General features: G+C 46.2%; 1 protein-coding gene across 1 annotated transcript; it reads right to left on the bottom strand.

The window, feature by feature from the left end:
- Positions 1 to 7,403: 7,403 nt before the first annotated feature.
- RAP2C (RAP2C, member of RAS oncogene family) lies at positions 7,404 to 85,346 on the bottom strand. Its single transcript, XM_073599167.1, has 4 exons — positions 85,244 to 85,346; positions 55,878 to 56,373; positions 47,149 to 47,466; positions 7,404 to 8,577 (listed from the first exon to the last, which is right to left on the bottom strand). The coding sequence occupies exons 2-3, from the start codon at positions 56,148 to 56,150 to the stop codon at positions 47,188 to 47,190; spliced, it is 552 nt and encodes a 183-aa protein (XP_073455268.1). The 5' UTR covers positions 56,151 to 56,373; positions 85,244 to 85,346; the 3' UTR covers positions 7,404 to 8,577; positions 47,149 to 47,187.
- Positions 85,347 to 144,179: the final 58,833 nt, after the last annotated feature.

The following is a 144,179-nucleotide window of genomic DNA, read 5'->3' on the forward strand; positions in this document are numbered from 1 at the left end:
CACCTAATCCAGAATCTGGTCAGCTTTTCTTTGTGCTGTGAGACTTCTGGCTTCTCCTTGATGATTTATGTATGCTGTGGCATTGTCTGACCGAATCTGGGTCAGATGACCTTGCAGTGCAGAATTGTAGGGACAACTGAATCACTCTGAGCTTCAGGATATTAATTGGGAGATGAGCATCCTTTGGAGATTTTGTCCCCTGTACTGAGAGGCTGTGCAGAACTCTCTGCCCCCCCACAGCCCAGCAGGCTGGCATCTGCTTGTGAAACTGTCAAACCAGTGTGAAGAAGTGCTAACCCTCATTTAAGCTGGACTTATGACTAGGGATGGGCGAACATTTCGGCCTGAGCATAAGTTTGGGCCGAACTTTCTTTGTTCGATGAACAGCCGAACAAACGTTTCTTCGGCCCCCCCAAACCGACCACAATGCATTACGACGCTGAACAGTGCATTGCAAGCCCTGATTGGCTGAAGCTTTCACTGCTTCAGCCAATCAGGGCACAGAGCACTGTCAGAGTCATGATTGGACACTGTCAAACATGACTTTATCCCAATCATGGCTCATTCCCACCCCACAGTATAAAAGTATTCTTTCAATGGCAGCCATTATAGGTGCGATTTCAGGGTGGAGAGAGATAGAACAGGGCTCTGTTCAGTGCTATCAGTTAGTGTGCTATACTGTGCTATTTTGCTTCATTTGTCAGTGTAGAATATTAGTTTAGCGTCAGTCTAGGGACAGCATGAGTGTAGTGAGGAGGACCATCATTCAGCTTTGCATAGTGTGCATTAGTGTATGGCTAGAGTAGGGACAGTTCAGATCGCGTCAGTGTAGTGGTGGTTGAACATCGTCTATTTGATTGCGTTACTGCCATTTTAACGCAATTTACTTCTGCGTGCGTTACTGCCAGTTTAACGCCACATCAATTTGCATGCATTACTGTCAGTTTAACGCCATATAGTTTTCTGTGCGTTACTGCCAGTTTAATGCCATATAGTTTTCTGTACGTTACTGCCAGTTTAACCCCATATCGTTTTATGTGCGTTACTGCCAGTTTAACGCCATATCGATTTGTGTGCGTTACTGCTAGTTTAACGCCATATAGTTTTGTGTGCTACTGCCAGTTTAATGCCATATAGTTTTGCGTGCGTTACTGCCAGTTTAACGCCATATAGTTCTCTATGTGTTACTGCCAGTTTAACGCCATATAGTTTTGCGCGCATTACTGCCAGTTTAACGCCATATTGTTTTGCATGTGTTACTGCCAGTTTAACGCCATATAGTTCTGTGTGCGTTACTGCCAGTTTAAGACCACATAGTTTTGCGTGCGTTACTGCCAGTTTAACGCCATATTGACAACACCTGAGCTGTGGATCTCTGCAGCTCCTCCAGAGTTACCATTGGCAGTTTCTCTGATTAACGCTCTCCCTGCCCGGCCTGTCAGTTTAGGTGGACAGCCATGTCTTGGTAGGTTTGCAGTTGTGCCATACTCTTTTCATTTTTGGATGATGGATTGAACAGTGCTCCTTGATATGTTCAAAGCTTGGAATATTTTTTTTTTTTTTATAACCTAACCCTACTTTAAACTTCTCCACAACATTATCCCTGACCTGTCCGGTGTGTTCCTTGGCCTTCATAATGCTGTTTGTTCACTAAGGTTCTAAGGCTCTAACAAACCGGAGGGCTTCACAGAACAGCTGTATTTATACTGAGATTAAAATATACACATTTGTACTCTATTTACTAATTAGGTACTTCTGGGGCAATTGGTTCCCCTAGATTTTAGTTAGGAGTATCAGAGTAAAGGGGGCTGATTACAAATGCACACTACTATGTGCCACTTTGTGTTAGCATACCACATAAAATCCCAATAAAATACATTTACATTTTTGGTTGTAACATGACAAAATGTGGAAAATTTCAAGGGGCATGAATACTTTTTCACGACACAGTATGTCCCTAGAATGCCTGAAAGTGCTTCCTTGGATTTTGCCAGATTGCAATTCAAAGTATGCCCATGATGTATGTTAGAAATAGCATTGTGTAAACAACATACATTTTCATTTTAATTTCCTGCATTTTCCAAAAACTTGTGGTGAAAATTTAAATTTTCAAGACTCACTATACCTTTCAGAAAATACTTTAGAGTGTGTGCTTTCCAAAATGGGCTAATTTTGTGGGTGCTTCCACTGTCCTGGTACGTCAGTTCCTCAAAAAATGTGACAGGTAGTCAGAAGAATTGATAAATAATTTACTGTATGCCCCTTAAAAGCCCAAACGTACTCCTTAGAGTTTGGGCCCCTCTATCCATCCATGCTGTGAAAAATTCTCACACGTGGTCTCCCCATACTTAGGAGGCATAGCAGAATGTATTTTGTTGTATAATCCTCAGTATGTCTATGTGGCGTGTGAGAAATAACCTGCTTAAACGGCAACTGTGTAAAATGACAAAAAAAAATTACACCTTAAAAATCTCACCAAGCCTCTTACTAAATACCTTGGGATTGTCTGCTTTCCAAAAAGGGGTCATTTGGGGGGTATTTGTACTGTCCCGGCCTTTTAGGTTCTCAAGAAATGAGATGCATGAGAGGCAGTCAGTATATCAGGACTGATCAATTTTCAAAGGGAAATACCATAGTTTGTAGACTATTTTTCAAAGTGTGACAGTGCTGAAATCTGAAAATTGGTCTGGCCAGGATGGGGGCAGAGGTGTCAGGTACCGAGGTGGTTAAAGGTAGCATATACAGTGTATGCTGTAGTAAACAGAACGTAAAAAGAAACACTGCCGAAATAACATAGGTATGTTTGGTTAAGAATTTATTAATATTTATTGAATATTTCTAGCTTGGGAAACAGGTAAATTAGTGAATTTATTGCCGCTTTCAAGAAAGTTAGTGAGAAAGTACATACTGACCCGACCGTGCCACCTTCTTCCTGTATAACAAAGATAGTTAGTGATACCAAACAGAGAAGTGTTAATTGTCGTCATTCATTCACATAAATCCTATATATCAGGCCATTGTATTTTTAATTTTTTTTTTTTTCTTAAATCCTCCAATTCCCTTATTACTGCAACGCTATTGTCTCACATGATCTTTCCCTGTTGTTTGGCATCCACAGGGTGAGACCTGTAGGAGGGGCTTCTATTACTCTGCTGATGTATGCTCTCTACAGTATGAGTGTGTCTGACCAGCCCTGATTGGTGCTGTGCCAGTCACATGATTAACCACTTGCCCCCTGGAAGGTTTTACCCCCCTCATGACCGGGCCATTTTTTGCTATGCAGCACTGTGCAACTTTAACAGACAATTGCATGGCCATGCAACACTGTAAGCAAACAAATTTATATATTTTTTTTTTCACAAAAATAGCGCTTTCTTCTGGTGGTATTTGATCACCATTGGGTTTTTACTTTTATATTATATAAAAAAAAGACCAACATTGAGAAAAAAAAAAACTTTTTTTTTTACTTTCATCTATAAAACATCTCCAATAAAAATAATTAAAAAAAAAATTCTAATTTCTTCATGAATTTAGTACAAAATGTATTCTGCTACATCTTCAGAAAAAAAAAATCCCAATGACTGTATGTTATTTGGTTTGCATGAAAAGTTATAAAGGTCTACAAACTATACTGTATACTGGAATTTTTACTGGCGGTGATCAGCAACTTATAGTGGGCCTGTGAAAGTATTTCAGGCAATCTGACACTAGCTAATGCTGGCTGGGGGGTGTACACTAACTGACATCAATAGGGACACTAATATAGTGATCAGTGCTAACACTATACACTCACTGTACTAATGACACTGGCTGGGAAGAGGTTAACCTCAAGGGGTGATCAAGGTGTTAACTGCGTGTCCAATGAGTGTGATATGCGATGCTTTTACTAAGCGATCTTGTACACGAGTTCTGTACACTGACAGGCGATCTTGCTGTTTCTTGCTGCCAATTAGCAGGTCCCAATAATTATTGGCCAGGACCTGCTGATCGGCTTGTGTTGTAACAAATCACAGCACACCCGGGGCAGAGGACGCGTGCCTTACCCAGAATCTCTGATCACATACCAAATATGTGATCCAGTGCACAGTGGCTGCCTGCCACAGTAGATGTATGTGGGATGGTCCGCAAGCAGTTAAAAAAAAAAAAAAAAAAAAGTTTCAGAAGAGCATTTCAAATTAAATTTTCAAATATCAAAAAACTGTTTTATAGCTCCCAATAAATCCTTGAGCCTCAGATGTTTTTTTTTTTTTTTTTTTTTTTGCATTAATATGATGTAGTCTGGGTCAAAGATGACTGACACTAGCTTTCATTTTGTTCAGATGAGACCAAAATTGAGCACTTTGGCATCAACTCAACTCGCCATGATTGGAGGAGGAGGAATGCTGCCTATGGCCCCAAGAACACCTTCCCTTCCGTCAAACATGGAGGTGGAAACATTATGTTTTGGGGGTGTTTTTCTGCTAAAGGGGACAGGGCAACTTCACCGCATAAAAGGAACAAAGGATGGGGCCCATGTGACCATCAAATCTTGATGGAGAACCTCTTTCCCTCAGCCAGGGCATTGAAAATGGGTCATGGATGGGTATCCCAGCAGGACAATGACCCAAAACACACGACCAATGCAACAAAGGAGTGGCCCAAGAAGAAGCACATTAAAGTTCTGGAGTGGCCTAGCCAGTCTCCAGACCTTAATCCAATAGAAAATATGTGGAGGGAGCTGAATGTTCAAGTTACCAAACATCAGCCACTAAACCCTTAAAGTGTTTATTAACCCAAAAAAAAAAAAAAAATAATAATAATGTCCTGGTCTCTTAAAGCAGATTACATAGCAAAGCACTTGTGCTATGTAATCTGCCCCCCTCTAAACTGAAAAAAAAAAAAAAAGCACTAAACCAACAACTTCCTGTATGGCAGTGGTTCTCAAACTTCCTAGTGCCGTGACCCCTTGATAAAATTTCCCAAGTTGTGGGGACCCCTAACAGTAAAATTATTTTCGTAGCGTAGGTTGTCTCCACTCAAAGAAAGACAAGTAATTTGTGCCCCTAACCCACAGACATTTAGCGCTCCCTGCGTCCCTTCCACTCTTACAGTATTAAAACCCCAACTGGTACATTACATCTTTCTCTTTGTTTTTCTTTCCCTTTTATCTCTTTCTATGCTAATTTCTTGCCCCCCATCCCTCTCTAGCCATCTTTCTTGTTCTCTTATTCTTTCTCTCTCTTTTTCTTTGTTCCTTCCCCTCATGTATTTTCTATTTGTATTCCTTCTCTTACTCCTTGGTGGGGGGGGGGGGGGGGGGGGGGTGGGATGAGTGGCGGGGAGTTCTGATCAGCCAACTTAGGTGCTCTTGATCAAGGTCATCTGCTGATCTGAGAACTGTAGTGGGGACTTTTAATAGCAACTATAATCACAGGTAGTGTTACTCACTGTGACTCCAGCTTCACTGTGTCTCTGACTTAGTGATGTCTCGCAGCAGTGACAGTGATCCTGAAATCAGGAGATAGGTTCTCCTCCAGCCCCACCTACTTCATTCCTCACCAGTCAGCTGACCTCTAGTCTGCCCCCCCAGCCATGCTGTGAACTGAATAGGTGGCTGCGAAGAGGCTGAGTGGGCGGCCGTGGGCTTCAGGAACAGCCCAGGATTTGGTGACCCCTGGCAAATCATCATTTGACCCCCTAGGGGGTCCCGACCCCCAGGTTGAGAACCACTGCTGTATGGCCTAGCTAAACAAACCATGATAACCAGGGCAGCTCCGCCCTGATCACCGTAGTCAAAGTGCCTCCCTCAGTGATAGGCTTCTGTCCCCTCTGCTCTCCTCTCTCCCCCCTCCTTCCTCCCTGTCAGCGCCCCCTCTGTCTTCGCTCAGCCCGCCCCACCCTCCGCTATTAAAAACAAATCCATAATTGTCACTGCCAGCCCCTCTATTAGAGGCTGGCATAGCACACTGCGTTAAGCATTTTTTTTAAAACGACTGTTGTAAATACCAATTTTTAGCTGTCTTCAGGCCGGTCACATGACTCGCGGCCGCTTTACAGCTATGAGACGGGATTCTGCGGAGATTCTGAGAGGAGCGGTCACATGATCTCCCCGGCTGATGTCAGAGGGAGAGCATGGCCCCTCCCATAGAAGCCATCCATCAAAACTGGAAAGCGGCCGCGAGTCATGTGACTGGCCTGAAGAAAAATAGTTTTTAAAAAAAGCTTAACAGAGTGTGCTATGCCAGCTTCTAATAGAGGGGCTGGCATAGACTTTTACAAATGGGTTCACAGACCCTTTAATGACTTGGAGAGGATCTGCAAAGAGGAGTGGGATAAAATCAAGTACAAGAAACGTCTGGACCTCTGTGATTGCCAACAAGGGTTTTACCACCAAGTACGAAGCCATGTTTTGTGAATGGGTCAAATTCTTATTTCACACATTAAAATGCAAATTTATAACTTTTTTGAAATACGTTTTTCTGGATATTTTTGTTATTCTGTCTCTCGCTGTTAAAATAAATCTACCATTAAAATTATAGACTGTTCATTTGTCAGTGGGCAAACGTTCATAATCAGCAGGGGATCAAATACTGTTTTTCCCCTCACTGTATATGCCCACAAGTGTGACTCTATACTTCTGTGGGCAGCACAGATAAGAAAAAAAAGGAAATTAAGTGCTTAGAAGGGCATGTTCAGAGGACACCAGCTGGTCTACACAATCTCAGCCTGCAATGGGGACACAGAGAAGATGTGAGCAACAACTGAAGTCAGGATCAACCAAAATATATTTCTCTCTACACAAAAAATGAATGCTTTAGTGGCTTTGTGAGTATGCACACTCTATTATATAGTATGTAATGAGAGTTTTTCCATGGTCTGGGTTGAATGACACTTTAAGCAAGATTACAAATCTGAGTGCATAAACTAAATATGTATATTACCCATGTATATAGCTGTATGCTTGGACATCAGCTTTAAAATCCTGAACAATCCAGTAAGGGAAAGCAGAGTGATCTTTCAGTTGGGGTCCCCTATAACCTTTGTCCTTCATCCATCTGAATTTGGCAAAAAATAAAATATAAATTTTGGGTGGGCTGACCGTTAATTCACTTGCTTAAGTCTCAGGTTGTGTAGCTAAGCCTATATCAATGGACTGATAGGTGTAAAACAGTGTGACAACAAGAAATTGTTAAAGCGAAGGGTTTAGTTCTGCTTTGACAGTTTAAAAAAAAAAAGTTACATTCCTGGCATGCCAGGAATGCAAACGTTCACATTTGCTTGTGCTGTCAGCCAAATTGTCAATTCATCAAACGGTTGGTGTCATAACTGATCACCAAGGCTAAGATGGCAGCTTCCTTGGCTGAAAATTATAAGAGTTTAGTTACAATTCAAAAAATAAAATTACAAAAAACAAACACACTACATTTAAACTAGAAAACGTAAAATCATTTTATTTGCATTAGACTTATATGTGCACATGTGGAAGGGGGGGGGGGATCATCTGAAGATTATAATAAACAAATGAGGTCAAGAACCCTTACCGAAAGAATAAAAAGCAGGTGGTCAATGGAGTTGGAAGAAATACATAAAAAAATAAAAATAAAAACAGGCAAAATTAATCAAACAGTATATACTTGTATTCTAACCACTGGGTTCCTGCACAAGCCTAATAACTACCCAGGCAACCAGCTCTGATGCACCAGAGTCTTCAATGAAGAGTTTTTTTTCTCATATGTTCAAACAATTTAAGCACTGAGGTTGAATTTGATTCTCCAGGAGGATTTCAACACTTTTTCTTCGGGAATCACCCCTAACTGTATAACATGATCAAGGATTACAGTCGTCTAGACATCCATGTTTTCACTTGCTTGGCCACTACATTTATTTTTGGACCTAACAGTCATCTTCTGCAGCTGAGGTGCCACTGCTCAGAAAACAAACCCAACAGGCAGGTCCAACGTAACTTCAAGCAGCTTCACTTGATACCGTAAGAACGTAAACATAGTCTCAAAGCATGTGCTAAGTTTTAGGAAATAAAAAAAATCAAGTGTACAAACACCTTCAATGCAAGAGAGGCAGACGAGGCATTGTAAGATCCTGCTTTGCTGGCCCGCTGGCACTGAAGGCGTTAAGAGCAGATTCGAGGTAATGTATAGAAAATAAAACATGCAATTAAGGCTCAAATTATCCTCCGTTAAAACCGTCTTTTAAAAAAGGCATTAAGTAGGTAATACTGAGTTTAAGTATTTAATAAATACAAGTTTCTGAAAAAAAAAAAAATATATATCAATTAAGAAAAACAAAAAAAAAAAAAAAAAAAACACAAGACTGAACTGTTGCATATTAGCTGTTAATAGTAACTTAGACTAGGAAAAAAAAAAAAAAAAAAAAAAGGAATATATATATATATTTTAACTTATGGTAAAACGTGCTATGCACAGCCGTTGATGGCGAGTGAACGCGGCCCGCCATCTCTGAGCATTCGATGACATGTATGGCAAATGTGCTGTTGTGCAGACAAGTTTATCACGGCTCAGATCTGCAACCTGGGCTGTAAATTCTTCAAAGCCGAAGCTGTGCAAATTTCCTCTGAGTTATCTGTGAACAGAAAAGAAAGTGTCATGTAAATTGTATACATTATCAGAAATAAGGCTAACAACATCCTTAAAGTGATTGCAAAGCTTTGTTTTTTTTTTTCTTAAAATAAAAAGATGCTATATTTACCTGCTGCGTGCAATTGTATTGCACAGAGCAGCCCCATTTCTCCTCTTTTGGGGTCCCCTGCTGGCACTTTCTACTCCTCCTCTATTGTGTGTGACCGCACAGCAAGCTGCAATTGCTCCTGCTACTATTAGTGCAGCCTGTGAGAGCAGGGTGAGGGGAGAGTATAACTACAGATGGGCACAGCGCTTGATCGATACTTAGGGAGAAAGTGGGTGGACAGGCAGTGAAAGTTTTTTTTTAAAAAATGTTAATGCAGAAAATGCATTAAAAGGTAAAGTGGAGGGGGGGGGGGGGGGGGGTTGGATGATAGGTGCCCTTTTTATAACAAAGAAAATACAAAACAAAAAACTATCAAGCTCCCAGCAGTGTCCCCCCACAGTATTATCCTCTGCCCCCTACACATCACTCCCTCACCCACAGTAGTATATCTTTCGCCCCCCTTACATCACCCCCCCCTTTAGTGTTCTCTGCCCCCTCTTCACATTATTCCCCCATAGTAAAGTACTGCGCCCCCCCAGTGTCCTTTGCCCCTTCACATCACACCCCCCCCTCCACAGTAGTGTCTTCTGCTGACCCCCCCTCCCTCAAAGCAGAGTTCCCCCCCAATACAATAATGTCCTGGACCCCCCCCCCCCAAAGCAGTGTCCTCCACCCCCCTGCACTGTAGTTTCATGTGGCCCCCCCCCCCCTCCACAGTAGTGTTCTCTGCTACCCCCCCTCCCTCATAGCAGAGTCCCCCTCCCTCCACCCAGTAATGTCCTGTACCCCCCCCAAAGCAGAGTCCTCTGGCCCCCCTGCACTGTAGTTTCATGTGCCACCCCCCCCCCTTCCACAGTAGTGTTCTCTGCTACCCCCCCTCCCTCATAGCAGAGTCCCCCTCCACCCAGTATGTTGTGTACCCCCTCCCCAAAGCAGAGTCCTCCGCCCTCCTGCACTGTAGTTTCATGTGCCCCCCCCCCAGCAGTGTCCTGTGCCCCTCTGCTTCCTCTGCCCCCTTCACATCACCCCACAAACCCGTAGTGTCCTCAGCCCCCTGTTGGTTAAATTGAAAAGGTTAAGTGGAGGCAGCTCCAGCTTCCACCCTCCATCCAGTATTGTGCTGTCTAACATTATGCTATGAAAATAAAAGCAGCGGGGGCTGGGCAAAGTAGGGTCATATGCCCGGTTAAGCTATCATTCTGCCTGCAGTCGATCGACAGCTTGCTGACCCCTGCTTTAAAGTACATTTAAACAAAAGAACAAAAATGTAAAGTATTGAAGCTTACAAATCTTTAGGATTACTTGCTTCAGTAATTTAAGACTAGGTATATGTTCTGCAAGTATAGAAACATTCCCGTTCATCCTGTTAGAAATATTCTGTCCTTTAACTTTCTGTGGACTTAAAGCGCAACTCCACTTTTGTTGAGAAAAAAAAAAACATTCCCCTCTGGGTAATCTGTGTACATTACAAGGATTTAACAAACTTTGTTGCAGATTCCTACTTTTTGTTATTCTTAAGGAATCTGTCTGTATCCATGTGGGAAAGTTAGTCTAATGTGGGTGGTTTCTTAATTATCGATCAGAAGATCGGAAAATTGCAGGGTCTACATGCCTTTAGATGTGATTTCCTATTGGCAGTAGCTCACCAGAAATTACATTTTTGTCACAGGGGATGCCTGAAATCTAACTTGCATCTAAGGCCCCTTTCACAAAGGTTATAAAGTTATAGCATCTACAAACTATGGGATTTTTTTTTTTCTTTTACTAGTAAAGCGGCAACAGCAATTTTTAGCGGGACTGCGACATTGCGGCGGACAAATCGGACACTGTCACTGTACTAATGACACTGGTAGGCAGGGGGTTAACATCGGGAGCAAAGGGTTAAGTGTGGGGGAAGATGGTAGTTGCGCTGTGATGAAGGGGGTGGGGGGGGGGGGGGGGGGGGGGGGGGGAGAGCTACAAAGATGACTAAAGTGGCAAAGTGAACTAAAAAAGCAGAAACGGGCCAATGCATGAATAGATCCTACATGCTAAAAGAACATGGTGGAGAATGCAGTGCAGTGCAACGTAGCTGATCAACATGACATGTTGCGGGCAGACAAAGCTAATATATAAAGGTAATCGTGAAACAGTGACTGCTTGAATATAGCAAAACAAAAATGCATATACCAACACAAATAGGGTGAATAATGACACAATGCAAAAAATTATATATATATATATATATATATATATATATATATATATATATATATATATATATATATATATATATATATATATATATATAATGCAAGAAAAATATATGTGGGCTAGTGCCCCATTAGCAAAAACCTGCCAGATCCTGGTGAACTACAAGTGACAAATCCCTAGGACAAACATGAATATTAGTTCTATCATCCAGTCCAAAAAGCAAAAACACGTGATGAGAAACACAAAACAAGTCCAATCGTGAAGGGAAGGGGGATCTTCAGTGAGGACACCTCCGTGTTTGCAAGCCACTTACCTTACAGCTGTAAGGTGTACAGCCTGTGTTGCAAATGACCCGCAGGTGTAGACGTTCCGTGTATACAGGCAGTGACAATGATGAACATGCCAAGCGAAATATAAAAAATAAAAAGTATACAGCATGTAAAATAACTCTGCAACGACCACAGTGGAGGGGGGGCAAGACACACACAGGGGGAGGTTGCACTCACTTTCATGAAGTGAGTGTGGGCATCAATCCACGAGCGCCGAGCTCGTATGCCTCCAGGAGTGTCACCAATCTGGAATCTGTCCCCGTGCCTGAAAACTGGAATATGTCCCCGTGCCTCTCTCCTCAGTGTTCGTCAGGTAGAGTAGTGATGTACAGTGTGAGGGGGAAAGAGACGCACATAGCGTGATCCCATATAAAAGGTATATTTATTTAATAAAACAAGTCCAATCAACTTACATTTAAAACAATGCTGCAGTGTGTAGTAACTACGAGCGCCGAGCTCGTCTCCTGTTTGTCTATGGCAGCGTCCCGTGCTCCAATCCTAATGCATATCATCACGTCACGTGACTTCTTCAGAGGATAACACGGGATAGAAAGCCAATGCTTATATATCGAAATGAATATATAAGAACCAGTGCGCAAAAACCCAATGTACACAGAGAGTTACCAAACTGACGGTAAAATACCAGATAGAGAGCTGCCAACATAGATAGGTAAACTCAATTCCCCAAGATAGATAATGGATAAAGATATGTGGCGCTACTCCATCAATCAGTGATAAATAAATAATCCAAAATCACAACTAGAATAAACTATGCTGTCGGATGAAGTACACACAATGGGCTCCACCTTGTATATAGTTATAGGCCTAGAGATGAATATCGCCGTACATAAGTAAATCAAAGAAAAAAAAATATATGCAATAAACACAATAAATGGTGAATACCAGTAATCAAAATGCTTAGAATCAAATGTGTGATTATAGTGCTCACATGAGTTGAATAAAAATAATAATATCAACCACCTCTCATCAGGTGGCAAAAATAAACCTGTGAATATAGTGAACTGACTTCCCAGGCTGAAAAACACACTAGAACTCCATAAACAAACAGTGTCCAATGTATCGCAGGCACCAGCTGAAGATCAAATCATTTCTAATACTGATGTCAAAAATACGTAAATCTTCAGCGTGAGCTAAAAAGTGGATGTATTAGACCAACATACAGTGCAAAGAGTCCCTACGGTCAACAAGAATTCCTATATGATCGACTATCTAAAAAATATTTTTCACAATAATGCAATCATATCGTAATAATCTAGTGCATAATAAGTGATAAAAACTGTAATACAATAAATCATAATTATAAATATTATAAATAATTTAAATTGATGAAAAATCAAAATATGATAGGACAGATAATCCCACAAACGAGACACTGTCCCAAACAGTGACAATAGTGCAATTAGTCCATACAGAAAGTGCAGTAGTGATTGGTGACTTCCACACAAAACAGTCTTTAAATATGGTGCAATTTGTGCAGTGACTGGTGCTTTTCTTCTATGCACGTTCTAGTGCATCTCCCAATTGTTTCCCCTAGCCTCTCACCTCCAGCAGCGGCCCCCAATGGGCCAAGTAAAGCGGGGTAGATAATCTAGGAGAGGATGTGATTCCTTCAGTGTTTCTTTAGTGTCAGATGAGTCCGTCTCTCTGCAACTCCTCCCGGAGTTCCCAGCACTCCCAGCAATCCCAGCAGTTTGTTTAAAAACAAAGGAGAGGTCTCATGGTGCAGTATTAAATACACGTTTATTGAAAAACATAGCAACTTACATTTAAAATTTTGACATCCACTGATTGCTGCTATTTTAAATCTGACACTAAAGAAACACTGAAGGAATCACATCCTCTCCTAGATTATCTACCCGCTTTACTTGGCCCATTGGGGGCCGCTGCTGGAGGTGAGAGGCTAGGGGAAACAATTGGGAGATGCACTAGAACGTGCATAGAAGAAAAGCACCAGTCACTGCACAAATTGCACCATATTTAAAGACTGTTTTGTGTGGAAGTCACCAATCACTACTGCACTTTCTGTATGGACTAATTGCACTATTGTCACTGTTTGGGACAGTGTCTCGTTTGTGGGATTATCTGTCCTATCATATTTTGATTTTTCATCAATTTAAATTATTTATAATATTTATAATTATGATTTATTGTATTACAGTTTTTATCACTTATTATGCACTAGATTATTATGATATGATTGCATTATTGTGAAAAATATTTTTTAGATAGTCGATCATATAGGAATTCTTGTTGACCGTAGGGACTCTTTGCACTGTATGTTGGTCTAATACATCCACTTTTTAGCTCACGCTGAAGATTTACGTATTTTTGACATCAGTATTAGAAATGATTTGATCTTCAGCTGGTGCCTGCGATACATTGGATACTGTTTGTTTATGGAGTTCTAGTGTGTTTTTCAGCCTGGGAAGTCAGTTCACTATATTCACAGGTTTATTTTTGCCACCTGATGAGAGGTGGTTGATATTATTATTTTTATTCAACTCATGTGAGCACTATAATCACACATTTGATTCTAAGCATTTTGATTACTGGTATTCACCATTTATTGTGTTTATTGCATATATTTTTTTTCTTTGATTTACTTATGTACGGCGATATTCATCTCTAGGCCTATAACTATATACAAGGTGGAGCCCATTGTGTGTACTTCATCCGACAGCATAGTTTATTCTAGTTGTGATTTTGGATTATTTATTTATCACTGATTGATGGAGTAGCGCCACATATCTTTATCCATAATGCTTATATATCGTCCCCTTGTAATGGGCGCACGGCGGCCATTTTCCCGAAGCCCGCTCTAATGTTAATGGGTGCCCGGCGGCCATTTTTTCAAAGCCCATCAATACAAAGGATAGCACACAGTGCTGTTGCCTGTTGTCAGGATGGCTCTAACAGGTGAGGTTGGAAAGAATGTACTTAGCCACAGACCAGATCAGCTAGAACATAATCTCAAACTATATTTTAGAAACCGAAAAATAAAAACCACAATGCAACGCCCTACCAAGACGCACTATCACATATATGGAATTGTACTGAAAATGCATAACATTTGAGGTATGTGGAAAACAAAAACGTAAATAAATAAAAATTAAATAAAAAATATATAAAATGAAAAAAAAGTGTAAAAAAAAAAAAAAAAAAAAAAAAAAAAAAAAAAAATGAAATAAAATGAAAATAAAATAAAAAATTATTTTCATTTTTTATTTTATTATTTTCATTTTCATTTTATTTCATTTTTATTTGTATATGTAATTTTATTTTTTTCATCTATTTTTTTTTTTTTTCATTTTTTTTTACACTTTTTTTCATTTTATATATTTTTTATTTAATTTTTATTTATTTACGTTTTTGTTTTCCGCATACCTCAAATGTTATGCATTTTCAGTACAATTCCATATATGTGATAGTGCGTCTTGGTAGGGCGTTGCATTGTGGTTTTTATTTTTCGGTTTCTAAAATCTAGTTTGGGATTATGTTCTAGCTGATCTGGTCTGTGGCTAAGTACATTCTTTCCAACCTCACTTGTTAGAGCCATCCTGACAACAGGCAACAGCACTGTGTGCTATCCTTTGTATTGATGGGCTTTGAAAAAATGGCCGCCGGGCACCCATTAACATTAGAGCGGGCTTCGGGAAAATGGCCGCCGTGCGCCCATTACAAGGGGACGATATATAAGCATTGGCTTTCTATCCCATGTTATCCTCTGAAGAAGTCACGTGACGTGACGATATGCATTAGGATTGGAGCACGGGACGCTGCCATAGACAAACAACAGGAGACGAGCTCGGCGCTCGTAGTTACTACACACTGCAGCATTGTTTTAAATGTAAGTTGATTGGACTTGTTTTATTAAATAAATATACCTTTTATATGGGATCACGCTATGTGCGTCTCTTTCCCCCTCACACTGTACATCACTACTCTACCTGACGAACACTGGAGGAGAGAGGCACGGGGACATATTCCAGTTTCCAGGCACGGGGACAGATTCCAGATTGGTGACACTCCTGGAGGCATACGAGCTCGGCGCTCGTGGATTGATGCCCACACTCACTTCATGAAAGTGAGTGCAACCTCCCCCTGTGTGTGTCTTGCCCCCCCTCCACTGTGGTCGTTGCAGAGTTATTTTACATGCTGTATACTTTTTTTTTTATATTTCGCTTGGCATGTTCATCATTGTCACTGCCTGTATACACGGAACGTCTACACCTGCGGGTCATTTGCAACACAGGCTGTACACCTTACAGCTGTAAGGTAAGCGGCTTGCAAACACGGAGGTGTCCTCACTGAAGATCCCCCTTCCCTTCACGATTGGAATTGTTTTGTGTTTCTCATCACGTGTTTTTGCTTTTTCGACTGGATGATAGAACTAATATTCATGTTTGTCCTAGGGATTTGTCACTTGTAGTTCACCAGGATCTGGCACGTTTTTGCTAATGGGGCACTAGCCCACATATATTTTTCTTGCATTATATATATATATATATATATATATATATATATATATATATATATATATATATATATATATATATTTTTTTTTTTTTTGCATTGTGTCATTATTCACCCTATTTGTGTTGGTATATGCATTTTTGTTTTGCTATATTCAAGCAGTCACTGTTTCACGATTACCTTTATATATTAGGCTTTGTCTGCCCGCAACATGTCATGTTGATCAGCTACGTTGCACTGCACTGCATCCCCACCATGTTCTTTTAGCATGTAGGATCCATTCATGCATTGGCCCGTTTCTGCTTTTTTAGTTCACTTTGCCACTTTAGTCATCTTTGTAGCTTCCCCCCCCCCCCCCCTTCATCACAGCGCAACTACCATCTTCCCCCACTTTTGTCCCATTTGTCCTGCCTTGGATCAGTACTTAGGTGTTGCAGCAGTGTCCTTTTAGCATAGCCGCCCCCCTCCCCCCCCCCGACAGCGCAGGAGTTTCCACTTTCATAAAGGGTTAAGTGTGTCCCTAGTGGGTGCTTTTTAACTGTGGGGCGGGGTGATTTGACTATTTTTGATTAACAGAAACACAAGGATCTCCATCTTCCCCTCTGGCAGAACGGCGGTCAATGATTATCGTGTCTGCTGGACCTGCCAATCACAGCGGAAACCGGTTTGCAGGCAGCACACGCCCCAAACCCCGTGCACGAAATCATGTACAGGTATGTGATTTTGCACAGAAGGGCCACCCTATATCTGTGTGGGGTAGTTTTAAACCACTTCAGCCTTGGAAGGATTTTCCCCATTACTGATCAGGCCATTTTTTGCAATACAGCAATGCATCGCTTTAACTGACAATTGTGCGGTCGTGCGACATTGTACACAAACAAAATGTATGTCCTTTTTTTTTCCCACAAAATAGAGCTTTCTTTTGGAGGTACATGATCACCTCTGCGGTTTTTATTTTTTGCACTACAAACCAAAAAACGCGAGTTTTGGGAAAAAAAAAAAAAAGACAACAACATAAATTATATTTTTTACTTTTTGCTATAATACATATCCAAAAGAAAAAAAAAATCTTCATAAACTTAGCCCAATATGTATTCTACGTATATTTTTGGTAAAAAAACAAAAAAAAACGCAATAAGCGTATGATTGGTTTGTGCAAAAGTTATCGCGTCTACAAACTATGAGATAGATTTATGGATTTTTTTTCCTGGCAGCGATCTGTGATTTTTTTTTTTAGCAGGACTGCGACATTGCAGACAATCTGACCCCAAATTACACTTTTTGGGGAGCAGTGACATTATTACATTGATCAGTGCTATAAAAATGTACCGATCAATGTATAAATGACACTGGCAGGAAAGGGGTTAACACTAGGGGGCGATCAAGGTGTAACTGTGTTCCCTGGGTGTGTTCTAACTGTAGGGGGGGATGGGCTTACTGGGAAATGACAGATCACTATTCCCGATCACTGGGAACAGTAGATCTCTGTCATGTCATCTGGCAGACCAGGGATCTGCCTTGTTTACAAAGGCAGATCCCCGTTCTACCTCTGTGCATAATGATCGCGGGAGGCCGGTGGTCATTGAGTCCGCCAGACCCGCGGGCACGCTCCCACGACTCGCCGCCTGTGGCGCACGTCCACAATCGCACATGCACGGATACAGGAGAGCCGACCTGCCACAGTAAAATGTGCGTGAGCTGGTCGGCAGGTGGTTAAGAGGGTAACTGAAATGTCTGACAATGTTTTCAGCTATCTTCTGTGAACTACAAAGCAACACCCTTCTATGTAATGGAGATGAGGAGTTGGTGTTTGTGGTTCAAATGAGGAGAGAAGCCCTCTCAAAGCTGCTCCTTCACAGACATTGTGTTGTAAGTGAACATCCTCACTCTTGGAAAGTGTATCACTAACTGAATCAGGTAGAAAAGGAAAAAAGTAGCTTGAAAAAATAAAATACAGCCGCCACATCTAAGGACTCATAAGCTGCAATATACTTTACATCTTTGTTCTTGTGTTTAGATATTCTTTTAAAGAATTTAAAGTGAAAATCTTATATTTCTCTCCATCAAAAAAGATTTAAGATATTGTAGGGCTTCACAGTGTACCTGCAGCTTATGTAATAATGCTCACAGCAAGCAGACGCTGGAAGTGACATTTATTTCTCATAAAAAAGGAATGAGGTGGCACTAATGGAGGAACCAATATGCAGCACTGATAGATGGCTCTGATAGGCAGCACTGATGAGGAGGCACTGGCAAGTATTACTGATGGACACCGATTGCCAACCCTGGTGGTCAGCACTGAGAACCGGCGCAGACCCCTCCTGTCAGGAGAGCAGCTGATCGGCTCTCCTCTACTCGCGTCTGTCAGTGCAAGTGGAGGAAAAGCCGATAAACGGCTCTTCTTGTTTACGCTGTGATTGGACACAGCTGATCACATGGTAAAGAGCCTACGTCAGAGGCTCTTTACCGAGATCAGTGATGCGGTGTGTCAGACTAACACACCAACGATCGCCACGCAGCACGTGATCGCAGCTTAACCTGCTGGAAGTCATATGACGTCCAGCCAGGATAACTTAAACACTTTGCGGCCGTCATTGTGCTATATGGCGGGCGGGAAATGGTTAAACTACAATACAAAAACAAAACTAGAATGCCGCTAAATAAGCCTCAGCACTAGGGGTAGCCAACAAGCCTAAAAATTTCTGGGCCTGGTTCCTTCATTCCTAAAAAAGTACCTGTGCACGTTACATACTCTAATGCCCTGTGCACACGATAGGATTTTCCGACAACAAATGTTCGATGGGAGCTTGTCGTCGGAAATTCCGACCGTGTGTAGGCTCCATCGACCATTTTCCGTCGGAATTTCCGACAAACAAAATTTGAGATCTGGATCTCAAATTTTCTGACAACAAAATCAGTTGTCGGAAATTCCGATCGTGTGTACACAATTCTGACGCACAAAATTCCACACATGCTCGGAATCAAGCAGAAGAGCTGCACTGGCTATTGAACTTCATTTTTCTCAGCTCGTCGTATGTCACCGCGTTCTTGACATTCGGAGTTTCCGACAACATTTGTATAACCGTGTGTATGCAAGACAAGTTTGAGCCGATATCCGTCGGAAATAAATCCAGGATTTTTTTTGTCGGAAAATCCGATCCTGTGTACAGGGCATTAAAGTGGTTGTAAACCCTGTTACACCACTTACCTACAGGTAAGCCTATAACAAGTACCTTGAATATTTCCTAAACTTGCACAGTAGGAGATATTCAGTATATGCGCTGCTGCCGACATCATCGGCGCATGCGCACTGAAAAAACGGGCTGCTGGTGCCGTTTCTTCAAGAGTCGTGCCGTTATCGGCACCACAAACCCAGAAGTAACTCCGGTGGAAGATGTCCATGCTGTACCCAGAGGGCCGACGCTAATCCAGGGCATCATTCTAAGGTATTTCATAGTGGAGCTAGTATGTGATGCATACTAGCTCATTATGCCTTTGTCTTGCATGGTTTGTCCCCCCGAGGTTTACAACCTCTTTAACAAGCAGTAAAAAAGCTTTAGGCCTGGTTCACACTTGTGCAATTTCAGATGCCACTTGTCTCACAGAATCACATAACAGTGGAAATGACATTATTCTCTATGATGCCCCGTTCACATGGATGCAGTGCAGCAAGGTCTGGTAGCAGATTCAGAGAAGCCCCCTACCCACAGACCACTTCAACTACCAGGCCAAGGTTGTGGGGAAGAGGACCTTGTCTTCATCAACATGGGGACAAGGTGTGTCACCACCAGCAAAGCACCCCCCAATATTGGAGGCATGTGGCCTGGTATGGTTCAGGAGGGTGGGTGCGCACGCTACCTGGCTGACAGCAGGGATGTTACTGGTTATTAGGATACCAGCAGCCATCATCCCTAAACTGAAAACCCTGCAGTCTCCTCCCCCTTCCAGAAAACACAGGTAACATGAAAAGTGTGTCAAAATCATGCACTGTCACACATAATCGCACTGAAAATCAGATTACGTCAGGCGCTAGTGTGAACTTCGCCCTAACGACAAGCTTACACTGAACTTTCTAGCTGCATGTACTGTGACGTATTTAATTATTATAGATCACATTACCAATTTCCTTCCCAGCACAGTATATTTACTGCAGCAGGGTGGCACAGGCAGGCTCAGACACACACACACACACACACACACAGGACTGAACTCTTCCAGGTTAGGAGCGCGCTACTTCTGTGACTGATACCTGTTGCCCATTACCGTTACCATCAACCTGCTTTGTCCTACTGTTACCGTGTATCATATGACCAATCATAACGATTACATAGCAATGTAATCAATTTGTCATGAATAGCTTGCTTACTGTTGTGATCTGTGATAGGCTTAAAGCAATCAAATGGTACCTGGCTACTGTACCATGCGATTAGCTGTAGCCAATCACAGATCACAACCATAAAGCAAGCTGTTAATGGTTAACCCATGGCAGCTGAAATTATTGCTTATACAGTGATCATCACTGTTTAAGCAATAACAGTGTAAAAACAAAAACCCCCCCAGAGTAGTACATTGTCACTATGGTGACACTCAGCTACTCTGATAACAGGATGAAAAAAAAGAAAAAAAAAAAAAAAATCAATAAAAAGGGTTGAAATAAAATAGGATTTTTAAGTCCTCAAGTCTGGGGGTGCCCTATGGGTTGTCTCTCCCTCCCCTCAAATAGCATTGCTATGGGACGTTCCATTAAGTTATTACTTGGGCTCTGTGTCTCATGATGTACGATAAAGAAAATAGGATTTTTATAACCGCTTACCTGTAAAATCCTTTTCTTGGAGTACATCATGGGACACAGAGCCTAAGTAATAACTTAATGGGTTATGGGCCACCTTCAGGTGATGGACACTGGTATACCCAATACAGGACGTTCACTCCCCTATATAACCTCTCCTCCTTCCAGAAGTACCTCAGTTTTTGTAGCAAAGCAATATACTTAAATCCCATAAAAGAGGGGAGGGACCTCTGTGTCCCATGATGTACTCCAAGAAAAGGATTTTTACACGTAAGCGTTATAAAAATCCTATTTTCTTTATCGTACATCATGAGACACAGAGCCTAAGTAATAACTTAATGGGACGTCCCATAGCAATGCTATTTGAGGGGAGGGAGAGACAACCCGTAGGGCACCCCCAGACTTGAGGACTTATACTACTGCCTGCAGCACACTGCGCCCGAAGGCGATATCCTCATACCTCCTTACATCCACATGATAACATTTTGTGAATGTATTTACTGAAGACCAAGTTGCGGCCTTGCAGATCTGAGCCATGGAGGCCTGGTGACGCACTGCCCAAGAAGCACTAACCGCCCTGGTAGAGTGCGCTTTGACTTGAAAAGGAGGAATCTTTCCCCTTAAATCATAAGTCTGAATTATAACTTGCCGAATCCACTTAGCGACAGTGGATTTCGACGCTGCCTGTCCTTTCTTAGGACCCTCCGGCAGAATAAATAAGACATCAGTCTTCCTAATCTGAGCAGATTTTCACTGCTCTCACCACATCAAGACAATGTAGTGACATCTCTTCCCTGGAACATGGTTTTGGAAAAAACAATGATGGCAGGACAATATCTTGGTTCAGGTGAAAATCTGACACCACTTTTGGCAAAAAGTCTGGACGAGGGCATAACACCACTCTGTCCTCATGAATAATCAAGTATGGCTCTTTACAAGAAAGAGCAGCCAATTCCAAAACCCTCCTTGCTAAGGATATAGCAACCAAGAACACCAGCTTCCTTGTCAGAAGGACTAAAGGGAATATGTTGTATCGGTTCAAATGAACTTAGTTTTGTCAGTGTTACAAAAACAGCCAAGTCCCAAGGGCTCAAAGGTGATTTAACTGGATTCATCCGCATCACCCCTTGCATAAAACACCGGACTAAAGAATGCGTAGCAAGCGGTGTTTGAAATAAGATCGATAAGGTTGAGACTTGGCACTTAATAGTACTCAAGGCCAACTTTATCTCTACCCCTAATTGTAGAAAGGCAAGAATTCTGCCTACGATATATCTCTGAGGGTGCCAACCCTTGGATTCACACCAGGAAACATAAGCCCTCCGGACTCTATAATATATAGTTCTGGAAGCTGGCTTCCTGGCATCAAAGTAGAGATAACTGACCGGGAAAGCCCACGTTTCTTCAGAATGTGGGTTTCAATAGCCAGGTCGTTAAATTTATCATTCGTAAAGTAGGATGGAATATCGGCCCCTGTGAGAGGAGGTCTGCCATCTTTACAATTTCTGCATACCAAGAGCTTCTGGGCCATGCTGGTGCTACCAGAATTACCGGCTTTCTTTCCAGCTTGATTCTGCAAAGTCATGGTAGCAAATGAATAGGGGGGAATGCATAGATCAGTGAGAACTGATCCCACGGGGTCACCAACGCATCTGTTCCGCATGCGAGTGGATCCCTTGTCCTGGACACAAAGTTGACTAACTTCATGTTGAATCTGGACGCTAGAAGATCTACGTCCGCAGTCCCCCCATCTTTGGCACAGCCCGAAAAATGTCGGGGTGAAGAGACCATTCCCCCAGAAATAACTGTTGGCAACTTAAGTAGTCCGCCTGCCAGTTCTCTACTCCCAGAATGAAGACTGCTGATAGGCACGGAACATTCCTTTCTGCCCAAGTTAGAATATGGTTTACCTCTCTCTGCGCTGAGAGACTCTTGGTGCCCCCTTGGTGATTGATATAGGCCACAGCTGTGGCATTGTTGGATTGGATCCTGATAGGACAATCCCTTAACTTGGAAGTCCAGGCCTTCAGAGCCAGACGCACTGCCCGAATTTCTAGGATGTTGATGTGCAAGGCTCTTTCGGTTTTTAACCACTGTCCCTGGACAGTCGCCTTCTCTAGTACTGCTCCTCAGCCTGAAAGGCTGGCATCTGTCATTACTACTTTCCAGATAATTGGTCTGAAGGATTTTCCTTTCAGCAGATTCTGGGTTAGTAACCACCGAGGCTTTGGGACAGCCGCATTTCCAGGTAACTGGTTGTAATGCGTACACTTTGCTCCAAGCGAGTCACTGACTGGTCTATTAGCAAAAGATCGTCTAGGTACGCCAAGACTGTTATGCCCTGTGCCCTTAACCTGGCTAGAGGTGGGGCCAGTACTTTTGTCAACACCCGGGGTGCTCTAGCTAGCCCGAAGGGCAAGGCTGCAAACTGAAAGTGCTGCTGTTCTACTTCGAATCGCAGAAACCTTTGGTGAGCGGGAAATATAGGGACATGCAGATATGCATCCCTGATGTCGATGGACGCCAGAAGTTCTCTTCCTTGTAGGGTAGAAACTACTGACCTGATCGACTCCATGCGAAAGGAGCGGATTTTCAGGAACTGATTTAGATTCTTTAGCTCTAGAATGGGTCTGACACCTCCATTTGTTTTGGTACCGTAAACAGGTTTGAATAAAACTCAAAACCTTGCTCTTCTGTGGGGATCTGTATAATCATCCCCTGAGCGAGTAATCAGTCTAATGCTTGAAACTGAGATTGCCCTTTTCCCTGGATCTTTGGGAATGTTTGATCTCAGAAAACGAAGCGGTGGAAACTCCCGAAATTCTAGTTTGTATCCTAGAGACACCATGGAGATGACCCACCTGTACTGAATTTCCTTTTGCCAGACTTCTGAGTATTGCAGAAGTCTTCCCCCCACACTGGCGAGGGGGGGGCACCTCTTCATGATGAGGCTTTAGTATTCTGCTTTGCAGATTTCCGGCCCCAGGTCTTCTTTTGTGCCTGGGCCTGACCCTGAGGTTTTCCTCTAGAGTCTGACGGCGGAGGCCGTCACCACTGCCTAGAGGCGGATGCCCATGGCGCAGGAGAAAAAGTCAGTTTAAATGAAGGACGTTTATACTTTCTTTTGACTGGCAAAAGCGTACTCTTCCCACTAGAAATCGTTTGGATGTATTTATCCAAATCATCCCGAAATAGTCGCTCCCCGTGAAAAGGGAAACTAGTCAGAAGCCTTTTGCAAGGTGCTTCAGCTGACCAATTTTTTAACCAAAGGGTCCTACGCATGTGAACTAGAACAAGCGCAAGGCGGGACGCCTGGTGAATAGAGTCTTTCGTAGCTTCTATGGCAAAACATAATGCCTTAGGTAGTTCGGCCAACTCACGGGCCTGTTGTGCAGGGACCTCCTTAAGGGCCTTTCTGAACTGGTCCTTTAGGGACTGACAGATGCCTATTGCAGCAACTGCAAGCTGAGCAACAGCCCCTGCCAAGGAAAAAGAGGGTTTTAACAGGAATTCCAACTTTTTGTGTTGGATCTTTAAGCATTTGTGCATGGTCTACTGGACAATAGCAGCGTCAACTGCTGGTACATTCCATCTTTTGGTGAATTTCTCCTCCATGAGATAGAGAACTGAGAATCTCTTTGGAGGGACAAAATGCTTATCCGGGTGATCCCATTCAGCATAAATAAGCTTTGCTAGTAATGCATGGACTGGAAACGCATGAAAAGGCTGTAAAGGTTTTAAAGAACCCAAGAAGAAACTGAACTTTCAGCTGACTCTGTTAGGGGTAGCATGAAAGTGGAACGAACAATCTCCGTAAGAGTTTGTACCAACAATCTTTCAGATTGCAAAGTTGAAAAAGGTTCATTAACAGTTTCCTCCGCAGAGGAATAATCGGCTTGTTTTTCCTCATGATCGCCTGAGGGTAATACCTTATCCTGTACCCACTGTTCCCTTGGTAAAGGGTTTGAGGTTGGGAGGGGGATCTAGCACGCTTCCTATCTATTTGGATGGAGGATGCGATTAAAGCCGCTAATCTTCCTTCTAGGAACTGCAGGGCAGAGGAAAATGTATCACGTATACAGGGGCTGAAGTGTGAGAAGCAGTTGCACCACCAATTGGTTCCAATGACTCACCCTGGCTTTCCATATCTGGTATCACCGGAGAGGATGACAGTGTGGAGGCATGACTGGAGTTCCCAGCGCCTGAGGGTGGAACTTTTGGTACCTTTGTGGTAACTCTGGAAGCCATAGTGCTAAGCACAAAAGAAGAGGCACTCTAGTAAAATGTACTACTTGCTGAGCATAGTCTAGCAAAACAATGCCACTATAAAGATCAGCTTGATGCTGAGTAACAATGTATTTCCTGTACTGGAAATGCCTGTTTACACCCCTTTTGTGCTCCAGCGCTCCTGTGTGACAGACTTCTGCTCTTCTGACAATGAGAGAGTCTATTTTATAACAAAACTTCAGGTGTGAGCCTGATTGGCGTCCTCAGCTGTGCTTGCCTTAAGCCACGCCCCTTCCAGTACCCACCCTCCTCCTCGTTCAAAAAATAAAAATGAACCTTTAGCGCACGGACTACACAGCATTCAGGTCTGCAATGCAGGCCCGAAGGAGAGAAGGATGCAATCGGCGTCTGGCCCTTGCCAGACTCAGAGGAAGTTTGTAACACTGACAATGTACAAGGCTGGGCGCAACAAGGCTTTTCTACAAGGCTTTTCTAAAAGGCAGTCTGATATTCCAAAAATGTGAGTTATTTTTACCCATAGGAAGCCACCACCGCACCCCTCCGGGAGGGGGATGTTTTCTCCACAGCTTATGGTAACACTTTGTTATATAATGACTCCTGTTAGAAAACTAATCTACTTACCCCCCCGGGGGGGTTGGGGGTGAAACATCTTTGTTCAATTAAGAACCCCTCCTGCTGCTGGGACACACTCACGCTGCTGTTTATAGCTGGACACAGAGCTGCTGAGAAGCAACGTACCAAGGTATGTGTATTTTTACTCCCTCTAGTGGAGATTTTAAGGCATTACAATGCTTTTCATATGGAAGAAAAAAAAGGCATAGGTGGACTTTTTACAGTTCCTAGGCTTCTTCCCTTACCCTTTCCTCGCTGCAGGATACTGCTGAAAACAGACAGATCCAAACTTCACCCATCATGACAGGTTGCATTAGTAAACCTTCAAAGACCGGGTCCCTATTATAGGGGTTCCACTCCTTTGGACCTGTATAGCATCCCTCAGGATCAACTTTAGGTAATGTAGCATGACCAAAAAGAGTCCTGGGGTCCAGCCCTCAAAAGAGAGGCTTACAGGCAAAACCTTGTTCTTCTTGCGAGGCCCGGGTACCATCCACTTTGGCCTCAGTGCCTTGGATGGATCCGGTGTGTGGAGGTTATTTAAATCCAGCATGGATCCCTCCTGGAACTCCTCAGAGCACATCTTTACTCGTGACCAACGCCTTAGACACGGCAAAAAAAAAAAAAAAAAAACTGAGGTACTCCTGGAAGGAGGAGGGGTTATATAGGGGAGTGAACTTCCTGTATTGAGTATACCAGTGGCCCATAACCCATTAAGTTATTACTTAGGCTCTGTGTCCCATGATGTACTATGAAGAAATTTGTCATGCCTCATTCTACAGGTACCTTGGGTGGTCTACTTTACAAAAAGGAATCATGGGGGGGGGGGGGGGGGGCTATTTGTACTGTGGTGATCAAATACCAAAGAAAGCTCTGTGTGTGAAAAAAAATGCCCTGGTCATGAAAGGGGTAAAATCTTTTAGTGGTCAAATGGTTAAAGCTTTTAATTGGGGAAAATAAACATTATCTTTGCATCGAGGCTTCCCCCACACTTCGAGGATTAGGATACCAGAATAAGCAGTTTTACTTGGTCCACATTCAAGCAGTGGACTGTCACTCGGCATCCTCATATCCAATCCAGAGCTATGGACCCTGCATTGTTTTTGACAATGTCAAAGGACCTATGACCGCCAGAGCATAAGGGGGAAGAGGCTCCAGGAACTGGTCTAGTAGCGTAGAGGAAGCCTGTGGGAGTGGAGGATAGAGTCCCAGGAACCTACACCTAAATAAGCATTTAACCATGACAGCGCAGGGGCAACCCCACTGCAAAGCATGAGTTTGGTGTTCCCTGGACTTCAGCTTTAAAGTGTTTACAAAAGGGAAAAGGTTTTTTTTTTTTTTGTTTTTTTTTTTTACCTGAATGCATTTTCTGCACCAAGTTAAAAAAAACCTTTTAATAGTCACTCCCCCGGACCCCACCCCAAATACTCACCTGAGCCAGATCTCAATCCAGTGCTGTGCATGCCTGCAGCAGCTCTTCTCCCCTCTCCCACATGCTTGACTGACAGCAGCGGGAAACATTGGCACCTGTGAGCGGAGTGGGGGGGCAGGGCCAAGCTGGACTGTGTCTGAATAGATACAAACAGCCCGGCTCAGGATCAAGCACACGGGTGCCCCCATAGGAGGCGGCTTGCAATGGGTGCACTCGGTGGGGAGGCTTAGTGCCAGTGGGGGCATGAGAAGAGGAAGATCAAAACCATTGCACAGATCAGGCAAGTATGACATGTTTGTTATTTTAATGCAAACAAATTTTAAGCTTTACAATCACTTTAAAAAGATATGAATTATCACTTTTTAATAAAAAAAAAAACTAAATCTTGGCAGCCTGCAAGCCTTCTAATGTAAATGCACAGCTGGCCCTTCTAAACCGTTAGCCCCCGTTTACACTATTGCATTTTCTCCTGCATTTGCTGTTATGAACAACAATGGAAAAATACATTATGCTCTATGGTGCCTATTCACATCAATGCAACAGAATGCAGTGCGTTATTTTAAAAGGTGCAGGCGGGTTTTTTGGTGCAGTGCGTTTAGAATTAAAGGCTAAGTTCACCTCTAGGTGTATGCATGTTACACCCATATTTAGGGTGTAACCTGCTCCTATACACCCACCTCCCTGCCATGCTCAGCAGGTAGCTCAGCGAAGCCGGACCCCCTACAATCAGCACAAATAAAAATTCAAGTGTGTTTCTTTAGTGCTACGTTTGTGCTGTTTTGTGCCGTAAAAATTTACATTTGTGCTGATTTTTAAGATATTAGCAATTGTTTTTTCCATACCATGACATCACCTAGCCACCCTACAACGTCCAAATGAGACAAAACTGGTCTCGTTGGTTAGTGCTACGTTTGTGCTGTTTTGTTCTGCTAAAAATTCTGTTCTATCTTTTATCGTTTTTGCGTTATTAATGATTTATTAAAGGTCACTCAGCCCCCTACAATGCCCAAATGACACAGAATTGGTCTTGTTGGTTAGTGCTGCATTTGTGCCATTTTGTGCTGCTAACATTTCCGTTCTATCTCTTATCGTTTTTGCGTTATTAATGATTTATTAAAGGTCACCAAAGGTCAGTCAGCCCCCCTACAACACCCAAATTACACAAAACTGGTCTCGTTGGTTAGTGCTACGTTTGTGCTGATAAAATTTTTTATTTGTGCTGTTATGGTTTTTAAGTTATAACAGTTTTTTTTTTTTTTTAAACCCCACTCACTTTGCCCACCCTACAATCAGCACAAATAAAAACTCAAGTGTGTTTCTTTAGTGCTACATTAGTGCTGTTTTGTGCTGCTAAAATTTCCGTTCTACCTTTTATCGTTTTTGCGTTATTAATGATTTATTAAAGGTCACGAAGGTCACTCAGCCCTCCTACAACACCCAAATGACACAAAACTGGTCTCGTTGGTTAGTGCCTCATTTGTGCTGGTTTGTGCTGCTAAAATTTTTATTTGAGCTGTTATGGTTTTTTAGTTATAACAGCTTGTTTTTATATTTGTGGTTTTTTGTGTCATAATAATAAAAATTTGTGCTGCTTTTATTTTTAAGATAATAGCAATTTGTTTTTTCCAGATGATGACATCACCCCGCTCTCCTGTCACGTACCTGGTTAGTGAGCTCCTGGTTAGAAAGCAGCCATGGGAGCACAGTGAGGTATGAGTGCCTGTGATCAGGCCAGTAGACTGCGTGATGGCAGCAGTCAGCAGGTGGATCTGGTGGCAGATGAGCTGGCACTGAGCTTGGCTGGTGGCAGACTGTGGGTAAGCAGCTGGAAGCAGAAGACAGATGAGACCTTGCTGTGCTGAAGAGCTGTAGCAGGCTGGATGAGCAGGATGCAGGGTCAGATGAGCCGGGTCCATAATGGTCAGGCAGATCAGGCAAAGACGGCACACAACAGGATAGTCGGGTCACAAGCCAAGTCAGCAACAGGAGGTAGATCAGGCAAGAAGAGAAGGCAGAAGAAGAATCTAGAGACAAGCCAAGGTCAGGGCAGGTAGCAGTCAAACGGAGGTCAGGAGCAAGCTGGGTTAGGATCAGAGGTCAAACACAGGAATCAGGAATGAACACACAGAAGCAGCACACCAAATTGCAGCCTGTTTAAATAGTCTGTCTGGTGCCAGCATTGGTGACAGGCTCACGCTCATCTGCCCAGTCAGTTGCCAGTCTGTGCATATGTATGTACAGGGAGACATCATTTGTGCTATGCGAAAGCCTTCCCTGACACCCCCTACAACAGCCAAACAAAATGAAAACGGGCTGGTTGGTTAGTGCCATGTTTGTGTTGGTTTGTGCCCATTTACTTTGCAGCTTGCTCCTGACCTCCGTTTGACTGCTACCTGCCCTGACCTTGGCTTGTCTCTGGATTCTGCTTCTGCCTTCTCTTCTTGCCTGATCTACCTCCTGTTGCTGACTTGGCTTGTGACCCGACTATCCTGTTGTGTGCCGTCTATGCCTGACCATTATGGACCCGGCTCATCTGACCCTGCATCCTGCTCATCCAGCCTGCTACAGCTCTTCAGCCCAGCAAGGTCTCATCTGTCTCCTGCTTCCAGCTGCTTACCCACAGTCTGCCACCAGCCAAGCTCAGTGCCAGCTCATCTGCCACTAGCTGATTGTGCCGCCACGTCCACCTGCTGACTGCTGCCACCACGCAGTCTACTGGATTGATCACAGGCACTCATACCTCACTGTGCTCCCATGGCTGCTACCTAAACCAGGAGCTCACTAACCAGGTACGTGACAGGAGAGCAGGGTGATGTCATCATCTGGAAAAAACAAATTGCTATTATCTTAAAAATAAAAGCAGCACACATTTTTATTATTATGACACAAAAAAACACAAATATAAAAACAAGCTGTTATAACTAAAAAACCATAACAGCACAAATAAAAATTTTAGCAGCACAAACGTAGCACTAACCAACGAGACCAGCTTTGTGTCATTTGGGTGTTGTAGGGGGGCTGAGTGACCTTTAATAAATCATTAATAATGCAAAAACGATAAAAGGTAGAACGGAAAATTTAGCAGCACAAAACAGCACAAATGTAGCACTAAAGAAACAAACTTGAGTTTTTATTTGTGCTGATTGTAGGGTGGGCAAAGTGAGTGGGGTTTGAAAAAAAAAAAAAAAAAAAAAAAAAAACTTATAACTTAAAAACCATAACAGCACAAATAAAAATTTTAGCAGCACAAACCAGCCCAAACGTAGCACTAACCAACGAGACCAGTTTCGTGTCATTTGGGCGTTGTAGAGGGGCTGACTGACCTTTGGTGACCTTTAATAAATCATTAATAACGCAAAAACGATAAGGGATAGAACGGAATTTTTAGCAGCACAAAACAGCATAAACGTAGCACTAACTAACAAGACCAGTTTTGTGTCATTTGGACATTGTAGGGGGGCTAGGTGATGTCATGGTCTGGAAAAAACAATTGCTAATATCTTAAAAATAAAAGCAGCACAAATGTAAATTTTTACGGCACAAAACAGCACAAACGTAGCACTAAAGAAGCACACTTGAGTTTTTATTTGTGCTGATTGTAGGGGGGCCAGCTTCGCTGAGCTTCAGCAGGTGGGGGATCTTCTCCCTGCACCCGCTGTCACATTTTGAAAACAGCTGGCTGAGTGGGGCCCCACCCACACATCCATGTCATTCATTCACCGTTTCCTGTGAATAAATGAACTACAAGTACCGTTGTCCGCTGCGGCAGACAGCTTACAGTTCTCAATTAAATTTTAGGGCGCTGGTGAGTAGAGATGCACTGAAATTTTGGTGGCCGAAACATAAATCGGCCGAAATCTGTATTTTCGGCAATAGAGAAAAAGATGCCGATAATAGCATCTGAAAATGTAAGCGATTTTGCCGCAAATTCTCCCACGATTTTACTGTGCTAATGGTACCTGAAAATGCACGTGATTTTGCTGCAAATTTTACCACAATTTTACTGTGCTTATGGTGTGTTTTTCATAGGTCGTGCGACTCAAAAACTGCATCGAAAACGTAACATGGGTGCGTTATTGATGCGTTTTCAATGCATTACAAAGGGGGATGCATTTTTTTAACTGACCGAGAATGCAGCAAGCTGGATTTTTAACACCAGAATGGAAGCACAAGGGGCCAGTGTGAAGACATACATAGACTTTAAAGGGATGCATTTTTCTTGAGCTTTTCTTGCGCTAAAGGTGCCGATTTCATATTCATTGAAATTCATGATATTAATTAAAAAGTCGAAATACAATACAATTCTATATGAAATTTATTTATTTTTAAACTGTCATTTCTTTTCCTGCTTTGTTTTTTAAATAAATGCACTGTTTATCAGGTAGAATATTCCACATTAAAGTGGGCCTTCCATGAAAATGGAAGCTTCATTTCACTGAAAGCCCCTCAGCCTCCAAAGTAGGGTAACCCACAAAGGCATTAAGCTATTCCAGAAAAAAAAAAAAAAAAAACCTCGCCTGAGCCCAGGTTTGCAATGTTTCCATGGGAGGAACAAGGGATGCCAGCATGCCTCACCCCTGCCTCCCAGAAAAGCTGGGTGCTTGAGACACTGACCTGGAACAAGCATGTGGATCAGGAAAATCAGAACTTGTGATCTGCATACTTCTTACAAGTAAGCGACTTAGATGTATGGTAGTCACTAGATCCATATGACAGCCAGAGAATTTGTATTTTCAGGACAGAGGTCAGGTAAGGCATTTTATTTTTCCTCAGTACAGGTTTCCTTAAAATCTTGCAGTGTCACTTGTAGAAGTCCCCTTTTCAGATTGATTTGTGGTTTGCAATTTTTTAAATCCGCACAGATTTACTTAAATGTTATTTTGACTTCACATTGTAATATACTTGCTGCTCCATATTTCAATTAGAATCAATTACATATACAAAATTAGTATATACTTTAACTAGGGCTGGGAAAAAAAAAAAATCGATTTAAAATCTTGAATCGAGTTGAGAGGTCAAATCGATTCAAGATTTAAGCAAATCGATTTTTTTTTTTCACCGCGCCGGTCCTGAGGCGCTGCGGGCATGAGTTTTTAGGCGAGGCCGCGGCTTCGGACTAGTCCGCGGCTACGGCCGGACACCGCGGGCTAGGCCGAAGCCGCGGCCTCGCCTAAAAACACATGCCCGCAGCGCCTCCAGACCGGCGCTGACACCGCGCCGGGCCTGAAGAGCTGCGGGCAAGGAGTTTTTAGGTGAGGCCACGGCTACGGCCGGACGCCGCGGACTAGGCCGAAGCAGCTGCCTTGCCTAAAAGCTCATGCCCGCAACGCCTCAGGACCGGCGCAGTTTCCAAGGAAAAAAAAAAAAAACTCGATTCAAATCGTGAATCGAGTTTTTTTTAAGAGAATCAAAGATTTTTTTTTTTTTTTTGAAGAAAATCTCCCAGCCCTAACTTTAACCATGTTGTGTCTCCCTGCTGAATTGCCATCAAGAACATTACGCCCACTCACCAAAGACCCCCCAAACTATATACTTACTGAAACTGCAAGAAATGTACAAGATCAACTCAGAGGGCAGATGTATAAACTGTTGAGTTGTTTTTTTAAACAGACATCCCCTCTTAAAAAACAAGCACATGCTGAACTTTTTATACATATATTCCGATTTACTCTATCCTGCTGTAACAGGAAAAGTCACACTGAATGCAAAAGGGCCTTCCTTCGGTATACAAATCTGGGCTAAAGGCTGCTTCAAACCACAATTTCTACATTCCGGATACATTTTTGGTGTGGCAGATACAGACACAGCCAGCAACCTATTAAATCTATGGAAGGGTGACTGTACAGATATCACTTCACAGTCAAGCATTTACATCTGTACAGGGACAGGAAAGTCTGTCTGCGCAGTGCATCTATCCCTGTACAGATGTAAACGTTCAGATGTGCAGGAAGATCTATACAGCCACTCCTGTTGATCCCTAACAGGTTGCTGGCAACCGTTGCATGAAATGAGCCTTTACTCAGCACAGCACGTTTTTGGTACACCTACAAGCTTCAATTATCCTTGACACGTGTACTTTCCTTCTATCTAACTTTCTACGAAGTTAAATTATCCCTTATCATAAACACCTACATTAAAGCAGAGTTCCACCCAAAAAGGGAACTTCCGCTTATCCGGTTCCTCCCACCCTCCAGTGTCATATTTGGCACCTTTCATTGGGGAAGGGTTGAGCAGATACCCAATACAGGTATTTGCTCCCACTTCTGGCGATAGATCGCCGCAGAATCTGCCGAATGTCTGGCCCCTCTTCCACCCCCCAGCTGTCTTCTGGGAGACACACAGGTCCCAGGGAATTACTTACCTGATCCTCTGCTCCCTTCTGTAGCTGGACTGGTTTTTTTTCCACCCTTCAGCAGCCTAGGATCCTGAAGTCATCAAGACCAAAAGGTCCATAGCCTTGCGCTGGACTTGACTACACCAAGTGACAGTCCATCGCGGAAGCGTGGTGGAACACCATCTACTGAATGAACGTCATCTACTGAGGGAATGGAGGATCAGTTAAATAAAAATGTTGTTCCTCCCTCCTAGACAATAAAAGCCATTAAGTTTTGCAGTGCGGAGGGGGGCGTGGCCGGGATGTGATCGAGGCAAGACGTGTGTGCTCTGAGCTCCTGCATACCTCCGGTAATTATCCTGTCCACGGCCGAATGTGGAGACAAAAAACCCTGCTGTAGGTGTACCAGAGTGAGCGGAACAGTCTGGGTGGCTCAATATGCCGTCCTCGGCATCCAGACAGCAAAGAACGTCCCGTTCCCAGCCGCCAAAAGCACAGCAAAATCTCCGTTCTAGGAACAGCATGGCGTCTAGCCCCGCCCACTCCTCCTCTGAAGCAGCTCCTGTGAACACATCTCAGCGCGCCACGACAAGCAAGGTAAAGATGGCGCAGCAGGATGTCTCCACTGCACCACAATCCGTGGATAATCCTCCCGCCATGGCAGAGATAGAACTGGACACAGCAGCCATAACAGGTCCAATTATAGAGGCTATAGCGGCCTCTAAATCAGAGTTGATGGGGCGCATTGATTTACTGGCCTCGGAATGCAATCTTATCCGCCATGATTTGGACAAGATTAGGGGCAGACTTACCACCGCGGAGGATCGTATTTCTGAAGTGGAGGATGCCTCACACAATCAGGGATCGCAGCTACGGGAGCTGAAAGAAATGGTGGGGGCCTTGCAGCGCCGTGCAGACGACGCTGAGGACCGCCAGAGACGAAATAACGTACGAGTGGTTGGCCTACCGGAAGGAGCCGAGGGCACAGACACGACGGCGTTTGCAGAGCGATTCTTCAAAATATTGCTGTCTCTGGGCGATCTACCCCCTACTTATGTGGCTGAAAGGGCTCACAGAGTCCCCACGGGAGCCAGACCATCAGGTGCCCCACCAAGACCATTCCTGGTACGGTTTCTTAATTATAGGGACCGCGACATGCTGTTGGCGGAGGCCAGGAAGCACAAAGAGCTAAAATTTGAGAATGCCCGTATAATGTTATTCCCCGACTTCTCGGCTGAGACCCAGAAAAGACGTCGCTCATTCATGGAGGTCAAAAGGCGGCTCCGGGAGAAGGAATTAAAATACAGTATGCTCTACCCCAGTCGTCTCCGGGTTCAACATAAAGGTACTGTGAAATTTTTTGAAACCCCACAAGATGCTAATGACTGGCTAGATCAAAATCTGTGACAACGTCGTCATTTGCAGGAATGTTTTTCAGTACAGTCTTGCCTTTTGTTCATTTTGTTTTCCCTCAGCATATAATACCTGGTTTTATGCTCAGGCCTGCTCCATTTTTTAGTTATATTTTTTCTTTCGCCCATTTGTCATCGCATGTTATGCAGCAAAAATTTTCTACATACCTGACCTGATCACTGGGGGAAGAAGATCCCCTGGGAGGTGGAGAGGGGAGAATGATAACACTGGCTTACTAATGCTTGTGGGAGTCATCCACAGGCTGTATCACACTTTAGCTGCGTGGCCTTACCCGTCATACGATATTCAATAGTTGGAGCCGTGGGGCCTATATGTTTGTGTAACACCAGAACGCTCTTCATCAATATTACACCATATTCGGCATAGTAAGACACAATCGGCTGTACTTCTCCATGGAACTTATAAGGAGTCTTCAGAAGCACAAGGAAGGAAAGGAATTTTTCTTGTTTTTTTTTTTCCTTTATGCCGAACTATCGACACTTTTGGTCGAGCTCTTTTGGAGCTTTATGTTACAGGGTGAAAGCTGCATACCGGACTTTTTTGGTTTTGTTTTTTTGGTTTTTGGTTTGTTCTAAAGTTATTAGTTTCTGGTATAACAGCAGGGGGGGAAAGTTTAAACAGCAGTCATATATGTTGCATACCGATTACAGCAATGGTTCATTACCTAAGTACACTCTCAGACGTATATTGTTGGGCTATCACTGTGCTAATGTGGGGAAATATGGTACTTTAGCTATAACTTCTATTATAGATGGAGAATAAGATAAAAATCATCTCATGGAACGTTAGGGGGCTAAACAACAAATTTAAAAGAGCGGCTGTGTTCCAATATCTTAAGCAGGTGAAGCCACATGTCGTTCTCCTTCAAGAGACACATTTGGATGGAAACAAAACACTTGCATTGCGCAGGCCCTGGATACAGAGGTCCTTCCATTCATCATACTCAACGTATGCTAGAGGCACAACCATTTTGATTAGCAAGGCGGTTGCATGTAATATCCATCAGGTGTTTTCCGATCCAGGAGGACGATATGTGGCACTGGTGTTAGATTTGGCATATCACAAAATACTGCTTGTAAATGTTTATATACCTCCGCCATTTAAAGTACAGTTATTATATGATCTGTTAAACATACTAGCTCCATACCTACATCTACCTACGTTATTTATGGGTGACTTTAATAGCATAATGGATTCCACACTAGATACCTCTAATGCTGTTAGGACAGCCTCAGCAGATCTCTGCACATGGGCTTCGGTGGCGAACTTGACGGAGGTGTGGAGATGGAAAAACCCCGGGGTTGTGTCGTATTCACATTTGTCTACCACCCACAAATCATCAGCCAGAATAGACTTAGCATTTGGGAATGCCCAACTCCTACACAGTGTATGTGCATCTGATTACCTAGCCGGAGGGACTTCGGATCATAATCCTCTGTTGGTCACAATGTCATATCCCACTAGAGGACACAAGGGGGGTTGGAGATTGGCACCGGGATGGTTGCAAGAGGAGCAAGTAGCCACGCATGTTCAGGCTGCCATTGAAACCTTCTGGGTGACAAATGTGGATACGGCTGATCCGACAATAGTATGGGATACTTTGAAAGCGGTAACAAGAGGTGTATTTATATCAGCAATTAAAGCAGCAAGGACGGAACATAATCAAGAAAAGGAAACTCTTTTAGCTAGAGAAAGGGAATGTGCACAGCTCCAGGCGAACTCCCCTTCGGAGACAAACTATGCCTCCGTGCTACATAGTAGAAGAGCAATAGCAGTCCATTTCACAGAACTGGCGCATACCGAGGCAAGAAGAAGGGCAGAAAATATTTTCACTGAGGGGGACAAAAATGGCAAGTTGCTGGCAAACCTAGTGGCAGACCAAAAAATCCCTGTCAGTATACCGGTAATAAAGAATAATGCAGGGATATTGTTATCAGATCCGGGGGAAATTTTGGAAGAATTTGTGGGATTTTACAAGGCCCTATACTCCCCAATACAGTCATATGATGTGGCTGAAATGGAGGAACTTCTTCGGAGCCTCTCCATGCCTAAACTAGTTGATACAGATGCCACTCGGTTGGAGGCAGATATCTCTGTGCTGGAGGTTGAGGCAGCTATACTTTCCTTCCCTCCAGGTAAAGCCCCTGGCCCAGACGGCTTTCCCGCTGATTTCTATAAAGCGCACATGTCACAATTGGCTAATAGATTGACACTACTATTCAAATTCTGCTGGGAGAATGGTTCCTTGCCGGCTTCAATGATGGAGGCCTATATGATACTTCTCCCGAAACCAGGCAAGGACTCACAGTTGTGCTCGTCTTATCGCCCAATAGCTTTACTTAACTCGGATCTTAAAATCCTTGCAAAAATTTTAGCCACAAGGCTAGCCACGGTCATATCGACTCTGGTTGACATTGATCAAACAGGGTTTATACCAGGTATGTCCACGGATACAAATTTAAGAAGGCTATTTACGCATATTCAAATAGAAAATGCTGAGTACCCGGCGAAAGTGGTTGTCTCCATTGATATCGAAAAAGCCTTCGATTCAGTGGATTGGCAATATATGCATGGGGTTTTGGAGAGCATGGGATTCGGTCCTGGTTTTCGTCGCTGGGTCGGCTTGCTTTACAGTAGGCCGAGGACGGCGGTGAGACTGGGTTCCATGGTTTCTGATTTCTTTTGTATAGGTAGGGGCACCAGGCAGGGGTGCCCCCTCTCACCATTCCTTTTTGCCCTGATAATTGAGCCATTGGCTAGGGCCCTCCGGCGTTCGGAGGGGGTGCAGGCAATTCAAGTGGGATCAATCGGCGAGTGTATTGCATTATATGCTGACGATCTGCTTCTGTTTCTTAGAGACCCGGGTCCGTCTCTTAGGGCGGCGTTGGAGATTCTGGACAGGTTCGCCACTTTTTCGGGGTTAAGAGTTAATTGGAGTAAGTCATCCATATTACCATTAGGTAAAGAGGCAAAAAAACTGTCTGACGATACCTTACCATTGCAATGGGTATCCTCATTCACATACCTGGGGGTTAGGGTCACAGCTAATATCCAAGATTATCTGTCTCTGAATCTCCTACCCTTGATTAGCAGGCTTAAACAAAAAACGGCGGTATGGAAGACACTCCCTCTTTCCTTGATCGGGCGGATTAGTCTAATAAAAATGAAATACCTGTCAGTGATCCTATATTTTCTACGACACTCCCCGATATGGATCCCCAAGGGCTATTTTAAAACACTAAATAGTATCATTGGAACATTTATATGGTATCCAAATTCCCCACGTATAAGTATCAAAATATTGCAGGAACCATGGGGACAGGGGGGGCTGGCACTGCCTGACTGGCAGAAATATTTTCTTGCCGGACAGATGGTAGTCGCTAGGAAGTGGTTAACGGCGGACTCTGGTGATTCTGCCACAGTAGTGGAGGCTGCACATCTGGGATCATACGAAAGTTTAAAATTGGCTTTGTATAGAGGTCCGAAATCCTGTCTCCCTCTGACAGAGTCAATGAAAACAACAATTAAGGCCTGGGAAGTAGCCACTACATTAATGTCTCCCAGTTACGTAGGAATTACACCTTCAGTCCCCATATGGATGAACCCGAAGCTTCCGCACTTTTTCTCACTCCCTGACCCTATGATTTGGGCGTGTAAAGGCATTAAGACCTTGCAGGACATTACATGTGAGGGGGACCTATGCACTTTTGATCAGCTAAAGGCTAGGCATGACCTTCCCAATTCCTTTTTTTTTTCGTTACTTACAACTGAGACACGCTTTTAAAGAACAAACGAGAGAGCAAAGGGTCGAATATTTTCCTTCATCATTGGAGTCCATGTTGACAGAGGAGGACCTGGCCAAACCGTTGTCCACGGTATACAAATCCCTATTTAATAAAACCCCCCTAGGAATTACTAAGTGTAGAGAGAGATGGGAGGGGGAGATCGCAGATATTCAGGGGGAAGACTGGGATGACATGTGGGATCATCCATTCAAACACCTAGTTTCAGCCAGGGATCGCCTAATTCACTTCAAATTCTTACATCGGATATATCTCACCCCGGATAGGTTGTCCCGTATCTACCCATCAGTGAGTAATCAATGCTGGCGATGCTCACATGCCCCAGCGGGCGCAGAGCACGTCTTCTGGAGCTGTGCACACATTCAAAGATTCTGGTCAGAAGTAACAGAATGTCTAACAGAGGTATTGTGTGTACCAATCCCATTAACACCTAGAGTATGTTTGATAGGACTGGTGGAGGAGGTGGTTCCAACTCGGGCACATCGCACCCTACTGAATATAGGATTGTTTTATGGTAGAAAAGCAATATTACTGAACTGGAAAAAAACAAATGCCCCTACGGTATTATTTTGGAAAAAACTGATAAATTCGGTCATCCCGTTATACAGAGCAGCATATCACGCCAGAGGTTGCCCTAAGAAATTCTCGAAGGTTTGGCAGGCGTGGCTGGACTCTACAGATACAGTGAGTTAGGAAGATACGCGAGTGTAAGAGGTAGGGAGTGATATGGATTGATGTTCCATGCTGAATGTTGGGTGCTAATATATGTAAAACCCATCTAAAATGCTTTGTCCTATAATGCACTGTACTTATGTACATGGGGAGCTGAGAGAAGATGGTTTGTTTAAACGGGGAATGGGGAACTGGCGGGGAACATTTGATGCAGTCTAACTGGGGTGTAATGCCACCTAGTGAGTAATTTATAGTTGACCTCTGACATTCTGGAGGCAAGGGATGAAGTATGAGCTAATTGTAGGATCTTGTCCTTTTGGCCGTCAGTGAGATGGGAATCTAAATCAGTCTCCCATTTAGCTAAGAAGGATGGAAAGCCAGGATCATGAAGAGCAATAAGAGCTCTGTAGAATAGAGAAATACCATGTGGGTCTAATCCACATGCTAAGAGAGTGCCCTGAACATTCACTTTCCGCACAGCATTCATAGTAATACTTGCTTGGTGAAGGCTGTGCTTAGGTAGTGATGGATCAGCAGCACACAGCTTTTGTTAGATTCAAAGCATTATGAAATGCCTTAAGGCCCAATTGGCTTACAGTGCTGCCCCTCTCTTCCAGTCTAAATGACAACATATAGCAGATTACAGGAGGTGAGTACAAAGACAGATTGAGGTACAATTTAAAGAATTTACTGTATTTCAGTTACTAAATAACTCACTTAACCACTGGGCACTTGAACCCCCTTAATAACCAGACCAATTTTCAGCTTTCGGTGCTCTCACACTTTGAATGACAATTACAGTCATGCAACACTGTACCCAAATGAAATTTTTGTCCTTTTTTTCACACAAATAGAGCTTTCTTTTGGTGGTATTTAATCACCGCTAGGTTCTTTATTTTTTGCGCTATTAAAGAAAAAAAGACCGAAAAGTCGGTAAAAAAAAAATGCATTTTTCTCCATTTCTGTTATAAAATTTTGCAAATTAGTAATTTTTTCTTCATATATTTTGGCCAAAATTTATACCGCTACATATCTTTGGTAAAAATAACCCAAATTGGTGTATATTATTTGGTCTTTGCGAAAGTTATAGAGTTCACAAGCTATGGTGCCAATCTCTGAAAATTGATCACACCTGAAGTACTGACGGCCTATCTCATTTCTTGAGAACCTAACATGCCAGAAAAGTACAAATACCCCCCAAATGACCCCCTTTTTGGAAAGAAGACATTCCAAGGTATTTAGAAAGATGCATGATGAGTTTTTTGAAGTTGCCATTTTTTCCCACAATTCTTTGCAAAATCAAGATTTTTCTTTTTTTTTTTTTCACAAAATTGTCATATTGGCAAGTTATTTCTCGCACAAAGCATATGCATACCACAAATTACACCCCAAAACACATTCTACTATTACTCCCGAGTATGGCGATACCACATGTGTGAGACTTTTACACAGCGTGGCCACATACAGAGGCCCAACATGCACGGAGCACCTTCAGGCGTTCTGGAGCACCCAGGCCAATTCTGACATTTCTCTCCTACATGTAAAAAACATCATTTATTTGCTAGAAAATTACATAGAACCCCAAAACATTACATGTTTTTTTAGCAAAGACCCTAGAGAACACAATGGCGGTCGTTGCAACTTTTTATCTCGCACGATGTTTGCGCAGCAATTTTTTTAATTTTTTTTTTTACAAAAAAAGCGGTTTTGTGCTTTAAAAAAAACAAAAACAAAACAGTAAAGTTAGCCCAATGTTTTTGGAGAATGTAAAAGATGAAGTTATGCCGAGTAAATAGATACACGCTTGTGGAATGGCACCAAACTTCGCTACTTAAAAATCCCCATAGGAGACGCTTTAAAATTTTTTTACTGGTTACATGTTGTGAGTTACAGAGGAGGTCTAGGGCCAAAATTATTGCTCTCGCTCTACCGATCGCAGCGATACCTCACATGTGTGGTTTGAACACCATTTTCATATGTGGGCGGGACTTACGTATGCGTTCGCTTCTGCATACAAGCACACGGGAAAAATTTTTTTTTTTTTTATTGTTCATTTTACTTTATTTTAGTTTGACGCTTTTTTCCAAAAAATAAATTTTTTGATCACTTTTATTCCTATTACAAGGAATGTAAACATCCCTCGTAATAAGAATATGGCATGACAGGTCCTCTTTACAGTGAGATATGGGGTCAATAAGACCCCACATCTCACCTCTAGGCTGGGAAGCCTGAAATAATTAAAAAAAAAAAAAAAAAAAAAAAAGATCCTGGCTTCGATCGTAGCGCTGAGTCGGTAGAAGCACCTGGGGGCGGCGGGAGGGGGGGGAAGTCTCCTCTCGCCTCCCGTAAGAACGATCAAGCAGCGGAACAGCCGCTATGATCATTCTCATGGTGTAGGGAATCGCCGGCAGAAAAAGCTGATATCTGAATGATGCCTGTAGCTGCACCCATCATTCAGATATCCCCGCACAAAGTCATGGACATCGTATGACAGCCGGCGGGAAGTGGTTAAAACACATTTTTTTTTAACACAAAGTTGTCCATTTATACAATATTTCTAACACATAGCATGTACATACCAAAAATGACACCCCAAAATAGATTCTCCTACTCCTGAGTAAGGCGATACCACATGTGTGAGACTTCCACAGCCTGGCCACATACAGAGGCAGGGTATGGCTGCGCATGGCACGGTATGGCTGAGTATTACGGGGCACTGCACAGTATTGCGGGGCACTGCACAGTATTGCGGGGTATTGGGGGCATTGCAGGGTATTGAGGGGCATTGCACAGGGAATTGCAGAGTATGAATGCATGAAACTAAAAAGACCTGCGCGCTGCTCCCCCCACAGCTCCCCTAATACTCACCTGAGCCCCTCTCAAGCCAGCAATGTGCATGAGAGCCTAAGCTGTCCCAGGTCTCTTTTCTCATTGGCTGTTACAGCAATATGAGCCATTGGCTCCCACTGTTGTCAAACACAGCCAGTGAGCCAATGAGGAGAGAGCGGGGGCGGGCCGAGCCGCGGCTCTGTGTCTCTTATGGACACACAGAGCAGGGCTCAGGAGCAAGCATGCACCAGTGCCCTCATAGCAAGCCGCTGCATCAGGGCTGCTCTGTGCAAAACCGCTGCATAGGTGCAGGCAAGTATAACAGGTTTGTTTTTTTAAAAGCTGAACCTTTAATTAGAGGTTGACCGATATATGGCGTTTTTTAATTAAAATCGGCATCGGCCGATTGTGCTGATAAAAAAGGCCGATTATAACTTCAGCGCGACTTGCAAATTACTTCTGTAATAGAAGTCAATGCAAGTTGCCTGACTGTCGGTTCACACTGAGGCAGCACGACTTCCAGCGCGACTGCCTCAGACGACTTGAACACGACTGCAGCGGCGACTTGCAAAACGACTTCTATATAGAAGTCTATGCAAGTCGCCCACAAAGTAGTACAGGAACCTTTTTCTAAGTCGGAGCAACTTGCGTCGCTCCGATTAGAACGGTTCCATTGTACAGAATGGGACGCTACTTGTCAGGCGGCGAAGTCGCCTGACAAGTCGTTCTAGTGTGAACCGGCTCTGAAGTCTTCCGTGGAGCGACTTGTTTGTCCTCTCTGGGCAGCCTGCCAAGTCTGATAAAAGAACCAATAAGAGATACAATGTTTCAACTTATCAATAAACTGAACTCCAAGTGGAGGAGTTCTCAGTTTAACCATTTAAAGACTAAATCTTTTCTGACACTTGTTGCTTACAAGTAAAAATCCTGTATTTTCTGCTAGAAAATCACTTAGAACCCCCAAAAATTATATATATATATATATATATATATATATATATATATATATATATATATATATATATATATATATATATATATATACACACACACACACACATACAGAGATCCTAGGGAATAAAATAGCGGTTGTTGCAATATTTTTTTTGGGGAAAAAATACACTAATGAATTATAAAAAAAAAAAACTAAAACAGTAAAATTAGCCCTTTTTTTTTTTCATCCAAAAGTTTTTATTACCTGTTTTTGTGTATTTAACCACTTTTGGACCGCCGCACGCTGATGCACGTCCAAAGTTTGTCGGCGGATATCGTTGTTATGGCAGCAGCTAGCTGCCATAACCCCGGTATCCCCGTTTCCGTGCGGCGGCCGGCTTTCTGATAAAAGTGGTCCCTGTGGCGGGTTCGCCGTGAAATCACTTTTAAATCAGTGGCAGGAGAGGGCCCCCCCGCCGCGATCCGGTGCCCTTCGCCGCTTACCGGAGCCGTCGGTAGAGGCAGAGGCGATCGCGTCCGTCTCCCTCCTGTGCCTGGAGACGAGTGAGGCTAAGATGGCGCCCACTCGTCTCCATGACACTGCTGGGCGGAAGCGACGTCAAAACGTCACTTCTGCCCACGCCTCTTAAAGGCATATTTTTTTTCAATTTTTTTAAATGACTTTTTTTTTTTTTATTGCATTTTAGTGTAAATATGAGATCAGAGGTCTTTTTGACCCCAGATCTCATATTTAAGAGGTCCTGTTATGCTTTTTTCTATTACAAGGGATGTTTACATTCCTTTTAATAGGAATAAAAAGTGACAAATTTTTTTTTTTTTTTTAAACAGTGTAAAAATAAAATAATGTAAAAGAAATGAAAACATTTTTTTTAAAAACTCCCCGTCCCGACAAGCTCGCGCGCAGAAGCGAACGCATACGCGAGTAGCACCCGCATATGAAAACGGTGGTCAAACCACACGTCAGGTATTGCCGAGACCGGTAGAGCGAGAGCAATAATTCTAGCCCTGGAACTCCTCTAACACAAAACATGCAACCTGTAGAATTTTCTAAACGTCGCCTAAGGAGATTTTTGAGAGTAAAAATTTGACGCCATTCCACGAGCGGGGGCAATTTTGAAGCGTGACATGTTGGGTATCAATTTACTTGGCGTAACATTATATTTCACAATATAAAAAAAAAATTGGGCTAACTTTACTGTTGTCTTATTTTATTCAAAAAAGTGATTTTTTTTCCAAAAAAAGTGCGCTTATAAGACTGCTGCGCAAATACGGTGCAAAAAAAAAGTACTGCAACGACCGCCATTTTATTCTCTAGGGTGTTAGAAAAAAAAAAAACATATATAATGTTTGGGGGTTCTAAGTAATTTTCTAGTGGCCGAATTTTCTGTTTTAAACATGGAAACACCTAAAATCCAAAACGAGACTGGTCCTTAAGTGGTTAATATTTAAGATATAGTTTTTTGTTTTTTGTTTTTTTTTTTTTTTATCTAAATTATACATACAAGTGAACTGATTGGAGGTTTGTTTTGTTTAATAAATGTTTAAATGTAAGAAATTTTCTGTATCACTTATTAATTAAGGTTGCTTTCACACTGGAGCGGGCAGGCGTTGACGATAAAACGCTGCTAGTTTTAGCGGCGCTTTACCGTCATTTTAGCGGCGCTATTCGGCTGCTAGCGGGGCGCTTATAACCCAGCTAGCGGCCGATGAAATGCGCCGCCGAAACGCTTTGCAGGCGCTTTGGCAGCGGTGCGCATTCATTTCAATGGGCAGGAGTGGTGGAGGAGCGGTATATACACTGCTCCAAAGATGCTGCTTGCAGGACTTTTTTTTTTTTTTTTTTTTTTTTTAACATCCTGCCAGCGCATCGCCTCAGTGTGAAAGCACTCGGGCGTTCACACTGAGACTGCCGGGGAGCCGTTTTGCAGGCACTTTACAGGCGCTATTTTTTAGCTCAAAAGCGCCTGAAAAATGCTCCAGTGCTAAAAAGGGTCTAACTGTTAGATTTTATGAGATGAAGGGAAAAAGAAATAAATAAATATCGGCATCATATATCAGCCACCGGCCGCCGCGATTTCTAAATATCGGCCGGCATCGGCCAGAGAATCGGTTGACCTCTACCTTTAATACCATTTTAAGGCTATGTTCATACCGATACATAATTAGAATGTTGCTTTTAACTGGTAATAATGGGGCTTACAGCATTCATACACATTACAGATGCGTTACACACAATTTCACATCTTGTCAAGCAAAATGCTCTCCATGCAAATTTTTCTTGCCTCACCCTGAGCACTCTTATCGCTTTGCAACTGCATCTTAAACATGCCTATTAGGGATGAGCCGGACATCCCCCCCGGTTTGGTTCGCACCAGAACATACAAAAAATTCAGAAGAACACAAACACCGTTAAAGTCTATGGGACACGAACATGAAAAATCAAAAGTGCTCATTTTAAAGGCTCATATGCAAGTTATTATCATAAAAAGTGTTTTGGGACCCGGGTCCTGCTCCATGTATCGATGCAAAAAAAACGTTTTTTAAAACGGCTTTTTTTTTTTTTTTTTTTTGGGGGGGGGGGGGATTTTTTTTAATCCATAAAGTGAAACAATAAAAATGAAATATTCCTTTAAATATCGTGCCTAGGGGGGTGTCTACAGTAAGTGGTGCATTTTTCCCATGCTTAGAACAATACCGCAGCAAAATGACATTTCTAAAGAAAAAATCATCATTTAAAACTGATTGCGGCTGTAATGAATTGTCGGGTCTCGGCAATATAGATAAAACTCATTGAAAAAAAAAAAAACGGCACTGGGGCCCCCCAGTCCATTACCAGGCCCTTTGGGTCTGGTATGAATATTAAGTAGAACCCCGAACCAAAATGTAAAATATATAGCGTGGGGGTCCCCCTAAAACCCATACCAGGCCTTTTAGGTCTGATATGGAAATTAAGGGGAACCCTTTGTCAAATAAAAAAAAAAAAAAAAAAAGGCATAGGGGCCCCCCCAAAATCCATACCAGACCCTTATCCGAGCACGCAACCTGCCAGGCTGCAGGAAAAGAGGGGGGGGGAGAGAGAGCGCCCCCCCCTGAACTGTACCAGGCCACATGCCCTCAACATGGGGAGGGTGCTTTGGGGTAGCCCCCCAAAGCACCTTGTCCCCATGTTGATGGGGACAAGGGCCTCATCCCCACAACCCTTGCCCGGTGGTTGTGGGGGTATACGGGCGGGGGGGGGGTTTATCGGAATCTGAAAGCCTCCCTTTAACAAGGGGACCCCCAGATCCTGCCCCCCCCCATGTGAATTGGTAACGGGTACATTGTACCCCTACCATTTCACCAAAAAAAAAAGTGTCAAAAATGATAAAGACAAGAGACAGCTTAGGACAAGTACTCATACCATGCCCTTTATTTCAATGAGTTTTATCTATATTGCCGAGACCCGACAATTCATTAAAGCCACGATCAGTTTTAAAATGACAACTTTTCCTTTAGAAATGTCATTTTGCTGCGGTACCGTTCTAAACACAGGAAAAATGCGCCACTTTAAAACGCATACTATAGACACCCCCAGGCACGATATTTAAAGGTATATTTCATTTTTATTGTTTCACTTTAAGCATAAAAAAAAAAAATCACTGCTCCCGAAAAAACGGCAGTTTTAAAAAAAAGATTTTGTATTGATACATATCCCCTTGGGCAGGACCCGGGTTCCCAAACACTTTTTATGACAATAACTTGCATATAAGCCTTTAAAATGAGCACTTTTGATTTTTCATGTTAGTGTCCCATAGACCAACGGTGTTTCGGCAGCTTTTGAATTTGCCCCAAACACTGCATATGGTTTGGTGTTTGCAGAACATCCGAACAACCAAAGTTCGGGCCGAACCGTTCGCCCATCCCTAATGCCTATAGCTTTTAAGATGCACTACAACAGAAGTCAACAGACGCCGTTTCAAAGCTTCAACACCTGCCGAACGCTGCAGCAGCTGCATCATTTTTGCCTCGCCGTGACGCAAGACAACTATAACACATGCATGTTCACAGCTCTATCTGATCATTTTAAAATCAATGAAGAACATTGCTAGGTGGTCAGGAAGTAATACAAATGTTGCCTCTGGTGTAAACAAGACCTAAAAATTAACCTAACCCCTAAAATCCTGTTTAGGAACAGCATTCTGCAAAGCAGGAGGATTAAAAGGTGGGTCTCATCCAGCAAACTCTCCCACTCGTTATTAATCACTCCCCAACTCTACAGCAAAAGCCAAAAAGCCAACAGATTCATATTGAGTAGAGAAAACTATTAAAAGGCATTCCTAAACACAGAAAGGCAGGACACTGACCTGCTCTTTATGGCCACGTTTGAGGTCCCTCTGAGTGTCTCATTGAACAGTGCATGTTGTACAACACTGATCCTGCTTCTCAGGCAGAGATGCATAGTTCATTTGCCTGACGATCTCCGCAAACAGTTCATCCACCATAGTCTTGCTCTTGGCAGATGTCTCCATAAAAGGACAGCCCCATTCCTGAGCTAGAGAGCGGCCCTCTGTAGACATGACTTCTCGCTCAGACTCCAGGTCAACCTTGTTACCGACCAGAATAAGAGGTACCTTCTCATATCTCTTTACTCTGACTATTTGGTCCCGCATTGGCTTGATATCCTGGATAAAAACAAAAATCAACTAAATTAAAATAGCTCATACAATGTAGTTTACAATCAAAAATGGTTTCTATTGAGTTTAAATGTAGACCTTCCTAAAGCAGATTTTTTGTTAAAGCTGAACGCTAACTTTCTTTTTACTAGAACTGAATGTAATGATCAATCCCTGCCTAGATCATAACTCGTGCAAAGTTGCTCTGTTGTCTGCATATCTCCTTCTATTCTGGGTTAAGTTGTTTTGTATCATGTGACATCCTGCTGCTAGACTGTTCCCTCCACGGCCACCTCCTGCAGCAGCAAGAGTCTAACACTCCCCTTTGTAGTCTTTCAGACTCTGCAAAATATGTAACTTCTTTCACAGCTCTAATGGTAGATGGGATTGAATACATCCCAATTAGCATTTAATCTCACCCAGTCACACCTACAAGTAGATTACAAACCTCCCAAGTCCCGCCTCACAGATCGCAGCATTATTCAAGGAGGAAACACCTTCATACACAGCCTGTTCTGAAAGCTAGCTGTGCTGCTGCTGGGCAGGATGGAATGGATCACAATCAGAATTCAATCCTGCCCAGTTAAATATGCCGCCCAGTGTGAACAGGGAGAGTCCCACCCCTCAGAGTCTTGCTCTCTGCGAAGGAATTAATTTACATATGAAGGAAATACCTTCATAATAACCTCCCATAGCCTTCCTCTGTAGTCTTGCACTAAGGCAGGGGTGTCCAACCTGCAGCCCAAGGGCCGCATGTGGCCCAAGACAGCTATGAATGTGGGCCACCACAAAAGCATAAACTTACTTTAAAGGGTTACTAAACCCTTGTTTTTTTAAAATAACAAACATATCATACTTCCCTCCACTGTGCAATTCGTTTTGCACAGAGTGGCCCGATTCTCATCTTCTGGGGTCACCCAACGGCGCTCACGGCTCCTCCCCGCATTGGGAAACAACCTAGGAGAAGCGATCTCCTTGGGGGTCCCCGTGCGGGTGCACTCCTGATTCCAGCATTTGCGTCCATAGACACAGAATGCCAGACTCTGCCCCGCCCCCCACGTCATTGGATTCGATTGACAGCAGCGGGAGCCAATGGCTGCGCTATCAATCTATCTAATCAAGAGCCGAGACAATGGGCAGAGAAGGTGAGCCAGCGTGGGAATTACAGGGCTCAGGTGAGTAAAATGGGGGGGGGGGGGGATGGTCAGTGATGGAAGTTTTTTCACCTTAATGCATAGGATGCATCAAGGTGAAAAAGCACGAGTGTTTACAACCCATTTAAAAACGTTGGGGTTTTTTTTTTGTAAAAATGCATTTACACTTCTAACAGAGACACGGTCAGAAAAATCTAACAGTCTCTTTACCAGACTTTTAGAAGTTTTCTCTCCCCAAAGAAAAATACCCCATCCTTTACAATCATGCCTTATTCAGGTTTTCAGTTTTTGGCAGCATCTATATTTGTGAGCAACTGTTTAAAGCGGGGTTCCACCCAAAAGTGGAACTTCCGCTCATCGGATTCCTCCCCCCTTCCGGTGTCACAATTGGCAGCTTTCAGGGGGGGGAGGGGGGTGCAGATACCTGTATAATACAGGTATCTGCACCCACTTCCGGGAATAGACTCCCGCGGGAGTCACGCCCCTCCCGCACTCCCCCGCTGTCTCCTGGGAAAGACACAGGTCCCAGGAGATAGCGGGGACCATTGAGAACGCGCAGCGCGACTTGCGCATGCGCAGTAGGGAACCGGGGAGTGAAGCCGCAACGGTTTACTTCCTGATTCCCTTACTGACAATGGCGGCGGCAGCACCCAAGGATCGAGGCACGGTTCGGTCTCGGGTGCCGACATCGCTGGACCCCAGGACAGGTGAGTGTTCTTATTTTAAAAAAGTCAGCAGCTGCAGTATTTGCAGCTGCTGACATCTAAAAAAAAAAAAAAAATTTTTCGCTGGACTCCCACTTTAAGGATGAACCACACAAAGGGCAAAACAACCAAAATATCCAATGAGCATTCAAAATTCATTGAGCACTGCTACTACATCCATAAAATCAAATATTGATGTTTTAGTTAATCAAAATCAGTGTCAAATAGCACACTAGTTATAGGTTGCCCTCTTACTTTTATAACAAAATATTTTGAAAAATGAACATTTTTTTTACTCAGATTGACACATCTATATCATTAAGGTTGCAGTCACACCTGAGCGCTTCAAAGTCGGGCGTTTTTATCGCGATTTTGCGGTGATTTTGTACAGCTAACCATTGTAAAAAGCAGAAATATGCCTGAAATGTGCCCCAAAGAAGCTCATGTTCTTTTTTGAGCTTAGGGCGTTTTTCCAGACGTTTTGCTTCAGGTGACAAAAAGCTCAGATGTAAACAGGTGCCACTGAAATTAATGGGATTTTGCGTGTTGGGCCTCTTTCAGGCGTTTTACGAGCTGAAAACACTCATGTGTGAATGCAGCTTAAGGCTTCATGTGCACTTGAATTACTTTGACCGCTGGCTGAGGGAAACCGCAAAACGCGGCAAAATTGTGCTGCGATTTTAACGCGTTTTCCGGCCACAACCCGATCCTTTCACTTTCAGGAGAGGGAGATTAGGGGAGGTTGAACCTCCTCTAACCTCAGCAGCTCCTAAACTATCCTAAAAGCCTATGTGTACATGGACACACAGTTTTATGTAGTCGAGTTTAGGAGCTTTGGCAAAAAAAACGCCCAAATGCTCCTAAACGCAAGTTTAGGAGCTGCTAGTGTACATGAATCCTAATCGCTAACTTGAGATCAGCCTGAATTTTTCTGTTCATCAGTTATCCTTAGTGTATTTTATGTGCGGCCCAAGACAATTCCTCTTCTTGCAATGTGGCCCAGGAACATCTAAAGGTTGGATACCCCTGCAGTAAACCATTATTCTTTGTCATTCTACAAGACAGGAAAGACACAGGAGGAGATATGACACATCAACACTTTTTACCACCCACATGAAGGCCCAGAAACACCCACAGTAACCCTAAGACCCACCCACATCACATCCCAGAACTGGTACAAGTGACTCTCAAAGCCTGCTCTGAAGCTACAGAGGCTCAAAGGGCGATGGGACTTGTAGTATCAGGACTGGGAAAGGAAAGAAACAGGAAGTCAGAAAACTTAGAAATTCAGTCTGAAGGATGAGCGACATCTGAAACCTGCTGTATACAGCTATGGGAGGTAGGTTACACAGACTGTCAGCATGGCTGTGATTCATTTACATACACAATGCATCTGTTTTGGGGAGGAAAAGCTGGAGTTCTTCCTTAAAGTGGTGTTAAACCCAAAAGCAAACATTGTATTGCAGCTAATTCTTAGAATTGATGGCTACTTTAGTTTTCTTTAGGCTCTCTTTCCCTTAGTTTTACCTGGTGATCCAGCCAGTATGTCTGTTTTTCATCAGAACGAGCTGTCCTGCAGATGCAGCAGTTACAGGGTTGAGACAAACCATTTACTACTCAAGGAAGTGCTTATGATGGTTTTCTTTATGTAAAACCTTTATTGATTATATTATCACTTCCCTCCCTCCAGATTAACAATACTGCCCTCCAAAGGTGCCCCTGTGCTCCTCCATCCAGCGTGGTGGCACTGTAATACAGGAGGCGTGTTACTGGCTAGATCACCAGGTGAAAACAGGGGGAAAAAATCCTAAAAACAAAACCAATGCAGCCATCATAGCCAAGGATTAGTAAACTGCAATGTACAGTATGTGAGCCCCATGGAAATACCTGCCAAGCACTAGTTAAAGCTTGTAGGACTTTTCATTCTCCTCTGACTGTTCTATGAGGCTGCATGACCACAGACTTGGTCTGGACAGTGCTAAGGAAGAAGGGGAGGATCAAGGAAGACTGGATCAAACAGCCTTTTCACGCAATTCAGAGGATTAACCCCTTAGGTTCCATAGTAAATATAACAAGCATGCTTTACTGCATATACAGATTGACTTTACTGTTGTGGGTTTAGTAACACTTTAAATACACCCTGTGTACAATGATGTTTTTTGGGTCGTGTATAGCATGACCAAAGTCCGCAACTAGTTAATGAGACTGCTTCTTTGTAACTCTTCCACATGCTGCAGGGTGGGGGTCTCACATTTCAGCAAGATCATGAGGAACATGCTCTGTGCACCTTCCCCATCTCTTTGTGAAAGACACCAAAAACCTTATGGCTGTAAGGTCTCTGAATGCTTGACCTATATATTCAGCAGGATTACTGTCAACAGAAAGACATGACCAGACTGATTTTTCAGGCTTAAAATTAGGCAGTTTTATTTACTGAAGGTTTAAATGTAGTTTAAGCTTTATTTACTAAAGGGTCTGAGCTTGACCCTTTGACTTGTGTCAAAGGTCACCTTAATTCAGGGAAATAGTGTATACTGTCAGGCAGTAGACTGGACAGCAGCTGTCAGACTTCAAGAGACCTCTGAACACCCAAAAATGAACTAAAGTGTAGTGTTAGGCATTTTGCACACTGAGCTGTCTAGGTGCAGTGTGTCCCTTCCCGGTGTTTTAGTATGCAGCATTCAGCCTGGTTGCCTGTAGTCTGTCAAAGTCTATGGCAGGCTGAACGCCATACCATGTGGTACTTCCCTTTAGAGCCCTAAGCATTTAGGGACAGAGGTCAGGAACTCAAAGGACCTGTGTTCTGGACCTTTGTCCCTGAAAGCACAGGGCCCCTTAATGCAAGTATCACTCAATACAATGTGCAGCCCTGTCCAGTCACAGCCGTCAAATGTCTCTCCCGGGCACAATAAGGCCCCTTTCACACGGATGGGCCGACCTTGCAGTTTTTTAGATGGACCAAATCGGACTATCCATTGCTCATGTAGAGCAAAGCAACGGGTTCACTTAATTACTTGGTGAGATTTCAATGTCAAATAATTAGCATTCCCATGCATACAATGTTTTTAGACCTCATGTTGCACAAGGCATTGTAGTACTGCGATTCAGAAATGTAAAAATTAAACTGTACACAAAACGGTTGCAAAATGACGACGATGTTTGCCAATTCTACAAAATAGCTAGATCTAATTTAGGGATGAGGCATGCTTCAAAGGCGTTTCTGCCAAACCCACAGCATTAAGGGAGAAGGGCAGGTTACAAGACTATTAAGAAAGGAGAGACAAACCACACTGCTAAGAGATCTGACTGGTTCAGAAGAAACATTAGCTTGAACAATACTCAGGGCATTATCATTAAAGTTAAAAAGTACAGTGTATGATGACAGTCCTAATGTAAAATTAATGTCAATACTTAACCACATCTGCCCTGTGAGAGAAAAAAAAAAAAAAGAAAGAACGAACTACTCTGGTACAGGAGGCAGGAGTTCATGCAATGGGGTTCAATCCTTTAAAATACAACTCCAGGAAATGACAAAAGACTAGCTTTCCAGTGGGCCCCATCTAATGCACACATGTTTATATGTGTGCACCAAAAACTTGGATCATGGATCCAGGATTGTCTTTTTTTGAAACATATAGCTAGAAGCAGCAGACCAAAGCATACAATACTGCTGCATTCAGATCTATATACAATTTAGGTATACTTAAATGCACATGAATGCTCTGTAGACTTTTTAAAGTGGGAAGAAACAGGTTCGTTCAGATTAGAATATACACCTACAATTGCTTGGAGGATCATCACTGAATGTTTGTGAATTGGAGAATATGCCAGGCATGGATTAAAATAATAGATAAGCACATTTCACAAAGGCATAGCAATGTTTTACATTTGTCACAGAAGATAGGAGGGTGGGTGGAGAGTCAAGCACTAAACTCCTAGCGGAAGTCTAGATTTGCATTACAAAGCTCCAGAAAGCCCCAATGTTTACATACCTGACACTGTCATAATGCATCAAAGAGTGACAGGTAGTAATTTTATCTTCAATACAGTAGAGCTGGCTACACACACTGACTTTTCCCCATTCTAAAAGCTGATTGAAGAAAAAAACAAAAAAAACAAACCACCACACCCCCATGCATCCAAACACAGGCAAGCCGTGTGGATGCGTGGATCCCCCCAGGTGAGCTTTTGTACCCCCCCGTCAGAATATACTAATTAGGGTTGCACCAATACCACTTTTCTAAGACCTAGTACAAGTACCAATACTTTTTTTCCAAGTACTCGCCAATACCAAATTACCAATCCTTTTTTTAAATTTCATGTGACAGTACACACTAATATGCAGCACTGATGAGGCGTAGTCTCGACTGTGTCAGTACAATTTTGTTTTTTTTGCAATGCTTTTTTTTGGGGGGGGGAGTGGACGGTGTCAGGGTTTTTTCAATTTTTTTTACGATTTAACTTTGAAATATTACTTTTTTTTTCAGCCCTGTTGGGGGGGGGGGGGGCTTTGGTGAGATGTCAGGAGTCTAAACAGGCCCCTGACATCTCCCCTTTGAGACAGGAAAAGGGACTGAGGACACAGATTCCCCAGTCCCTGTCTCAGCAGCCTCAGCTGCACTGAAGATGAATGGGCAGGAGACAGCGGCTCCTCTCCATTCATAAACTGAAGTATCGTAAACACAGTTATGTGAATTCAGAAAAGGAAGGAGCCGGTAAATTGCAGATTTACAGGCTCCTTCCTGAAAGATCCGGGACATGGGGGGACCGGAGAAGGACACAGAGGGGGACCCAGAGGACACAGGGAGCATAGAGGGGGACAGCCAGGGGTGCGGCAGTGGGGGAAGTTACAAGCACCAATCTAAATAAACAGTCTAGAAAAATCAGTCTCTCAAACGGACCATATGGTCAAATGGCAAACTTCATTATTCAACTGTGGATAAGGTTATCCAATCCCTTCACCAAGTGAACACGTCACCACCACAATAGGTTGGGACTCTTACCAGAGAGCTTGGACCCTTTATTACGAAGGCTTAAACAAGCTTAATGAATATGTCCAGGTAGGGGTCATCAGCAGGGGATGTACAAAGGAACCACGTCAGGAACATTGCCAGAGCATCCGGGAGACGGCACCCAAATGACGATCGTGTAGTCAAGTTGACGCGTTTCTCAATCTGCTTCCTCAGGACTGTTATATCTTAACAGACAACAGTAGGCCCAACAGTCCTGAGAAAGCAGATTGCGAAACGAATCGACAGAACAGTACAAGCCAACATAGCTTGGCCAACGGCTTATATTGACACATTAGCTTTTTGGTCTTAATGGTTTTATAATGAACAATTTGATATAATTTTGGTTGCTGCGTCTCTGATATTGTTAAAAGTCCGTAAAATTTTTGTATAATGAAAAAAAGCTGCTTGCTGTGGGAGCACTCAACAGGAGAGGAGGGGCCAGGAGCGCCGAAGAGGGACTCGAGAAGAAGAGGATCTGGGCTGCTCTGTGCAAAGCCCGGCACAGAGCAGGGAAGTAGAACCATGTTTGTTATGAACAAAAAAACAAAAACAAGGATTGAAATGAGACTAGCCAAGGCCACAGTACATAAAATAGAAGACAAGTAAATGTTCATTGTGCTTATTGGCTGTAATAGCATGAAAAGAATATGAAAGAAGATGTCCACGCCCTTAACACGCCCTATTAAAAGAGGTTATCTTAATAAAATAGAAAACTCCTTGACATCCAATAAATGTAGAATAGTGGGAGACTCCTGTTTTACAACATGAAATAGCAGCTGCATTGCCTTTATAGAGATAAGTTGCCAAACTGGGAAAAACCACTTTTTCAACACCCTAGTCTGCATCGATCCATGTCTAAGCAATGGTTTGGTTTCTTAGGCCCCTTTCACACTGGGGCGGGGGTGGCGTCGGCGGTTTACCATCGGTATTTGGCCGCTAGTGGGATGGTTTTACCCCCACTAGCAGCCGAGAAAGTTAAAAACCACCGCAAAGCGCCTCTGCAAAGGCGCTTTGCTGGCAGTATAGCCGCGCTGTCCCATTGACTTCAATGGGCAGGAGTGGGGAAGGAGCAGTGTATACACTGTTCCTTCCCTGCTCCAAAGATGCTGCTGGCAGGACTTTTTTTCCCGCCCTGCCAGCGCACCGCTCCAGTGTGAAAGAGATAAAGCAGCGGCACTTTCGGGTCGGTTTGCAGGCGCTATTATTAGCACAATAGCGCCTGCAAACCGCCCCAGTGTGAAAGGGCCCATTTCGAAAATGGCAACATTTTAATGCATTTGCCATTCTGGTTAATTGTAAATGATGAATAATGAAGGATGGGGGCTGTCCAGAACAATTTTGCCATTATCACTACCATATACCCAAATGGAGTATCATTGCCACCTAGTGATTTCAAAAGAACTGACTAAATGGAATTTGCTTTAAGGTGCCTGCTTACTGTGTCATTACACAACAGAGCACAGCTGGAAAACTGGTGGCACGCGATAAGGCTGGTGTAGTCCACAATCCATTTTAGAAGGAAATTTGTCTGCAGCTGAAATCCTGCTCACCTGGAATGACTGCTGATTCACCAAGCTATACACCAAGATAAAGCCCTGCCCATTCTTAATGTATAAATCCCTCATGGAGGCAAACTGCTCTGTGCCAGCTGTATCCAGGATCTCCAGTACAGAGGGTGAAGAGTCCACCTCAATCTCCTTCCGGTAGAAATCCTCAATGGTGGGGTCATACTTCTCAATAAAAGTGCCTGTAACAAACTGTACAGTCAGGGCTGACTTCCCAACACCTCCGCTGCCCAACACCACCACTTTGTACTCCCTCATGGACCCAGAGAGGAAGAGTCAATCTGTACATGCACTGCAACACGACAGCAGGAGGAGAGGTGTTAATGTGATGGATGGAGTTTGAAGGAGGTCATATCCTCTGTCAATAGGAAGTTTTCACCGGAGGTTGTGTCTTTAGAGAACGCAACGTCCCACTGTTTCGTGGATGAGGCCTTCCACAGCAATACAAGGACAGCGACACCTTCTCTATCTCTCCAGACCCCTGTGAATATTTAACAAAAGAGATTGTTATTCCCAAAGAAGGCAAATAGGACAGCCGCATAATTATTTAATTTCCAACAACAAAACATATTGGTGGCTACATTGTCTTATTTCTTGCAATATGATCCTATAATAACCACTCACGTCAGCTGCACGGGTTTCAAAACAAAGTCATTGAGTCAAACATATGCAGATTAGGGGTTCTGACTTCACTTGCTCGTTTGGCACAGTGATTCAAAATGCACTGCAGTAGGGAGACACGACAGAAATAAAATATTTTCACCGTGCTTTGTAGTCAATGCTCCACAGAACGCTGACCCTCAGAAACTTCAAAGTTGATAGCCTTAACTGGAGGGGGGACCGTTCTCCCACTCCCGAGCTTTATTTATCTCAGTAGGACAGAGAAAGGCCATTCCTTGTCTGCATCCTCTCCAGACTAAACCCTCTTTACTGTCTGATGCACCTTTAGGCCAGCCACAGAGTTCAAATCTCAGCCAGTTCAGCAGGAACCAGAAAAAATTTGAACCATGTATGGGCAGGCTGAATGTACCCTAGTTGATAGATCAATCAACTTGGGTACAACCAGCCTGCCAGATTTACTTGTGATTATCGCTAGCAGCTGCTATAGCCGCTAGCAATATTCACTGTCTTTTCACAGCAGGAGGGATTCCCCTGTCAGCACTGTCTGTGTGGATATGGGAATCTAAAATGTGCACCATATATTGCCTTGCCTTAGACCCCATACACACTATTAGATTTTTTTCAGATTTTTGTCTTAAAAAAGAGAAGGGCCAGTCAAAAAAAAAAAAAATTAAAAGTCAGCAGCTACAAATACTGCAGCTGCTGACTTTTAATTGGACACTTACCTGTCCCAGGGTCCAGCGATGCGGGGGATCGAAGCCCCGCTCGTCTCCCTCCTCCGTTCAGCGGCGCCGGCATTGCAACTGTGGCGCCGGGCTGTGGCTTCACAGCCTGGCACCCACTGCGCATGCGCGAGCGGCGCCGCGCGCCGTGATTGGCCGCTCAGTCACCTGGGACCTGTAATGGGTCCCAGATGATTGACAGGAGGGAGGGAGCAGAGCTGAGCCCTTCCTGTGCCGAGACGGAAGTGATGTCACCAGCCCAGGCACTGAAAGAGGCAGACTACGAGGGACCCCCTAGCAACAGGTATTTAGAGGTGAGTAAAAAAAAAAAAAAAATATCCAAATTTTTTTTGTATTTTTTTTAGGATTTTTCATGTAGTTTTTTTTTTTTTTTTTTGGGTGGAACCCCACTTTAAGGTTTGACCTCATATTATATGATTTTGGTAAATCTTAAGAGTTCCAATTTGTATGCAATCAGGCGGGCCTTTGCACTACATGGTTTTGGTAAATCTGAAGACAAAAATCTGCAGAAAATCTAATAGTGTGTATGGGGCCTTAGAGTAATTTCTTATCATGGAGATGTCTATGAGCAGTGGCGTAGCATGGGGGGTGCGAGGGGGGCGGAGGCCCCGGGCGCAACATTTGGGGGGGCGCAATCCCATGTCAGGGTGTGTCACTCTGGCTCCGTCATCCTAATTTCTACAAACTGTGTCCCCTGCGATCCGGCCGCCATGTTTAATGTCAGCTGGGCGGCCGGCGCCCTGTGATTGGGTGAATGGGGTCATGTGAGGCGTGGAGCTGACCTGTCCTTAATGCTCCTGGAGTCCCGCCTCTATCTTCTTTTCCGCCTCCTCTCCTCCTGAACGCAGCATCTGGGACTTGAATCATTCCCTGTTGGTTGTGGCAGACAGACAGTGAGTCTGGCAGTGTGGCAGACAGAAGTCAGATCGATGGTGAGCAAAAAAATAGTAGGCGAGACCAGGGAGCAGCCGTTGCTGCAGCTAATCATCCTCTCCAAGGTAAAGCCAGCACTAAGTTCTGCCTCTCTCCTCACAAGAAGTGCATGCATACTTTCCTGGCTTCCTATTGGCTGTGAGACTCGGGACACTGAGCTGCTTCCAGTCCAATGAGTCCATGCAGCATACTGCTCAGAGCTCCTCTGCTGTTTCATGGACATTTCTCCAGGAGTGTGTGCTGTGACCAGCGGCTTCCACGCACACGTGGCTCTAGCCAGTCACACAGCCGGAGTCCACGCTCTCGGAAGGAAGACGGGCAAAGATGGATGCGGCCTGCAGCGGAGACGACTCAGGCTTCATTTGCAGGTAACTGTCACATAATGTGCTAGTATGTGATGCATACTAGCACATTATGCCTTTACTTTGCAGGGAAGGGGGAATTTTTTTTTTTTTTTTAAGCAGGGTTTACTCCCTCTTTAAGGCCAGCCATAGACTGTTCGAATCTTGGCTGGTTCAGCAGGAACTGGCCAAGATTCAAACCATGTATGGGCAGGCTGAATGTACCAAGCTGACGCATGCACATTTTTTACATCAATTGTGGTCTGTTGGCATCCCGATCATAATGACCGGCTATGTTAATGTGTGCCATAATGTTGGTTGACACGTGTACTTTAACGCACCAGGTGGAATACTTTAGTGTCAATGGGCCCTCATTACTGTCTCCATTATCCTAATTTTCAGCTTACCCGCAAACCTCCAGAGCGCTGATTTGAACATCCAGTCTGAGCAGTGCATGTACTATATAATCACAACACTGCTCGACTCATACTACATCTCCCAGGATTACTTGTGCCCATTCGGCAATGCACGCACACTAAAACACATTTTCTGGTACCTTCTGCAAGTGAAGGGGACAGCCAGCAACCTGGTAGCTGTTTCCTGAACCTGCGGTCAGTCAATCAGGCCATGGATGAGTTATTGAACGAATTAGCTGGTTTTACAGCTGAAAGAAAACAAACGGTGTGGGGCTGGGTGCATAGGACACATTGAGAACACACCAAGAAGGGTGGTTACATTACATCTACAATGAGGATGTGTAGAGATAAAGCAATTAATCTTAGAACATGAAAGTCACAGATTTTCTAAAAATTGTTTTTATATAATCAAACATGGCTAATCAATTTTATATGGGTGATTGAGAGGGTAAACAACATTATATTTCTTATTGTGACTTATAACTAAAGGCAAAACCTTTTTATGCTTTGTTTTGGATAGAATGGAGAGGGACTAGAACAGTCAGGTTTTGATTGCTGTCCGTGCTCCCGTTAGGGAGATTCACCTTCTCCATTTGCCATGTTTACGTTTATCACTGAGAAATTGAAAGAAAACGGAAAGAAAAATCAAATATAGAGGGGAAATCTTCCAGTGGTAACACTAGCACTGGTGACATCCAGACATTCCCTCACTTTAGAGGGATTTCCTCCCATTTCCTGATCTGACTATGAGACAGGAATTAAAGGAAAATCTCCCCAATGGGACACAGATGGCAAAATAAAAAACAAAAAAACAAACACCAAATTGAGAGGGGTATTAACCTTCCCTTACTCTATCCAAAATGGGGAAAAAAAAAAGTTTTGTCTTTAGTTCCACTTGAAACACTTTCCAAAGGGTGGACAGCCATGACTTACATCTGCCTGTGGCTGCAGGCATCATCCTGGTATGTTTTTTTTTTTTCAGCCAGCAATTCCCTGTTTTGTAAAAGCCATCCTAGCAGCAGATTTGCCACTGGACTGCTTTTACAGGCAGTGGGTGGAGATGTCACCCTCCAACCTCCCGCCGCCACCTTTCTGGGCAGCCTTGTGATCGGGGAGCCCAGTATCTCATATGGCGGTGCCACAGGGTTACCGTAGAGCTGGCCACGGGCCGGATGGTCCTCAGCCATCCCTATGATCCTGGGAGGCCTGAAGCGACGTCAGAGAACGATGATTTTTTTTAAATTGATCTCATGATTTCCAAGGTAGAGGAGATATCTGGGGTCTTAACCCCAGATGACTCCGTATAGAGGACCTGTCATGCCTTAATTCTATCACAAGGGATATTTACGATTGTTGTGATAGGAATAAAAGTGATAAATTAAAAAAAAGGTACAGTGTAAAAATAAAAATTTAAAGAGCCCCTGTCCCCCTGTGCTCATGTGCAGACGCAGACGTCGGTCATGCCTGCATATGCAAATGGTGTTCGAACCACACATGTGAGGTATCACCACGAAAGTAATAATTCTAGCACTAGACCTCCTCTGCAACTCTAAACTGGTAAGTTGTAAACAAAAAAAATAAATAAATAAATAAATAAAAAGTGTCGCCTATGTGGATTCTTAAAGGGGTTGTAAACCCTCGTTGCTCTGGGGTCCCTCAGCGGCGCTGGTGACTCCTCAACGCATTGAGTGTCCACGTTTGAGAAGCGCTCTCCTTGGACGCCCGTGCGGGTGCACTCCCGAGTCCCGCATCTGTGTCTATTTACACAGAATGCAGGACTCTCCTCCACCCCCCCACCCCCCGGCGCCATGTCATTGGATTTAATTTAACAGCAGCGGGAGCCAATGGCTGCACTGCTATCAATCTATCCAATCAGGACACGAGACACCAGCTAGTGCTGAAAGCCCCCCCGGGCTTTCACACAGGAGAGGCGCTATTTTTAGTGCTGTAACGCCTGTAAAGCGGCTCAATGTGAAAGTAGCCTAAATGTCCGATTATTAAAAATCAGCAGCTGCAGTATTTGTAGCTCCTGACTTAATTTTTTTTTTTTTTTAAAGCGGAACTCCGCTTTAAAAATATATATCATTTTTGGGGGTTCTAATAGTAATTTTAAAAGTAATTTTATAGCAAAAAAATAAGTTATTATGATTTTACATATAGAAAAGGAGTGCCAGAATTGGCCTGGAAGTAGTTACAGTAATTTCACCTGAACGGCTTTTAATAACATGTAAGCTGCAGTAGACTGCATAATGAATACAAACCACTGATTGATCAGAATTGTAGTGTGGTTCTGGGCAGAGATATCTAGATAGATAGAGAGAGAGAGATATAGAGAGATTATAGCTATAGAGAGAGAGAGATTATAGATATAGAGAGAGATATAGATATAGAGAGATTATAGATACAGAGATAGAGAACGCGAGAGAGAGATATATTTTCGATAATTATAGCGAGTAGTACACATATTGTATTTTAGGTTGTATCTGCTTCCATTGTTGCACACCACATCATTTTTATCTAGTCCATATTTATTAGTACACATAACAAATATCAGAGTCATCTTAACACTAACTAAATTGTCACCACACCTTATCAAACCACAGCCACCAACACACACTTCATTTCAATGTTTGACTCATGAATAACTACAGCGCTCCAAAAAAATAAATAAAAAGGATGCTTATCTAGTGCACAAAAAAAAAAAAAAAAGAGCAAAGTTAGGACAAAGATCTACTACCAAAACTTTTTGTATTATTTGAGCCCTTCTTCAGCCAGCATTTTCCAAATTGCTTAGTGCGCCCCCCCCCCCCCCCCCCCCCCCAGTAGGTGGAGCAAAGGTTTGGTGGATCTAACCCCTGCTGCAATGAAGTTCCACTACTCCTGCACATAAAATAAAGATTCAAAAAAAAATCTTGCTTATGGCAGGGACATACAGGCCACGCCTGCACAGCGAGGGACCAGGGGCATACAGGCCATGCCTGCGCCGCTGCTTCTTCTTATAGGAAGAAGTGAAATTCCTTTTTAGACCCCATGCTTACAAACAGTAAAAAGCTGAAAATATGCTGAATATTACATAAAATGCTAGGCCACACTCTTCTAAACACTGATACCTCCCTAAAAAACTGCATACCCGTATATATTAGAGTACAGTTTAGAGGTGTACGCAAGACAAAGAAAATGTTCTATTTTTTTTTTTTTTTTTGCATATTCCCATATACCGTACTAGCATCACTATATGTGTGGAGTACAGTGACATACAGCCATTCATATCAATGACAGGACTGTGTATTCCTGTGTGGAATATTCCAATATTGTCTGTACAGACAGTACAGATAGGGGGGCCCCCCCCCTCTATACAGACAGTACAGATAGGGGGGGCCCCCCCCCTCTATACAGACAGTACAGATAGGGGGGCCCCCCCCCTCTATACAGACAGTACAGATAGGGGGGGCCCCCCTCTATACAGACAGTACAGATAGGGGGGGCCCCCCTCTATACAGACAGTACAGATAGGGGGGCCCCCCTCTATACAGACAGTACAGATAGGGGGGGCCCCCCTCTATACAGACAGTACAGATAGGGGGGGCCCCCCTCTATACAGACAGTACAGATAGGGGGGGGCCCCCCCTCTATACAGACAGTACAGATAGGGGGGGCCCCCCTCTATACAGACAGTACAGATAGGGGGGGCCCCCCCTCTATACAGACAGTACAGATAGGGGGGGCCCCCCCTCTATACAGACAGTACAGATAGGGGGGGCCCCCCTCTATACAGACAGTACAGATAGGGGGGGCCCCCCCTCTATACAGACAGTACAGATAGGGGGGGCCCCCCCTCTATACAGACAGTACAGATAGGGGGGCCCCCCCCCTCTATACAGACAGTACAGATAGGGGGGCCCCCCTCTATACAGACAGTACAGATAGGGGGCCCCCCCCCTCTATACAGACAGTACAGATAGGGGGCCCCCCCCCTATACAGACAGTACAGATAGGGGCCCCCCCCCCCTCTATACAGACAGTACAGATAGGGGCCCCCCCCCCTCTATACAGACAGTACAGATAGGGGGCCCCCCCCCTCTATACAGACAGTACAGATAGGGGGCCCCCCCCCTCTATACAGACAGTACAGATAGGGGCCCCCCCCCCTCTATACAGACAGTACAGATAGGGGGCCCCCCCCCTCTATACAGACAGTACAGATAGGGGGCCCCCCCCCTCTATACAGACAGTACAGATAGGGGGCCCCCCCCCTCTATACAGACAGTACAGATAGGGGGCCCCCCCTCTATACAGACAGTACAGCTAGGGGGGCTCCCTCTATACAGACAGTACAGCTAGGGGGGCTCCCTCTATACAGACAGTACAGCTAGGGGGCTCCCTCTATACAGACAGTACAGATAGGGGGGGCCCCCCCCTCTATACAGACAGTACAGATAGGGGGGCCCCCCCCCCCTCTATACAGACAGTACAGATAGGGGGGGCCCCCCCCCTCTATACAGACAGTACAGATAGGGGGGCCCCCCCCTCTATACAGACAGTACAGATAGGGGGGCCCCCCCCTCTATACAGACAGTACAGATAGGGGGGCCCCCCCCTCTATACAGACAGTACAGATAGGGGGGGCCCCCCTCTATACAGACAGTACAGATAGGGGGGCCCCCCTCTATACAGACAGTACAGATAGGGGGGCCCCCCCTCTATACAGACAGTACAGATAGGGGGGGCCCCCCTCTATACAGACAGTACAGATAGGGGGCCCCCCCCCCTCTATACAGACAGTACAGATAGGGGGCCCCCCCCCCTCTATACAGACAGTACAGATAGGGGCCCCCCCCTCTATACAGACAGTACAGATAGGGGCCCCCCCCCCTCTATACAGACAGTACAGATAGGGGGCCCCCCCCCTCTATACAGACAGTACAGATAGGGGCCCCCCCCCCTCTATACAGACAGTACAGATAGGGGGCCCCCCCTCTATACAGACAGTACAGATAGGGGGCCCCCCCCTCTATACAGACAGTACAGATAGGGGGCCCCCCCCCTCTATACAGACAGTACAGATAGGGGGCCCCCCCCCTCTATACAGACAGTACAGATAGGGGGCCCCCCCCCTCTATACAGACAGTACAGATAGGGGGCCCCCCCCCTCTATACAGACAGTACAGATAGGGGGCTCCCTCTATACAGACAGTACAGATAGGGGGGCTACCCCTCCCTCTATACAGACAGTACAGATAGGGGGGCTCCCTCCATACAGACAGTACAGATAGGGGGGCTCCCTCCATACAGACAGTACAGATAGGGGGCTCCCTCTATACAGACAGTACAGATAGGGGGGCTCCCTCTATACAGACAGTACAGATAGGGGGGCTCCCTCTATACAGACAGTACAGATAGGGGGGCTCCCTCTATACAGACAGTACAGATAGGGGGGCTCCCTCTATACAGACAGTACAGATAGGGGGGCTCCCTCTATACAGACAGTACAGATAGGGGGGCTCCCTCTATACAGACAGTACAGATAGGGGGGCTCCCTCTATACAGACAGTACAGATAGGGGGGCTCCCTCTATACAGACAGTACAGATAGGGGGGCTCCCTCTATACAGACAGTACAGATAGGGGGGCTCCCTCTATACAGACAGTACAGATAGGGGGGCTCCCTCTATACAGACAGTACAGATAGGGGGGCTCCCTCTATACAGACAGTACAGATAGGGGGGCTCCCTCTATACAGACAGTACAGATAGGGGGGCTCCCTCTATACAGACAGTACAGATAGGGGGGCTCCCTCTATACAGACAGTACAGATAGGGGGCTCCCTCTATACAGACAGTACAGATAGGGGGCTCCCTCTATACAGACAGTACAGATAGGGGGCTCCCTCTATACAGACAGTACAGATAGGGGGCTCCCTCTATACAGACAGTACAGATAGGGGGCTCCCTCTATACAGACAGTACAGATAGGGGGGCTCCCTCTATACAGACAGTACAGATAGGGGGGCTCCCTCTATACAGACAGTACAGATAGGGGGGCTCCCTCTATACAGACAGTACAGATAGGGGGCTCCCTCTATACAGACAGTACAGATAGGGGGCTCCCTCTATACAGACAGTACAGATAGGGGGCTCCCTCTATACAGACAGTACAGATAGGGGGCTCCCCCCTCCCTCTATACAGACAGTACAGATAGGGGGCTCCCCCCTCCCTCTATACAGACAGTACAGATAGGGGGCTCCCCCCTCCCTCTATACAGACAGTACAGATAGGGGGCTCCCTCCTCCCTCTATACAGACAGTACAGATAGGGGGCTCCCTCTATACAGACAGTACAGATAGGGGGCTCCCTCTATACAGACAGTACAGATAGGGGGCTCCCCCCTCCCTCTATAAAGACAGTACAGATAGGGGGCTCCTCCCTCCCTCTATACAGACAGTACAGATAGGGGGCTCCCCCCTCTAAAGGGAAACAAAAAGAAGAAGGAGGGCGCACCGACCTAGTGCAAAAAGCAAGATATATACTCACAAACGAGCATTCATAAAGGCTTTGACAAAGGCGCAGATACGCTGTTCTGAAGGTCGACACACCAGGACCTAATGTCCAGAGGGTCAAACCAATGGAATGACTGATTGCTGACGCGTTTTGGGGAAGCACCCCTTTCTTCAGAGCCTAGGCGGGCAATGACTAGTCTCTCGTAGTTGCCTCTACTTATGTGTGTCTGGGTCTGCAAGGGCCAATTGATAGCGACGCCCACTTCAATAGGAAACACCCACCCATATGGCCATCCCCTCCCTGGCCCCATCCCTCCTAGATATGACCTTTAATCCAACAGCAGGGAACCAATACTATTATCATTGTTTAGTACTAATGTACTACACCCATACATATGGTACCATCTGCATAAGATACAAATATCCAAGCGCAACTGTTTGGCATAACCACCCTCTAAAAGGAGGGTGAACAGACATATCATACCTCCTGCATGTCGCCAACAGAATGGTCCTTTGCTGTGGGCTGGTATGGGGAGGTGTTGAGGGGCATCGTAGGCTCCCAGGAGCCATGGAGGCGATGTTACCAGCGGGTGGAACGCACGCTGCTCAAAAGACCAGGAAGTGCGGGTGCCGTTGCGTTCCACCCGCAACTTCTGGCCAGTCACGGCGTCACTTCCCCTTTCCGCACGTGTCATAGGACGCTAAGTGTAGGGGGCGCGGCCCGGAAGCGCGGGTGTGTTTGCGTTCCACCCACTACTTCCGGCTGCTATTGGGTTCGCCTTAATAGAGCTGGATTGATAGTAATACAGGGTGCGCACGCACCATTACCTGTGCGCGCACCTCTCCACTGGTCTATGTACAATCTAATACCAGGCACTGATTATACAGGGGAGGCGGCATATCAATCAGGGCAGAAGGCAGCTCACAGGCACACATAAAAAAAATACATTTTGAAGTTAAGAATAAAGATAAAATATTACAAATCAGATAATTAATCTCAATGCAGTCCGCAGAAGCATCCATCCAAGGTGAATAAATTACTATTGTGTAATGAAATTAGATAAATTAGCAAAAAATGAAAAATAAAAGATCTATAAATGAAATTTATATACATTATCATGATAAAGAGTCATAAAATGTACCCATATAGAGAAACTATAGGCCAATAAAAATAAATAAATAAAAAAAAAAAAAAAAAAAAAAAAAGGAGGAAAAATTACATTTATGAAAATAATAAACAGATAGATTAAATTACATCAAAAAATAATGGGCGTTTCCTATTGGAGTGGGCGTCGCTATCAATTGGGCCTTGCAGACACACATAAGTAGAGGCAACTACGAGAGACTAGCCATTGCCCGCCTAGGCTCTGAATAAAGAAAGGCTCTGAAGAAAGGGGTTCTCCCCCGAAAGTCATTCCATTGGTTTGACCCTCTCGACATTAGTTCCTGGTGTGTCGACCTTCAGAACAGCGTATCTGCTCCTTTGTGAGTATATATCTTGCTGTTTTAATGCTACAATAAAGTTTTATCAGTGGTAATGCACTAGGTCGGTGCGCGCGCCCTCCTTTTTGTTTCCCTTTATTATATGAATACCCATTGTTCTAAGGAGGGCTGCAAGACATCAGGCATTATTTCAAAAAGTTGGTCGCACCACATACGTAGTTACTGGACACCTGAGCGCAGGAGAGAATTCTACTGGCTCCCCCCTCTATACAGACAGTACAGCTAGGGGGGCTCCCCCCCCTCTATACAGACAGTACAGCTAGGGGGGCTCCCTCTATACAGACAGTACAGCTAGGGGGGCTCCCTCTATACAGACAGTACAGCTAGGGGGGCTCCCTCTATACAGACAGTACAGCTAGGGGGGCTCCCTCTATACAGACAGTACAGCTAGGGGGGCTCCCTCTATACAGACAGTACAGCTAGGGGGGCTCCCTCTATACAGACAGTACAGCTAGGGGGGCTCCCTCTATACAGACAGTACAGCTAGGGGGGCTCCCTCTATACAGACAGTACAGCTAGGGGGGCTCCCTCTATACAGACAGTACAGCTAGGGGGGCTCCCTCTATACAGACAGTACAGCTAGGGGGGCTCCCCCTATACAGACAGTACAGCTAGGGGGGCTCCCCCTATACAGACAGTACAGCTAGGGGGGCTCCCCCTATACAGACAGTACAGCTAGGGGGGCTCCCCCTATACAGACAGTACAGCTAGGGGGGCTCCCCCTATACAGACAGTACAGCTAGGGGGGCTCCCCCTATACAGACAGTACAGCTAGGGGGGCTCCCCCTATACAGACAGTACAGCTAGGGGGCTCCCCCCTCCCCCTACATAAACAGTACGCAGAGGGGGCTCCCCCCCCCCTCTATACAGACAGTACAGATAGGGGGGCACCCTCTATACAGACAGTACAGCTAGGGGGGCTCCCTCTATACAGACAGTACAGCTAGGGGGGCTCCCTCTATACAGACAGTACAGCTAGGGGGGCTCCCTCTATACAGACAGTACAGCTAGGGGGGCTCCCTCTATACAGACAGTACAGCTAGGGGGGCTCCCTCTATACAGACAGTACAGCTAGGGGGGCTCCCTCTATACAGACAGTACAGCTAGGGGGGCTCCCTCTATACAGACAGTACAGCTAGGGGGGCTCCCTCTATACAGACAGTACAGCTAGGGGGGCTCCCTCTATACAGACAGTACAGCTAGGGGGGCTCCCTCTATACAGACAGTACAGCTAGGGGGGCTCCCTCTATACAGACAGTACAGCTAGGGGGGCTCCCTCTATACAGACAGTACAGCTAGGGGGGCTCCCTCTATACAGACAGTACAGCTAGGGGGGCTCCCCCTATACAGACAGTACAGCTAGGGGGCTCCCCCTATACAGACAGTACAGCTAGGGGGCTCCCCCTATACAGACAGTACAGCTAGGGGGCTCCCCCCTCCCCCTATACAGACAATACAGATAGGGGGCTCCCCCCTCCCCCTATACAAACAGTACGCAGAGGGGGCTCCCCCCCCTCTATACAGACAGTACAGATAGGGGGGCTCCCTCTATACAGACAGTACAGATAGGGGGGCTCCCTCTATACAGACAGTACAGATAGGGGGGCTCCCTCTATACAGACAGTACAGATAGGGGGGCTCCCTCTATACAGACAGTACAGATAGGGGGGCTCCCTCTATACAGACAGTACAGATAGGGGGGCTCCCTCCATACAGACAGTACAGATAGGGGGGCTCCCTCCATACAGACAGTACAGATAGGGGGGCTCCCTCCATACAGACAGTACAGCTAGGGGGGCTCCCCCTATACAGACAGTACAGCTAGGGGGGCTCCCCCTATACAGACAGTACAGCTAGGGGGGCTCCCCCTATACAGACAGTACAGATAGGGGGCTCCCCCTATACAGACAGTACAGCTAGGGGGCTCCCCCTATACAGACAGTACAGCTAGGGGGCTCCCCCCTCCCCCTATATAAACAGTACGCAGAGGGGGCTCCCCCCCCCTCTATACAGACAGTACAGCTAGGGGGGCTCCCTCTATACAGACAGTACAGCTAGGGGGGCTCCCTCTATACAGACAGTACAGCTAGGGGGGCTCCCTCTATACAGACAGTACAGCTAGGGGGGCTCCCTCTATACAGACAGTACAGCTAGGGGGGCTCCCTCTATACAGACAGTACAGCTAGGGGGGCTCCCTCTATACAGACAGTACAGATAGGGGGGCTCCCTCTATACAGACAGTACAGATAGGGGGGCTCCCTCTATACAGACAGTACAGATAGGGGGGCTCCCTCTATACAGACAGTACAGATAGGGGGGCTCCCTCTATACAGACAGTACAGATAGGGGGGCTCCCTCCATACAGACAGTACAGATAGGGGGGCTCCCTCCATACAGACAGTACAGCTAGGGGGGCTCCCCCTATACAGACAGTACAGCTAGGGGGGCTCCCCCTATACAGACAGTACAGCTAGGGGGCTCCCCCTATACAGACAGTACAGCTAGGGGGCTCCCCCTATACAGACAGTACAGCTAGGGGGCTCCCCCCTCCCCCTATATAAACAGTACGCAGAGGGGGCTCCCCCCTCCCCCTATATAAACAGTACGCAGAGGGGGCTCCCCCCCCCCTCTATACAGACAGTACAGCTAGGGGGGCTCCCTCTATACAGACAGTACAGCTAGGGGGGCTCCCTCTATACAGACAGTACAGCTAGGGGGGCTCCCTCTATACAGACAGTACAGCTAGGGGGGCTCCCTCTATACAGACAGTACAGCTAGGGGGGCTCCCTCTATACAGACAGTACAGCTAGGGGGGCTCCCTCTATACAGACAGTACAGCTAGGGGGGCTCCCTCTATACAGACAGTACAGCTAGGGGGGCTCCCCCTATACAGACAGTACAGCTAGGGGGCTCCCCCTATACAGACAGTACAGCTAGGGGGCTCCCCCCTCCCCCTATATACAGACAGTACAGATAGGGGGTCTCCCTCTATACAGACAGTACAGATAGGGGGTCTCCCTCTATACAGACAGTACAGATAGGGGGGCTCCCTCTATACAGACAGTACAGCTAGGGGGGCTCCCTCTATACAGACAGTACAGCTAGGGGGGCTCCCTCTATACAGACAGTACAGCTAGGGGGGCTCCCTCTATACAGACAGTACAGCTAGGAGGGCTCCCCCTATACAGACAGTACAGCTAGGGGGCTCCCCCCTCCCCCTATATAAACAGTACGCAGAGGGGGCTCCCCTCCCCCTCTATACAGACAGTACAGATAGGGGGTCTCCCTCTATACAGACAGTACAGATAGGGGGTCTCCCTCTATACAGACAGTACAGATAGGGGGTCTCCCTCTATACAGACAGTACAGATAGGGGGTCTCCCTCTATACAGACAGTACAGATAGGGGGTCTCCCTCTATACAGACAGTACAGATAGGGGGTCTCCCTCTATACAGACAGTACAGATAGGGGGTCTCCCTCTATACAGACAGTACAGATAGGGGGTCTCCCTCTATACAGACAGTACAGATAGGGGGTCTCCCTCTATACAGACAGTACAGATAGGGGGTCTCCCTCTATACAGACAGTACAGATAGGGGGTCTCCCTCTATACAGACAGTACAGATAGGGGGTCTCCCTCTATACAGACAGTACAGATAGGGGGTCTCCCTCTATACAGACAGTACAGATAGGGGGTCTCCCTCTATACAGACAGTACAGATAGGGGGTCTCCCTCTATACAGACAGTACAGATAGGGGGTCTCCCTCTATACAGACAGTACAGATAGGGGGTCTCCCTCTATACAGACAGTACAGATAGGGGGTCTCCCTCTATACAGACAGTACAGATAGGGGGGCTCCCTCTATACAGACAGTACAGATAGGGGGGCTCCCCCCTCCCTCTATACAGACAGTACAGCTAGGGGGCTCCCCCCTCCCCCTATACAAACAGTACGCAGAGGGGGCTCCCCCCCCCCTCTATACAGACAGTAAAGATAGGGGGGCTCCCTCTATACAGACAGTACAGCTAGGGGGCTCCCCCTATACAGACAATACAGATAGGGGGCTCCCCCCTCCCCCTATACAAACAGTACGCAGAGGGGGCTCCCCCCCCTCTATACAGACAGTACAGATAGGGGGGCTCCCTCTATACAGACAGTACAGATAGGGGGGCTCCCTCTATACAGACAGTACAGATAGGGGGGCTCCCTCTATACAGACAGTACAGATAGGGGGGCTCCCTCTATACAGACAGTACAGATAGGGGGGCTCCCTCTATACAGACAGTACAGATAGGGGGGCTCCCTCTATACAGACAGTACAGATAGGGGGGCTCCCTCCATACAGACAGTACAGATAGGGGGTCTCCCTCCATACAGACAGTACAGATAGGGGGTCTCCCTCCATACAGACAGTACAGATAGGGGGTCTCCCTCTATACAGACAGTACAGATAGGGGGTCTCCCTCTATACAGACAGTACAGATAGGGGGTCTCCCTCTATACAGACAGTACAGATAGGGGGTCTCCCTCTATACAGACAGTACAGATAGGGGGTCTCCCTCTATACAGACAGTACAGATAGGGGGTCTCCCTCTATACAGACAGTACAGATAGGGGGTCTCCCTCTATACAGACAGTACAGATAGGGGGTCTCCCTCTATACAGACAGTACAGATAGGGGGTCTCCCTCTATACAGACAGTACAGATAGGGGGTCTCCCTCTATACAGACAGTACAGATAGGGGGTCTCCCTCTATACAGACAGTACAGATAGGGGGTCTCCCTCTATACAGACAGTACAGATAGGGGGTCTCCCTCTATACAGACAGTACAGATAGGGGGTCTCCCTCTATACAGACAGTACAGATAGGGGGTCTCCCTCTATACAGACAGTACAGATAGGGGGGGCCCCCCCCTCTATACAGACAGTACAGATAGGGGGGGGCCCCCCCCTCTATACAGACAGTACAGATAGGGGGGGCCCCCCCCTCTATACAGACAGTACAGATAGGGGGGGCCCCCCCCCTCTATACAGACAGTACAGATAGGGGGGGCCCCCCCCTCTATACAGACAGTACAGATAGGGGGGCCCCCCCCCCTCTATACAGACAGTACAGATAGGGGGGGCCCCCCCCCCCTCTATACAGACAGTACAGATAGGGGGGGCCCCCCCCCTCTATACAGACAGTACAGATAGGGGGCCCCCCCCCTCTATACAGACAGTACAGATAGGGGGGCCCCCCCCTCTATACAGACAGTACAGATAGGGGGCCCCCCCCCTCTATACAGACAGTACAGATAGGGGGGCCCCCCCCTCTATACAGACAGTACAGATAGGGGGGGCCCCCCTCTATACAGACAGTACAGATAGGGGGGCCCCCCTCTATACAGACAGTACAGATAGGGGGGCCCCCCCCTCTATACAGACAGTACAGATAGGGGGGCCCCCCCTCTATACAGACAGTACAGATAGGGGGGCCCCCCTCTATACAGACAGTACAGATAGGGGGGCCCCCCCCTCTATACAGACAGTACAGATAGGGGGCCCCCCCCCTCTATACAGACAGTACAGATAGGGGGCCCCCCCCCTCTATACAGACAGTACAGATAGGGGGCCCCCCCCCTCTATACAGACAGTACAGATAGGGGCCCCCCCCCCTCTATACAGACAGTACAGATAGGGGCCCCCCCCCTCTATACAGACAGTACAGATAGGGGCCCCCCCCCCTCTATACAGACAGTACAGATAGGGGGCCCCCCCCTCTATACAGACAGTACAGATAGGGGGCCCCCCCCCTCTATACAGACAGTACAGATAGGGGGCCCCCCCCCTCTATACAGACAGTACAGATAGGGGGCTCCCTCTATACAGACAGTACAGATAGGGGGGCTCCCCCTCCCTCTATACAGACAGTACAGATAGGGGGCTCCCTCTATACAGACAGTACAGATTAGGGGGCTCCCTCTATACAGACAGTACAGATAGGGGGGCTCCCTCTATACAGACAGTACAGATAGGGGGGCTCCCTCTATACAGACAGTACAGATAGGGGGGCTCCCTCTATACAGACAGTACAGATAGGGGGGCTCCCTCTATACAGACAGTACAGATAGGGGGGCTCCCTCTATACAGACAGTACAGATAGGGGGGCTCCCTCTATACAGACAGTACAGATAGGGGGGCTCCCTCTATACAGACAGTACAGATAGGGGGGCTCCCTCTATACAGACAGTACAGATAGGGGGGCTCCCTCTATACAGACAGTACAGATAGGGGGGCTCCCTCTATACAGACAGTACAGATAGGGGGGCTCCCTCTATACAGACAGTACAGATAGGGGGGCTCCCTCTATACAGACAGTACAGATAGGGGGGCTCCCTCTATACAGACAGTACAGATAGGGGGGCTCCCTCTATACAGACAGTACAGATAGGGGGGCTCCCTCTATACAGACAGTACAGATAGGGGGGCTCCCTCTATACAGACAGTACAGATAGGGGGGCTCCCTCTATACAGACAGTACAGATAGGGGGGCTCCCTCTATACAGACAGTACAGATAGGGGGGCTCCCTCTATACAGACAGTACAGATAGGGGGGCTCCCTCTATACAGACAGTACAGATAGGGGGGCTCCCTCTATACAGACAGTACAGATAGGGGGGCTCCCTCTATACAGACAGTACAGATAGGGGGGCTCCCTCTATACAGACAGTACAGATAGGGGGGCTCCCTCTATACAGACAGTACAGATAGGGGGGCTCCCTCTATACAGACAGTACAGATAGGGGGGCTCCCTCTATACAGACAGTACAGATAGGGGGGCTCCCTCTATACAGACAGTACAGATAGGGGGGCTCCCTCTATACAGACAGTACAGATAGGGGGGCTCCCTCTATACAGACAGTACAGATAGGGGGGCTCCCTCTATACAGACAGTACAGATAGGGGGGCTCCCTCTATACAGACAGTACAGATAGGGGGGCTCCCTCTATACAGACAGTACAGATAGGGGGGCTCCCTCTATACAGACAGTACAGATAGGGGGGCTCCCTCTATACAGACAGTACAGATAGGGAGCTCCCTCTATACAGACAGTACAGATAGGGGGCTCCCTCTATACAGACAGTACAGATAGGGGGCTCCCTCTATACAGACAGTACAGATAGGGGGCTCCCTCTATACAGACAGTACAGATAGGGGGCTCCCTCTATACAGACAGTACAGATAGGGGGCTCCCTCTATACAGACAGTACAGATAGGGGGCTCCCTCTATACAGACAGTACAGATAGGGGGCTCCCTCCATACAGACAGTACAGATAGGGGGGCTCCCTCCATACAGACAGTACAGATAGGGGGGCTCCCTCCATACAGACAGTACAGATAGGGGGCTCCCTCTATACAGACAGTACAGATAGGGGGCTCCCCCCTCCCTCTATACAGACAGTACAGATAGGGGGGCTCCCTCTATACAGACAGTACAGATAGGGGGGCTCCCTCTATACAGACAGTACAGATAGGGGGGCTCCCTCTATACAGACAGTACAGATAGGGGGGCTCCCTCTATACAGACAGTACAGATAGGGGGGCTCCCTCTATACAGACAGTACAGATAGGGGGGCTCCCTCTATACAGACAGTACAGATAGGGGGGCTCCCTCTATACAGACAGTACAGATAGGGGGGCTCCCTCTATACAGACAGTACAGATAGGGGGGCTCCCTCTATACAGACAGTACAGATAGGGGGGCTCCCTCTATACAGACAGTACAGATAGGGGGGCTCCCTCTATACAGACAGTACAGATAGGGGGGCTCCCTCTATACAGACAGTACAGATAGGGGGGCTCCCTCTATACAGACAGTACAGATAGGGGGGCTCCCTCTATACAGACAGTACAGATAGGGGGGCTCCCTCTATACAGACAGTACAGATAGGGGGGCTCCCTCTATACAGACAGTACAGATAGGGGGGCTCCCTCTATACAGACAGTACAGATAGGGGGGCTCCCTCTATACAGACAGTACAGATAGGGGGGCTCCCTCTATACAGACAGTACAGATAGGGGGGCTCCCTCTATACAGACAGTACAGATAGGGGGGCTCCCTCTATACAGACAGTACAGATAGGGGGGCTCCCTCTATACAGACAGTACAGATAGGGGGGCTCCCTCTATACAGACAGTACAGATAGGGGGGCTCCCTCTATACAGACAGTACAGATAGGGGGCTCCCTCTATACAGACAGTACAGATAGGGGGGCTCCCTCTATACAGACAGTACAGATAGGGGGGCTCCCTCTATACAGACAGTACAGATAGGGGGCTCCCTCTATACAGACAGTACAGATAGGGGGCTCCCTCTATACAGACAGTACAGATAGGGGGCTCCCTCTATACAGACAGTACAGATAGGGGGCTCCCTCTATACAGACAGTACAGATAGGGGGCTCCCTCTATACAGACAGTACAGATAGGGGGCTCCCCCTCCCTCTATACAGACAGTACAGATAGGGGGGCTCCCTCTATACAGACAGTACAGATAGGGGGGCTCCCTCTATACAGACAGTACAGATAGGGGGGCTCCCTCTATACAGACAGTACAGATAGGGGGCTCCCTCTATACAGACAGTACAGATAGGGGGGCTCCCTCTATACAGACAGTACAGATAGGGGGGCTCCCTCTATACAGACAGTACAGATAGGGGGGCTCCCTCTATACAGACAGTACAGATAGGGGGGCTCCCTCTATACAGACAGTACAGATAGGGGGGCTCCCTCTATACAGACAGTACAGATAGGGGGGCTCCCTCTATACAGACAGTACAGATAGGGGGGCTCCCTCTATACAGACAGTACAGATAGGGGGCTCCCTCTATACAGACAGTACAGATAGGGGGCTCCCTCTATACAGACAGTACAGATAGGGGGCTCCCTCTATACAGACAGTACAGATAGGGGGCTCCCTCTATACAGACAGTACAGATAGGGGGCTCCCTCTATACAGACAGTACAGATAGGGGGCTCCCTCTATACAGACAGTACAGATAGGGGGCTCCCCCCTCCCTCTATACAGACAGTACAGATAGGGGGGCTCCCTCTATACAGACAGTACAGATAGGGGGGCTCCCTCTATACAGACAGTACAGATAGGGGGCTCCCTCTATACAGACAGTACAGATAGGGGGCTCCCTCTATACAGACAGTACAGATAGGGGGCTCCCTCTATACAGACAGTACAGATAGGGGGCTCCCTCTATACAGACAGTACAGATAGGGGGCTCCCTCTATACAGACAGTACAGATAGGGGGCTCCCCCCTCCCTCTATACAGACAGTACAGATAGGGGGCTCCCCCCTCCCTCTATACAGACAGTACAGATAGGGGGCTCCCCCCTCCCTCTATACAGACAGTACAGATAGGGGGCTCCCTCTATACAGACAGTACAGATAGGGGGCTCCCTCTATACAGACAGTACAGATAGGGGGCTCCCCCCTCCCTCTATAAAGACAGTACAGATAGGGGGCTCCTCCCTCCCTCTATACAGACAGTACAGATAGGGGGCTCCCCCCTCTAAAGGGAAACAAAAAGAAGAAGGAGGGCGCACCGACCTAGTGCAAAAAGCAAGATATATACTCACAAACGAGCATTCATAAAGGCTTTGACAAAGGCGCAGATACGCTGTTCTGAAGGTCGACACACCAGGACCTAATGTCCAGAGGGTCAAACCAATGGAATGACTGATTGCTGACGCGTTTTGGGGAAGCACCCCTTTCTTCAGAGCCTAGGCGGGCAATGACTAGTCTCTCGTAGTTGCCTCTACTTATGTGTGTCTGGGTCTGCAAGGGCCAATTGATAGCGACGCCCACTTCAATAGGAAACACCCACCCATATGGCCATCCCCTCCCTGGCCCCATCCCTCCTAGATATGACCTTTAATCCAACAGCAGGGAACCAATACTATTATCATTGTTTAGTACTAATGTACTACACCCATACATATGGTACCATCTGCATAAGATACAAATATCCAAGCGCAACTGTTTGGCATAACCACCCTCTAAAAGGAGGGTGAACAGACATATCATACCTCCTGCATGTCGCCAACAGAATGGTCCTTTGCTGTGGGCTGGTATGGGGAGGTGTTGAGGGGCATCGTAGGCTCCCAGGAGCCATGGAGGCGATGTTACCAGCGGGTGGAACGCACGCTGCTCAAAAGACCAGGAAGTGCGGGTGCCGTTGCGTTCCACCCGCAACTTCTGGCCAGTCACGGCGTCACTTCCCCTTTCCGCACGTGTCATAGGACGCTAAGTGTAGGGGGCGCGGCCCGGAAGCGCGGGTGTGTTTGCGTTCCACCCACTACTTCCGGCTGCTATTGGGTTCGCCTTAATAGAGCTGGATTGATAGTAATACAGGGTGCGCACGCACCATTACCTGTGCGCGCACCTCTCCACTGGTCTATGTACAATCTAATACCAGGCACTGATTATACAGGGGAGGCGGCATATCAATCAGGGCAGAAGGCAGCTCACAGGCACACATAAAAAAAATACATTTTGAAGTTAAGAATAAAGATAAAATATTACAAATCAGATAATTAATCTCAATGCAGTCCGCAGAAGCATCCATCCAAGGTGAATAAATTACTATTGTGTAATGAAATTAGATAAATTAGCAAAAAATGAAAAATAAAAGATCTATAAATGAAATTTATATACATTATCATGATAAAGAGTCATAAAATGTACCCATATAGAGAAACTATAGGCCAATAAAAATAAATAAATAAAAAAAAAAAAAAAAAAAAAAAGGAGGAAAAATTACATTTATGAAAATAATAAACAGATAGATTAAATTACATCAAAAAATAATGGGCGTTTCCTATTGGAGTGGGCGTCGCTATCAATTGGGCCTTGCAGACACACATAAGTAGAGGCAACTACGAGAGACTAGCCATTGCCCGCCTAGGCTCTGAATAAAGAAAGGCTCTGAAGAAAGGGGTTCTCCCCCGAAAGTCATTCCATTGGTTTGACCCTCTCGACATTAGTTCCTGGTGTGTCGACCTTCAGAACAGCGTATCTGCTCCTTTGTGAGTATATATCTTGCTGTTTTAATGCTACAATAAAGTTTTATCAGTGGTAATGCACTAGGTCGGTGCGCGCGCCCTCCTTTTTGTTTCCCTTTATTATATGAATACCCATTGTTCTAAGGAGGGCTGCAAGACATCAGGCATTATTTCAAAAAGTTGGTCGCACCACATACGTAGTTACTGGACACCTGAGCGCAGGAGAGAATTCTACTGGCTCCCCCCTCTATACAGACAGTACAGCTAGGGGGGCTCCCCCCCCTCTATACAGACAGTACAGCTAGGGGGGCTCCCTCTATACAGACAGTACAGCTAGGGGGGCTCCCTCTATACAGACAGTACAGCTAGGGGGGCTCCCTCTATACAGACAGTACAGCTAGGGGGGCTCCCTCTATACAGACAGTACAGCTAGGGGGGCTCCCTCTATACAGACAGTACAGCTAGGGGGGCTCCCTCTATACAGACAGTACAGCTAGGGGGGCTCCCCCTATACAGACAGTACAGCTAGGGGGGCTCCCCCTATACAGACAGTACAGCTAGGGGGGCTCCCCCTATACAGACAGTACAGCTAGGGGGGCTCCCCCTATACAGACAGTACAGCTAGGGGGGCTCCCCCTATACAGACAGTACAGCTAGGGGGGCTCCCCCTATACAGACAGTACAGCTAGGGGGGCTCCCCCTATACAGACAGTACAGCTAGGGGGGCTCCCCCTATACAGACAGTACAGCTAGGGGGGCTCCCCCTATACAGACAGTACAGCTAGGGGGGCTCCCCCTATACAGACAGTACAGCTAGGGGGGCTCCCCCTATACAGACAGTACAGCTAGGGGGGCTCCCCCTATACAGACAGTACAGCTAGGGGGCTCCCCCCTCCCCCTACATAAACAGTACGCAGAGGGGGCTCCCCCCCCCCCTCTATACAGACAGTACAGCTAGGGGGGCACCCTCTATACAGACAGTACAGCTAGGGGGGCTCCCTCTATACAGACAGTACAGCTAGGGGGGCTCCCTCTATACAGACAGTACAGCTAGGGGGGCTCCCTCTATACAGACAGTACAGCTAGGGGGGCTCCCTCTATACAGACAGTACAGCTAGGGGGGCTCCCTCTATACAGACAGTACAGCTAGGGGGGCTCCCTCTATACAGACAGTACAGCTAGGGGGGCTCCCTCTATACAGACAGTACAGCTAGGGGGGCTCCCTCTATACAGACAGTACAGCTAGGGGGGCTCCCTCTATACAGACAGTACAGCTAGGGGGGCTCCCTCTATACAGACAGTACAGCTAGGGGGGCTCCCTCTATACAGACAGTACAGCTAGGGGGGCTCCCTCTATACAGACAGTACAGCTAGGGGGGCTCCCTCTATACAGACAGTACAGCTAGGGGGGCTCCCTCTATACAGACAGTACAGCTAGGGGGGCTCCCTCTATACAGACAGTACAGCTAGGGGGGCTCCCCCTATACAGACAGTACAGCTAGGGGGCTCCCCCTATACAGACAGTACAGCTAGGGGGCTCCCCCCTCCCCCTATACAGACAATACAGATAGGGGGCTCCCCCCTCCCCCTATACAAACAGTACGCAGAGGGGGCTCCCCCCCCTCTATACAGACAGTACAGATAGGGGGGCTCCCTCTATACAGACAGTACAGATAGGGGGGCTCCCTCTATACAGACAGTACAGATAGGGGGGCTCCCTCTATACAGACAGTACAGATAGGGGGGCTCCCTCTATACAGACAGTACAGATAGGGGGGCTCCCTCTATACAGACAGTACAGATAGGGGGGCTCCCTCTATACAGACAGTACAGATAGGGGGGCTCCCTCTATACAGACAGTACAGATAGGGGGGCTCCCTCTATACAGACAGTACAGCTAGGGGGGCTCCCTCTATACAGACAGTACAGCTAGGGGGGCTCCCTCTATACAGACAGTACAGATAGGGGGGCTCCCTCTATACAGACAGTACAGATAGGGGGGCTCCCTCTATACAGACAGTACAGATAGGGGGGCTCCCTCTATACAGACAGTACAGCTAGGGGGGCTCCCTCTATACAGACAGTACAGCTAGGGGGGCTCCCTCTATACAGACAGTACAGCTAGGGGGGCTCCCTCTATACAGACAGTACAGCTAGGGGGGCTCCCTCTATACAGACAGTACAGCTAGGGGGGCTCCCTCTATACAGACAGTACAGCTAGGGGGGCTCCCTCTATACAGACAGTACAGCTAGGGGGGCTCCCCCTATACAGACAGTACAGCTAGGGGGCTCCCCCTATACAGACAGTACAGCTAGGGGGCTCCCCCTATACAGACAGTACAGCTAGGGGGCTCCCCCCTCCCCCTATACAGACAATACAGATAGGGGGCTCCCCCCTCCCCCTATACAAACAGTACGCAGAGGGGGCTCCCCCCCCTCTATACAGACAGTACAGATAGGGGGGCTCCCTCTATACAGACAGTACAGATAGGGGGGCTCCCTCTATACAGACAGTACAGATAGGGGGGCTCCCTCTATACAGACAGTACAGCTAGGGGGGCTCCCTCTATACAGACAGTACAGATAGGGGGGCTCCCTCTATACAGACAGTACAGCTAGGGGGGCTCCCTCTATACAGACAGTACAGCTAGGGGGGCTCCCTCTATACAGACAGTACAGCTAGGGGGGCTCCCTCTATACAGACAGTACAGCTAGGGGGGCTCCCTCTATACAGACAGTACAGCTAGGGGGGCTCCCTCTATACAGACAGTACAGCTAGGGGGGCTCCCTCTATACAGACAGTACAGCTAGGGGGGCTCCCCCTATACAGACAGTACAGCTAGGGGGCTCCCCCTATACAGACAGTACAGCTAGGGGGCTCCCCCTATACAGACAGTACAGCTAGGGGGCTCCCCCCTCCCCCTATACAGACAATACAGCTAGGGGGCTCCCCCCTCCCCCTATACAAACAGTACGCAGAGGGGGCTCCCCCCCCTCTATACAGACAGTACAGATAGGGGGGCTCCCTCTATACAGACAGTACAGATAGGGGGGCTCCCTCTATACAGACAGTACAGATAGGGGGGCTCCCTCTATACAGACAGTACAGATAGGGGGGCTCCCTCTATACAGACAGTACAGATAGGGGGGCTCCCTCTATACAGACAGTACAGATAGGGGGGCTCCCTCTATACAGACAGTACAGATAGGGGGGCTCCCTCTATACAGACAGTACAGCTAGGGGGGCTCCCTCTATACAGACAGTACAGCTAGGGGGGCTCCCTCTATACAGACAGTACAGCTAGGGGGGCTCCCTCTATACAGACAGTACAGCTAGGGGGGCTCCCTCTATACAGACAGTACAGATAGGGGGGCTCCCTCTATACAGACAGTACAGATAGGGGGGCTCCCTCTATACAGACAGTACAGATAGGGGGGCTCCCTCCATACAGACAGTACAGATAGGGGGGCTCCCTCCATACAGACAGTACAGATAGGGGGGCTCCCTCCATACAGACAGTACAGATAGGGGGGCTCCCTCCATACAGACAGTACAGCTAGGGGGGCTCCCCCTATACAGACAGTACAGCTAGGGGGGCTCCCCCTATACAGACAGTACAGCTAGGGGGCTCCCCCTATACAGACAGTACAGCTAGGGGGCTCCCCCTATACAGACAGTACAGCTAGGGGGCTCCCCCCTCCCCCTATATAAACAGTACGCAGAGGGGGCTCCCCCCCCCCTCTATACAGACAGTACAGCTAGGGGGGCTCCCTCTATACAGACAGTACAGCTAGGGGGGCTCCCTCTATACAGACAGTACAGCTAGGGGGGCTCCCTCTATACAGACAGTACAGCTAGGGGGGCTCCCTCTATACAGACAGTACAGCTAGGGGGGCTCCCTCTATACAGACAGTACAGCTAGGGGGGCTCCCTCTATACAGACAGTACAGCTAGGGGGGCTCCCTCTATACAGACAGTACAGCTAGGGGGGCTCCCCCTATACAGACAGTACAGCTAGGGGGCTCCCCCCTCCCCCTATATACAGACAGTACAGATAGGGGGTCTCCCTCTATACAGACAGTACAGATAGGGGGTCTCCCTCTATACAGACAGTACAGATAGGGGGGCTCCCTCTATACAGACAGTACAGATAGGGGGTCTCCCTCTATACAGACAGTACAGCTAGGAGGGCTCCCTCTATACAGACAGTACAGCTAGGGGGGCTCCCCCTATACAGACAGTACAGCTAGGGGGCTCCCCCCTCCCCCTATATAAACAGTACGCAGAGGGGGCTCCCCTCCCCCTCTATACAGACAGTACAGATAGGGGGTCTCCCTCTATACAGACAGTACAGATAGGGGGTCTCCCTCTATACAGACAGTACAGATAGGGGGTCTCCCTCTATACAGACAGTACAGATAGGGGGTCTCCCTCTATACAGACAGTACAGATAGGGGGTCTCCCTCTATACAGACAGTAAAGATAGGGGGGCTCCCTCTATACAGACAGTACAGCTAGGGGGCTCCCCCCTCCCCCTATACAGACAATACAGATAGGGGGCTCCCCCCTCCCCCTATACAAACAGTACGCAGAGGGGGCTCCCCCCCCTCTATACAGACAGTACAGATAGGGGGTCTCCCTCTATACAGACAGTACAGATAGGGGGGCTCCCTCTATACAGACAGTACAGATAGGGGGCTCCCTCTATACAGACAGTACAGATAGGGGGTCTCCCTCTATACAGACAGTACAGATAGGGGGTCTCCCTCTATACAGACAGTACAGATAGGGGGTCTCCCTCTATACAGACAGTACAGATAGGGGGTCTCCCTCTATACAGACAGTACAGATAGGGGGTCTCCCTCTATACAGACAGTACAGATAGGGGGTCTCCCTCTATACAGACAGTACAGATAGGGGGTCTCCCTCTATACAGACAGTACAGATAGGGGGTCTCCCTCTATACAGACAGTACAGATAGGGGGTCTCCCTCTATACAGACAGTACAGATAGGGGGTCTCCCTCTATACAGACAGTACAGATAGGGGGTCTCCCTCTATACAGACAGTACAGATAGGGGGTCTCCCTCTATACAGACAGTACAGATAGGGGGGCTCCCCCCTCCCTCTATACAGACAGTACAGATAGGGGGGCTCCCCCCTCCCTCTATACAGACAGTACAGCTAGGGGGCTCCCCCCTCCCCCTATACAAACAGTACGCAGAGGGGGCTCCCCCCCCCTCTATACAGACAGTAAAGATAGGGGGGCTCCCTCTATACAGACAGTACAGCTAGGGGGCTCCCCCCTCCCCCTATACAGACAATACAGATAGGGGGCTCCCCCCTCCCCCTATACAAACAGTACGCAGAGGGGGCTCCCCCCCCTCTATACAGACAGTACAGATAGGGGGGCTCCCTCTATACAGACAGTACAGATAGGGGGCTCCCTCTATACAGACAGTACAGATAGGGGGGCTCCCTCTATACAGACAGTACAGATAGGGGGGCTCCCTCTATACAGACAGTACAGATAGGGGGGCTCCCTCTATACAGACAGTACAGATAGGGGGGCTCCCTCTATACAGACAGTACAGATAGGGGGGCTCCCTCTATACAGACAGTACAGATAGGGGGGCTCCCTCCATACAGACAGTACAGATAGGGGGTCTCCCTCTATACAGACAGTACAGATAGGGGGTCTCCCTCTATACAGACAGTACAGATAGGGGGTCTCCCTCTATACAGACAGTACAGATAGGGGGTCTCCCTCTATACAGACAGTACAGATAGGGGGTCTCCCTCTATACAGACAGTACAGATAGGGGGTCTCCCTCTATACAGACAGTACAGATAGGGGGTCTCCCTCTATACAGACAGTACAGATAGGGGGTCTCCCTCTATACAGACAGTACAGATAGGGGGTCTCCCTCTATACAGACAGTACAGATAGGGGGTCTCCCTCTATACAGACAGTACAGATAGGGGGTCTCCCTCTATACAGACAGTACAGATAGGGGGTCTCCCTCTATACAGACAGTACAGATAGGGGGTCTCCCTCTATACAGACAGTACAGATAGGGGGTCTCCCTCTATACAGACAGTACAGATAGGGGGGCTCCCTCTATACAGACAGTACAGATAGGGGGGCTCCCTCTATACAGACAGTACAGATAGGGGGGCTCCCCCCTCCCTCTATACAGACAGTACAGATAGGGGGGCTCCCCCCTCCCTCTATACAGACAGTACAGCTAGGGGGCTCCCCCCTCCCCCTATACAAACAGTACGCAGAGGGGGCTCCCCCCCCTCTATACAGACAGTAAAGATAGGGGGGCTCCCTCTATACAGACAGTACAGCTAGGGGGCTCCCCCCTCCCCCTATACAGACAATACAGATAGGGGGCTCCCCCCTCCCCCTATACAAACAGTACGCAGAGGGGGCTCCCCCCCCTCTATACAGACAGTACAGATAGGGGGGCTCCCTCTATACAGACAGTACAGATAGGGGGCTCCCTCTATACAGACAGTACAGATAGGGGGGCTCCCTCTATACAGACAGTACAGATAGGGGGGCTCCCTCTATACAGACAGTACAGATAGGGGGGCTCCCTCTATACAGACAGTACAGATAGGGGGGCTCCCTCTATACAGACAGTACAGATAGGGGGGCTCCCTCTATACAGACAGTACAGATAGGGGGGCTCCCTCTATACAGACAGTACAGATAGGGGGCTCCCTCTATACAGACAGTACAGATAGGGGGGCTCCCTCTATACAGACAGTACAGATAGGGGGGCTCCCTCTATACAGACAGTACAGATAGGGGGCTCCCTCTATACAGACAGTACAGATAGGGGGGCTCCCTCTATACAGACAGTACAGATAGGGGGGCTCCCTCTATACAGACAGTACAGATAGGGGGGCTCCCTCCATACAGACAGTACAGATAGGGGGCTCCCTCTATACAGACAGTACAGATAGGGGGGCTCCCTCTATACAGACAGTACAGATAGGGGGGCTCCCTCCATACAGACAGTACAGATAGGGGGGCTCCCTCCATACAGACAGTACAGATAGGGGGGCTCCCTCCATACAGACAGTACAGATAGGGGGGCTCCCTCCATACAGACAGTACAGATAGGGGGGCTCCCCCCTCCCTCAGTACAGACAGCACGAGCCGGTCTCCTGCCATGCGCACCCCATGTCTATGCCGGGCCCAGGGCTCCGTACATCTCACCTCTCCTCTCAGGGTGGGTCCCGGATCCTCCGCCGAGTCCGGAGCTCCGGAAGGAAGTAGAAGAGGCAAGCTCGGCGGAAGTGACAAGCACGCCCGGGTCAGGGAAGTCGGAGGCGGGCTGTAGAAGCCGGGAGGGGGAGGCTCCATGGGGCGGTGTTGGTGGGTTCTCTGGACGGGGAGAGATCACCAATGACAACCTGTAATCTCAGTGTGCGGGACAGTGGAGCGCTGTGATTGGTTGCTGAGGGTGACTCTGAAGCCCCATAGCGGTGTGACACCCTGTGCAGGGAGAGGAATGGTCCATGTTATTGTAGTGGGGCTGCTGAGCAGTGATTTCACTAAGGATTCACACAACTTTCCCCCCAGATCCACCCATCTTTATAAGATTCATTTAGTAAAATGATCATTTAGCGTGAAGACATTGAGAAGTGGCTGTAATATACACATGTGACTACAGACAATCATCAATGTGTGTCAACAGGTATCTAAAACCAAAACTTTTTACTCTAGATATGGTAGAGAGGGTTAAAAAATTGTCTCTTTTTTTTTCCTATCTTTGTCTCATGAAGGAGATTTCCCTTCACTTCCTGTCCTGTACACGCAGAAGGAAATGAGAAGACATCTTTCCAATGTGAGGGAAATCCCATATCATACAGTTGTCATCGGAAACACGCGTCTCCATTGCAAGATTTCCCCTTTCCTGTTCTGGTGGCAACTTAAAGTTTTAGATTTATTTTTGCTGTTCAGCACAATTAGGGCTCGTTCACACTTGCAGCAGGAGGTGTGTGTGGTAAAAATAGGTGGTTGAGCCACGGTTTTACCCCCTCCCCCCCAACTCTATGCAGTAGTTGGAGGACATGAATGTCGAACCTTTGCACTCCAGATGTTTTGGAACTACATTTCCCATGATGCTCATGCACTTTGCAGTGTAGCTGAGCATCATGGGAAATGTAGTTCCAAAACATCTGGGGTGCCAAGGTTCGCCATCACTGTTGGAGGGGATTGAGCACAAGCAAAGCATTTGTGACACCTACAGTAATGATACCCCTGTTGTGTATATTGGGCAGTGTCTCTGCTAAATGTTACCCATTCTAGTGAATGAGGCTGCGCTGCAACCTTGTGCAGTGCACATAGGTATGGTGCTGGCTTTTAGTACCAGTTCACCCCTGAATCGCACAAGAATGCAGGATATGTTCCTGTGCGACTCAGTGCTATGCGATTTTCAGCTTATTCATTTGAATGTGCTGAAATTGCACTGGTTCGTCCAAAAAGTAGTGCATGCGCTACATTTCAAAAACATACTGCACCAAATCGCATGGAGATGTGGTACCATGCGATTCAGTGCAGACAAGTGCACTTTGTTTGCAATCTGTGTTTAGGATGTCATCAGACCTGCATCAGATCGCACACCCAGTGCATTTGGAACATGGTGTGAGCTCCAGTTCACACAGGAATCTTCTTCACATTCCTGTGCGATGCGATTTCAGCCCATGCATTTGAATGGGCTGAAACCACACTGGATCGCAGCAAAAGTAGTGCATGCAGTACTTTAAAAAAACACATTGCAACCCGGAATGTATGGTGCTCTGGTACCATACGATCCAGTGCAGGCAAACACATTGCTTTTGGGGTGTCATTAGCAATCTGTTGACTCCTGCAATGCATTTGGAACGTGGTACAGAGAACGCACAAAACGCACTGTGATCCGGTATGACCATGCCCTGAATGAGCCCTTAAGGGCCAAGTCACACCAAAACGTGGGATGGGAAACCTACACTTCATGCGCGTTTCCTGAACCAAGGTCAAAATGCACTGCCCTTTGCGATCTGCAGCGGGTGTCAGTTTGCAACCCAAACGCAGGTTGCAAATGCAGAGCATTTGCCTGCACCAGATCGCATTGTACAGTAGTACCATGCATTGCGGTTGTTGCGTTTTATAAAGTACAAAAAGAAAAGCCTAGATTACCATAAGGGTTTTAATGAGTACAAGTACCATCATCCCAAAAGATCAAGATCAAGGAAAGAAAGAGGGTGGAGTAGTAGCTACAGTTGCTGCTACTGTCAGCCAGTGTCTCAACTCCCAATGGAAAGAAGGGAGGGGACTATTACGGTACTCAGTGTTGGTATATCATAGTAGGTATGGAACAGAAAGAATTATAAAATATTTTTATAAAAATTCACTTTTAATAGAAAAAATGTTCATAAAATTGCAATATCGCATACAATTGCGAATATAAACAACAATACTACAAATAACCATAAAAAAGGAGATACCACATAGTCTGAGCCAGTGGATTCCACACAGTTTTAGATGGCAAATTTGTGTACAGCTTTATTTCTCGACCGGTTTCGCGGTTAACACCGCTTCTTCAGGAGAATCATATCTACAGTATGACATAAAGTAGTTTTAACAAATACAAACATAGATATGTATGCATATAGGAGTATTGCAGCAAAACTGTTGACAAAAGATCAAAACATTCCATACAAAAAACAAAAATAAGGACAAGCTCACCCATTCAGGAGATTTCTGCGGGACTGTAGGACCCCATATAAAACCCCCCTGCGGTGGACACAGGGGATGACAGACAGCCTCTGATGAATAAATATTGGATAAAATGATTATAAATATCACCATACTGTGATATCGAGGGAAGGTGTGCCAGTGCCGTGCACGTGAGGTAACCCAGGGTGGTGGTGTAGGGAAGGAAATATGGAAAACCGTGGGGGAGTAGGTAGGAAAGAGGGGAGCGAGAGGGGAGGAAATGGGGGATGGAAAAGGAGACCAAGAAGGGGGGTGTGGACATGAATGGGGAAAAGGAGGGGGGGGGGGAGAAAGAAGGGGAGGGAAAAGAAGGAAAAGGGAACATGAGGAGAGGGTAAAGGGACCAAGGTGGGGAACAGAAAAGGAGGGAGGAAATGGGGGGAGGGGGCCGTTGGAGGGGGCCGTTGGGGGGGAGGGAGGGTGAAGGGAAACCAGGAAAGGGTGAGGAATTGGGGAGGGGGAGGAAACACATGGGAGGGGAAACAGACTGACCGGGAAGGAGGGAGAACAGGAGAGTAAGGAGGGAAGGGGGGGGGGGGGGGAGAGGATAGGAAGGAGAAAAAGAAGGGAAGAAGGAAGGCGAAGGAAGGCGAGGGCAGGGGAGGGGGGGAGGGAAGGAGGAGGGGGGGTATTGGAGGAAAGGAGGGGGAAGGACCCGAAAAAAGGCAGGCAGGGGGTGGGAAGGGAATGGTGGGGAAAGAACAGGGGGGAGGGGAGAAGGGGGGGAGGGGAGAAAGGGGGAAAGAAGGAGGGGAGGAAAGGGAGGAGGGGAGGAAAGGGGGGGGAGGGGGTGGTTGTGGGGGAAGGGGAAGGGAATGGTGGGGAAAGAACAGGGGGGAGGGGAGAAGGGGGGGAGGGGAGAAGGGGGGAAAGAAGGAGGGGAGGAAAGGGAGGAGGGGAGGAAAGGGGGAGGAGGGGGTGGTTGTGGGGGAAGGGGAAGACCCAATAATTCACCATCCATGCAGGTACTAAGGGTTGTAAAGATTGTAGAAACAGTGCACACTGACAGTAGTAAGGCTGACACTCACCAACTAAGGATTGGAGTGTTGTGTGACGCATGAGCTAGAGTTGAATGGAGGAATTCTCATTATAAAGACCATAGGTCCCCGGGGTCATAAAAAGCCATGAGAAACATTATAACTTCAACCCTGTAATTAGGGCCGTGGATACGTCCCAAAAGGGGTCACTCTGGCTAAAGGGAGATAAGTATATATGGATTACTCAACACAATACACTATAGGGAGTTGTTCAACGGGAGTCAATGGTGGAACAGATAGATACTGTAAAAATCAGTCTCATATGGGACAGAGGATACTGAAATAAGGAGTAATGAGAAAAGAGTAGTGTATTGAACTAACCAAGTGTAGTAGTACCCTCTAGAGCTGGAGAAGTGCATCTATCAGAGATAGAAGATTACAAAGCCATAGATGGGAAGGTAGGTTACAAGTCTTAGTGAGCTCTGAGTATATATGGTTGTGGAGTGTGTGCCAGGAAGCGCCACAATCACATAGAGCCAGGAGACACAGAGAAGCATACAGCCAGCTAACAGACAGAGGAAGAAGAGGAACTGACCTTGTGTAGAGCAATATAGGGCAAGCTCAGCGTCAAGGGGCTGTCTGGCTCAAACAGCAGCCATTGCTGGCCGCTATAAGAGCTCCCCAACCCGGAAGTCAGGGACGCCGAGAAGGGCGGTCCCTGACGTCACCGGGTCTGTTCGCCCGCACTACGCAGGTGCACAGAAGTGTGCTACTGCGCAAGCGCGCGCTCCTGTCAAGGGGAAACAGGTTCCCTGACAAGGAGACACAAGCAGCACATAGGCTGCCAGGGCAAACATGCGTCCGCCGCAAGGAGGAGAACCGAGAACCGACAATACCAGCAGATCCTGATTAAATGGGGGGGATTGTCCTTTTACAGCAATTTGATAAACAGTCATAGTAACAACCAATACCAAACAACAAAAAACAAAGACATGAAATTGTAATGCATAGTAATTACCCCTATCACTAAATCCAACAGCATTAAGGGTGGTCACAGGCAGATAAGCATGTTGTGTATTAGAGCATCCTGGAATAAGATCAGTAGCAGCGTCATGGGGAAGGGAGCGGGGAGGGAAAAAGCGGAGGGGGGGAGGGAAAAAGCGGAGGGGGGGGGGGGGAGAGTTGCAATGGGAGAAGGGAAGAGGTGAGGGGGGGGGGGAACAAGGGGATGGTAGGAGAGAAAGAGCACAGGGGGGAGGGAGACAGGGGGAAGAAAAGCAAAACCCTCACAGGAATGCCTTGTATGATACTGACTCGTTGAGGCCAGGGGGGGATGGTGGCGTTGAGTCGCTCGATGCAGAGGGACTCCCTCTGGAGTATCAAGCGATCCCAATCGCCACCCCTAGGGTTGGGTTGAACTACCTCCAGTACCAGAAACTTGACAACAGAGTTGTCAAATCTGTGGTGCAGGCCAATATGTCGGCCTATGGTGGTTAATTTCCCATTTTCTGAATCATATAGATGATCACCGATTCTTTGTCTAAATTCCCCAATAGTTTTGCCTACGTAAAATGCTTTACAAGTGCAATTCATTAGGTAAATCACCCCTTTTGTGCCGCAATTGGCAAAAGTACGGGGGGCCAGGGTCTCCCCATTGGGTAGGACAAAATATCTACCTTCGAGGACCCAGGGGCACCGGGGACAATCCCCACATTTGAATGTGCCGTCGGGTCCAGTCCTGGAGGGTTTGGTAGGGATATAATGACTAGAAGTCAATTGATCACGTAACGACCGGGCCCTGCGAAAGACAACTTCCGGGGTAGGTCTAATATACTTGGCCAGCGTATGATGCTCAGCCAAGAGATGCCAATTTTTGGTTAAGATATTGCGGAAGTAAATTATGGTGTGCAGAATAGGTCGTGATGAATCTTACAGTGTCTTTTGAAGGGGAAGGTTCGTCACGTTTATAGAGTAGGGAGGTCCGAGAACGTGACATGGCCTTATTGTATACTTTACGTAAGTTTGTGGGGGAATAACCACGCAATAGCAGGCATTCCCGTAGTGCCCTGGCCTGAACTTGAAAGTTGCAATCTTGTGTGCAGTTTCTACGTAAACGCAGATACTGCGCATATGGTATGCTCCGCACCAAGGAGCTCGGGTGTGCGTTAGTGGCAAAGAGGAGAGTGTTACCAGCGGTTGGCTTTCTATAGAGGTCAGTACCCAGTGTTCCATCCGGTTGTTTCTTAATCTTTAAATCTAAAAAGGAGATCTGCTCTGCATCGATCTTGAATGTGAATTTTAAGTTCAGATCGTTGATGTCAAGTTCACGGAGAAAATGTAATAATTTGTCTCTGGGACCCGTCCACACCAGTAATAGGTCATCAATAAAGCGGAACCATAAAAGGATATCGTTTAGGAATTCCGAGTATTGGTCATGGGCATGGATGTGTCTCTCCCAGCCGCCTAGATATACATTTGCATAAGCTGGGGCACATGACGTCCCCATTGCAACTCCCTGTATTTGCAAAAACAATTGTCTATTAAATGTAAAGTAATTTTTGGTTAATATGAAATGCAACAATGTAAGTACAAAATGGTTTAGGGGCCATGTAGTTGTGTCCTGTTCGAACAAAAAGGAACCAGCCGTCCGTACGCCCTGCTCGTGGGGGATACTAGAGTACAAGGCCTCAATATCAACAGCCACGAGCAGGGCGTCCGGAGGGATCTGGATTCCCTCAAGGCGTCGCAATAGATCCGTGGTGTCTCTAATATAGGACGGGAGGCTACGGACATGAGGCATCAAAAATGCATCGACAAATTTACTGGCATTATCAGTTAGCGAGCCTATCCCTGAGACTATGGGTCTTCCTGGAGGGGTTTGCACATTCTTGTGGGTCTTGGGTAAAGAATAAAAGATGGGAACGTGGGGAAATTTAGGGACCAGGAACTCCAAGGTGTCTTTGTCAATGAGGCCTGTGATGTAGGCCTCAGTGCAAAGAGCCTGGACTTCCTGTGCATAGGAAGACACATGGGCTTGAGTGATGGGTTTATACCAATTCCTGTTGTTAAGAATGGCAAGGCACATAAGTTGGTATTGGTGGTTTGTCATCAAGACAATGTTCCCACCCTTGTCCGATTGTTTGATAACGACATCTGGGCGTCTCTGTAGAGATCGGAGGGCTCGAGTTTGACTAGGATCAAGGTTCGAAGGGAAGTCAGGCCATGTTTGTTTTTTGAGGTCACTGATCGTTGCTCGGAGAAAGGCCCATATCTCCGGACAGGTATTCAGATCCGGGAACCTACGTGATCGTAGTCGAAAGGACTTGGGCAATGCTGTTGGTTTAGGAGCAGTGATTGGTCCAGAGGACTTAGGTAAATGGGGAGTAGCGGGGAGCATCCCCGTTGGGGGCTCCAGTACTGGGATAACACCAGGGGGTGCAGGGTCTTGCGACAGCACAGGGTCCCCGGTATCACCCTCATCGAACAGGAGCATGAGGTCACGGAGTGCCCTAAACTCCTCCATAGAGAAGCCTTTGGTCCGCTCCGCGAGCTCACGCTCCAGGCCGAGATTAACGCGGTCCTTGTCGTAGATATATCTAAAAGTTAAGTTGCGTGCAAACAGGTACAAATCCTTAATTGTCTCAGTAACCTTAAGTGCATCAAGTGGGCAAAAACCAAGTCCTAATTGCAACACCGAGATTTCCTCGTTATTGAATGTGTATGGGGTAAGGTTTATGACACTGAGGTTGGTGTGGCGTGAGGGGGAGGGTTCTGTTGGGGTAGTGAGCTTTTCAATACATAGGCGTCTAGATTGCTCTGTTGCTTCTTCAGATCTAAAAAAATAGCATCCTCATTAATTTTCGTATATTTATTAGTCATTAAAGCTGAGTTTAAAACTTTGGGGATCGTGCCATGTAATGTAGAGTGACCAACTGCACCTTATAGGGGGGCGTTGGGATCATGTGAGGTTTGTGTTGGGGGTGCACGTGTAGATCTAGGGCCTTTCGGGCCTTTCTTCTCTTTTTTGGAGTTCGTTGGTGGAGTGTTACCTCCAAAACTAAGTCTCTTGCGTGAAGAGTTAAGTGCAGGTGCAGCATTCGGTTGGATAGTGTTTAAAGAGGATATGGTAGAAGAAAGAGACAAATCTGATTCTATGTCCATAGTGAGATTTCTGTTATTATTGATCCGAGGAGGGCCTTGTCTACCTTGGCTCCTTCCGGGCCAACGGTAGGCCAGGCCCTTAGCAAAGGCTGATTTGTCTTTCCCAAACTTGATTTGTTTCTTAACAATAATATCCTTATTCATGCTTTCCAAACGTTCTCTGAGCTCTTTCCACTTATTTTTAAAGATCGTATTGTCCATCAAATAAGCGTACTCAGTGTTGAGTCGCTCAATGTCGCTATCAAGGAGGGTCACATCGTGAGCATACTGAGTAATAAGAAGTTCTATTAGTTCAAGACTGTTCTTCGTCAGTATGTCTTCCCATGCTTTCTTAAAGTCAGCAGAAGGGTCTTTTAGAGTGGGAAATGTCTGGCCCCTTAGACCAAGGGGGCAGACTTTCTTGCTCACATATAATTTGAAATATTCAATATGCCAATGTAAGTGTGACTTACGTTTAAGAAGTTTCGACATTCGGGTAAAGAAAGTTTGAATATCATCTTCAGTTTTGTGTTCATTCAAGCATGTAGTTTTAAGGTTGGACATGAAACCCATCCAATCCGTGCCTAAAACATCCATATTATGACTAACTGCGATAGACAACCCTTAAGTTATGTTGTGGTGACAGGGGGTACAGAAATAACCAACAAATAAAGATAAATAAGGAAAATCATATAAAAGCTCTAAAGACAATAACGTATCGATGGGTGTTGCTGTCCACCTAAGGATACACAATCAAGATGGGTGTGTTGTCTAGGGTTGCCACCTTTTCTTCAAGCCAAACCCGAACACTTTAGCGGCCTGGGACACCTTAGTGTGACCCAAGGAGAGTAGTAATGTGGTGCGCATAGCGTGCCACAGCGAACAGTGGGTGTGGCCAAATTGCTCTTGCTGACATCATCACCCTGCCCCCTCCCAGCGATGCCAAACCTGCCCCCAGACAGCTGCCTGCAGCTCCCAGATGGCAACAGATTTGTGAGTGACTATCTTGGTTACTTGAGGAGCCACAGCTTGGTCTGAATAATGTGTCCGGGTTTCAGTCCGCCTGAAACCCGGACACATGATTCAAAACCCGGACTGTCCAGGTGAATCCCGGACAGGTGGCAACCCTAGTGTTGTCCACCCTATGTATACTACAAAAAGAAAAGCCTAGATTACCATAAGGGTTTTAATGAGTACAAGTACCATCATCCCAAAATATCAAGATCAAGGAAAGAAAGAGGGTGGAGCAGTAGCTACAGTTGCTGCTACTGTCAGCCAGTGTCTCAACTCCCAATGGAAAGAAGGGAGGGGACTATTACGGTACTCAGTGTTGGTATATCATAGTAGGTATGGAACAGAAAGAATTATAAAATATTTTTATAAAAATTCAATTTTAATAGAAAAAAAGTTCATAAAATTGCAGTACCGCATACAATTGCGAATATAAACAACAATACTACAAATAACCATAAAAAAAGAGATACCACATAGTCTGAGCCAGCGGATTCCACACAGTTTTAGATGGCAAATTTGTGTACAGCTTTATTTCTCGACCGGTTTCGCGGTTAACACCGCTTCTTCAGGAGAATCATATCTACAGTATGACATAAAGTAGTTTTAACAAATACAAACATAGATATGTATGCATATAGGAGTATTGCAGCAAAACTGTTGACAAAAGATCAAAACATTCCATACAAAAAACATAAAAATAAGGACAAGCTCACCCATTCAGGAGATTTCTGCGGGACTGTAGGACCCCATATAAAACCCCCCTGCGGTGGACACAGGGGATGACAGACAGCCTCTGATGAATAAATATTGGATAAAATGATTATAAATATCACCATACTGTGATATCGAGGGAAGGTGTGCCAGTGCCGTGCACGTGAGGTAACCCAGGGTGGTGGTGTAGGGAAGGAAATATGGAAAACCGTGGGGGAGTAGGTAGGAAAGAGGGGAGCGAAAGGGGAGGAAATGGGGGATGGAAAAGGAGACCAAGAAGGGGGGTGTGGACATAAATGGGGAAAAGGAGGGGGGGGGGAAAGAAGGGGAGGGGGAGGGAAAAGAAGGGAAAGGGGGGGTAGGGGTAGGGAATGTGGCGGCGGAGGGGGGGTAGGGAAGCAAACAAGCAGAGCTTCCCCTTTTGGGTGGAGCTCTGCTTTAAAGTGTTTGTTATCCTAAAAAAAAGAAAAAAAATGGATCCTGTTCCCTTAACCACTTGCCACCCAGGCCAATTCTGACACTTCTCTCCTACATGTAAAAAATCATAATTGTTTTTGCTAGAAAACTACTCTGAACCCCCAAACATTATATATGTTTTTTTTTTCTAGGGAAAAATGGTGGCTGTTGCAGCTTTTTATCTCACATGGTATTTGCACAAAACATTTTCAAACGTGTTTAAAAAAAAACAAAAAAAAAAACAGTAGTTTCATGCATTAAAAAAAAAGTCAATAAAGTTAGCCTAATTTCTTTTGCATAATATGAAAGATGATGTTACGTAGAGTAAATAGATACCTAACATGTCACGCTTTAAAATTGCGCACACTCGTGGAATGGCACCAAACTTCTGTACTTAAAAATCCCCACAGGCTAGGCTTTACATTTTTTTACAGGTTACCTGTTTAGAGTTACAGAGGAGGTCTTGTGTGGTTTGAACGCTGTTTACATATGTGGGCGCGACCTACGTATGCGCTCGCTTCTGTGAGCGAGCACGCAGGGGCACATTAACGTTTGCCTTTTTTTATTGTTTATTTTACTTCTATTTTTCTTTTTTGAAACTTTCTTTTTACATTTTTTTTATCACATTTATTCCTATTACAAGGAATGTAAACATCCCTTGTAATAGGAATAGGGCATGACAGGTCCTCTTTACAGCGAGATCTGGGGTCTATAAGTCCCCACATCTTTCCTCTAGGCTGGGAAGCCTGAAATAAAAAAAAAAATCTTGGTTTCCCAGCAGAGGCAATGGAATGTTTTCCAATGCAGAGGCTGGGTGTGATGTCATAACGTCGCGCCCAGCCTCCGAAAGGTCATAGAGACTGCCGGCCCATGGTATTCTCTATGGGGAACTTCCTGCCCTGGCGGGAGTGGGGGAATTGCGGCGGGGGTGTCCACCTCCTGTAAAAACAATCAAGCGACTAAACAGTAGGAACAATGATATGTCTCCTCTCCTAGTCAGTCCTATCCCCATACAGTTAGAACACACTGAGGGAACACACATTTAACCCCTTGATCGCCCCCTAGTGTTAACCCCTTCCCTGCCAGTGACATTTATACAGTAATCAGTGCATATTTATAGCACTGATCGCTCTATAAATGTCAGTGGTCCCAAAAATGTGTCAAAAGTGTCCGATTTGTCCGTCGCAATATCGCCGTACTGCTAGAAATCGCAGATCACCGCCATTGCTAGTAAAAAAATAATAAAAATGCCATAAATCTTTCCCATAGTTTGTAGATGCTATAACTTGCTATATTGTCGCTCTTTTTTTGTTTATAGCGCAAAAAATAAAAACCGCAGAGGTGATCAAATACCACCAAAAGAAAGCTCTATTTGTGGGAAAAAAAGGATGCAAATTTTGTTTGGGTACAGCGTTGCATAACCGTGTAATTGTCAGTTAAAGCGATGAAGTGCTAAATTGTAAAAAGTGATCTGGTCAGGAAGGGGGTAAAATCTTCCAGGGCTGAAGTGTTTAAGGACCAAAATTTATTTCTAAAAAAAAAAAATGGATCCTGTTCCCTTAACCACTTGCCACCTAGGCCAATTCTGACACTTCTCTCCTACATGTAAAAATCATAATTTTTTTTACTAGAAAATTACTCAGAACCCCCAAACATTATATATGTTTTTTTAGCAGAGACCTAGGGAATAAAATGGTGGTCGTTGCAGCTTTTTATCTCACACGGTATTCGCACAAAAAATTTTCAAACGTGTTTTTTTTTTTTTTAAAGAAAAACAGTTTCATGCATTAAAAAAAAACAAATCAATAAAGTTAGGTCAATTTCTTTGCATAATATGAAAGATGATATTACGCTGAGTAAATAGATACCTAACTTGTCACGCTTTAAAATTATGCACACTCGTGGAATGGTGCCAAACTTCGGCACTTATGTGTGGTTTGAACGCCATTTACAGTGCCTTGCAAAAGTATTCACCCCCCCCCTTGGCATTTTTCGTGTTTTGTTGCCTCACATCCTGGAATTAACATGGATTGTTTGAGGATTTGCATCATTTAATGTACAGAACATGCCCACAACTTTGAAGATGCCTGTAACTGCAGGCATCATTCAGATATCACCACTCAAAGTCTGCAACGTCATATGACTCCCAGCTCTCTCCTCTCTGCCTCCCCGGCTGACGTCAGCTGGACTTCTCTGACCAGCCCGCTTGAGCTGTCAGACGGGGAGAGGAGAGAGCCGGGAGTCACGTGATCGCCGGGTGGCGCTGTGAAATCAGGTAGAAATCGGCTTTTTTAAAAATAAAGCACAGACACTAGGACAGATTGTTATCTAACAATGGGGATAGTATAAAGATCACATAGTCGCTTAACAACCACTTGCTGACTGGTTCACGCCAGTATACGTCGGCAGAATGGCACAGGTGTGCAAAGCCACGTACCCGTACATAACTCTGTCATCGGCGGCTATGTAAACAAGGCATTTACCTGTTCTGCCCAGCAACATGACAGGGATCTACTGCTCCCAGTGATCGGAAGCAGTGATCTCTGTCATGTTCTAGTGAGCCCATCCCCCTACAGTTAGAACACACTGAGGGAACACACTTAACCCCTTGATCGCCCCTTAGTGTTTAACCCCTTCCCTGCCAGTGACATTTATACAGTAATCAGTGCATTTTTATAGCACTGATCGCTGTATAAATGTCAATGGTCCCAAAAACGTGTCAAAAGTGTCCGATCTGTCTGCCACAATGTCGCAGTCACAATTTCACAAAATCGCAGATCTCCACCATTACTAATAAAAAAATTGATAATAAAAATGCCATAAAAACCTGTATAATAATAAATCTATCCCCTATTTTGTAGACGCATTAACTTTTGCGCAAATATACGCTTATTGCGATTTTTTTTTTTTTTTTACCAAAAATATGTAGAAGAATACACATCGGCCTAAACTGAGAAAGACATTTTTATATATTTTTTGTGGATATTTATTAGAGCAAAAAGTAAAAAATATAGCTTTTTTTTCAAATTTGTCGCTCTTTTGTTGTTTATAGCACAAAAAATCAAAACCGTAGAGGTGATTAAATACCACCAAAAGAAAGTTCTATTTGTGGGAAAAAAAGGACATCAATTTTGTTTGGGTACAACGTGGCATGACCACGCAATTGTTAGTTAGAGAGAAGCAGTGCCGTATCGCAAAAAAGGGCTTGGTCAGGAAGGGGGTAAATCCTTCCGGGGCTGAAGTGGTAAAGGACCAAAATTTCTTCATTCCTCAAATTGGCTGTCCCCCCCTCCCCCCACCCCTTTCAAGTTTGTGGCGATCAATCTTTGTAGGAATATCTTGCTGTTTGGCTGCACTAAAGTTTGCTGGAGATAAAGATGGCAGAAAAGAGACAGGCTGTTGTAAAAAATATCCACATAAAGGTGGTATCCCAGATGGAAAAGAGGTGATACAATGTCCCACACAATTTTTCAACTGCTCCCCATATAGATTGGGCATCCAGGGGTCTCCAGCTGGCTGCCTTCTCCTTAATAAACCCAAAAGTTACAGTATATGTGTACCCTGTGGCCCTCTCACTCTTTTTGTACTTCATCCCCCATATGTGGGAATATACTGTTTGATGCCCAGCCTTTCTGTAAAATGGGTGAGGGACTCATCAACACAGATATTTTTGTCAAAAGTTCATGACTGACCTAATTTTGTACAGCTTTTCATATGTAGGATGATTTCCACTGAAATGGAGGAGCATAAGATGAATTTAGATTATTTGCATTTTATTGCTGGGCATAGAGATTGGTCCACAATGAAATAAATCATCCGTAAAAAGGAATTAAAAAAATTAATGGGTGTAAAATTTTTGGTTACTATCTGAAGGCCTAGCCGCACTGCAAATGGGGGGATCGTAGGTGTTGATGGGTTAGAACACAGGTGGAAAACAAGGCCTGCGGGCCAAATCCGACCTGCCAGAGCTTGTCATGTGGCCCACACAGTGGCCGCTGGCCGCCACCTCCTGTTGTCACTATCTGCTTTCTGCTGTCATGGAACAGGTCTCCTTGGCAACACGGGTAAACACTTCCTGCTCTCTTCACCTCAGTATCCCCAGTGGTGCCGGTGCTCTGTCAATTTCTCCAACCCATCAGAAACTCCAACCACGTCACTTCCAGTTTATTTAAACCCTTAGTAATTGGAGATTTTGACAAATTGGTGGTTGGCCACAACACCGGCAACCGAATAGAGTCCGGTACAGGAAGATTGAGCTGTTTTGACAGCAAAGCGGCTAACGAGGACAAAGTTTTCGCCGCCTCGGAGGCGGACATTTTGTTGGCTAGTATCGGAGCGGAGTAAGACTATCCGCTCATAATATCCTGCACCAGACTCTATTCGGTTGCCGGTGTTGTGTCCAACCACCAAATTTGTCAAAAACTCCAATTACTGCTGGTTTAAAGAAACCGGAAGTTAAGTAGTTGGAGTTTCTGACGGGTTGGAGAATTTGACAGAACACTGGCTCTGCGTGTAGCTGAACACTTGCGCGGTCAGTCTGGCATAGCCTGTCAGTGGCAGGGGTACCTGATGGCTCCAACAGCTGTGTGTTCTTCTAATCTACATCCAGCGTTTGCATCCTGAGAGCAGGCTTTTGAGGACTTGCTGCACCCAATAGTGGAAATGAAGAGAGGCATTCTTGTAAATGCCATCTTACATCAGGTAGGAGAGAGTACAGATGTGAGGTTTGTTTTGAGGGGGTGAGGGGTGTGGAGAAAAATGTGTGCAGAGGTGGGGGGATAAGGGCAGAGTTGCACTAGTGTATTCTGTACATAGTACACCCCTGCACTCTGTACGTAGTGCATCCTTGAACTCTGTACATAGTGCACTCCTGAGCTCTGCACTCTGTATGTAGCGCACCCTTGAATAGTGCACTCTGTACAAAACGCACCCCTAAATCCTGCACTCTGTACATAGCGCACTCCTGATCCCTGCACTCCATATGTAGTGCACAGATGAACCCTACACTCTATGTGGCACACTCCTAAACCCTGCACTCTGTATGTAGCACACCCCTGAACCCTACACTCTGTACCTAGCGAACCCCTGAACTCTGCACTCTGTATGTAGCGCACTCCTAAACTCTGCACTCTGTACATAGTGCACCCCTGAGCCCTGCACTCCATATGTAGCACACTGTTTAACCCTGCACTGTGTACGTAGTGCACCCCTGAACCCTGCACTTTGTATGTAGCCCACTCCTGAATCTTGCACTCTGTACATAGCATAATTCTGATGTAATCCTGAACTCTGCACTCTGTACAAAGCGTAATCCTGAACGCTATACATAGCGCACTCCTGGAACCTGCACTTTGTACCTCGAGCAACCCAGATACAAGCGGCCCTCTGAGGGCAACCATACTGCTGATGCGGCCCGCAATGAAATTGAGTTTGACACCCCTGAAATAGAAGGAAGACACTGGGGTTAACAACAGATCTTGATTGTGCACTGGGACACTGACAAATGTTGATGGTGCACAGGGGACACTATGACAGATGTTGATGCTGCATTAGTGTGTGTTACACTGGTGTGGCTGCAATCAGGGCTCTATAGTAGATGTCCTCTGTGTGTTGGTTTTGACAGTAAATCACTGTAAAGCCTTATAAAACACTGTAAACTCCCAGATCCTTCTCCTCACACTCGCTCTTTTTTGAGAAGGAAATCTGATGCTGCAACATGCGGCTTCTGTAACTTTTGTGATCATAGCTCCCAACTGTGCCTGATTTTAAAGGGACTGTCCTTGATTTGGAACAAATTCACTCTGTCCCTCTTTCCTCCTCATTTGTCCCTCAATTTGGTCTGATCTATATAGTTGTAAATAAAATTCACTATTTAGCTTTCAAAAAGTGTTTCCCAGTGCTAAATCTTTCACCCAATTTCTAAATTGCTGCCTTTGTAAATGTCAAAAGCCAGTATAAGGCTTGGTTCACATATATGCGAATTGGATGAGTTTTTAAGCGAATCCAATTTACATAACATGTGAATCGGACCGACTTTCAGTGGAGCCAGTTCACACATATGCAGGGCGGCGCGCGGTGGGGTTTTAAGAAGGGTCCTGTTGGATTTTGGGTCTGGTTCAGGTGCGATTTCAGGTAAAAATTTTCACCTGAATCACACCTGAACTGATGAACAGAACCGCAACAGACTCCCACACTGAAACCACGGCCGTCTTAAGGAATAGTAGTGGTAGAAAAACACTTGTGAGTTTAATCTTTTTTTTTTTTTTTTTTTGTATAATTGTCCTTTAAGTGGGCATGGCAGGGGTGTGTGTCCTATGCCTACATATTTTTGCTAATAGGTGTCCATTTTTCTCATCTTAAAAAGTTGGGAGGTTAGGCTTTTTAGAGAGTTGAGTTCATACCAAAGAGCTCAGTTTTGATTCAGATTCAGAGAGCCAGTCTCCAGACCTTAATTCTATAGAAAATTTATGGAGGGAGCTAAATCTTTGAGTTGCTAACTGACAACCAAGAAAACTTAAGGATTTAGAGAAGATCTGTAAAGAGTGGACCAAAATCCCCCCATAGATGTGTACAAACCTGGTAACTAACAAGAAACGTCTTGCCAACAAGGGTTTCTCCACCAAGTACTAAGTCATGTTTTGCTTGGGGATCAAATGCTTATTTTACTCACTGAACTGCAACTCAATTTATAACATTTGTATCATGTGTTTTTTTCTGGATTTTTGGTTGATATTCTGTCTCTATCATTTAAAATACACGTATGATAAATGTTATTGACCCTTCATTTCTTTGTAAGTGGGCAAACTTACAAAATCTGCCACAATCCCAAACCTTCTCTCTCTTGCTTCTGAATAGGTCCTTAGAAAGCCTAGCAGCCAGATGTGCCCTGGATAGGCCCAATCTCTGGCCTAGCAGCCCGGGCAATACAACACACGTCCACCCAGACAGACGTCCAGGTGGCACATACCTAGATCACCTGACTCCATCCAGATATATAGGCTCTCCCAGCAGGCCAAAGGATTCAAGAAAACCCCTGCCCCTTGGCTGAGATACCCTATATACCCATAATCTGACCTTGCGTTGCCCTTCTCATATCTAGTACCACCAAATATCCGGCCACCTAGTGGTAGAAGAGAAAAGTGAAACAAGGCCAAACTTAGGGAGAAATCAGTAGATCTCTAACAATCAACCAGGATAACTATTCCTGGCAAGTAAGTTTGTGAGGAGCAACCCTGCCTAAACTCCAGGGTGCTGCATCTAATATCCAAAGATAAAACAACAAGGGCAGAAGATTTAATAGATGGAAAGTTGGAAAAATAACTGTCTGCTTTAAGTGATAGTTCTGAAAATTCTGCAGGAAGTTGTTGCATCTACAGGCTATAGCCGCCAGCGATGATTACTGTTTTCTGACGGCAGGCAAACCTGTCCACTGTCAGAATGAAATAGCTCAGTAGGATTCCCTCATCCACCTTAAATGTGTGGATGGGGGAATCGGGTCAGTTTTTTTTCATTCAGCTCACTGCTTGAATGAAAAAAATGGATCCATCTACATACCTCCCAACTTTTGAACTTCAGAATGAGGGACAATTGAAGGAGGAAGCAACCAACGGCATGCTACGTGCACTGCGGCAAAAGTGGGTGTGGTACGGAGTGACAGTAGGACAGGCAGTAGGACACTGAGCATCAATGCAGCCTCACTGTGACCATCAAATGCAGCTTTACTGTGCCTGTGAATGCAGCCTCACTATGCCCATGAATGCAGCCTCACTGTGCCCATGAATGCTGCCTAAACTCCAGGGTGCTGCATCTAATATCCAAAGTTAAAACAACAAGGGCAGAAGATTTAATAGATGGAAAGTTATAAAAATGACTAATGATGCCAATGATAGGGCCCAATGACACCAATGATGGGGCTTAATTCCCCCCACTGACACCATAGATGAGACTTTATTCACGCTGGCATCAGGATCTACTACTCTTAAAAGCTGCAGTCCAGCCCCCGTTATTTCTGAAGGTCAGTAAATTGTCCTTTTGTTTAAAAAGTTTGGAGACCCCTGCCTTAATGCATTCGTTGCATGAAGGTAAAACATTTTTAGGCATCAGCATCCCCCCTTACCCCGCTTCCCCTTTTAGTTACCTGAGCCCTCATTCGATCCATTGCCATGCACATCTGCAGCCCTTCTCTCCCTTCACTTTCGGGTCTCGTTGGCTTTGCTGGGGCATCGGTAGCCATTGGCTCTCAGCACTGTTAGTCAAGGCCAGTGACGAAGGAGCATTGCACTATTGCACAGAGCAGGTAAGTATAAACGTGTTTCTTATTTAATTTTTTTTTTTTTTTAATTACCTTTACAATTGCTGTAAGCCTACTGCATATCCAAACAACAATGGATGATTATAGACTGACCATACAACCATTATTCAAGTCCTGGACCTACATTTTCCTTTCCCTACTTTGCAGCATGACCTGTCACCATGAGTCTTCCAGTTTAACTGACTCTTGTTTCCTGCAGATGAGGCCCTCCCCTCTACTTCCTGTTCTAGGGTCAACCCGCAATCCTTGATGGCTTATTTCTGCTTAAGTATCCACAGTTTAAAATGTGTTAATTCTTCTTTTATGATTTTAAGTGAATCTTTGAGTTCTTGCATTTCCCATTTAGGCCTAGTACACACGATCAGAAAATCAGATGAAAAATACCGCTTTTGAAGCTATCGTACGATAATATGATCATTAGTACACATCTCTCAAGAGCCGATCACAACACTTCATCCTCAATTGTCCAAGGGAACTCAAAAATGTTTCTCATATGATACCAGATCGTATGATTTTTGTTTAATCAGTACAGTTTTAGACCCAAAAAAAAAACCGGAAGAGCAAGGCAACACATGTTCGGTAATGAAAAAAATCTGTCAACTTTTGGCCCATTTGTTCCATATGCCTCTTGGTGTTTGCTTGCTGTGTTGCCCACTCCTCAGTTGGACTGCTTTAACTAAAGATCCTGTGTCTAAGAAAATAAGATTTTTGACTTATCAGTAAAATACATTTCTTGGGGGGTGTGGCCACGGCATGAGCATGTGAGGGCGCTTGTTAGAGGAGCTCCGTGAACCCACCACACATATCGCACCCACAGCAGCTTTCCTGGGGAGATGTTGGCACCGAATCATGCCATCCAGATGGCGGACATCTCCGCAGCCTCAACGGACCTCCCAAAACTGATCTGTATCCCTGGATCAATACTTTTCGGAGCCTCGCCATGCTGCAGCAGGGACTTCCAAGATGCCGCCGATCGGTAAATACCAGGCCGCACGTGCAGCCTCTCTTATCCCCTCTCCACGGCTCACATCTCCCTTGCTACCTCCCCCTGCCTCAGCCTCCAGCACGGCCAGCCCAGTGCCTCACTCAGCGGTGGGAGATGATATGGGGGACAAAGATCTGCGGGCTCTTATTTCCTCTGTCCCCACTAAAGCTGATCTGAAGCTATTTGCCCACAGGGTTGAGAAGGCCTTTAGGCAGGACATTGAAGCACTCCAGGCTGATACAACACACATTGGGGCAGAGTGGAGGATTTGGAGGCACAGTGGGAAGTGGTCACACCTGCCCTAAAAAGCACTTCATGAACGCTGCAAGACCCAAGACCGAAGGATTAACTCTTTAATAGATCAGATGGATGACTTTGAGAATAGAAGTTGCAGAGTTAACATCCGTATTAGAGGCATGCCAGAAGCTACTGCTCCCAGGGATATAGTTCCTTCCCTGCAAGGTCTTTTCAAACAGATTATCGGCCATGAAGCACCTGATCACATTGAAATAGATTGCGCTCATAGAGCCTTCCGCCCACCTTCAGATGACCCAGACAAGCCAAGGGATATCATCTGCAAGCTGCACAAATATTCCCTGAAGGAACGCATAATGTTTTATGTCAGAGGTGTCCGCCACGTGGACTTTGATGGCGCAAAGTTGTCCTTCTTCCTGGATCTTTCCAGACGCACCTTAATGCAAAGTCGTGCCCTCAAGCCACTACTTGAGGCCCTTCAAGATGCAAAGCTGGTCTACAGATGGGGTTTCCTTTTTAATTTGTCAGTGACCAAAAATGGCCGCCAATTCATCTTGCGCAATAAAGATGAGTTGCCGCAGTTCCTGCAACACTTAGGCTTACCCGCCATTGATGTTCCAGACTGGAGGTCCTCACCGGAGATTCCGCTCCCTGCACACCCACAGCCTTAGTGCCCTGCACGCCGCAGGGGACGGAACAGGCACAGGTCTAGAGATCATCCCCCCCTAGGCCATATCGCAATCTCCCCAACATTCCCACCCTCAGAGGAGGTCCTGAAGGACTCATGTGAACTGACTGTCTAACTTGATATTGTTTCCTTTTACAGGGACCCCTCAGGGTTCTTTTTCAATTTTTACTGCTGCTGTGGTAATTTGGTTTTGCACATCTTTGATGCTGCTGTGATCCTAATGCTGAACGGGGGTTTTTCTCTGGCGGGCTCGTACCTGGTGCTGTGCCACTTCTCCCCGCATAGGCCAACTCCTAGGAGTTATGTCCCATATTTGGGACCACATGCTACTCGCTAACCTCCACTCTATTTTTGGCCAGAAGGCGGTGTGGAGATTCCCGACTGGTAGTGGTTGGATACTTTGGGGTGTCCTTACAGCACAGTTCTTGAATGTATTATGTCTTGATGGTTCTTTGTTTTCTAGGTTTTTATTTTTTTTTTCTATTTTCTCAGCACTCCTTGATTCATTGATCAGTCACTTGCAGGTCTCTTCTCCCTTCTGACGGCGACTTGGGATACCTCCACGATTTCCATACATTATGGCTTCCCTGAAAGTGGTGTTGTATAATGTCCGTGGCTAAGGGATCACCTAATAAACGCAGTAAGCTGTGGCATGAAACCAAACGCTTGGGGGCACAGATTCTTTTATTACAGGAGACACACTTTCACATTGACTCGGTCCCCGCCTCCTCACCCACCTGTATAATCAATGGTTTCTCAGCAACTCTCCGCGATCTAAATCGAGCGGAGTTGCTATAGCCATACATAAACAATGTTCCTCTGACTCTAATGGCAGATATGTTTTAATTAAAGGCACCATACTAGGCCATAAATTCACTTTTGCAACCGTGTATGCGCCGAACACTCAACAGTTCACCTTCCTACACTCCTACTTAGACTCCCTCTCCACTTTTAGAGAGGGCCGACTGATCTTGGGAGGAGAATTCAATGTCAGCCCAGACCCACAGATGGACACATCTACGGGGCGTTCTACCCACTCTTTCGCTTTCCTCAAACACTTCAGAAAATCCCTGAACTCCCACCATCTTGTCGATTGCTGGAGGGTACTCCACCCCACCAACAAAGATTTCAGCTACTACTCAGCCACTCATACCGTATATACCCGCATTAATCTGTTACTGGTGGATCAGTTCTCTCTGGAGACCCTATCTAGTGCGTCAATTCTATCACCCTCTCGGATCACACCCTAGTATCCCTCTCTATACATCCACTGTCCTCTGTAGGGATGAGCCAAACACCCCCTGGTTCGGTTTGCACCAGAACCTGCGAACGGAAAAAAAATTAGCGTTAGTTAGAACCCCATTGAAGTCTATGGGACTCGAACGTTGGAAATCAAAAGTGCTAATTTTAAAGGCTAATTTGCATGGTATTGTCCTAAAAAGGGTTTGGGGACCGGGTCCTGCCCCAGGGGTATCAATGCAAAGAAAAGTTTTAAAAACGGCTGTTTTTTCGGGAGCAGTGATTTTAATGATGCTTCAAGTGAAAAAAAAAGTGAAATATTCCTTTAAATCTCGTACCTGGGGGGTGTCTATAGTATGCCTGTAAAGTGGTGCGTGTTTCCCGTGCTTAGAACAGTCCCTGCAACAAAATGACATTTTTAAGGGAATAAAAGTCATTTAAAACTGCTTACGACTTTAATGTTGTCTCCTTCCGTTTGCAAGTAGGAGTCGTTTGTAAGATGGATGTTTGAAAGTAGGGGCCTGCCCTATATACTCTGCATAAATTGTGGCCTTAGGTGTTGGTGTTGCCACAACACTGTAAGCCCTTACAGGGCCCTGCTGTAAAGTATTAGATCAAGAATTGTTGAACAGGGGCAGAAAAATTGGGCCTTTGGTGATGGTGGTGGTGCTGGTGCCACAACACTGTAAGTCCTCACAGTTACTCTTGGTGGGCGCTGGAACAGGCCCTGCTGTGAAATATTAGATCAAGAATTGTAATTACATGCACCTGTTGAACAGGGGCAGAAAAATTGGGCCTTTGGTGGTGGTGGTGCCACAACACTGTAAGTCCTCACAGTTACTCTTGGTGGGCGCTGGAACAGCCTCTGCTGTGAAATATCAGATCAAGAATTGTAATTACATGTCCCTGTTGAACAGGGACAGAAAAACTGGGCCTTAGGCACTGGTGTTGGTGCCACAACAATGCAACCCTTCACAGATACTTTAGTTGGAGCGCAGGAACGAGCCCTGCTGCAAGGAATTGCATCAAAAATTGTAATTACACGCCCCTGTTAAACAGGGGCTGAAAAACTGGGCCTTAGGCACTGGTGCTGGAGCCACAACACTGCAACCCCTTACAGATACTCTAGTTGGAGCGCAGGAACGAGCCCTGCTGCAAAGAATTGCATCAAAAATTGTAGTTACACGCCCCTGTTAAACAGGGGCTGAAAAATTGGGCCTTAGCCACTGGTGGTGGCGCCCAGAAACAAAAATATTCTTACAAGCTATCAGCATGATCATTGAGGAGGAAGAGGATAGTCACTCAGCATAACAGGATAGTCACTCAGCATAGGCAGTCTTGAAGGGATCTGATATTTCAAAAAAATGTATTCGGTTACATCAGCATCAGGTGCTTGGTATCTGGTGGTGATCCAAGACTGATTCATTTTTATGAAGGTCAGTCGATCGACCGAGTCGGTGGACAGGCGCACCCTGTGATCGGTTACAAAGCCTCCAGCAGCACTGAATGTGCGTTCCAAAAGAATATGCATACTGTGCAAGCTCTGGCCAGTGATCCATCCTCAAGACCCAGTAACCCAGAGGATTTTTGGTGGGAAAGGTGTCCAAGTCAGATCTTGCCCCTAGGTATGGCGATGGTTGCTAGAACCAATCATACCTTGGGGCTGCGGACTAAAAAATTGTCTGAACGCATCGGTCAGACGGCCACCTTCTCCACCGCTCCTTCTTTGACTGACCGAAGCCTCAGCAACACGTTGTCCAGGAACAGGAATTTGTAACCTCCCAGTCTCTGGGAATGCATTGCACAGACCTTTCTGCAAGGCCTCCCGAAGATATTTCATCCTCTGCTCCCTCTGTGACGGCAAGATAAGGTCCGCAACCTTACCCTTGTAACGTGGATCAAGGGGGGTTGCCAGCCAGTAACGATCCCCTTCCTTGATACCACGAATACGAGGATCCTTCCGCAGGCTTTGCAGGATCAGGGAGGCGATGCAGCATAGGTTTGCTGAGGCATTCGGTCCGGAGTCCTCTGGGTCACTAAGGACGACATGATCCGCAACCACCTCCACCCAGCCACGTACAAATCCATGGGTTTCTTGGGACTGTAAATGATCCCTTAAAGACTGCTGCTGATGCTGAGTGCCAGGCTCCACCTCCATGCTGACACAATCCTCCTCCTCCTCCTCCTCCTCCTGTGTGATCGGCGGGCACGCAGGAACACTGTCTGGATAAAGGGGCCCTTGAGAAGTCCTCCTCTTCCTGCCTCTGTTCTGCGTCAAGTGCCCTGTCCATTATTCCATGCAGCGTGTGCTCCAACAGGTGGACAAGGGGGACAGTGTCACTGATGCATGCACTGTCACTGCTCACCATCCTCGTGGTCTCCTCAAATGGTGACAGGACAGTGCATGCATCCCTGATCATGGCCCACTGGTGTGGGGAAAAAAAAACAAGCTCCCCTGACCCTGTCCTGGTGCCATAGTCGCACAGGTACTCATTGATGGCCCTCTGCTGCGTGTGCAGCCGCTGTAGCATGGCCAACGTTGAGTTCCACCTGGTGGGCATGTCACAGATTAGGCGGTTCAGGTTAAATTCCTTTTGGAGGTCTGCCAGCCGAGCACTAGCATTATATGACCGGCGGAAATGCACACAGACTTTCCTGGCCTGCCTCAGGACATCCTGTAAGCCTGGGTACCTGCCCAAGAACCGCTGCACCACCAAGTTAAGGACATGAGCCAAACAGGGCACATGGGTCAGTTGTTCCTGTCGGAGGGTGGAGAGGAGGTTGGTGCCATTGTCGCAAACCACCATTCCTGCCTTAAGTTGGCATGGCGTCAACCACCTCTGAACCTGCCCCTGCAGAGCTGACAGAATCTCTGCCCCAGTGTGGCTCCTGTCCCCCAAGCACACCAGCTCAAGCACCGCATGGCATCTTTTGGCCTGCGTACTTTCGTAGCCCCTTGAACGCCTATGGAGCACTGCTGGTTCCGAGGACAAAGCACAGGAAGAGGCCATGGAGGAAGAAGAAGAGGAGGGGGTGGAGGAGAGAGGTGTGTCAGAATCACCAGTAGCGGCATTTTGGAGGCGTGGTGGTAGAACAACCTCCAACACTACTGCCCTTGCCCTGCATCCTTCCCAGCTGCCAGCAGTCACCCAATGCGCTGTGAAACTTAGGTAACGTCCCTGTCCATGCCTGCTGGACCATGAGTCAGCGGTAATATGCACCTTACTGCTGACCGCCCTGTCAAGCAAGGCCAAGACATTGCCTTCCACATGCCGGTAGAGAGCCGGAATCGCCTTCCGTAAGAAAAAATTGGCGTTTGGGAACCTGCCACTGAGGAACCGCACATTCCACAAACTCACGGAAGGGGGAAGAATCTACCAACTGAAAAGGTAGCAGTTGAAGTGGTAGCAATTTTGCCAAGCTAGCATTCAACCGCTAGGCATGTGGATGGCTGGGAGCGAACTTCTTTCTGCGGTGCAGCAGCTGGGGCAGGGAAATTTGCCTGGTATAATCTGACGTTGGTGTACCGATAGCAGATTGCCCGCAAGTACTTGGCTGTGACATACCTAATTCTACACCTTCATTCCTCTCAGTGCAGGTCTCAGAGAGGACTGAAAGTATAGTGGGGTTGGAGATCCCAGCTGATGAGGAGCAAGTAGAGGTCCTCTTTGTTCTTTGGTGTGGGTCTTTTCGTACGCTTGCCAACGAACTGCATGGCAGGTCAACATATGTCTGGTCAAGCATGTGGTGCCTAAGCGGGAGATGTTTTGGCCACGCGAGATACGCTTGAGACATATGTTGCAAATAGCAGTGGTGCGATCTGATGCACTCGTCTCAAAAAAGGCCCACACCAAAGAACTTTTGGAATAACGCGCAGACAGCAGCGCCCTGCACATGCGGAGTTCTGCGGTGTGGTGCAGTCAATGTGCTGCCCTTAGGCTGGCCCCTGGAGAGCATCCTGCCTCGTTGGTGATGTGCCTCCTCCCCCTCTCTCCTATCAGGCACCCACGTGGAGTCAGTGACCTCATCATCCCCTCCCTCCTCATCACTGGAGCAAATCTGGCAGTATGCTGCAGCAGGGGGAACATGACTGCCAGGTTGCTGTCCTTCTTGGGCACCCCTCTGCCTGGGCTCACGTTACTACCTTCCTCTAGCTGAGTACCATCATCGGAGCCTTCAAAACGCTGGGCATCCTCCTGGAGCATGTACCCAACACTGTGGTCAAACAGTTCGGGGGACTCCTCAGGAGGACCTGGTGGGGCTAGGGAAGGAGTGACTGATGCCAATGAGCCGAAGGAAGAGGCTACGTTGGCAGCTGCTTTGCCAGACAACGTACCCTGAGCCTGGGTGAGGGTGGATGAGGAGGATGAGGACGGCTTGGTCATCCACTCGACCAAGTCTTCCGCATGTTGCGGCTCAACGCGGCCAGCTGCCGAAAAAAAGGCCAAGCGTGTCCCACAGCCACATGCTGGTGAGGATGCACCGTGTCCACGACCAGCACTGTTGCCTCTAGACACAGAGCCTGCTTGCCCTCTTTTACTGGCTTGTGACTGTCTGCCTCTCCTTGTTGGCCTTCCAGACATACTATTGGCCTGCAGTGAGATGTAGCTGCACAAAACTGGGATGTATATATATATATATACCGATTATACTGCAGCTAGCAGAATCAACTGCCTGCCTCTAGTAGTATTATTACTATGAGAACACCTACATTTGTCTTCAGGTAGCTATACTGTAGGTGCAACTGTGCAGGGTACACAGTACAGTAACTGGAAATACGTAAAGAGCCTACACAAGCACCTGGCTTCAGGTAGCTATACTGTAGGTGCAACTGTGCAGGGTACACAGTACAGTAACTGGAAATATGTCAAGAGCCCACACAAGCACCTGGCTTCAGGTAGCTATACTGTAGGTGCAACTGTGCAGGGTACACAGTACAGTAACTGGAAATACATCAAGAGCCTACACAAGCACCTGGCTTCAGGTAGCTATACTGTAGGTGCAACTGTGCAGGGTACACAGTACAGTAACTGGAAATACGTCAAGAGCCCACACAAGCACCTGGCTTCAGGTAGCTATACTGTAGGTGCAACTGTGCAGGGTACACAGTACAGTAACTGGAAATACGTCAAGAGCCTGCCTGTGCTATTAATAGGATCACAAGAAGCACACAGGCACCTGGCTTCAGGTAGCTATACTGTAGGTGCAACTGTGCAGGGTACACAGTACAGTAACTGGAAATACGTAAAGAGCCTACACAAGCACCTGGCTTCAGGTAGCTATACTGTAGGTGCAACTGTGCAGGGTACACAGTACAGTAACTGGAAATATGTCAAGAGCCCACACAAGCACCTGGCTTCAGGTAGCTATACTGTAGGTGCAACTGTGCAGGGTACACAGTACAGTAACTGGAAATACATCAAGAGCCTACACAAGCACCTGGCTTCAGGTAGCTATACTGTAGGTGCAACTGTGCAGGGTACACAGTACAGTAACTGGAAATACGTCAAGAGCCCACACAAGCACCTGGCTTCAGGTAGCTATACTGTAGGTGCAACTGTGCAGGGTACACAGTACAGTAACTGGAAATACGTCAAGAGCCTGCCTGTGCTATTAATAGGATCACAAGAAGCACACAGGCACCTGGCTTCAGGTAGCTATACTGTAGGTGCAACTGTGCAGGGTACACAGTACAGTAACTGGAAATACTGTAAAAACATCTGCCTGCCTGTCAGTATATTAGAAAGAGAACAATAGGATCTAGATAAACTGAATACAGTGTATGTGTATATATATATATATATATATATATATATATATATATATACACATACAACATCTGGGATGCATATATATACACACAATACACTGTAAGTGCAGCTAACTGACTTGACCTGCCTATTCTATCTAACTTAAATCAAATGACACTGTCTCTCTGTCTATCTATCTCTCTCAACGCCGGAACACACTACACAGGCCCGCCGTGCAGGCGGCCTTATATAGTGTGGGGCGTGTACTAAACCAGTGCAGAAATTGGTAAAAAATGTAGCGCATGATATACAAACATAAATAATGTATGGGTAATAAAGTCCATATAACCACAAGTCCTTCAAACCAGTGTGGTGACAAACAACTCAATGTGTAACAAACAAAAGTCTAATAAGCCATAGGCTAAAGGGTAAGTGATATAGTGTCCGGCTGCGTGTAGACACAGATGTAGCCACTCAGGATGATGGATTTCCAAGTGCTGGCAAAGAATATGTTGGTCCATAGGTAAGAACAACATCAAACAGGAACAACATCAATGGCTAAGTGATAAATGCATACTCTTACCGGATCCAATGGACTCCCCTGTCAGCGACATGGAGTCTTAAAGCATGCGGGTCATAGTGCATGCTTGGCCAATCATCAGTCAGCAATGCACTGTGATGCCACAAAGAATTATGGGCCGTGACGCGCCACTCAAATTTGGCGCTAACGGCCCATAACGTTTGCAATTTGGCGAACGACCGAACACATGATGTTCAAGTTGAACATGCATTCGACTCGAACACGAAGCTCACCCCTAGTCCTCTGACGCTAAGTCCCGGACCTGGTGCTTGAATGAGAACATCTTGGATGATGTAGTGGCACCAAAGCGCATATAGGAGTCTATTTCCCTGTACTTTGCCGAGAATTCAACAGATGATGTAGGGCTGGCTTCCATATGGGAAGGGCATAAGGCAGTGGTTAGGGGGGAGTTCCTATCCCAGGCTCAAGATTGAAAAAAGCACGTGAAGGGGATCTCCAAACCCTCCTAAAAAAATCCAGTCTGCAGAACTCAAACATAAACGTTGGCTGACCCTGGAGCTGGCAGCAGAACTCCAATCCCTCCACTTGGAGTTTGCCAACCTGCTTGATACCCGGATACGGGCATGTCTACGCCACATCACTCACAAATTGTCATGGTTATGCAATAATCTTTGTCAGCTTACCTCTCCTCATGTGTTCACCTTTAGAGACCAGCCACCCTCACCTGACTGCTTATATAATCTTCCCTCAGCATAGCTCCATCTCAGCCTCTAATTAGGAACACTATATTAACCTGTGCATTGCAAGCCAACCTTTCAACCATTGTCTCCTACGTCTGATTCCTGTTACCGATCTTGGCCTGTTCTTGACTATCCCTGTCTGCTTGTGACCCTGACCTTTGGCGTGTTCTATGTTTATCCTTGTCTGCTAGTCGCCCCCACCTTTGGCTTATCCCTTTACTATCCTTATTGTTCCAGCCTGCTGCTTCCTTCCTCTTTCTCCTGTAGTCTACCGTGAGCATGAGCTGTGAGACCCTGGGGGCCGCGACCTGGAGCCACTAGAGGCTCTGGTGAACACCTGCTGGCTCTTAGACTCCGCACCCTGGGGAATCTATGCTCTAGCTCCCAGTGGGATCTGTGTTGGTGCTCCAGTAGACCTGCTTCCTGAACCTCCCAGAGTTAAATCCACAGCAGTCAGTCCTAGGGTCCACTACCTTAGCGGTGCACCCTTGACTCCTACGGAGTGCATCTGTCACCTGGACTCAGGTGACCTGACAGTTTGATCAGCCATGGACCTGGCTGATGTGCCGCTACCCACAGATGATCCGTTGCAGGGCATAGTTCGCAGACTTGAGACCCAGGAATCTAATCAGACCCAGGTGATGCGATTCCTTCAGGATTTGGCCTCCCGTTTTGAACAGGTTCAGGCCTCCTTAGGACCCCTGGTTCAACAACCTCAACCGCTATCTGTTCACCTATTCCGGTCACAGCCACATCCAAAAATTCTTTGCATTTACTTGCTCCGTCCCGGTACTCTGGGGACCCCAAGGCCTGCAGGGGTTTCCTTAGCCAGTGCACAAGCTCAGCCCCAAAACGTCCTGTCTGATTGGGCAAAGGTAGCCTATATTGTATCCTTCCTGTCCGGCGAGGCGTTAGCCTGGGTTGCCCCTCTGTGGGAACTGAATGATCCAGTGGTATCTAGCCTGTCTGACTTCCTGAAACTTTTTCGGATATCTTCGAGGAACCGGGTCGTGTCTCCTCAGCGGCCAGCGCCCTTTTACGTCTCTGTCAAGAGTCCGCTTCTGTGGGACAGTACGCTCTTCATTTTCGTATTTTGACTGCTGAACTGAGCTGGAATAATGAGACCTTAGTTGCAACCTTTCTACATGGTCTCTCTGATAGAGTGAAGGATGAATTCGCGGGAATAGCTATTCCTGCTGATCTGGATGGTTTCATCACCTTGTGTAACAAGATCAATATTCGCTTTCAAGAGAGGACTCTGGAAAAAAGACGCCAACACTCCCCGTTCTTTAGGCAGCCTTAGCTTCCTGTCCCCTTTCTTCGTCCCGAGGAGCACCTCCTGCCTGCTGAGGAACCTATGCAGCTGGGCCGGACAAAGTTATCTTCCGAAGAACGCGCTAGGCGCAGAACTCTGGGCCTGTGCCTTTCTTGTGGGGGCAAAGGTCATTTTTGTGACACTTGCTCTCTTCGTCTGGAAAAACCCTCGGGGCTAATACATCTGGAAAGTAGAGTATTGGACCCTGAAATATCACCTTCACCTTCTCATCTTCTTCTTTCTGTGTTCCTTTATGTCGCCGCTTCCTCTCATTCAGTCTCGGCATATCTGGATTCCGGAGCCGCTGGCAATTTCATGGACTAGGGAACTACATCTTCCATGAGGCTTACCCTTTTGCCCCTCACAACATCATTGGTGGTCTTGGCGATTGATGGCACTGTTCTCCCAGGGGGCCCTATCTGCTTTCAGACTCTCCCTGTTAAGATGTCGGTAGGGACACTCCACCAGGAGTGGATATCCTTTCTTGTCTTACGTAAGGCTTCATCTCCTATCATTTTAAGTCTTCCTTGATTACGGCTCTATTCTCCACACATTGACTGGACTGCTGGACAGATTCTGGCTTGGGGTTCCTCTTCCTGCCTACGCAAGGTTGCCCCAAAAGAGAAACTTCCTGTTACCACCATTCCAGTATCTTCTGCTCTTCCCGCTGTATATAGCAATTTCTGGGATGTGTCCTGCAATAGTCGGGCCGAGGCACTCTCTAGGTCACGTGGCACTCTGGATGAGGAGCCCACCTGTGAACCTGAGCTGATCATTTATTCTAGTTTGCATAACCATTTACCCTTGCCTGTCCCTAAACTCCTTTGGGCACACAGCCAGGTTAACTTGTCCGCAAGTTCCACAGTCGCTAAGCCCTGCAATGTGATTGAGGTAGTCACTATACCTGGCAATGCTATTCAGTCGGCCATTGCACCAGTTATGCCAGCCCAACCCATGCCCAGTGAGCTTCCTGCTTTTTCCTATTCAGGACCTTCTGTAACCTGGCCTCACCCTACTACTACGTCCATTCAAACTTGTCTAAGAGGCTCAATCCTTCCTTTGGATAGACTGCCTCATTCGGCCAGGTGGGGTTTTCAATCTTTCTTTCTAGGCTCTCTGCATTCTGCTTGTGTTTCAGCTATCCAGCTTGACTCTTGTGACACATCACCTTCTAACCAACCTGGTCTCAGGGATCCACTGACCTCTGCCCAGTCTGATGGTCCTGTGCTGGATGTCCAGCTCATCTTTAAGGGTCTGGGGGACCCTGCTCAGACTCCTGATGGTCTTCTCATGCCCTTACCCATTCCTAAGAAGCCTTTTGTCCTCAATAAGTCCTCTCATCCTCCCAGAGTTCAATCCGCAGCAGTCAGTCCTAGGGTCCACTACCTTAGTGGTGCACCCCTGACTCCTACGGAGTGCATCTGTCACCTGGACTCAGGTGACCTGACACAAAGTTTACGAGTACGGGAATAAATGCGTGCGACTGCTAGCCAGGGCCCTAAAGAGACAACAGGCCTCAGGCCATGTACATAAACTCCATACCACGATAGGTTCCCCAGTAGTTCACTCCTCTAAGTTTGTGGCTGCCTTTCAGGACTACTATGCCAAGCCCTACCATCTCCCTGCTACACTGCCTGGCTTGACGGCAGATCAGAAACATGCCGTATTCTGGAGTATCTGGCAGAAGCTCAAGCCTCCCAACTCACTAATCAAACTAGCAAACACCTTGAGATGCCTATTACCCAGACGGAGCTGGAAACAGTGGTAAAAGAGCTCCCAAAAGGGAAAAGCCCAGGTCCTGACGGATATACGAACGCCTATTATAGTACCTTCCTCCCTTTATTGTCTAGCCCAATGTGTGCCTGCTTTAAAGCTTTAGCGTCAGGTACCGCTATACCTAAAGAGGGACTACTGGCCCATATTACTGTGCTCCCCAAAGAAGGGAAAGACCACACTGCCCCTAGTAGCTACAGACCGATATCACTTCTCAATATCGATATAAAAATATTAGCGGAGATCTTAGCGAACCGTCTTAAACCCATAATGCCATCTATCATACATCCAGACCAGACAGGGTTTATTACTGGAAGGGAAGCTAGGGACAATTCTAACCGGGCGATTCAATTAATCCATTGGGCACAAACACAGACTGACCATCCACTCTGTCTCCTGCTTTCTACTGATGCTGAAAAGGCGTTCGACAGGGTGGATTAGGTATACCTTCGAGCTGTATTGACCAGACTGGGGCTTGGCCCTAACATGCTCTGCTGGATAACCTCGCTCTATAGCCCCCCTGAGGCCCGAGTTAAAGTCAATGGCTTCCTTTCAGACACCTTTCCTATTATGAACTGAACTAGGCAGGGCTGCCCACTGTCCCCCCTCAATTTCGCCCTCACCCTGGAACCATTGCTCAATAGGATTCGCTCGAATCCAAATGTCAAGGGCTTCGGTGTTGGGCCAAAGGAACATAAATTATCCACTTATGCGGATGATGTCCTGTTCTATGTGGCTTAAGCCATGCCCCATGGTTACCCCGGGCACATAGAGGTCTGTCAGCATTTGTTTCTCCAGTTACTGCTCACGCTTTGCAGCAATGGGATTCCCTCAACGGGTCAAGACAGCTTCCCCCTCGGTCCTCCCCCCTAGCTCCCCTGGGAGGCTTCCCTGGGTTTGCCCCAGGGGAACACCCGTCATTCTTCCGTACCTGGAGATGTGAGGTGCTGCATGTTCTTCCAAGACGAGGGATTAATCCCATTGGAGGAACTTAGAGCTTAGAGCAAGGCATCGTCAAACCTCTGCTTAAGAAACCCAATCTTGACCCTAAGGACCCCAACTGCCGCAGACCGATAACAAGCCTCAACACCATCTCCAAGATTATGGAGAAAGCAGTAGTATTGCAACTACAACGCCACCTGGTCACACATCAACTCCTGGACCCACTGCAATCAGGCTTCTGCCCGGGCCATGGCACAGAAACAGCACTCCTCAAAATATGGGACGACGCCCTTGAAGCAGCAGATGACGGAGAATCTAGTCTCCTGGTACTGTTGGACCTCAGCGCAGCATTTGATACAGTGAACCACAATACTTTACTTGTCCGCCTCTCAGAAGTGGCAGGTGCCACAGGTCTGGCGCTAAAATGGCTTGCATCCTTCCTAGAGAATCGCTCTCAGACAGTGAAACTAGGAACATTCACCTCAGAAACCCGGGCAGTCTCCTGCGGAGTTCCCCAGGGCTCACCCCTGTCACCAGTGCTATTCAACATCTACATCCGCCCACTTCTCAATATCATCAGGAAAACGGACCTCTGTTTCCACTCATATGCCGATGACACCCAACTCTACTTTCGCATCACCGGACAAAAAACCATCATCAACAATTAGAAGAATGCCTCAGTTCAATTGATGATTGGATGACCATCAGCTCCCTCAAACTTAACGGTTCAAAAACAGAACTTCTTCTCCTACATGCCAACAAAAATTCCAAAATGAAGACCCCGTGGACACCCCCCACCATCCTCGGACAGACCATCACTCCAAGCCTCAAAGCCAAGAGTCTCGGAGTCATCTTTGACTCAGGAATGACAATGGATGCTCAAATAGGATCAGTGGTGAGCGGATCCCACCATCTCCTCCGCCTCCTACGCAGACTCATCCCCTTCATCCCTGAAGAAGACAAACCGGCAGTTGTGGGAACAATCATCAACTCCCGACTCGACTATGCAAATTCGCTCTACATAGGACTACCCCAATATCAGCTTGCGCGCTTACAACTCATTCAAAACACGGCGGCAAGACTGTTAACAGGAAAAAAACCCTGGGAATCCATTTCACCATCCCTAAAGTGCCTACACTGGCTAACCGTAAAGAATCGGATCAAAGTCAAGACCCTCTGCCTCACCCACAAATGCATACAAGGAAATGCTCCGCTATATCTTCAGGAGAAAATAAAACACTACACACCCAATCGCAGCCTTCGATCAGCTAACCAAAATCTCCTCATCATTCCAAAATATCGCTACAAAGCAAAGGGAGAACGAAGATTCGCAGTCCAAGGACCTCGACTATGGAACGCTCTTCCGACCCACATCCGCATGGAAGAAAACCATCAGGCCTTCAGGAAAAAACTAAAGACCTTCCTTTTCTAAAAAGCTGGACAGAGAAAGGGGAGACCAACTTGTTTAGGAGGAAAGCCGTGCCACGTCCAAAAGTACATAAACACAAGAAAAGAGTTCCCCTAGGTGGACTTTACCGGCACTTGCATAAAAAAGAAAAAATAGAAGTAAAGACTATAGTACATAATAAAAGAATATATATTTTATTCAATTGGAAAATACAAATATTAAAAACAAAGTGGATATCATGGGTAACAAAGCAGTACTACTTAGTAAACAAAATGTACAATCAAGCAGTAAGCAATGATGAAAAGGAACCAGAAGACTCTTATCAAGCCCGACGCGTTTCGGGGTATTTAATATTTCTAGGGTCCTTCTTCAGGGGCATAGTTGAAAAGAGGGGTTCATCTAAATTAATTGAAAAAATGAAAAAATGAGAGTGTGTAGACAAGGGTCAAATGATGGAAGAGTTGTCACTAGATATCCAATATTAGGTTTGAATGATCCATTGATCACCTACCTGGAAGAATTTTCAATAACTGCTTATGGAAGGGAGTCTAAAACGAAAAACCAATGAGAAAGAGCAGGGTGTGGAGGTAGGCAGTTATGATGTAACAGGGGGGGGGAGGGTCCAGAGACAGTGATAGCCAGCGCGGAAGATACTCCAGAGGGTAATATTGGGGGCATTAGTGGTAGGTTAACCAAAGCACAAAAACGCAAGGTGAGTATAGTAGCAAGTCCAAGTTGCAATCTTGAAACACCCAATATGAGGACAATATGCGACCGGTCTAAACTATGTGGCATGTTCACCAATGCCAGGAGCCTGGCGGACAAGATGGGTGAACTAGAGCTACTGTTGTACAAGGAGGATTTGGATTTTGTGGGAATTTCAGAGACCTGGTTCAACAGCTCTCATGATTGGCTGGCAAACATTCAAGGGTATACCCTATACCGCAAGGATAGAGAGGGTAAAAAAGGGGGAGGGGTATGCCTATATATCAAGAATAATGTACAAGTGAATGTGAGAGATGACATCACTGAGGGGGCTAGGGAGGAGGTGGAATCTTTATGGGTAGAGCTCCAAAGGGATGAAGCTAAGGGGAAAATAATACTGGGAGTATGCTATAGGCCCCCTAACCTGAGGGAGGAAGTGGAGACGGATCTCCTATCACAAATTGGATTAGCAGCAAGGATGGGAAGTGTTATCATAATGGGGGATTTTAATTATCCAGACATAGACTGGGCGGAGGGAACCGCGCATTCATTTAAGGCTCGCCAGTTCCTTAATGTCTTGCAGGACAATTTTATGGGTCAGATGGTAGACGCACCAACTAGAAATAAAACATTACTAGATCTACTGATTACCAACAATACAGACCTGATAACAGATGTGGAAATACGGGGCAATTTAGGTAACAGCGATCACAGGTCAATTAGTTTCAGTATAAATCACACAAATATGAGACATGAAGGGAACACAAAGACACTGAATTTCAAAAGAGCCAACTTCCCTAAACTACAAACCTGGCTAAAAGGCATAAATTGGGATAAAATATTAGGAACAAAGAATACAGAGGAGAGATGGGTTTGCTTTAAGAGCATATTAAATAAGGGCATTAGCCAATGTATCCCATTGGGTAATAAATTTAAAAGAGCGAACAAACATCCTGGATGGCTTAACTCCAATGTAAAAATGCATATAAAAGCAAAGGAGAAGGCCTTCAAAAAATACAAGGTTGAGGGATCATCCACAGCATTCAGAATTTATAAAGAATGCAATAAGAAATGTAAGGGTGCAATTAGGATGGCTAAGATAGAACATGAAAGACACATAGCGGAGGAGAGCAAAAAAAATCCCAAGAAATTCTTTAAGTATGTAAACAGTAAAAAAGGGAGGACAGACCATATTGGCCCCATAAAGAATGAGGAAGGACATCTGGTTACAAAGGATGGGGAGATGGCAGAGGTATTGAATTTATTCTTCTCCTCAGTCTTCACGAGTGAATCGGGGGGCTTCAGTAACCAAAACTGCAGTGTTTATCCTCATGACACAACACAGGAAGCACCTACATGGTTAACAGAGGACGGAATTAAAATTAGACTTGAGAAACTTAACATTAATAAACCACCGGGAACAGATGGCTTGCATCCGAGGGTACTTAGGGAACTCAGTCAGGTAATTGCCAGACCGTTGTTCCTAATTTTTACAGACAGTCTATTGACTGGAATGGTACCAGCTGATTGGAGAAAAGCCAACGTAGCACCAATATTTAAAAAGGGCCCAAAAAACATCCCTGGGAATTACAGACCAGTTAGCCTAACATCAATAGTATGTAAACTCTTGGAGGGGATGATAAGGGACTATATACAAGATTTTAGTAATAAGAATGATATCATTAGCAGTAATCAGCATGGATTCATGAAGAATCGTTCTTGCCAAACCAATCTATTAACCTTCTATGAGGAGGTGAGCTGCCATCTAGATAAAGGAAGGCCCGTAGACGTGGTGTATCTGGATTTTGCAAAAGCATTTGACACAGTTCCCCATAAACGTTTACTGTACAAAATAAGGTGCGTTGGCATGGACCATAGGGTGAGTACATGGATTGAAAACTGGCTACAAGGGCATGTTCAGAGGGTGGTGATAAATGGGGAGTACTCAGAATGGTCAGGGGTGGGTAGTGGGGTCCCCCAGGGTTCTGTGCTGGGACCAATCCTATTTAATTTGTTCATAAACGACCTGGAGGATGGGATAAACAGTTCCATCTCTGTATTTGCAGACGATACTAAGCTAAGCAGGGCAATAACTTCTCCGCAGGATGTGGAAATCTTGCAAAAAGACCTGAACAAATTACTGGGGTGGGCGACTACATGGCAAATGAGGTTCAATGTAGAAAAATGTAAAATAATGCATTTGGGTGTCAAAAATATGAATGCAATCTATACACTGGGGGGAGAACCTCTGGGGGAATCTAGGATGGAAAAGGACTTGGGGGTCCTAGTGGATGATAGGCTCAGCAATGGCATGCAATGCCAAGCTGCTGCTAATAAAGCAAACAGAATATTGGCATGCATTAAAAGGGGGATCAACTGCAGAGATAAAACGATAATTCTCCCACTCTACAAGGCTCTGGTCCGGCCGCACCTGGAGTATGCTGTCCAGTTCTGGGCACCAGTCCTCAGGAGGGACGTACTGGAAATGGAGCGAGTACAAAGAAGGGCAACAAAGCTAATAAAGGGTCTGGAGGATCTTAGTTATGAGGAAAGGTTGCGAGCACTGAACTTATTCTCTCTGGAGAAGAGACGCTTGAGAGGGGATATGATTTCAATTTACAAATACTGTACTGGTGACCCCACAATAGGGATAAAACTTTTTCGCAGAAGAGAGTTTAATAAGACTCGTGGCCACTCATTACAATTAGAAGAAAAGAGGTTTAACCTTAGACTACGTAGAGGGTTCTTTACTGTAAGAGCGGCAAGGATGTGGAATTCCCTTCCACAGGCGGTGGTCTCAGCGGGGAGCATTGATAGCTTCAAGAAACTATTAGATAATCACCTGAATGACCGCAATATACAGGGATATGTAATGTAATACTGACACATAATCACACACATAGGTTGGACTTGATGGACTTGTGTCTTTTTTCAACCTCACCTACTATGTAACTATGTAACTATGTAACAGATATAGGTGCTAATTCTTAGATGGTACCAGCTGCAAGAAGGTAGGCAGCAATCTCCATAAAGGAGTATGACACTGTGCCCATCCCGCCCGACCCGGGCGTGCGCAAGCCAGAGCGATATGCTGAGGTCACAGGAAGGCGCCCCTATAAAATGAAAAATTAAGGTACCTTAAAAGGAGTTCAATGTATGTGAATGGATGCAAAAATGACAAACCAAAATTAGTATGAAAAAAATATATATTACAATAAAGTGCCTGTTGTCAAATTTTCACATATAAGTAACATGCTGGTTAAAGCAGTGCAGCAGGAAAGGCACTGAATATAAGTTCAAAAAAGATATAACTTACAGAAAACTGGGGTAATAAGAGTATATATATATGTGTCATAATTGTAAAGCAGATGTGTGCATTATAAAGAAAATTAATAACTAGAAATATATATTGAAAATATATGTCCAGGAGTAAGTACATAAATCGTAAAGAATTTTATGGTTAAAAAGCTGGAGTACTATAGAAAAGTTTGGCATAGTAGTATATAGCCAGTATGTAAAAGGCAAATGTGGTGCTAAAGAAGCCATATGTATAAGTTCCCCATAGCCTGCAGGAAATGGAATAGAAGCCATGGCAGGTTAGGAAGTGGTAAAAAGGGCCAAAACAATGCAACCATATAGCTGAAAATAAATGAATACTGAAGAAGAAAGTATAATGCATTTATAATACTGATCCTTGGGAAGGAGAAGGAAGAGAAAGAAGTAAATAGACATACCTTGGGAGGACAAAAAATGTGAGCATGGCCGACCACGCAATCCGGCATCCGGCATGTAAAACAGGCAGGGGATGAGTGGGGCCGGTTTAAGTATAGGACGGGCTCCAATCAGCTGGCGTCAGAATGACGCACAGCTGTATAGTAGAGACCGTCAGCTGGGGCGCCTAATTAAAAACCTCCCGAAGCGAGGGTGCGCGGCGCCGCCCCTACCAAGCATGCGCGAGCGCAATGACGTTGGAGCGACGTCGCGCACACCCGCCCCACCGACACGGAAGTGCCCATCCGGCGAACTGAGCATGCTCGCCGGAGTGGCAACATGGAGGCGGTGGGCGTGAGGTGGAACAACGCCCAACAACCTCCCTAAACGCCGCCCCAGGAAAAAATTCTGGGGCGGCTTTCCGTGCCGGGCAGCCGCTCCGGCCACACACGCCTCGGGGGGGGGGCGGGAAGTGGGAGAATTGGCCAAAAAAAAAGAAAAGCATATGGGAATGTACACCTAATAGGTGAGGTAGGAATAACACAACCGAAAAAGGGGGGGCATGAGAAAGTAAAAATGAATTATATAATCAGAGTGGCTTAGATGAAAATATGAGGAGAGAGGACTGGGACATGTCACAAAGTGTCGATTCTTTTGCAAGAGAGGGCAGGCAGAATCGAATGTTAAACAGTATATTAATAAAATGTACATTAGGATTGGTGGTATAACAGGCAGAATGATCTCTTTATACAAGACATTATATTATGCAGAAACATAAACAGGAACATCCAATAGAGAATTTAGCATTTGGGCGACAAAAGACCTAACCACAGGTTAGGACACATAAATGCTGACATAAAGTAAAAAACAGATAAATGATATGTTAACAAAAGGAAGGTTCCTGAAGGGGAACCAACCAAGCTGATTGTGTGGATCTGATACATGGTTCCCTGAAAAAGTGCCAAAAAAAAAAAGGGTGGGAGGCATGTAAAAGGCCAGACATACAGCTTGGTGTACAGAAGTCAAATAGGAAAACACAAAGGAGAACACAGCAAACATTGCGACCCGCAATTTAAAAAAAAGGAGGGGGGGGGGGAGGGGGCGGAAGGAGGGAGGGGACAGGGAGATAGAAGGTGGGGGAAACAAGGGATTACTTTTCCATTCCCCCAGAATTGAAGCCTTCTAAGAAGGGTTTAAAACAGACAGCCTCATTGAGGCCTGGGGGTGTGGTGGCCTTTAATAAATGAATCCATTTGAGTTCTCTTTGGAGTAAGATTTTGTTCCAGTCGCCCCCTCTGGGGCTAGGATGTATACGATCCAAAATTAAGAATTTGATAGCGGGAAACTTGCCTCCATGTACCAGAGCCACATGCCGGCCCAGGGGAAGATCAGGGTCAGCTGTTTTCATCGACAAAATATGCCTGTATGCTCTTCGCCAAAACTCAAGTTTAGTCTTTCCTATGTAAAAGCAGCCGCAGTTGCACCGGAGTAGGTAGACCACTCCAGTGGTCCTGCAGTTAGCAAAATGTTTAGGAAAAAAGGTTTTCCCATTAGGGAGAGTGGGATTTCTCTGGGTCAGTATGTAGCCACAGTAGTGGCAAGTACCGCAGGCAAATGTACCCCTATATTTGCAATGAGTTGTCGTTGATCTAAATTCACTGTTGGTGATTTTGTCGCCAATGGAAGTCGCTCTCCTAAATGTAAAATGGGGTTTTTCTGGTACTAGATGGCCCAGGCTGGGGTCGAGAACCAACAAGTGCCAGTATCTTTCAATTATTCTTTTGATTTGCTGATGTTGTTGATTGTATGTTGTAATAATACTAAGGTGGCGTGTGTCTCTTTGTTGTTTGGTAGGATGGAGGAGCGTTTGTCTGGGTTTGTTAGTTGCTTTTTTAAAAGCCTTTTTTAGGGATTTGTGGGAGTATCCACGTAATAATAGTCTGTCTCGTAGGGCAGCAGCTTCTTTGAGGAAGGTTTCATTATCTGTACAATTGCGCTTGATCCTGATGTATTGCGAGTAGGGTATGGAATCAATTAGAGGTTTGGGGTGGAAGCTAGCAGCATGCAATATGGTGTTGCCAGCAGTGCTTTTTCTAAATAGCTTCGTGGAGAGTTTGCCCTGTCCATCTTTGAAGACCTCAATATCCAAAAAAGTTACATAAGTATTGTTAAAGGACATTGTGAATGTCAAATTGAAGTCATTCTTATTCATCCTGGATATGAACTGCTCGAGTACATCCAGAGGGCCCTCCCAAACGACAAAAATGTTGTCTATATATCGGTACCACCCCTGAATGTGGTTTGTATATTGGGTGATGTTCCCATCCAAAAGGAGGGTTTTCTCCCACTCCCCCAGGTACAGGTTGGCATACGATGGGGCACAACATGTCCCCATAGCTACCCCCTGCACCTGGAGGTAGTGGGAGCCGAGGAAGGTGAAAACATTATGGGTGAGGATGTACTCGAGCAGTTCAATGATGAATTCATTATAAATGGGATCGGAATCCAATTTTTGTTGAAGTATATGTCTGATTGCTGCCAAACCTAGTTCATGTGGAATGGAGCTGTAGAGTGTCTCCACGTCAATGGTGACGAGGAGGGCATGATCTGAGACAGACAAATGGTCCAGGATTTGTAAAAAATGGCTAGTGTCCTTTACATAAGATGCCAAAGACACTACGAAGGGCCTAAGGTATTCATCAATCAATTTGCTAGCGTTGTCGCTTATTGAACCCACACCTGAGATTATGGGCCTACCCGGTGGATCTGTCAAATTTTTATGCACTTTAGGGAGTGCATAGAAAGTGGGGGTCTTGGGAAAGTTGTTTCTTACAAAAGTCCAGGTAGCTTTACTGATTATATTGTTGAGAAATGCGGAGTCAACTAACGCGTAAAATTCTTTATTATATTTCTCATATTTCTCTTATTTTAATTAGGCGCCCCAGCTGACGGTCTCTACTATACATTCTGACGCCAGCTGATTGGAGCCCGTCCTATACTTAAACCGGCCCCACTCATCCCCTGCCAAGGCGTTTTACATGCCGGATGCCGGATTGCGTGGTCGGCCGTGCTCACATTTTTTGTCCTCCCAAGGTATGTCTATTTACTTCTTTCTCTTCCTTCTCCTTCCCAAGGATCAGTATTATAAATGCATTATACTTTCTTCTTCAGTATTCATTTATTTTCAGCTATATGGTTGCATTGTTTTGGCCCTTTTTACCACTTCCTAACCTGCCATGGCTTCTATTCCATTTCCTGCAGGCTATGGGGAACTTATACATATGGCTTCTTTAGCACCACATTTGCCTTTTACATACTGGCTATATACTACTATGCCAAACTTTTCTATAGTACTCCAGCTTTTTAACCATAAAATTCTTTACGATTTATGTACTTACTCCTGGACATATATTTTCAATATATATTTCTAGTTATTAATTTTCTTTATAATGCACACATCTGCTTTACAATTATGACACATATATATATATACTCTTATTACCCCAGTTTTCTGTAAGTTATATCTTTTTTGAACTTATATTCAGTGCCTTTCCTGCTGCACTGCTTTAACCAGCATGTTACTTATATGTGAAAATTTGACAACAGGCACTTTATTGTAATATATATTTTTTTCATACTAATTTTGGTTTGTCATTTTTGCATCCATTCACATACATTGAACTCCTTTTAAGGTACCTTAATTTTTCATTTTATAGGGGCGCCTTCCTGTGACCTCAGCATATCGCTCTGGCTTGCGCACGCCCGGGTCGGGCGGGATGGGCACAGTGTCATACTCCTTTATGGAGATTGCTGCCTACCTTCTTGCAGCTTGTACCATCTAAGAATTAGCACCTATATCTGTTACATCATAACTGCCCACCTCCACACCCTGCTCTTTCTCATTGGTTTTTCGTTTTAGACTCCCTTCCATAAGCAGTTATTGAAAATTCTTCCAGGTAGGTGATCAATGGATCATTCAAACCTTCTATTGGATATCTAGTGACAACTCTTCCATCATTTGACCCTTGTCTACACACTCTCATTTTTTCATTTTTTCAATTAATTTAGATGAACCCCTCTTTTCAACTATGCCCCTGAAGAAGGACCCTAGAAATATTAAATACCCCGAAATGCGTCGGTCTTGATAAGAGTCTTCTGGTTCCTTTTCATCATTGCTTACTGCTTGATTGTACATTATGTTTACTAAGTAGTACTGCTTTGTTACCCATGATATCCACTTTGTTTTTAATATTTGTATTTTCCAATTGAATAAAATATATATTCTTTTATTATGTAATATAGTCTTTACTTCTATTTTTTCTTTTTTATGCAAGTGCCGGTAAAGTCCACCTAGGGGAACTCTTTTCTTGTGTTTTTCTAAAAAGCTGGCAACAGAGAACGTATTCTAGCGCCTTGAGGCGATTTAGTTCGCATTTGCAGCGCTCTACAAATCCTTCATTCATTCATTCATTCTAGAGCTCAATATGGTAGATTCCCCCTAGACGATTGGGGATATGGACACCTTCAACATTTTACACGTGGTCTACCTCAAGCTATACGCTCCCCAACCTCCTCTACGCCTTTTGAGAAGCTGTGCATGTCTGCCAATCCAATCCCGCACTCCATATCTGGCCTGTATGAGATGCTACTGGAGCAGGGACCCAAGGAGAAGCCAATATACATTAGAGAATGGGAAAGAGACCTGCAACATGAGTTTACTGAGCTGCAACTTGACCACTTATACCCCCTTACTCACTCTAGTTCTGTTGACATGAAAATGCAGGAGAATGGGTTCAAGGTAATGACTAGATGGTATAGGGTCCCCACCAAACTTGCTAAAATATACCCAACTTCCTCAGATGCTTACTGGCAGGACTTTGGGCATAGGGGTTTGTTTTTGCACATTTGGTGGGACTGCCCTAAGTTACAGCCTTACTGGCAGGACATTAGAACCCAAATAAACCTAATCTTGAACATGGACCCCGCTGACTCTCCAATGGATTTCCTCCTTCATGTCTCCACCATCCCTCTCAGCCTTTATCAAAAGTCAGTACTGCCTCACCTCCTGAATGTGGCGAGGAGATTGATCCCCATCTACTGTAAAAGCAGTCAAGTTCCAAGCCGCTCTGAATAGATTCATTTTGTGAATGATATTAGGGCTGCTGAGGAGTGGATGGCGACATGTAAGGACAGACATGATAAATGGTATGGAATTTGGGCCACTTGGATTCATTATGTAGATGAGGCCCGCGCAAATACATAACCAACGGATACTGTCCCTGTGGAAGGAGTTTAACTGTCAGAAATGTTATAGACTTGACTTGATCAGCTGAGAGATTTGATATATGACTGCTAGTACATTTTAATAGAGTATTTTTCTTCTTTGCCTTTATTTTTGTTGTTTGGTTTTAATGTTTCATGTTTTCTTTATCTGTCTGCCATCTGCGCTATAGTTTTTCTGTCCAAATCAGTGGTGTTTGCTCATTACTACCGCTAAGTATGGTAGCAGGGCTAGAGAAAAACGAATGGTGATATGGCTCATATGCTTTCATGACCACGAAGTAGACGCCACCCTCTATGTTGGATGGCCAATCGGGTCTTATGTTATGTACTTTGATCAAATACCCACTTGGGTTGCTTTGTCCTCTCCTTTTCATGGCTGTTACTTGATTGTTATCGTCTTTTTGATCGTTTTGTCAGAATTGTGAACATAAATAAAGATTATATAAAAAAACATACATTTCTTGGAGTACAATACAAGACATAGCTCTCTCCCCTCTTCCTATAAAACTGACAAAACTGAGGATGGTTGGGAGGGGTTATATAAAGGTATGTCCTTGCAGCTTCCTCTTTGTCCAATTACCTGAAAGTAGCTGCATATACAGTGCCTTGAAAAAGTATTCATACCCCTTGAAACTTTCCACATTTTGTCATGTTACAACCAAAACCGTAAATGTATTTTATTGGGATTTTATGTGATAGACCAACACAAAATGGCACATAATTGTGAAGTGGAAGGAAAATGATAAATGGTTTTATTTGTTTTTATAAATATCTGAAAAGTGTTGTGTGCATTTGTATTCAATCCCCTTTACTCTGATAGTGGAACTAATTGCCTTCAGAGGTGACCTAATTAGTAAATAGAGTCCACCTGTGTATAATTTAATTTCAGTATAAATACAGCTGTTCTGTGAAGCCCTTAGAGGTTTGTTAGAGAACCTTAGTGAGCGAACAGCATCATGAAGGCCAAGGAACACACCAGACAGGTCAGGGATAACGTTGTGGAGAATTTTAAAGCAGGGTCAGGTTATAAAACAATATCCCAAGCTTTTAACATCTCATGGAGCACTGTTCCATCGTTCATCCAAAAATGGTAAAACTGCAAACCTATCAAGACATGGCTGTCCACCTAAATTGACAGGCCGGGCAAGGAGAGCATTAATCAGAGAAGCAGCCAAGAGGCCCATGGTAACTCTGGAGGAGCTGCAGAGATCCACAGCTCAGGTGGGAGAATCTGTCCACAGGACAACTATTAGTCGTGCACTCCTGGCCTTTATGGAAGAGTGGTAAGAAGAAAGCCTTTGTTGAAAGAAAGCCATAAGAAGTCCCGTTTGCAGTTTGGGAGAAGCCATGTGGTGGACACAGCAAACATGTGGAAGAAGGTGCTCTGGTGACTGATCAGAAGAGACCAAAATTGAACTTTTTGGCCTAAAAGTAAAACGCTAAGTGTGGCTGAAAACTTATACTGCACATCACCCTAAACACACCATACCCATGTGAAACATGGTGGTGGCAGCATCATGTTGTGGGGATGCTTTTCTTCAACAGGGACAGGGAAGCTGGTCAGAGTTAAAGGGAAGATGGGTGGAGCCAATCTTATATATACATACAATATATACATACAATCTTATATATACAGGGCAATCTTAGAAGAAAACCTGTCAGAGTCTGCAAAAGACTTGAGACTGGGGCGGAAGGTTCACCTTCCAGCAGGACAACGACCCTAAACATACAGCCAAAGCTACAATGGAATGGTTTAGGTCAAAGCATATTCAAGTGTTATGCCGCGTACACACGATCGGACTTTCTGGCATACTTGGTCCGGCACACTTTCCGACGGACTTTGTCCGCCAGGTGCGCCGGACTTTAAAACGGACGGACTTGCCCACACACGACCGGACTTTCCAGCGGGCTAAGTCCGCCCGTCTTTCCGACGGACTTTTGCCGGAGTTACGGCGAACTTTCAGAATGAACGGACTTGCCCACACACGGACAAGTCCGTTCATTTTGAACGTGACTCAGGTGCGACAGGACTAGAAAAGGAAGTCAATCTTGCCGCTTTTATCGGCGAGATTGACACCTAGCGAGCTCTGTCGTGGGTCATACCAGGCCCTTAGGTCTGGTATGGATTTTAAAGGGAAGCCCCTACGCTGAAAAAACGGCGTGGGGTCCCCCCTAAAATCCATACCAGACCCCGATCCGAGCACGCAGCCCGGCCGGTCAGGAAAGGGGGTGGGGACGAGCGAGCGCCCCCCCCCGAACCATACCAGGCTACATGCTCTCAACATGGGGGGTGGGTGCTTTGGGGGAGGGGGTGCCCTGCGGGGCCCCCCCACCCCAAAGCACCTTGTCCCCATGTTGATGAGGACAAGGGCCTCTTCCCGACAACCCTGGCTGTTGGTTGTCAGGGTCTGCGGGCGGGGGGCTTATCGGAATCCGGGAGCCCCCTATAATAAGAGGGCCCCCAGATCCCGGCCCCCCACCCTATGTGAATGAGTATGGGGTACATGGTACCCCTACCTATTCACCTAGGGAAAAAGTGTCAATAATAAAACACACTACACAGGTTTTTAAAATAATTTATTAAACAGCTCCGGGGGTCTTCTTCCGGCTTCGGGGGTCCCTCCGGTTCCTCTTCTCCCGGCGTCCGGTTGGTTCTTCTCCGCTCTCTCCGGCCTCTTCTCCTGGTGTTCCAGTTCTTCAGCCGGCTTCTCCGCTGTCTTCAGGCCACTGTCTTGCCAGCGGAGGTCCGGACTTCTGGGCTTCTGGGCTTCTTGGCTTCTTGTCTTCTTCCCTCTTCTCTTCTCCAGATGTTGACACGACGGTCTCTCCAGCTGGACTGCTCTCTGAGGGCTCCGTTGTAACTTATATAGGCAGAGACCCCGCCCCCTTATGATGTAACAGTCCCTGGGCATGCTGGGACTGTGATGTTTTAGGGGGCGTGGTCACCGGGTGATGTTGACCATGCCCCCTAAAATGTCACAGTCCCAGCATGCCCAGGGACTGTGACATCATAAGGGGGTGGGGTCTCCACCTATATAAGTCACAACGGAGCCCTCAGAGAGCAGTCCAGCCGGAGAGACCATCGTGTCAACATCTGGAGAAGAGAAGAGGGAAGAAGACAAGAAGCCCAGAAGTCCGGACCTCCACTGGCAAGAGAGCGGCCTGAAGACAGCGGAGGAGCCGGACTAAGAACTGGAAGACCGGGAGAAGAGGCCGGAGAGAGCGGAGAAGAACCAACCGGACGCCGGGAGAAGAGGAACCGGAGGGACCCCCGAAGCCGTTTATCATTTTCCTTCCACTTCTCAATTATGTGGCACTTTGGGGGTTATTTACGAAAGGCAAATCCACTTTGCACTACAAGTGCAAACTACAAGTGAAAAGTGCACTTGAAATTGCACTGAAAGTGCACTTGGAAGTGCAATCGCTGTAAATCTGAGGGGTAGAATGAGGGGAAACTCTGCTGATTTTATCATCCAATCATGTGCAAGTTAAAATGCTGTTTTTTATTTTCCTTGCATTCCTCAGATCTACAGCGACTGCACTTCCAAGTGCACTTTCAGTGCAATTTCAAGTGCACTTTGCACTTGTAGTTTGCACTTGTAGTTTGCACTTGTAGTGCAAAGTGGATTTGCCTTTTCATAAATAACCCCCTTTGTGTTGGTCTATCACACAAAAATCCAATAAAATACATTTACTTTTTTGGTTGTAACATGACAAATGTGTAATATTTCAATGGGTATGAATACTTTTTCAAGGCACTGTAACCATGCACCTTGTCCAGCCCCCAAAATAATGGCGGATAGCATGGCAACTTCAAGACTGTTGTAAAAGTGTCACTGTAATAAACATACAAAACCTAACTCCACCCTTTTACCGACATTCTCCACAAGCTTCAATGCCTGGTATCATTGCCCTTAAAAGACTATTGGCAATTGTCAACAATATGTAGCACTGTGGACAATTGCGCAATTGATGTCACACTTCTACCCTCATGTTGCAGTGCTTAGGCCTGCAATTGGCTGCTGTCTCTATTAAAGGTAAACCTTCCCTGTAAGCCTCCTTATTGCTTCCCTGATGTGATGAGTACTCCTATTAAATATTAAGGAAGCTTGGATGGGGTTTGGGGAACAAACCAAGCTCATCTTAGGCTGGGTTCACACTAAAGCACGGAGCGACTCACAGCAGGGGTCTGGTGCGTCTCCATTCACCGGTACAGGTCTGATTTCAGCCCGAATATTTGACTGAATTCAGACCTGAAATGGACCAAAAGATGCACAGGACTCCTGTGCAATTCACACCGGACCCGCTATGAAGATGTGTGATCCGGCTCCATAGAGAGCCAGTCACAATCACCTGCTATGGGAATTGGATGCAGGGAAACCTAAATCCAATTCGCAATAGTGTGAACCCAGCCTTACATAGAAAAAGTCATGATTTGCATATACAGTAACATCAACTAAACATTTTGACAATGACAATAGCCTCCGTTGATACTTATTTCTCACATATGCTCAGGTTGACTTGGCCAAGTTTATCCCAGGTTTAGTTTCAGCCTTTTGTATGCAAATAAACTATTTCACAATATTCTATTGGAGGCATATTTGTACCTATTCCAAAGAGGGTAGGTAAAAGTGGTAATTGGCTGTATATAATATTTTTACATAAACTGGTACTTCTATATACCTGTAGCTAAAACCGTAAATAGTATTAAGAATCCCAGTCAGCTTCACTGTTTACTGCCAGTAGAAGTACATGGGAGGATTTATAGTCCTAAATGCAGGGTAGCTTTGCTAATGGTAATGAATATTTAATCTGCTAATTGACTGCACAAAATCAATTTCAGTTAATTCTTCTTTTTTGGCGAAGGTTTTTCTGTAATAATGAGCGGCAAAATAACATATTGATCGTAGTCCGAAGGCTGCTTCTCGTACATCACTCACTAGAAGCAGAGCGGTCTAGAGTAACGCAAGGAATTGTCCACTAGAGCTAAAATTTAATTAAGGAAGAGAGTTCTTTATTTGTAGAAATAACATTACATCTAATTCATCTTTCTAGTATCAGGATCTTCAGGGAAGAGGAGAAATGAAGTACTCCTTTCACAGCATCACATCTTGTCAGCAGATGTCAGTGTAGGATGTGTAACACGCAATCTTTCGGCTTTAGCTGACTGGAAGGAATACTACGAAAATGTGTTTTCTTCAAAACATTTCCAAAGCCGTGTTTCATATGGTGTCAATAAATATTTTAGTTTTCAGAAACAACTTCAGTTACTAGAATTAGTAAGAAAATAAAAGCAATCACTCCCGGCGTTCAGAGGTCCTCCACAGGGAGAAATGGCTACACAGGCGACACGTCCACATACGGCCCAATGCTTGGCGAATGCAGCCCACCACAGATAGGGGAATCCAATGTGAAACTACAAAAACAAAAAACAGGGAAGGCGCCTAGTGCATTACCCAACAAATATTTTATTCAGAGACAATAAAACCAATAGAATGCATACTCACAAAAGTGCAGTGTAAAACAACATGTAAGCCGGAAGATGCCATATGGTGCAAAGTTCAAACGCTGAGCAGCTCTGAGGAAGAGGTGCGCCCACGAAACGCATCAGCTTGATAGTACACGAGAGGTTGTTGGAGCATTTGAACCTTACACCATATGGCATCTTCCGGCTTTACACTGCACTTTTGTGAGTATGCATTCTATTGGTTTTATTGTCTCTGAATAAAATATTTTTTGGGTAATGCACTAGGTGTTTGCACCTTTCCCATTTGTTGTCAATTCGTAAACTCATCTGAATATCAGTCAAAAGCAATCAGATTGCAAGAGTCAGTGGCGGCTGGTGCTAAAAATTTTTTTTTTTGGGGGGGGGGGGGGGGGGGGCGCGCAAACAAACTGAAAAATTCTGAAAAAAAAAAACATCAATTGCAGCCACTGTGCCATCAAATGCAGCCACTGTGCCATCAAACGCAGCCACTGTGCCCATCAAACCCTGCCACTGTGCCATCAAACACTGCCACTGTGCCCATCAGACGCAGCCACTGTGCCCTTCAAATGCTGCCACTGTGCCATTGAATGCCACCACTGTGACCCCCCCCTGCCCACTCACCATCTGTCCAGCACTTACCCTGTTTCGGAGGGGCAGCGGGTGACGGCAAGCAGTGTCCTTCATGCGTCCCCTCCCATCCTCTCCTCCCGTCCTCTCCTCCTGATAGGCATCCAATCACAGCGCCTGTCGTTTCAGCCAATCAGGTGACAGGTAACAGACCTGAGCACCTGATTGGCGGAGAGGAGGTTCAGTGTTAGGAAAGCGAATATTCATTCATTGTTCTAACACAGCGTCAAGCACGGTGTTCGCAGGTCACCTTTTTTGACGCCTATTAGAGCCTATTGCTCTAATCAGGTGCTTCAAAAACAGCCCCCGCTGCTGTAATTCAGGCGCCCGAAAAGTGGCCAGGCGCCTGAATAGGAGGTGGCAGGGGCGGCCATGTATAGATTCACGTTATGCATGAATCTATCCATTGGTCATAGAGGGGGCAGCTGGAGAAAGGAGGTGGCGCCCGGCGTTCTCATGGACGCACCGCCACTGGCAAGAGTTCTGATTCTCTGCGGGGAGGGGGACACTGACTACAGAACAGCACCTTGACAATGATGTTTTTTGTGTTTTTATGATATGTTGTCACAGAAGGAGTTATGTTCTGTTTGTAATTTTTTTAATGCTCATTTACACCTGTGATGTCTCTGAAGAGCAATCAACAGTGAATTGCTTTTCAGAGAGCAGTGCAGGCGCAGGAGCTGCCTCTCAAATGCTTTTTTTTTTCTTTTTACAGCTAAACTAAATTTTTAAATGGCAATAACACACTGTAACTATGAGCCTAGTGGCATGGCCCTATTCACTTGAGGGGATGGGGTAAAAACATGGCTCAACTGCCTATTTTTACACCCCTCCCCCAACTGTAATGCCGCGTAAACACGAGCGGACTTTTCGACCGGACTGGTCCGACGGACCGAGTGCGGCGGACAATCCGATCGTGTGTGGGCTCCATTGGACCTTCAGCGGACTTTTCCAGTCAAAAATCTGATGGACTTTAGATTTGAAATATGCTTCAAATCTTTCCGACAGACTCGAGTCCGGTCGAAAAATCTGCTCGTCTGTATGCTAGTCCGACGGACGAAAACCCACGCTAGGGAAGCTATTGGTTACTGGCTATCAACTTCCTTATTTTAGTCCTGTCGTATGTCATCACGTTCGAATCTGTCGGACTTTGGTGTGATCGTGTGTAGGCAAGTCCGTTCGTTCAAAAGTCCTTCGGAAGTCCGTCTGAAAGTCCGTCGGACCAGTCCGGTCGAAAAGTCCACCCGTGTGTACGCGGCATAAGTGTAAAATAAGGGTTATTGTGTGTGTTTTGTTAAACTGTGATGTGAGGATTTAAATTTTATCTTATATTAAACCCAAAAGTGGAAGCTCCGCTTATCAGCCTCCTTCCCCCCCTCTGGTGCCACATTTGGCACCTTTTTAGGGGGGAGGAGGTACCTCCTCCTTCCCCCCGCCGCAGACCATTCAGAAGGTGCAGCACACTTCGCACATGCGCAGTAGGGAATCGGCTGTGAAGCAGAGAGGCTTCACTCCTGGGTTCCCTTACTACAAATGATGGCGGCAGCACCCCAGAGCTTATGGAAACATTGGCTAGGGTGCCAACATCACTGGATTCCAGGACAGGCAAGTGTCCTAATAATAAAAGTAATCATCTACAGTATGTGTACTTTTAATTTTTTGCTTTTTACCTGTTGATCCTGGCCTTGGAGTCCACCAAATGCAGATTCCTATGATGGTGTGGCAATAATGCTGCACTGCTCCTCAATTCAGAGCAGAGTTGCCACTCTCATGTCTCATGTCAGTGCAATAAAAAAAATGTTGCGGGGGCGGAGGATGGAAGGTTGTGGTTATCAGCCTCTCTAATGATTATTTACAAGTCTGTAACTTGTCAATCAGCATTTGGCCACACCTAGTCCTGCCCACTGCTTTGTGGATTGTCCGCATTGTCTCCGCTGCTAAAAAAACCCCTCCCATTGTTAGCCGCAGAGTCTGGCAGGGGGAGCATGGGAGACACAAATGAGCATTTGGCTCAGTCAGGGAAGGTAAAGGAATTTTTTTTGAGACTTGTGCGTCACACAGTAACTAGATTTGCGATTTATCATACAGGAGCCTTTAGTGGTACCTTATGTAGCAAGGTCCAAGTCCTCTAAAGGCCTAATGGTGACCTCCAGGGTCAGGAACAACTGACATCCTTCGTAGAGTGGGTTACAAGGCATGGTGGGTGTAATGCAAGATGAAAAGGTGGGCGCCAGACACTTTTTGAATACAAAGAGATTTATTGTCTCTTGAACAGAACTGTGGTAGAGAGGGTTAGGGCCAGGACACTCTTAAGTACATGCAATGATAATTGGCAGACTCTGAGACTTCTGTAGGAAGACAGCTATACAGGTGAAGGCCTCCAGCCAGACACCACTTCTGTATAGGTCTGTCTCCTATTGCAACAATCTTATAGCAGTTACTAACGGTAGTTGTATAGCTAACTAACAGTAGTTGTATTCAACTATTGGCAACACAAACAGTTCTCCACTTCACAGTCACTCACTGTGGGTCTTTACTTAACGAACTCCCAGTCTTTCACTAGACTTCGGATCCAATAGCCACTGGATCCCCTGCGCTCTTCCACTTTAGTGCTCAGTATCTTCCTCAAGCGTCACCCCCGCTTCCCTGCTGGGTCCCTGGCTTGGCACTCACAGATACTCTTCAAGTGTCACCCCTGCTGACCTGCTAGGTCCCTGGCTTGGCACCCACTGATGCTCCGCAAGCATCACCTCTGCTGTCCCGCTGGGTCCCTGGCTTGGCACTCACTGAAGCTTTCCCACTTCTTCGTCCCCAGCTGGTGAGAAGACTGCTTTTGTACTGGCTTCAGCTTACTCACAGTGGTCTCCGGTAACAAGGTGGTTGGCCCCTTAGTGGCGACAGCTTCCCCTTCTACCTCCGACCACAGATGGTTCCCGGTGGAACCACTACTTCTGGTTGGACTGAAAGTCAGCAGTCCCAACCCTACCCTGCTCTCCCGCTCTTGGAAAGGCTCTCAGGCAGGCTAACAGCTAAACGTCCCCAGGATAGGCCTCAGGCTTCTGGCCTAGCAGCCCGGGGCAGCACATCACACGTCCACCCAGACAGCCGTCCGGCTGGCACAGAACCCCGATCACCTGATGCCACCAAAATAAATAGGCTCTCTCAGCAGGCCAAAGAACCAAAGAACATCCCTGCCCATTGGCAGAGACACCCCGTCCAATCATGTCTGAGTTTGCAAAGCCCCTGTCTTATCTAATGTCACTAGCATAGTGCCACCCAGTGACAGAAGAGAAAGTGTGCAACAAGTCCAGATTTAGAGAGGAATCAATTGATCTCCTAACAATTGGCTAAGGCAACTATCGCCTGGCAACTAAATTTCATAGCAACCCTGCCGAGGCGGCTCTTTAATTAGGCAAATTAGGCGGTCGCCTAAGGCCCCGCCCTTACAGGGGCCTCGCGGCTGCCTAATTTGCCTAACCTGCACACACAACGACCATCACTTTGTGGGGAAGGTTCCTCTCCTTCCCAGTAAATTGCCTGGATTGGCCGGGACCTTGCCGGACTGTCAGTGTATCTTGCTGGAGCAGAGCCAAGTTCCGGGAGAAAGATCCGGCACTTGACTCCAGTGACTTGCCCAGCACAGCTGCGCTAATGTGGGTACACCCGCCCCGTAGCCGCGCGGGGTGTTTGTTATCCCACTCGCTACGATCTCAGCTCGGGGAGAGACGCTGACTAAAGCTGCAGCCGCCTCCTACTCCTCGGTTCGGATCTCCTCCTGTATACAGACAGGAGGAGGAGCCGGGGAGGAGAAACACCGATGTGCAGGATCTGCCACGCTGATCTGAGGTATGTGATTGTTCTACTATAGTGTGATGAAGAGAGGACACTTGCGCAGGGGGCGGGGTGGTAGGGTTGGCAAGCTAACAAAGATCAATACTTTCAGAAGTTGCAGTGATATGTGGGGGGGGGGGGCAATAGGATACTGCATGTGCTTGGTGGCACTTTAGGAGGAGAAAGGAATTGTGCTACAAGGGGGAGTTGGATGTAAAATATGACCAGCCCCCCCCCCCCGAAGTCCTCTCTCACCCACTCCCCCCCACCCCCAAATCAAGGACATGCTAGCTGGTACACAGGGGAAAATCATGGCATCTGGAAGATGCAGGGCATCCGCCCCAGGTGCCCACACTAGTGCCCCCCTGCAGGCAAAATAGTGGAGCCAGGTGACGGAACTGTTTTCTGCACTGGGTTCCAGAACTTAGGGCCAGTTCACACCATGAATTGCACAGGAACACACTGCGTGCGATTCACATGCGTTCCAGGTGTAGTACCATTTCAGCCCATTCATTTGAATGAGCTGAAATTGTGCCAGACCACACCAAGCGTTATAAGATGCACAGGAATAGGATCCCATGGTACTACTGTACTGTACGATCAGGTGCAGATAAACGCATTACATTTGTGACCTGCATTTGTGCCATTAAGCTAACACTGACACCCACTGCAGATCACAACTGCAGTGTGTTTTGAATGCGGTGCGGGCAGGGGCGGACTGATAACTCATGGGGCCCCCGGGCAATAGGAGATTATGGGGCCCCCAGGCAATCAGAGATTATGGGGCCACACAGTATACACACACACAGTATACAATCACACAGCATACACATACATGTACACACAGTATACACAGACAGATGTAAAAAAAACACAGATTTATACATACTGTCCCTGGTTTTACTGAGGCTGGCAACCCTGATGGGGCCCCCTAGTGGCCCAGGGCCCTCGGGCAGTGCCCGAGTGGCTCAATGGTCAGTCCGCCCCTGGGTGCGGGAAACGCACACAGAATACTGGTTTGAACTGGCCTTTAGTCCAGATTTGCGGGATTTTTGTTATCTTAGGAAGGTCCCACAAAAAGCGGAACATTTGGGAAGTATTAATGACTGATTTGGATTAGACAGGGAGAGGATTTGTGTTTTGGGGGGGGTTTGTACTGGGAAGTGGGATTTGGGTGGGAACTGTGGAGCGGACTTGCAGACTTATGCTGGCGTGGGGGGGATTTGGGGAAAGAGGATTTGTGCTGAAAAAGGTGGGGTGTTTGGGGGGGGGGGGTTGTGCTGGAAGGGAGGACTTGGGGGAGAGGATCTGTGCTAGAAGTGGGGAGAGGATTTTTGCTCGGAGGAGGGATTGGGGGGATTAGAAGTGGGGAGAGGACTTGTGCTGGTAGGGGATTTGGGGAGAGGATTTGTGTTAGAAATGAGGAAAAGATTTAAACCAGGAGGAAGATATGTGCTAGAAGAGGGATTGGGGGGATTATGCTTGAAGGGGGGGAAATTTTTGCTGGGAGAATACATTTTGGCATTTTGGGGGAGGGGGGGTTGGGGGGGATTTGTGCTGGGGGGATTTAAAGGGGGTGAATTGGGTGGAGAAGGATTTGTACTGGAATTGGGGGGGGGGGGTGCTGCTGGAAGGGAGGATTTGGGGGGTGGAGGATTTATTCTGAGAGGGGTATTGGGGGGGGGGGGGGGAATTTGTGCTGGAAGGGGGAACTGAGAGGTGTGGGGATAAGTGCTAGGATTGGGAAGAAGGGGCAGTTGTGCTGGGACTGGGGATTTGGGGAGGGTGGAGGAGGATTTGTGCTGAAGAAGAGGGAAGGAGATTGGTATTTGGAGTGGGGATTTGTTCTGGAAGGGGGAGAGAGGATCTGTGCTGGGGGAGGGGAGGGTGTACAAATTAGTGCTGATTTTTTTTTTTGGACGGATGGAAGTGATGATTTTTGCTGAAAGGGTAAAGTTGGGGGGCAATTTTCACTCCCCTTACAACTACACTGTGCATTACACTGTGGAGGAGAAGGGAGGGGGTGGCAGCGCCAAAGTGCACCTTCGCTGTGTAGACAAAAATCCTTGCACTGGCCCTGCCTTTCACCTCCCTCTCCTCTTTTTGGCCATGGAGTTCACTTTGTCCGACTTTAGTGAGAGCAGCCAACTGGAGCATCCATCGATCTCTGGAGGAGCAGGGGGAGGAAGGGGGTTAGTGTGTATTGATTTTTTGGGGGGGGGACAAAAAAAATGAATTGATCTAAAGCTAGTCGAGTCCCCGCTTGGCTGGTTAGGGGTGGGGGTTGCTTCTTGAAACTGCCACAAAGTATACTCCGGAGTGATGTAAGCCGTGCAGCTGCTGCCTTTACCCTGCGATCGGCTGCCACGTCCTTCTCACCTCCTGTCTCCCCCCCCAGCAGAGGAGGGGGTGGGTACTGATGGTGTATGCTGTGGGTGGTGATCTAGATAGGAGGAAGGTGGGCCAGGTTAGCAGAATAAAAAAAAAAAAAAAAAAAAAAGAAAGGCACTTGGAGGATGGTCACCCTCCCCTCTCACACGTGCACATCAGGAGCGTACGTTAGCTATTGAGAGTGGATGTTAGAAGATTTCCCAGCTACTAATATGGAGCAGACACTAGAAATCAGGTAGCTGGATCTGTCACCCACTTGATGGGCACATTTGACTGGGTACCTGAGCCTCCATCCTCCCTAGGATATTGCGCTGCCTCTACACCCTCCTGCTTATCTCTATTGGAACAGTGCTGCACTCATTACCAGCACAGCACCCATCCCAACTCCTACTCTATACTACAACTGAAAACTTTGTACTGCTCCTCTATGAAATAAACTCACATCCCAGCTGTGATCCTTCTCCTCTCCAGTAGTGATGGGACTCCTGTCCTAGCCCAGGCTCGCCCCCAACTCCATTGTCTCACCCGCCAATGATAACTTTTATCGGATCACTTCAATTATTTTTCCCATTATGGGTGTGAGTGGGGCCTCATGTCTAAGTTTTGTCTAAGGCCTCACAAAGTCTAGAGCCGCCTCTGCTGCCTAAACATCAGGGTGCTACACTTAAAGCAGACTTTGCAGTAAAATAAGTTAAAGTAAGGTTCACTTATAATGTCTAGGTCCCCTCCCCCTGTAAAAATCACTGGCTAATAGTATTCCCAAACTGTGAAGAAAAACCTGCAGACACCATTTTCTGAGGTATGTGTAAGGAGAGGCAGCTGGAACTCCTGTTTTTAGCTGGTAGGACACGTTACCTTCCCTGGGCTACCCAAGGATCATTTTAGTGGGCATGTAAGTGAAAGTAGTGCACCCCCTAGAAAGAAGCTGGTAGTTTTTGCCTGTTTCCTCTACTTAGCGCACACACAGCCAGGCACACATTTTCAGCAGTCTCTCTCTGGCTCAAGAAGCAGTCTGGGGGTTTCTTTTGTGGTTTTTATTAGGGAATGATCTACTTGGATGAGGATAGAGATCATGGTATACCCCGGAACTGTAGATGTTGAACTTGAACAAATTGAGAACTACAAACTTTCTGGCTGTATTTATCCACTTCTTGACAAAAGGGTTGTACACCTTCAGCTGCACCTGTACAACACCCAACGGTCTTGCACCCCCGCTTGGTTGTACTGGCACACTTCAGGCTGTACTTCCCTCAGAAAAAGTCCCACAGAATCTCTATACTGTAAGTGATCTTCTTCACAAAGACTAAAGCACTATACAGTCACTCTTGCAGCACTGGGGTCTTGTACTCACTCAGCCACAGGATCATTGCTTGACTGCTGTGATGTCTGTTAATGATACAGTATGATAGATAAACTTTTTCCAAATTTTGTTTTCTAAATCAGTTACATGGAACATCACAGTAAAGCAAATACAATAATGGCAGAATATCAAGCACATTTTGAACCCTCCTGGCGTTTACAGCGTATACAGTTGTGCTCATAAGTTTACATACCCTGGCAGAATACATGATTTATTTTTTCTGAGGATATGAATGATAACACAAAAACATTTCTTTCACTCATGGTTAGTGTTTGGCTGAAGCCGTTTATTATCAATCAACTGTGTTTACTCTTTTTAAATCATAAACACAACAGAAACTACCCAAATGACCCTTATCAAAAGTTTACATACCCTGGTGATTTTGGCCTGATAACATGCACACAAGTTGAAACAAAGGGGGTTGAATGGCTATTAAAGGTAACCATCCTCAATTGTGATCTGTTTGCTTGTAATTAGTGTGTGTGTGTGTATAAAAGGTCAATGAGTTTCTGGACTCCTGACAGACCCTTGCATCTTTCTTCCAGTGCTGCACTGACGTTTCTGGATTCTGAAGAATTGTCAAAGGATCTGCGGGAAAAGGTAGTTGAACTGCATAAAACAGGAAAGGGATATAAAAAGAAAAATGGGGGGATTTTGGGACTTTAAATGAGGCCCAGTATGGCACCTCCATCCCTGTATCAATTGCATAAAAGGAGAATTGGGACTTTAAATGAAGCAGTAGAAATGCGGAGGTAAAGGTGTTTAATTCATATCAAATTGAATAAAAGAGTAATTTCATATAAATACATGTAGGCACAAGGCATAAACATGATAGTACAAAGGTATATATAAATAAACACATAAATCAGGATGAATACATAATGATCATTGGATGGTGTGTATAACAGCAATATGACCTGCGACTGCCGGAAGAGGCATGCCCGGCACCTGTATTGGTATTCGCATAGTATAGATACAAATGTACCAAATTCATGTTGATAACATCATCAGGGCGTAATGAATATCTCTGTGGCATCAAGTATAGCTCGACGTGTTTCGTGGATGATTTCTCTCCACTCATCAGGAGCAGATGCGACAAATTCCTGTTAAGTATACAAATATAATGAATCACACTCTAAATAGAGGGGAATGGAAAAGTGATACTTATAGAGTTGGCCAAGCACACTCACCAACCCTGACAACGAATGCGACATGAGGCGAGCGGCACATGGTGGGCCAGAGGCATGGACCACACCACGGGAGCTGAGGCGGCGTGGTATACATAGACAGCATCAGGTGATGTTGGGGTGCCTGGGTGTAGGGAAGGTCTCCATGGAGCAAAAGTGCTGCTGTGCAAATCATCAAACAGGGGTGTCTGGGAACAAATAAATGTGTGTATAATTTAGTGTGATAATAAATTGGTATATAAATATACACCCAATTGGTCAGCATATAGGTGGTAGTGTAGGGGAGTGATGAACCAGCAATGTGACGTGTATGCGTGTAGTGAACTAACCTGTATCTGAAGGTGACTGACAATGACCTAATTGAGTGTAAGCATAGAAACTGGTGCATTGTGATGAAATGAAAATGAATGATAACAAGATGAAAATATGTGTGACCACAAATGTGTGAATGAGGATCATAGAGACCAAAGTGAACCTAGGCCTAAGGACACTTACCAGATTGCTGCAAGCCATGCAACACCAAGCAATGAACAGCTGGTGTGCAGGAACCCCAGGCGGAGACCA

This window comes from Aquarana catesbeiana, linkage group LG09, assembly GCF_042186555.1.
Source record: "Aquarana catesbeiana isolate 2022-GZ linkage group LG09, ASM4218655v1, whole genome shotgun sequence".
Classification (NCBI taxonomy): domain Eukaryota; kingdom Metazoa; phylum Chordata; class Amphibia; order Anura; family Ranidae; genus Aquarana; species Aquarana catesbeiana.

What these genes read in the sequence shown, in the direction of transcription:
- RAP2C (XM_073599167.1), bottom strand. Translation starts at nt 56,150, where the DNA reads ATGAGGGAGTACAAAGTGGTGGTGTTGGGCAGCGGAGGTGTTGGGAAG. An exon ending in TGAATCAGCAGTCATTCCAG is followed by an intron (nt 47,467 to 55,877) that starts GTGAGCAGGATT and finishes GTTTTTATCCAG; the next exon opens with GATATCAAGCCAATGCGGGA.